This window comes from Lagenorhynchus albirostris, chromosome 6 (genome assembly GCF_949774975.1).
Source record: "Lagenorhynchus albirostris chromosome 6, mLagAlb1.1, whole genome shotgun sequence".
Lineage (NCBI taxonomy): Eukaryota > Metazoa > Chordata > Mammalia > Artiodactyla > Delphinidae > Lagenorhynchus > Lagenorhynchus albirostris.
This window is the reverse complement of record NC_083100.1, coordinates 11,165,120-11,301,415: the sequence shown is the minus strand read 5'-3', so window position 1 is coordinate 11,301,415 and position 136,296 is coordinate 11,165,120. Positions and strand designations below refer to the sequence as shown.

At 38.7% G+C, this 136,296-nt stretch overlaps 1 protein-coding gene, 1 non-coding gene and 1 pseudogene across 12 annotated transcripts; 1 reads left to right on the top strand and 2 right to left on the bottom strand.

Annotated features, from left to right (window-relative positions):
• The first annotated feature begins 14,753 nt into the window (after positions 1–14,753).
• On the top strand, positions 14,754–87,218 carry AGFG1 (ArfGAP with FG repeats 1). 11 transcript variants are annotated; one of them, XM_060151930.1, is made up of 15 exons: positions 14,754–14,980; positions 32,822–32,915; positions 57,157–57,272; positions 62,937–63,099; positions 64,140–64,293; positions 70,059–70,178; positions 70,849–70,920; positions 72,220–72,429; positions 73,582–73,699; positions 76,148–76,227; positions 76,441–76,533; positions 81,139–81,186; positions 83,137–83,295; positions 84,177–84,268; positions 85,015–87,218. In XM_060151930.1, exons 1-15 carry the CDS (start codon positions 14,814–14,816, stop codon positions 85,072–85,074), a joined length of 1,746 nt encoding a protein of 581 aa, XP_060007913.1. In that variant the 5' UTR covers positions 14,754–14,813; the 3' UTR covers positions 85,075–87,218. The 11 variants fall into 11 exon arrangements, with proteins under 11 accessions (XP_060007913.1, XP_060007910.1, XP_060007907.1 ...); XM_060151927.1 differs by having other exon boundaries at positions 73,519–73,699; positions 84,183–84,268; XM_060151924.1 differs by having other exon boundaries at positions 14,756–14,980; positions 73,519–73,699.
• A 20,997-nt stretch (positions 87,219–108,215) lies between these two features.
• On the bottom strand, positions 108,216–108,319 carry LOC132522556 (U6 spliceosomal RNA). Its single transcript, XR_009541293.1, has one exon. It is a non-coding gene; the product is annotated as a U6 spliceosomal RNA (small nuclear RNA).
• Positions 108,320–113,670: 5,351 nt separating this feature from the next.
• Positions 113,671–133,957, bottom strand: LOC132522260 (thiamine transporter 2-like; annotated as a pseudogene).
• Positions 133,958–136,296: the final 2,339 nt, after the last annotated feature.

Here is a 136,296-nt window from a genome sequence, read left to right as displayed (position 1 = left end):
AATAAAGGCGAGCAAGTTTAAGGAGATGGAGAACTGGGGTGTGTATGTGTGAGGCTGGTTGCCATATTAAATAGGGTCATCGAGACACGCCCTGCTGAGAAAGTGAGATAGAGAGAGATGAGTGAGTTAGCCAAACAAACATCTGGCTTAAAGCAGAGGTGACAGCTAGAGGAAACGCCCCAGGCAGGAGCCTGCTGCCTTCCCCATGTGGCGAGGTCAGAATGGCTGGGCAGAGAGAGGAAGAAGAGGAGCCTTGTAGAAGGGGTAGCCAGGCGTGGAGGCGGGCATTATGGAATTTTGAGTAGCAACGTGACGTGGTACGACTTACGGTTTTAAAAGGACACCCCCCCCCCCGCCCACGTACTGGGTGGAGGATGGACAGTAGAGGAACATGAGTGTGGAAGCAGGGGGACGAAAGGATTTCTCAAAGTCACATCATAAAATATTAAAACCTTCTTGGTTTACGTTAGACTTACAACTATTAAACCAAACACAACACAACACGACCTCCTGTTCAGTCCCTCTCTTGCACAGAGAACTTGACCACCCTCCCATCACAGGTTGCGACATTCCTGGCACATGGCTTCTTCCAGTTTGGAGATATAAGTTAACTTGGTTGTTCCTTTTTTTTTTTTCTGCGGTACGCGGGCCTCTCACTGTTGCGGCCTCTCCTGTTGCAGACCACAGGCTCCGGACGTGCAGGCTCAGCGGCCACGGCTCACGGGCCCAGCCGCTACGAACCCGTGTCCCCTGCATTGGCAGGCGGACTCCCAACCACTGCGCCACCAGGGAAGCCCGCTTGTTCCCTTTGAGGGCAGTACGGCTGTGTTGCAGAAGACAAATCATCACGTCAAGGGGCACTGAGGAAAACACAAGGTTGGAAAGTTCCAGAAGTAGTTCTGGAATGCTTGGTGATGCAAGCAAAGAAAAGAGGCAAGAAAGGGGCCCAGCATTGGGCTCTACCCTCTATGTATCTAATCAATGTCATGTATGCAGAGAGCTCCCTTTTAATGTTTAGGGTGACAAGATGTAAAATCCTACACTGTACCTCACCCTGTTGTTGTCTTTGAACTTCATGATGCAGCTTAGATTTGTGTCAGTCTACTTGTTTCTTTTTCAAAATCTAACATAAGGGATGTAGTTGAGAGAGAGAGAGAGAGAGAGAGAGAGAGGTAGACAGGGAGCACTGATACAAAAGAGGGTTTTGAAATCAAGACCCAAGCTCTACGGGCAATAATAATATTGAACTTGAAACTTTATAGAGCTGCCTTTGTAGACTAGGTAAACATAAGTTATAAGCAAGGATTCTTAGGGCTCTCTTAATTATTTCACATAACTGATAATATAGGAGTACAGTTATTAGAAGAAATCCTAGGGGAGATTCCTGCCCTAGAAAGGGAGGTCCCTAGGCAGCTGCTGAACTGAGTAAAGCCATCAGAAAGTTTAAATGGAAATCCCTACAGGGAAATCCCTAATCACAAGAGACTAGAAAGAACCTTGGAAGGTCATTTAGCCATAGGATGGCATACAGGTTGTAGACCTTATTGCCAACTAGGAGGAACTGAGTTGTGAAGGATTTCGAGGCCACACCTGGTGTTGGTTTAGAAATAGTACAACGAGGGTGAGTGATGTCCGCTTGGGGCTAAGGAGGTAGGAATGGTGTGCCCAGACAATGTATTTAACATTCCTGACCAGCCTCTTGTCTCCATATCTATCTACATTCAAATCATCTTAGATAGATGAGGAGATGCTATTCTATTTTTGAGGCCTGCAGAGGACATCATATAAATTTCTTTTAGAAATGCAAAGATAGTTACTTAAAATTAAATTTCCTTGTGTTAGCTAAGGCCTTGCTGTTTTAATGTAAAGTTCTTTTCTTTTATCTTGGCCTTGGTGGACACTGGAAGAATGCCATGTCTGAGGAACCCACCGTGGTGTCCTGGCCACCATCTGTGTGGAGACCTTGAACTCTCCCTCCTGCTTCTGACCATTGGCTCCTTCAATCAGGGTCTTCCTTCCCACGATACCCTCTTCCCCACCTTTGTCCTGTCTGCTGGCAAATGGGTCTTCTGACTGAAACATAGAGTCACAGGGAGATGGTAGGTCACGCAGAATCTGGGTTCTTATCTTGGTTCTACCACCAGATCCCTCTGAGACCTTTTTGGCTTTATTTTTTTGGAGTCTGATTTTTCTCAACTGTAAAATGAGGGGGACTTTAACCTGGGCGCAAGGACTGGCCTGAGATTCTAGTTTATATGTTTGGTGCACAGTTCGGGGGGGGGGGGTTGGCATCTTAATCGGATTTTTTTTTTCTTTTTAAAAGATTTATTTATTTATTTATTTATTTTATTTATGCTTGTGTCGGGTCTTAGTTGCAGCACGCGGGATCTTCGTTGAGGCATGCAGGCTTCTCTCCAGTTGTGGTGCACAGGCTCCAGGGCACGTGGACTCTGTAGTTTGCGGCCCTCGGGCTCTAGTTGAGACGCACGAGCTCAGTAGTTGTGGCACGCAGGCTTAGTTGCCCAGCAGCACGTGGGATATTTGTTCCCTGACGAGGGATCCAACCCACGTCCCCCGCACTGGAAGGCAGATTCTTTACCACTGGACCACAGGGAAATCCCTATAGGATTCTTAAGAGTTAGGAGGCTTGGAATATTCTTTTAACTTGAAACTTTGTATGTGAAGATCCCTTTTCATGTAATTGATAACTCTGTATCATGCTCACAGCTGAAGATATGGCAAAGCACTCTTCAAACGGCAACTTCCAGTTCTTACAGAGCACGGACCCATCTTAATATTAATGGACCCATATTCATCAGATCTGTAGAAGGTGACTAAGGTAGACAAAAATGTAACCTGCATGAGAGGAAGTAGGTGGTTAAAAATTTCCCTGAGAGCTCATGAGTTAGGAAAAAGGAGACATTGTTCTAGAGGATTCCCTTGTCTTTTAATGATTGTCAGTCAGAGTCAATGCTCAGGGGAGACACAGGAGATGGTTCCTGTGGTCCCCTGGGAGAGGCAGCACAGCAGCAGTCCTCATCCTGGATGTGGTCCAGCCGCTCGGCTGCAATCAGTGCTGCAGAATGTTATGAAAACGGTTAGCCACAGTTGCCAAATGTTGTGTCAATTAGACAGAATACGTTGGCTACGTGTGTAAGGGCATGGGAGAAGGTCTGGAAAGGTAACGAAATGACACTGTGCTGGGAGAAGGGACGTGGGTGGGGGCCACGTGCCGTGGATAGGAGAACGCTTGCTGTGCCGGCTGTATTCATTTCCTAGGGCTGCTGCAACAGATGTTCAAAGCGAGGTGGCTGAAAACACCAGGAATTGATTCTCTCACAGCTCTGGAGGCTAAAAGTCTGAAATGATGGTGTCAGCAGGGCTAAGCTGCCTCCGAAGTCTCTAAGGAAGGATCCTTCCTGGCTTCCAGGTGGTCCCGGGTATTCCCTGGCTTGTGGCAGCATGACTCCGATCTCTGCCTCAGTTGTCACATGGCTTTCTTCCCCGTGTGTCTGTGTGTGTCCCCTTGTCTTACAAGGACACCAGTCATTGGATTTAGGGCCCACTCTATTAAACTAGGATGATCTCACCTCGAGATCCTAAACTAATTACATCTTCAAAGACCTTATTTCTTAATAAGGTCACATCCTGAGGTTCTGGGTGAATGGGGGACATTATTCAACCACTGTACCAGTAATGTTTGAAGTTCCTTTTTTTAAAAAAAAGAGGTTGTATCCATGTATTACTTAGGATATTAAAAAACAAAAGGAGGGTCTTCCCTGGTGGTTCAGTGGGTAAGACTCCATGCTCCCAATGCAGGGGGCACGGGTTCGATTCCTGGTCGGGGAACTGGATCCCGCATGCATGCTGCAACTGAGTTCACATTCCGCAAATAAGGAGTTGGCATGCCACAACTAAAAATCCTGCGTGCCGCGTTGAAGATGCTGTGATGAAGATCCCGCGTGCTGCAATGAAGACCCAGTGCAGCCAAAATAAATAAACCAATACATAAATAAATAAATAAATTTAAAAAACAAAAGTAAACAACAACAGCAAAGTGTATTATAAGAAGACACACACACACACACACACACACACACACACACATCTGCTTGCTTACTCTGGCTGGATTGTAGGGGAGGTGTTTGATGGGAAGAGAGAGGAATATTATGATAACAGCTAACACTTATAGAGTGCTTACTATCTGACAGACACAGACACTATTTTAGGTGCTTTTTATATACTAAATCACCTCATCTCATAGCAACCTTATGAAGTAGGTGATACAATCATTTCCATTTTACAGATGAGGAAACTGAGGCACAGAAGACTTAAGTTACTTGCCTAAACTCCCAGGGGAGATCCAGGATTGGAATCCAAACAGTCTGACTCAGAAGCTGTGCTTATAACAGCCCTTGCTGTACTGTCTCTTCACATGCAGACACACCTGGGAGATAGGGGTCTGATTCAAGAAACCAGTCACCTAAACACACACAGACCCACATCCTCCCCATCTCCCTCCAAATCCAATAATAATAAAGGAACATGTTGCTTCTATGGTTAGATGTGTTTGGAGCATTGCATCTGCAGAATCCATTGAACTAGACATTGTCAGATATTCACTGAGAACAAACAAAGACTAGTATGAACTGAATGAAATACAGATGTTCATGAGCATCACCGACTGCCTTGCAGACCACTCAGACCACAAGTGATTTCAACCAGTCAGAGTGCGATGTCGCTCTGGTCAAAGTAGCCAAGTACCCAAGGGGGGTTCACTTACGGTTTTACAGTAGCTTCTAGCGAACTGCAGCTAAACTGCATTACTTGTACATCACGAGCGATACTCACTGAGTGAAGAAAAGGGAATTAATAGGTATCTTTAAAATAATAAGAATGACTGTAGTACTTACATTAAAATGTCAGGTGCTGGGCTAACTATTTTTTCTCATTCAATCCTTACCAAAACCTTCTGAATCATCGCTGGCCCCAGGTCTGGGAGGGTAATAAAGCAGTAGGTTTTCTTTATGGTAAAAATGACTATAGGCTTGTTCCTGTAAACCTGCTCCAGGGGCTCTCCCACCTCTGAAGTGAACTTTGCTCTGTGGCTGTCTGCACATTCTGTGAGGACAAATCTGTACTGCAACAACTACCTAAATGAATATTTGGGACATTTTCACTGGGGGAAGCTTAGCGTGTATAACTTTCCGGTAATTTCCCTCATCTGAATAACTTCTTGAATGAAAATAGGTCCTTCAAGTGCACAGCCTGAAGCTCTGGAGGTGGGGTGGCATCCTCCCAAAGCAGAAACCTTGGGCTAAACCAGCCCGGTTGTATTCCAGGGAGTTTGTACCCCCAGAGGCCAGATCAAGACCAGGAAGGCACACACTCCTGTCTTTTCCTGCTCTCACGTAGGGCCAGGTTTGATTGACAAGCGCATCTAACAGATAGCGAAGTGCTGACTGTAGACATTAAATCCTGGGCTCTGAAGTCACCCCACTGACCTTCAAATTCCAGATCCGTCACTTCCCAGTCGTAGGACCTTGGCAAGGTCCTCCACTCGGCAGCCTTAGTTTCTTCATCTGTGAAATGGGCATAACTAATACAGCCTACCGCTGAAGGCTGGTGTGAGGATAGATGGAGTCACTCTACAGAGCGTGCTTTGCATAGCGCCTGGTGCTTTGTCCCAGGAAATGTTTGTCATCATTACTGGGCATCAACAGGGAATTCTGTGCGATCGCTTCCCTTCTCAGGGGCTGGGGTGTGATGGCAACGCCGGTCAGCTGGGCTCAAGAGATATGCTCTGTGCTCAGATCACCCCGTGTCATAGGAGCCATCACCTGTCTGCTGGCATTTGGTGAGAAAAGGAAAAGGAAGGAGATGAGTGTTTTTAGGGACCCACTTGTACAACATCTCCGTCTGACCCCTTCAAAATGGACGGCTGCAGCTAGGGTCCATTCTCCTCTTGGGCAGCCCTGCAAGCCCTGCTGGTGTTTCTTTTCTGAAGCCAGAGCAGGTTTCTCTCCCCACAGGAGCCCCATTCTTTACCCTGGACCAGAAGGGAAGGTCCCTTTTCTCTTTTCAGTAATGGGCAAGAACAACGTTGCATTGACGCCATGAATGGAGCGTTTCTTACCCCAGACTCTCTTGCTGCTGCAGACGCAGGGACCTTTCTTCTCTCCCTTGGTTTCCGAAGACTCACGTTCTCTGTGGGTGGCCCCCGGGGGGCCAGGATTCCTGATTCTGGCACAAACTGACAAAGGGAAGGCGGCTGCTCGGTTGCAGCGTCTCCACACCAGGCCCTATGACTTGTGGTTTCTTTTTTTTAATCAATTTTTATTGGAGTACAGTTGATTTACAATGTTGTGTTAGTTTCTGGTGTGCAGCAAAATGAATCAGGTATACATATACATATAGCCATTCTTTTATAGATTCTTTTCCCATATAGATCATTACAGAATATTGAGTAGAGTTCCCTGTAGGTTTTTATTAGTTATCTATTTTATATATAGTAGTGTGTCTATGTTAATCCCAATCTCCCAGTTTATCCCTCCCCCCCTCAATCCCCCTTGGTAGTCATAAGTTTGTTTTCCACATCTGTGACTCTATTTCTCTTTTGTAAATAAGCTCATTTGTACCATTTTTTTTAGATTCCACATAGAGGCGATATCATATGATATTCGTCCTGTGATTTCTGACAGGTGCACATCCTAGAATTTTCCCTGATTCACCAACCTTTGGGCCTGCCCCACCGCCCGGCAGCATCCTCTCCTTTCACACCCTATTCCTTTCCCTTGCTTCACTTTGGGTTAGAGCACTTAGCATCACCTGGCCCATTTCTATTAACATAGATACTGTCTGGTCTCCGTCTCACGGGCAACACAAGCTTCAGAGGAGTAGCGACTCTGTCTTATTCATTGCTGAGTCCCCAGTGCCCGGCACACCGTAGGTGCTCAAGAAATAGTAATTGAATGAATGAATGAATAAGTGAATGATGTCTGAAAACTGCCTCTGGTTTCTCTCTAACATCCAGAAAGTGCCTTTCTGATAAATGGATAACTGAAGTCTAGTTGCAATTGTTCTGGGTTTCCAGAGTGGCCTGAGATTAGAGCGGTCACCAACAGGCACAGTCCTTCTGTGGCCCAGCAAACTAGGAACACAGAGCTTAGACCTGCTGTATGGGCAGATGCCACTCAGCTGGTGAGACAAAGCTCACAAAGCACAGAGTAAAATGAACCCAGGCAGAGGAGCAGGGCTTCGATGGTGGTGGGGACAGCTGGGGGGCGGATCTGCCGGGAGAAGGAGGCCACATGACCGACTGCCTGTCAGCTCCACAGCATTGCCCTTCAGGTGCGTGGTTTCCCAGGGCTCTGTGCAGAGTGTACCCAGAAACCACGCCGATGTTTCCAGGAAGTAGGCACCAACTGCTTGTTCTCTGTAGGTTCTTTCCCTCTTCCCTTTCTGTGTTGCTGTTTCTTGCAAGTTAAAAAGCAAGTCAGGAAGCAATGTAAAAATAATCAAACCACAGCTAAGAGAAGGCGGTATCAAAAGAAGAAAAGGGGGAAAAATCGAGTTGAGTGTTATTCCACAGTGCTTTGTACCCAGGCCCTGTGATTATTCACTCTGTGAAACCTGCCGCGGTCTGGGGGAGTTAATGGGCCGCTGTGACTTTCCTTTGCCATTACTTAAATGGGCCATAAAAATTAGCATTGGCTCCTCGGTCACAAGCTGGAAAAAGTCACGCTCTGGAGAGGGAAGAATGTTAATAAAAGGGGAAGACCCACAGCTCCAGTTTCCTACCTTGGAAATGATCACAGCTATCAGGTAACTCCTCTCCATAAAGAAAATCAGCTTCAGGTATCAAGGGATCCTGAGGGGAAGGAAGATCAGAAGACCCCAAGCATCGAGAAATGGGCCGCCTTGAGGGAGGATTGGGGAGCTTCTGAGGTTTGGGGCTGGGCAGAGCCGATTGAGGGTTTGGGGGCTTTGGAGAGAGAGGGGGCTCGCTTCAGGGAGGGTTCACGTCTGCTTCAAGTTTTTCAAAATTCCCAGTATATCAAAACATGGAAAGCTGTCAAAACAGGACCATAGGGCTTCCTTGGTGGCGCAGTGGTTGAGAGTCCGCCTGCCGATGCAGGGGACACGGGTTCGTGCCCCGGTCCGGGAAGATCCCACATGCCGCGGAGCGGTTGGGCCCGTGAGTCACCGCCACTGAGCCTGAGAGTCCGGAGCCTGTGCTCCGCAACGGGAGAGGTCACAACAGTGAGAGCCCACGTACCGCAAAACAAAAACAAAAACAAACAGGACCACAAAAACTGCGGCGTATTTTTAAATAATTACACGCAACAGATTAGCACTTTTAATATACAAGCAAACAAAGCAATTGTGTTATTCACAAGGTAAATCCAGGACTTATTAAAAGTATGAATTCAGAGTGCGCTGCAGGTTGTGAAGAGGCACACAGGCCATGCGTGTGTCTCTGGCAACATTTTCTTTCTATTCTGTCAGTAGGTCTCCTCGACACTGTGTGTAACTCAGGTATATTGTCAGTAGTCTAAACTTGAGTCCTTCACATAAAAATGGGGGGACTCTTCTCTCCTCACTCAGATGCCCTGAGCGACCAAGCCACCGCTGTTCTGATACTTGTTATTGCTTGTCCTGCTTTGCTCCCAAAAAGACTCAGAGGGGCCTCCTCTCTGGGCCTCGCCTACAGGCCCTGAGGGTGGGGCGGCCTAGGATGAGTTGGCAGCTCTATCGCTGGCTTCATGGGGCCTCTCTAAACACCAGGGTTTGTTCAGGACATTTTCTCTGAGTCACCCCTGGTGATAAGACAGGCGGGAGCCTCTAAGCAAGTCAGGTTTTAGATTCTTACCCTCAGAGGTTTGATTTCAGAATGCGCAAGCTCCTTAACAAAACTATTGTAGCTTTGGCAGAACTGTAGTCATTCTGGGAGCCAAAGCAGCGGAGACAGCAATAAACAGAACGTGGAACCCACTGCATAAGACTCAGGGAAGCTTTATTCTCTGACTCCCATTGCTGCATTTATTTGTTCATTCAACCAATACTGACTTGAGCCCCTTCTAAGTGCCAGGCCCCATGCTAAGAGCTGGAGAAATCGAACCCAGCCGAAACCCAGACTGGGACTTGAACCCACTGTCTTTTTTTAAAAAATAAATTTATTTATTTATTTTTACTTATTAATATTTGGCTGCACTGGGTCTTCGTTGCTGTGCGGGCTTCTCTAGTTGCGGTGAGTGGGGGCTACTCTTTGTTGCGGTGCGCAGGCTTCTCATTGCGGTGGCTTCTCTTGTTGCAGAGCAAGGGCTCTAGGCACGTGGGCTTCAGTAGTTGTGGCATGCAGGCTCAGTAGTTGTGGAGCACGGGCTTAGTTGCTCCGTGGCATGTGGGATCTTCCTGGACCAGGGCTCAAACCCGTGTCCCCTGCATTGGCAGGCGGATTCTTAACCACTTCCCCACCAGGGAAACCCAAATCCACTGTCTTTTTTTTTTTTTTGCGGTACGCGGGCCTCTCACCGCTGTGGCCTCTCCCGCTGCGGAGCACAGTCTCCGGATGCACAGGCTCAGCAGCCATGGCTCACGGGCCCAGCCGCTCCGGGGCATGTGGGATCCTCCCGGACCCGGGCACAAACCCGTGTCCTCTGCATCGGCAGGCGGACTCTCAACCACTGTGCCACCAGGGAAGCCGCCCACTGTCTTTTAATTAAAATCGCACACCTAGTCTCAGGACTAAATGAAGCTCAGGTTCTTTATGTCTCAGCACAGAAGGAGTTCAGCGAGAGGCATAATGATAGGTAAGAAGTGGATTTATTTAGAGAGATACACATTCTATAGAGAGAACGTAGTCTGTCTAAAAACGCAAGAGCGGTCCTGGAAGAAACACACTCCACAGAGTATGAGCCACTCAGAGGCCCTGAAATATGGGGTGGTTAGTTTTTATGGGCTGGGTAATTTCACAGGCTAACGACAGGGAGGAGTATTCCAACTGTTTGGGGGAAGGGCCGGAGATTTCCAGGAATTGGGCTACTGCCCACTTTTTGACCTTTTATGGTTAGCCTAGGACCTGTCATGGCACCTGTAGGCATGTAATTTAGACGCTAATGTATAGCAGTGAGCGCATAATGCGGCTCAAGGTCCACTGGAAGTGGAATCTTCCGCCATCTTGGACCTAGTAGGTTCTAACCAGTTTATGTCGTATCCTCAAGAGCTATGTCACTCTTTTAGATGTTGTGCCCTGCCCTCCTGTTTCAGTACCATGAGCACATATTATGGGGTCTGACTTGATTAGGCAGGACAGGCAAGGATCTCTGAAAAACAGATATTGAGGTGGATCTGAGAAATGAGAAGGGAAAGAGGAGAGGGATTGAGACGCATCAATGGCATTTGCAAAGGCCCTGCAGTGGGAGAGAAGAGAATATAAAAAACTTAGAAGGCAGAGGGGTTGGAGCAGACTGGTGGAGACTTAGGGTGGAGCTGGGGCAGGGTCGGGGAGACCAGCATGGGTAGCAGGAAGGAGGCTGCCTGTGCAGGGCTGAAACCCAGCAAGACCTTGTGGGGCCCTACGGGGCACAAAAGCCTTGGTTGTCTCCTATTCCTTGTTTGTAGGGAAAAGGTTTCAGCCTCCTAGACCTTTCCTGAGTTCCAAAGGGCAAATTCATGCTGTTATTAATTAGAGGCCTGAGGGAATGCAGAAACAAGGGAAAGGCAGTCAGAAACAATACTGCAATGATGGGGCAGGGTCCTAGTTCCTCCTTAAGGGATATACACAACAATCTGATAGGAATCTCTGAGTTCTTCTACAGGAACTAAGGCCACCACCCACGTGGAGGATGGTAACTTCAGGCTGAATACAGCACATGGACCCCAGGCTGGTAGGAACCAGAAAGCTGATGATAGAGAGTTCTGGAACACCACTGTGTTACCTCTCCACCAACCAATCAGAGGAAGATCATGCACCCCGCAGACTTCCCACCAAATTGTGCCTATGAAAACTTTTCCCTGTAAACCATTAAGAGTTCAGGTCTCTTGGGCATGACCCACCCATTCCCCTTGCGTGGCCCTTGCAATAAACTTCTCTCTGCTCCAGACTTCAACGTTTCAGTTTGTTTGGCTTCACTGTGCATCGGGCACAAGAACTGGGGTTGGACCACAGGGTCTCTGGGTCTCCTAGGGTCTCTATCTTCTTATCAGCAATGGGAAGTCTCTGAAAGGCAGGGGGAGGAGACTGAGGATGCCTGCATCATATTTGCATTTGGAAAGATCACTCTGGCTGCAGAGCTAACTCCTCTGAAGGTAACTTCTGCTTTGCAAATCCAATATGCAGGATCGGTATTCAGTTATTGGAAGAAGAAGTTGGCGCCTTGCAGCCGGATCTGGGTTTGCATTGCAGCTTCATGCTTCACTTATGGCGAGGCCTTGGGCCAGCCAGCATTTCAGAGCCTCAGCTTCCTCGTATATAAAATGGGGATAATAATACCTCCTTCTGCATTGTTTTGAGGGTTAAGAAAATTAAAGAAAATAAATAGTTTTGCTTGACACGCTGCAAACTCTCCTTGGGATCTGAGAAAGTAGAAGCCTACTTTGATATTATATGGGGTATAAGAAAGCTAAAATTCAGCAGGTCATAACCACTTTCGGCTTTATTTGGAGAAAACATTTTGGACTTCACCTTCCTATAGAACGACAGTCTGGAAGTATCTTCTCCTGACTCAACAACAACACAATAATACAACAACCATGTATTAAACTGTTTGTAACAGGGCTACAGTTGCGCCTTCTGATTTTGGCATTTATCAGACGATAGACCATGTACAGATGAACAAACAGAAAACATACAAATGACAAGCGAGCGTTATAAACATAGAAACAAGTAAGCCATTGGCTGTGGGTTGAGTGCATTTGTTGGTGATGAATAACAGGCTGCTGGGTGTCACGTTTAGTCAGAGGGGGGCTGAGTAAGCCTTGTTTTGATCAGTCCAGGATTGAACATTTCAGTACTCTCCTCTCCTAAACAGCCAGGGATCCTGCGGCAATGACACTCCAGTTGACCTTAACTCAAGGGTTTTGTCAAAAAGACTTGGGAGTTGGGGCTTCCCTGGTGGCGCAGTGGTTAAGAATCTGCCTGCCAATGCAGGGGACACGGGTTCGAGCCCTGGTCTGGGAAGATCCCACATGCCGTGGAGCAACTAAGCCCATGTGCCACAACTACTGAGCCTGCATTCTAGAGCCCGTGAGCCACAACTACTGAAGCCCACGCACCTAAAGCCCGTGCTCTGCAACAAGAGAAGCCACCGCAATGAGAAGCCCGCACACCGCAACCAAGAGTAGCCCCCGCTAGCCGCAACTAGAGAAAGCCTGTGCACAGCAATGAAGACCCAGTGCAGCCAAAAAAATAAATACATAAAATAAATAAGTTCAAAAAATAAATAAATTTAAAAAATCCATTGGCCAATCCAAAATCTGTTGATCCCTTTCTTTTAATATTAAAAAGATTATTATTGGGCTTCTCTGGCGGTGCAGTGGTTGAGAGTCCGCCTGCCGATGCAGGGGACGCGGGTTCGTGCCCTGGTCCGGGAAGATCCCACATGCCGCGGAGCGGCTGGGCCCGTGAGCCATGGCCGCTGAGCCTGCGCGTCTGGAGCCTGTGCTCCGCAACGGGAGAGGCCACAACAGTGAGAGGCCCGCGTACCGCAAAAAAAAAAAAAACAGATTATTTTTAATAGTATTGTTGACTGAAAAAAAAATTCACAACCTAAAACTGAGTTATGTTTTATTCAGCGGGAATTTTTAGGACTTCAAGCCCGGGAGGCAGCATCTCAAGTAACCCTGAGAGAACTGCTCCAAGGAGGTGAGGTGAGGGGGGAAACCAGGTTATATAGGAGTTTTGCAACAAAGGGCAGGTAGTGAGGACATCAAAAGATTATTGTTAAAGAAAACCAGACATCTCAAGTTAAGGAATTTAGCGCTTTTCTATGTATGGGAAGATGCAAGAGTCTGGGCTCACTGAAATCATTCCTTTGAGAGGCACCTCAGCTATCTGGGGCTGACATCCCATGTTGTCACATCCTGAGTTCCCTCAGGGCTCACCGCAGGGAGTGGCTGCCGTCTGATGGCTGCTAGATGGCAGGTATTCTTTCCTTCCTGAGTTTCCTCAGGGGTCACCAGCCCACCATCGGCTGTGGCTGCAATCACTGATGACAGTGACATTCTTTGTTTACTGATATGGCAGGCAATATTCCATTTCTCAGTATTATATTAATATGAAGTCTCATTCGGTTGATTTATACAGTCGCTTTCATGGGAGATCTGGAGGCTGGCCTTGGCAATTAGGAAACCTGGATTCTAATCTTACTTTCAGTCATTCACTGGCTGAATGACTTTGGACTCACTGGGTCTCCCTGTATTCTTTTGGAAAATGAGGGGCAGGGATGATTTTTAACGTCCTGCTGGTTGTGGATTTTTGGAGTGATTAAGAGATTTGAGTCCGACAGTCTGACTATCTGGGCCAACCCACCTGTATCCTAGGGTAAATTACTTAATCCTCCAGAGCTTTGGCTTCCAGATTTGTAAAATGGAAAGAACAATAATGCTTACCTTAACAAGAGATCTTGTTAAGATTAAATGACGTACTTAATGCATTCATTCCATAAATACTGAGCACCTAGCCTCCAGCTCTGGGAGGGGCAGAGGGTGGAGTAGTGAAGAAGACACTGGGGTGTAGGCTGTTTTTGGAGCCTAAAGGGAGATCCCAGATAAAACATAATAAACACTAAAGGAGTAGGACTTTAAACAGCTAGAACCTTGAAGACAATAAAACACAGCCATTTCATGGAAAGTGACTTTCCAGGAACGTGGAAATATTCACATGGAAATACTGCACTTCCCAGGCTGCATGGATGCATGGATGCCATGGTCTTTCACGTGTAGCAATGGTCCGCAGTCCCGTTGATTTCACTTCCCTCTATCATCGCTCCACATACAGCAATGTCCGGGGAATTTTGGTTGCCACAGCTGTGGGAAGGGTGGGGAGGTCGTTCTGGCATCTAGTGGATAAAGGCCAGGGATGATGCTCAATATCCTAACATCGCACAGGATAGCCTCCACACCAAAAAATTAACTAGTCCAAAACGTCAACAGTGGCATGGTTGAGAAACCCCGCTATAGAGAGAACAGCAAGGGCAAGGGTCCTGAGTCAGGAGGGAGCTTGCTGTGTTCGGATACAAATGGAAATCCATTGTGGCTGAATAACCCAGGATGAAGTGAGAGAGGCAGCCTGGGCTAGATGATGGAGCGCTGTTTAGGGCACACGGTGAGGAACTTGGAATTATCCCCAAAGCAGTGGGCAGCCCTTGGAGAGCTTTAGGCAGCGGGGGAAGGTAACCCAAGTAATGCGCTTAGCCCTGTAAGCGTGGCCGCAGTAACTCCTCCTGGCCAGCAGAGGGCGCCGGCCGACACTTGGCCTCCGGCCGCCCGGGGCGGGCTTCCTCTTGCCGTCCTCCTTCCTCGTCTTTTCCCCTCAGGAGAAGTCGGGAAGGTGGCGGAGGCGGCGGCGGCGGTGGCGGCGGTGGCGGTTGTCCCAGGTGCGCCGGCTGGTGTGGCCCGTCAGCCTGCGCTCCGCAGCGTCCGCGCCGCGCCCAGCCCAGTCGAGTCCCGCCGCGGCGGCCGGGTCCGGCGCGGGCGGCGCGCGCTGACGGAGGGCGGCGGCCGCGGCCAGGGCGGCCGGTGGGACCGCGGGTCCCCGGCGCAGCGCCGCCCGGCTCCCGGCCCTGCCGGCCTCCTCTCTCGGCGCCGCAGCCATGGCGGCCAGCGCGAAGCGGAAGCAGGAGGAGAAGCACCTGAAGATGCTGCGGGACATGACCGGCCTCCCGCACAACCGAAAGTGCTTCGACTGCGACCAGCGCGGCCCCACCTACGTGAACATGACGGTCGGCTCCTTCGTCTGTACGTCCTGTTCCGGCAGCCTGTGAGTGCGGGGCCGCCGGGCGGGCGGGGGGCCCTTCCCCGGGCGTGGGGAGCGGGCGGCTGGGTGGGGGGTCCTGTGGGGGTCCGGCCGGCGGCGGCGGTTGCGGCGCGGGCTCGCGGGGTGGGGCGGTCGAGGCCAGGGGCCGGGATGCGCTGGGCCCGGGCCGCCGGGCTGGGGATGCGCTTTCGATTTCGCCGGGCGAGGGTCCAGGCCCGGGGCAGCCTTTGTGGGTGGGGCGTGGGCGGGGTTGGGGTCCGGAGGGGGCGCCCGGCGTGAGCATCTCTGGTCCTCGCGGAGCCGGCGCCGCCTCCCTCGGGTCTCGGCTCTCCCGGGCGCTGACCCGACGGGACTGCAGGGGAAAGACGGGAGGAGGCTGGGGACGGCCGTGCGGGTCCTTTGTGTGCCCCGCCTCTCCTCCGGGGCGCGGCGGTCCCGAGCAATACACCTGCCGGGCGCCGTTGGGGGGTGGGGGAGAAGCTGGGGTGGGAGAGAGCAAGGACGCTTAGCTTGGGCTTTTTTTCCTCGGGTCGAGAGTACCTAGGTCAGTGGGAGGAAGCCGGCACTTAGGAATAGTAGCGGGATTAAAATGTCGTGATGGCAGAGATGTGATTCCCAAGGGAAAAGTTAGAGAAGATTAATTGCGGGAGAGGGAGGCAGAGAAAGCAGATGTGAGGCTGCGGGGCTTTAGCTCTATCGTCCAAAGAGAGTCTTGAGGAGTTTGGGGGAAGTTTTAGTGGAAATAAGGAATTGACTCGGAGCTGTGTCATTGTAAATAGGGTGGTGGTATCTGTAAGATTTCTCTGTCAATAGCTAAGTGTCCTGGCTGTGTACAGAAATGAGGAGAGATGGAAAGACAGCGTTGTTTCAGAAAAAGGGAGACCACCGTCTTGAATTACTGGGATGGTTTGTATTTCTTCCTCTTTGCTCCATTAAGCTGCGTTTTCATAAGACTTTTGTTGCTGTGATTGAAGGTTTCTTTTGGAGAGTTTGCGGATGATTTTAGAACTGAATAAGTTGCTTTTATATGCTAAATTATTTTGTATTCACTAAGTTATTGACGAAGTGGTAGTTACTAAATGTTCGTAAAACCTTTGGTCTACCAAATATCTACTTAAGTTCTTTCACTTGTACCACTCTTTGAAATAAAGTAATTTGGTACCCCACTTCTCCCCCAAAAACTTTGTAAGAGTAATACTGAGGCAATGGGTATATGAGAAAACTCATTCTTGGAAAATGCAAGGTATGCCTAGTAGAGTATGATTTGTTTTGTTTTCTTCTTAAGTTGGGCAAAGAAGCATTATTACTCTTCCATGACTATTATTTCTTCAACAAACCTTTATTGGGTGCCTACTAGGTTCTTTGTAAAGCCTTGGACTGTGCTGATGATTAGAGCAAAATCCTTGTTCTCTTGGTGCTTACATTCTAGTGGAGGAGATGGGAACACATAATAAGTAATCAAATGAGAAAAATGTCGGGCAAGTATGCACTAAAATAGTATGATAGGAGAGACCTTCTCTGAGAGGTCACTTTTATTTATATATATATATTTAAAATTTGTTTCATTTTATTTTTGGCTGTGTTGGGTCTTTGTTGCTGCACGCGGTCTTTCTTTAGTTGCGGCGAGCGGGGTCTACTCTTGGTTGCAACTCATGGGCTTCTCATTGCGGTGGCTTCTCTTGTTGCAGAGCATGGGCTCTAGGCGTGCGGGCTTCAGTAGTTGTGGCCAGAGGGCTCAGTATCTTCCCAGACCAGGGCTTGAACCTGTGTCTCCTGCATTGGCAGGCGGATTCTTAACCACTGTGCCACCAGGGAAGCCGGAGAGGTTAGTTTTAGATTGTAGAGTCAAGAAAGCGCTCTGAGAAGTTGATAGTGTTGTTATTGAAGTACAACACAATCCTAGAGCTAGGTAGTATTTAGGAGATAGTCTGGTTCATTCTTTTCATTTACAAATAAAGACTTAGTTTGTGGGCAACTTTTGGTTTTAAAATGAAGCCAGTAGTCCAATTTGTTTTGAGTATACTTGCATTATGTGCATAATAAGTATGCCAGTGTTTTTACTAAACACAAGGTCCTTTGATACATTTCAAGTATTTAGTTTGGAAAGTATGTATATATTTACTCTTCTGGATTTCTGACATTTCTGTGTAGCCATTTGCAACTATAAATTTACTTTGTTGCAGCAAATGTGTAATATGAAAAATATTTACAAATTTCTTCCTAGAGGTCACATTTCCGAAACATTATATATGAAAGGATATCTCATTATACATGACAATTGTTTATTTTATTGGAATTTAATCTGTAACAGATAGGACTCCATATCTCTGTTTAGGGGTGATTCTGCAAATATTTATTGCTCACTTGGCTTGTGTCATGTACTGTGGGAGGCACTGGTCCTACTTGGATCCCACTATCCTTAAGAAGCTTGCATTCTAAGTATGTAAACATAGTTATGATACACTGTAATGTTTCATAGCTTTGAGCTATCCCTGAAATACGTAAATGAATAGGGAAAGCTTCACAGAAGATTTGATGCCTGAGCAAAGACCTTTAAAGACAAGATCCACATGGCAGGTGGCTTCATGTAGTTGAAAGAACAAATACTTATGAGCTAGATAAACCTGGTTTTGAATCCTGGCTCCACTTACTGTGTGGTACTGAGAATGTCAGTCTCTGAGTTTGAAGTTTCTCATCTATGAAAAGGTGAGGATAAGGTTTACCTTATACATTTGGGATGTAGATTAGTTTTCAATATTAGAGATAGTGTATGTTTGACATCTCACATGATGCCTGGGATATATAATGTCAAAAGCTCCCCAATATATGAGGGGCATTATTAACAAGGGGGACAGGATATTCCATGAGTAGGGAACAATATGTGAAGGATGCTGAAATGAGAAGCAGCTTTATAAAAAAACTATCAGTTTGGATTCTTTAGATGTAACTCAAAACCTGACTCAAGTTGGTTTAAAAATATGAGCGGAGGGACTTCCCTGGCCATCCAGTGGTTAAGACTTCGCCTTCCGGTGTAGGGGGTGCAGGTTCGATTCGCTGCTCAGGGAGCTAAGATCCCACATGCCTCCACACCAAAAAACCAAAACATAAAGCGGAAGCAATATTGTAACAAATTCAATAAAGACTTTAAAAAGTGGTCCACATCAAAAAATCTTTGAAAATATGAGGGGAATTTATTGTGTGTTTTTAAATAAGACTTTATCCAGTGGTTAATGATGTTGCCTCGATTTCCCTCATCCAAAGATGGCTGCTCCCAGCTCCTGGGGCTACATACTGCCTTAATTTATATCATTGTTACAACTTTTCCAGAAGTTGTGATTCAGTCTGGATTAGCTTAGGTCATATGGCTAAGTAGAACCAGTGCCCTCATTGGATGCGTTCTATCATGACGTTATTGGAACAACAAGGATTTCCAAGATAGGGTTCCCAACTCAGAAATCTGGGATCCTTGTGAAGGAAAGAATGGATCCTGGATCAAATGTCTGCTGCAGAAATATTGAAAGGACAGTAATTCCTGAGGATTTTTTTCTTTGGAAAGCAATAATATAGGAAAATAAGAATAATATAACTATTGAGTTTAATAATAATGTCTTTGCTATTTAGATGCCATGGTATAATTGAAAGAATATGAATTTTGAAGTCAGATTTTGACACTGCCACTAGCTTTGTGACTTAGGGCAAAGTATTAAGGCCACTATGTGTAGGTTGGCCTGGACCCATCCCCTCAGCCTCAGTTTCTTTATTTGTGATAAAAGATGGTAATATATAGCTTAAGGTTGTTCTGAGGATTAAATGGTACAATTCATTGAATATTTATTTAACATATATTATTTTTGAGTATGGGGCTAAGCAGTGGATGTACATATATGAACTGAGTCATGTTAGCTGCCGGTCAGAAACCTTGATGTGCCTAAAAAATGCTGATACACAGTAAAGGGTATCTACTATCATGAATTTAAAATTTTGGGATAGTCACATGCCTTTTATCATATATTTAGCAGTATCTTTGTTTAAATAAATCGAACAAGTATCTTATTGTTAATATTACTAGACTCAGAGCTGATCTTTTTTGTTTTTTTTTTTGCGGTAAGCGGGCCTCTCCCTGCTGTGGCCTCTCCCGCCCGCGGAGCACAGGCTCCGGATGCGCAGGCCCAGCGGCCACGGCTCACGGGCCCAGCCGCTCCGCGGCATGTGGGATCTTCCCGGACCGGAGCACGAACCCGTGTCTCCTGCATTGGCAGGCGGACCCTCAACCCCTGCGCCACCAGGGAAGCCCAGAGCTGATCTTTTATTTCCTGTTTTTTCTTTCAGATGACTGCACTCTGTGCTTGTATGATGCTTATTTAGAATATGTAACTGAATTCCGATTGTGAAACTTTAAAATAGACTTGAGATAGATGTATTAAACTGTCACTGAGGTAGAATGGGTTTGTTCTAACAGATTGATTTGTCACTCTTTCTGCTTCTGTCTACAGAAATATTTAGAATTATGAATGGCATTCTATTACAGCCAACATAAAATATTACCTTCATGTTAAAGAACTTACAGTTAAAGACTAGCTTTAGACCAAATTATTTATTTTGTGGAGAGTTTTAGCATTTGTGTAATCAGTAAATAATATGAGAGTTGTTTTATCCTTTAAAAATGATTCATAAACTTTTCAGAGAGAGTTTAGATAAAAATAAAAAATAACATTTGAGAAACCCGTGTCCCACTTAATACCAGCCCTTTTATGTGAACAGTGCATTTAAACTTGGAATTTCACAGGAGGATAAATGTAGACAGATAGTAACTTATACTCTTATTAATTTTGTGTGCATTTTGAGTCTTTTGGTGAATCTTATAAGAATTTTGACTTTAAAGTTGGACAGATGAAAAGAGGCATTTGTTTTTATACACTCATTAACATTTGAGTGGATTGCAATCAAATACCCTTTTGGAACTCTGTTTATAATATTCAGTACCACATGAGCTCACAGTTGGCGGTGATTTATATCCTTAATTCCCTTTTCACTTTTTTTAGTACTCTAACATGGCTACATTCAGTGAGATATTTTGACAGTGTAGTACAACTTCAATTTAGTGTGAGTGGGAAAACTGATAACTTTTTCAATTGTGAAGGGCAGAGTTTTTTTTTTCCTTTTTTTCCCCCTTTTTAAAGAAATATTCATTAAGTCCAGGCACTAGTACATGTGTTGGGGAAACAAAAATTAAAGAAATGAAAAATAAGGTAATAATAACTACTATTTAGAATTACTGACTGCTCACTCTGTGTCAGGCATTATTCTAGTAACAATCATATAAGGAAAGTACTGTTACCCTCCACAACTTTAAATTGTAAAATGTAGCTTACACTCTTAATGCTTGCTGTAAATTGTTGTGAATTCTATATTTGAGGGATTTAAATGGTAGATTTTACTTCATTGGATTTTAAGAGGCAGGACAGGTAGTTTATGGATGTATCACACATTTTTGTGTTATAGTTATGTCATGCTTTTCTTTAAATAGTTTTAGTTAGCTTCAAATGTCTGTTCATTGACTTATTTAGAAACTGTTGTTGTGTATTGTGAGTGTAATGGGATATGGTGCTGACTGGTTCTGATACTGATTTTTTTGAGTTTGGCACATAGGTACCAAGGCATTTATAACTTGCTACCAAGGCATTTTTGTATCAAGTTCGTATCTGTTCTTCTCTCATTTGTCTGTGAATTTGGATCAGTGTGATTGTAAACACTTTGACCTTTAGTCAGTTTCAAAGTATTGGTTGTACAATTTATCTAGATTAAATCTATATTAAAATTTTGTGAGTTGGATTACAAATAAAAAGAATTAAAACATTCTTTTAAGGAACTTGCTGATCTCTGGACCTCAATTTAAAATTTATTGCCTCTTTAGAAAGCTCTGTATCTAACTTCAGTACACTCTTTGGAAAATAAGCAAATCCTCAGACTGACAATTTTCAGTCTTCTCTATGCAACATGCATAATGCTTACATTCTTGAGAAGCTTCTGTGGAGATATTCAGGACTAGGTGCCATTACCCTTCCTGTTTTTTCCTCCACTCAGTAATGCATTTCCCAATCCACATGGTCAAATCGATGATTATCTAGGAATATAAACCTTTGGTTCTTCTAACGTATATTAAAAAAGTAAATCATTCATAACTTTGGGTACTTCGTTAATAGGTTCCTTGTGACATCCTTTACAGCCTCACACATTAGAGCTGTTGCCCTAAAGACACCTGAGTGGACATGATGAGAATGAAATTTATTAACTTATAGGAGGGATAGGAACCTTATTTGAATTGTTCTGTGTATGGGGAGTGAGTTTTTGTTTGTTTTTAAGTTAGAACATATTTTTCCAAAGACTCCTGAGTAAGACATGGTCTCTTTTTGATTGGTACCATAACAGCTTTTTAGAGGGAGGGAAGTCATATTTAACACTTTGCTTTTATTCTAGTTGCTTATTTTAAGAGATGAATTAACAAACTGGAGCGTGGTGTAAGGCAGTTGATTAGGATAAGGAGATTTGAAATTCTGTGTGAGAGGAATATTTGCAGGGACCAGAAGTGTTATTAGCTTAAAGAAGAAAAAACTAGAGAGTGAGGGTGGGGAGCTGTTCACTTAGTCACTGTCTTTGGGTAAATTAAGGCATTTATGTGGAAAGGTAATAGGTTTATTCTGTAGGGGGAGATACAAGACCAGGTATGGAAGTTACAGAGAAACATACATGTTTAGAAAAGGAAGAGGAATTTTCCTTGTAGTGTCAGATTCTAAAAATTCTTTTCTTCCCCCACTTTTTGGTTAAATTTTGCAAGATCTTTGATGGGAGAAGTATGAAAATCAGCAGAACTAATAATGTGGGAAGATGTGAAAACTTCCTCATTTCTCTCTTCTAATCTTTATCTCTTACTCTGTGAATCTTGGTGGCTCTAACTTGGAACAGTTGTGCTCAGTAGGTACTTCTATAAAAAGATTGCTAGTGTCTAGTAAAGAGACTTGGCATTTTTGAAATAGGAGGGATTTAAAATTTTAAGAATTCCTCATGTTTTCTAGGAATGTTTTTTCATCAAAGAAACCAGCCTACATATATGTCAGTTAAATTTGATTTTGAAGGGAAAGAACCATTTATTTTCCATTCTTTTTTATGTTTAGTTTTTAATTGAATTTTAATTTTTATCGGAAGAATATATGCACATAGTTTTAAAAAGGCCAAGACTTATAACGAGCAGCAGCAGTCGTCTCTTCCCTTTCTCTGTTTCTGATTACCATAGACAGTCGGTTCTTTTTCTCTTTACTTACCTTAGTATTTCTGGCTAGCATGCTTACAGCTATTTTTTTAATTTTTCAATTTTTGCTTTTATCTATTGACTACTGTACAAGAGGGAAGATAAGGCTTTGGCCCTCTTAACACTCCTCTCACTCTCCACCTATACTCTGCTTCTACTCCTTCAATATAACATCACAATTTTTGGTTAAATCACTATTTAGTATTTACCTTATTGCATTATATACATACTGTTCTCAGCTAAGTCATACAGTATATTACTACTACATTTTCTTTCTTGTACAACCTTTTCCCCCTGAAGTTTGTAATTGTCTAGGTTACTTCATTTGCATTGTTTTCCATGTGTGTATCATTATTATATCCCCAGATAAATTATCTCTGGCTGAGGTATATAACTGTTTTCAATATGACCAGATATGTCAGGTACTTCTTCTTTTTTTCCTGGATACTTCTGTCAGCCTCTGGTCTGGAAATGCTGCTCTCTAGGCCTGCTCCGCAGCTGTCATCCTGGGACTTTTCTCCTGCCTTCATTGTGGAAATTCCCGTCATGCCTAACCTGTGTTGCAACCTCTTTTTCCAGGACCCCCGCATTTCCATTAGCCTCCTGATTCAAGGTTAATGGGAGAGCATTTTTGAGAGCTACATGGCTGAAAGTGTTTTATTCTGCCCTCACATTCACAAAGGTGAAAATACTTTACCCTTGGAATTTTTAAGGCATCGCTTAATTGTCTTTAATTAATTAATTAATTTTTGGCTGCGTTGGGTCTTTGTTGCGGTGCGCAGGCTTCTCATTGTAGTGGTTTCTCTTGTTGTGGAGCATGGGCTCTAGCACGCAGGCTCAGTAGTTGAGGCTCACGGGCTTAGTTGCTCCGCGGCATGTGGGATCTTCCCGGACCAGGGCTCGAACCTGTGTCCCCTGCATCAGCAGGTGGATTCTTAACCACTGCTCTTACCAGGGAAGTCCCGCTTAATTGTCTTTAATCCTTCAGTACTGCTATTGAGAAGTTTGATTCTATTCTTATTACTCATTCTTTGTGCCCTATTTTCCACTCCCTCTTTGAGAGTATGTATGATCTTTTTATCCCTACTATTCTGAACCTATAGTGAATTGTTTTTTTGTTTTTTTTTTTTTTTGCGGTACTCGGGCCTCTCGCCGTCGTGGCCTGTCCCGTTGGCTTCCATTTCTTAGCATAGTACCCAGTAGCGATCCTCAGCTGTGCCTGAGTCCAGAGCCTATTTGGAATAGCCTCTCCAGATCAGATTTTCCTTCAGACTTCTGCCTAGGACTCCTTAGGGGTAGTCTTATGGAAGTAGGGAAACTGGGAATCTATTTTTGACCCTATGTAAATCCCCCAACTTGTGGCTTGATTCCTTTCATGAATCTTCCAGGGGTTCTGTGGTGGGAATCATCTTTAGTTGGCTTCTCCCACCTCTACAGGAGCATCTGTTTTGGCTTTCTTTAGTCTGCACAGTCAGTTACTGCTGGTAATTTTCTAGATTTTGGTATGCCTTTGGGTTCCTTCTTTCTTCTCTGTTCTTCTCTTTGTGGGTTAATGCTTTTTTATTCCTTTGCTGTCATTTCAGTAGAGCTTAGAGAGGTAGTAAACTCTCTAAAACTTGGGTTTTGTCCACTTTTAGCAAGAATACCTTAATTAGGTTTAAATTGTTACTTGGGTGTTATTTTTTAGGTGCTTGCCCTAAATGTTACAAGGACCTTACAGTGAGTGTAGTGTTTCTGGCTTTCAAAAACAAAAACCCAAAATAACAATTATAGTTTGCACTGTGTGTGTGTGTGTGTGTGTGTGTGTGTGTGTGTATTTTCAGTGTTTTAAAGTTGTGTTCTGGATAAACTAACATTCTGGACTATCTAATACATATCTTGGTATCAAAAGTCTGTAGATTTTTGATAACCTGTTAAAGGCATCTTCCATTTGTTGTAGATTTTAAATGTATAATTTATTTATTAATTTATTAATTTTTAATTTTTTGCGGTACGCGGACCTCTCACTGCTGTGGCCTCTCCCGTTGCGGAGCACAGGCTCCAGACGCGCAGGCTCAGCGGCCATGGCTCACGGGCCTAGCCGCTCCGCGGCACGTGGGATCCTCCCGGACCCCCCTGCATCGGCAGGCGGACTCTCAACCACTGTGGCACCAGGGAAGCCCTTAAATGTGTAATTTTTATAATATGAAACATTGTATATAATATTTTTACTAAATAACTAAGATTGGAATAGATTTAAATGCCAGATTAGCTTTATTACTTTATGCCAACATTAACAACCACCTAAATCTCCACAGCCTAGTAAAATATTTTAACTAGCTTTTCCCCCAGCAGGAGAAAAACAATTAATAAAACTAGCTAAATAAGTTTTCTTACTTATTCATCTAGCACACATTGTAATTTGAGTTGACAAATGGCTATTTGGAAGATTGTTTGCTGCGTAGTTAAGAGTAGCATACTGATGGACATATGGAATGAGTCACACCATCTGGTTGCAGTCATACCTGGGTGGTGGTCGTTAAAACTAAAACTCCTGGGAATCTGCATATGACTTAATTATACTGCAGAAGCATGTTGGGCTCCACCAGTAGATGACTTTGGAACTTCTTGAAACCAATTAAGTGACAAACATGCTTTCAAAATATCAATACTGCTGTTATTAAATGAGTCATTAAAAAAATTTCTTTTGTACTAAACTGGAGACTTAAAACGTGTATTTTAGGATCCAGAATGGGTGGTACTTCAATATTGGCACTGTAAAAATGATGTGGTTTACTTGCCTAACACTTTCATCCAATAGTTATGACTAATGTCATTACAGTAAAGTGTTTTATAAACACTGGATTCACATGATAGCTAAACTTGGCTTAGCAGAAAAGGGGAAGTGGCAGCAGCTTCCAGGAATATATCTTGAAAATAACTAAATAAATGAGTAATTCAGATTTGATTGAGGATTTCATTCATTTAAGTGATCAAATTTGGTAGATGGAGAAGGTAGTCTGCCGATGAAAAAAATTTAGTTTGTGTAAAAATTGTGGTTTCTATAGATAGTAACATGGACTCTTAAGTTGACATACATTAAAACCAACTTTTTTGTTGTGTAATTTTAGGAGTCTTAATATCTGTATAGATTCATGTAACTACCACCACAATCAGAACATGGAATGGACCTGTTCAGTTACCCCTCAAGACTCTCTAACCCTTGTCTTTCCTTAACCCCTGGCCTCTACTGATCCATTCTCCAACAACTATAGTTTTTCTTTCTGAGAATGTCATTTATACAGTATATAACCTTTTTAGATTACCTTCTTCACTCAGCATAATACTTTTAAGATTAATTCAGGTTAGTTGTTATTGGATGGGCCAAAAGGTTTGTTCCGTTTTTTCTGTAAGATGGCTCTAGTAGCACTTAGTTGTCTTTAACTTCATTTGACACAATTTTGTTAGATTGTATGTGGCAGCTGTCATATCAGCATGCATTTAAAAAGACTTATCAAAATTGGCCATTTTAATATTGAAAATGGAAGAAAAACAGCATTTTCGGTATATTATGTTTTATTATTTCAAGAATGGTAAAAATGCAGCTGAAACACACAGAAAGATTTGTGCAGTGTATGGAGTAGGTGCTGTGACTGATTGAACGTGTCAAAAGTGGTTTGCAAAGTTTCGTGCTGGAGATTTCTCCATTGGACAATGCTCCATGGCCAGGTAGACCAGTTGAAGTTGATAGTGATCAAATCAAAACAATAATTGAGAACAGTTGATGTTATACCACGCAGGAGATGGCTGACATACTCAAAATATCCACATCAAGTGTTGAAAATCATATGCACCAGGTTGGTTACGTGAATCACTTTGATGTTTTGGTTGCACATAAGTTAAGTGAAAAAAACCTTCTTGACCATATTTCCGCATGCGATCTTCTACTGAAACGTAATGAAAACATTCCTTTTTTAAAACACATTGTGACTGGTGATGAAAATTGGATACTCTACAACAATGTGGAATGGAAGAGATCGTGGGGCAAACGAAATGAACCACCAACCACACCAGAGGCCGGTCTTCATTCCAGAGGAGGTGACTTTGTGTATATGGTGGGATTGGAAGGGAGTCCACTATTATGAGCTCCTTCTGGAAAGCCAAACGGTTAATTCCAACAAGTACTGCTCCCAGTTAGACCAACTGAAGCGGCACTCGACAAAAAGGGTCCAGAATTAGTCAACAGAAAACGCGTAATCTTTCATCAGGATAACACAAGACTGCATGTTTCTTTGATGACCAGGCAAAAACTGTTACAGCTTGGCTGGGAAGTTCTTTTTTTAATTTTTATTTATTTATTTATTTGTTTTTGCGGTACGCGGGCCTCTCACTGTTGTGGCCTCTCCCGTTGCGGAGCACAGGCTCTGGACGCGCAGGCTCAGCGGCCATGGCTCACGGGCCCAGCCGCTCCGCGGCATGTGGGATCTTCCCGGCCCGGGGCACGAACCCGTGTCCCCTGCATCGGCAGGCGGACTCTCAACCACTACGCCACCAGGGAAGCCCTGGCTGTGAAGTTCTGATTCATCCATCGTACTCAGCAGACATTGCACCTTCGGATTTCCATTTATTTCGGTCTTTACAAAATTCTCTTAATGGAAAAAATTTCAATTCCCTGGAAGACTGTAAAAGGCACCTGGAACAGTTCTTTGCTCAAAAAGATAAAGAGTTTTGGGAAGATGGAATTACGAAGTTGCCTGAAAAATGGCAGAAGGTAGTGGGACAAAAGGGTGAATACGTTGTTCAATAAAGTTCTTGGTGAAAATGAAAAATGTGTCTTTTATTTTTACTTAAAAAACCGAAGGCACTTTTTGGCCCACCCAATACATATTCTAGTAGTCCATTTCTCCTTATTGCTGAGTAGTATTTCATTGCTTGGGAGTTTACCCGTTCCTCATTTGAGGGACACTTGGGTTGTTTCCAGTTTTTGTTACATATGAAACAACCCAGTTGTTTCATACAGTTATTTATATACAGATTTTTTGGTGAACACAAGTTTTCATTTCACCGGGTAAATACCTAGGAGTGGAATTGTTAGTTCTTATGGTAAGTGTATGTTTAATTTTTTTTTAAAAAAAGACAGTGTTTTTGGTTGTTTTGATTTGATTTCCCCTTTATACTGGTTAGGAAGCTGTAAATTCTATGTTATTCTATGGTCACCGTTGAAACTTTATTATCCATCCTAACATTCTAGACTTAATCAGTATTTTAACCTTCCCCTAATAATACAAAGTCTTTAAAAATACAGAGTACTCTCACTTAAGTGCTATTTTTGGTAAAATGTTAAATTTGCCCCTTCCTCTCCACCATACATAGGATATTTTGAAATCAGATGCTATTTGTTTAGATTTGCCAATGTGTTTCCCAGTTTTTTTGCTCACCCCTTTGCATCGCACGACCTTCTTGGGGTTATTTTTTTTCTTAAAGTGTATACAGTCATCCGCTAGTATCCTTGGGGGATTGGTTCCAGGATGTCCCACAGATACCAAAATCTGATGATGCTCAAGTCCCTTATGTAAGATGCATATGACCTATACACATCCTCCTGTTTACTTTAAATCATCTCTAATTACTTATAATACCTAATAAAATGTAAACGCTATGTAAATGGTCATAAGTACAATGTAAATGCTATGTAAATAGGTGTAAATACAATGTGAATACTGTGTAAATAGTTGCTGGGCACATGGCAAATTCCAACTTTACTTTTTGGAACTTTCTGGAATTTTTTTTCCCCAGTGTTTCTGATCTGCAGTTGGTTGAATTCCTGGATGTAGAACCCAGGGACACAGAGAGCCAACTGTATGTTTCTTTAGTGAAGATCTCCTGCAGGTAGACTCTGGTTTTTGTTTATCTGGAAATGTCATTTTGATGTTAGACTTCAAAGATATTTTTGCTGAGTTAACAACTTTTTTTTTAACTACTTAAAGATAATATTCCACTATTTTCTGGTTTCCATTGAAAAGTCTTTCAGTCAGATTTTGTTTCCTTTGTCTTTTCTTTCTGAGTGCTTTTTTTTTTTTGGGGGGGGGGTACGCGGGCTTCTCACTGTTGTGGCCTCTCTCGTTGCGGAGCACAGGCTCCGGACGCTCACACTCAGCGGCCATGGCTCACGGGCCCAGCCGCTCTGCGGCATGTGGGATCCTCCCGGACCGGGGCACGAACCCCTGTCCCCTGCATCGGCAGGCGGACTCTCAACTACTGTGCCACCAGGGAAGCCCTTGAGTGCTTTTAAGATATTCTGTTTATCTTTGAAGTTTCACCCAAATGTTTCTAAGTATGAATTTTATTTGTCCTGATTTTGATAAGCTGTGCTTCCTATATCTGTAGACGCATGACTTTCATTGGATTTTAAAAAATCTCAGCCGTTAGCTCTTCAAATATTGCCTCTCCTTCATTCTTTCAATTCTGTCTCTCAAAAGCAAGAATAGCCACCACCCCCACCCCTGTTTTGTTTCCTTTTCTAAAAACACTTGCTTTTTTCTGTCTCCTTAAGTATCTGTGCTGCCTTCTGGGTTATTTCTTATTTCTGTTTTCTAATTCACCAAATCTCTCTTTTGGTGTGTCTTATCTGCTCTTTAACTAATTTGTTGAATTTTTAATTTCCACATTTATAATTTTTCATTTCTGAAAGTTCTGACTTTTAAATTTAACTGTTATTCTGATAATTACACAATTTCCTGTTCATTTTTATTCCATCTTTTGTTTGTTTTAACATTTCCTACATGCTATATTTACTTTGTATTTGATAAATCCAATGGCTAAAGTCTTGGGAAGAGGTGGCATAAAGCTTTTGTTTCTACTGACTCAAGCTCAGTGATTTGTTTTTTTGTTGTGTGATGATTTTTATTATAATCTCATCTTTTATTGAAATTAATATTTTCAAATCCTGATAGCATAATTTATAAATTAGAAATGCATTTCTCTTTTTTTTTTTTTTTTTTTTGCGGTACGTGGGCCTCTCACTGTTGTGGCCTCTCCCGTTGCGGAGCACAGGCTCCAGACGTGCAGGCTCTGTGGCCATGACTCACGGGCCTAGCCGCTCAGTGGCATGTGGCATCTTCCCGGACCAGGGCATGAACCCGTGTCCCCTGTATCAGCAGGTGGACTCTCAACCACTGCGCCACCAGGGAAGTCCAGAAATGCATTTCTCTTGAGAGGATTTGTATATTCTTCTCCTGTGATCTAGGGATACTACCACCCTGAAGCTAACTTAATTCTCCATCCAGGGTCTTGGGTTTAACAGGGATATCTCAGGTTTACCTCTCATCTTGTCTTAGTTATTGTTGGTATTTGCCTTCTGAGCAACACTGAATTTTTTGTATGACATGGGCCACTCTTCTGGTTTCAGCTCACTCTTTTTTTTTTTTTGGTCTTTTTTTTTCTTTTGGGAAGGGGGGATTCTTTGAGAGCCCCCTTACTTTCTAGAAATGTTAACAATGAGGGTTTTTTTATTTTTTAAAATAATTTATGGGGTGTCATATTTTAGCAGAAGAACCTTTCAAAATATCTAGTCTGCTCTACTATTGTAAGTAGAAATTAATGAGATTAGATATGCAAAGTGGCAATCTAGGTTACTTTAAAAATATTAATTTCCTTCTGTCTTATTAAATTATATTTTGCCTACCAATTTGTATAAGTGTGCTTGACATCATATGGTTACTTTTTGTGGACACTTTCTTTAATCTCTTCTAAGGGTTTCTATTTTCTGCTATTCTGGAAATAGTAAATTTATGGGAAAATTTAAGTGTTTTGTTGTATATGAGGTAAATGTGTAGAATGTGCTGTAGAAGATTGAACCTAGGTAGAATTTATATCTCAGTAGTGATCCAAAAGAATTCTGCTTCTTTCTTCACTTGGTAGTTAACATATTTGGTATATTTAGAGCAGTGGTTCTCAAGTAGAAGGACTCTGCTGTCCCATCCCACACCCCTGAGGGACATTTATCAGTATCTTGAAACATTTTTCATTATTCCGACTGGGTTGGGCATGCTTCTGGCATTTAGTGGGTAGAGGCCAGGGATGCTGCCCTACCTCCTACAGTGCACAGGACAGCCCCCTCATGGTAAAGAATTCTCTTGCCTAATATGTCGGTAGTGCCTGATTTAGAGAAATGAGGTAAAGATAAATTGTTGATGCTGGTGGCTATATTTGGGAGGAAAGTTTTCCAGGTTTTTTAGAAAAACTGAAAGAAAGCCTTAACAACTGTTCTCTCGTTTACTTTCTGTAATTCTTCAGCACAGACATTCACATCCATAAAGCCAGGACTAAAAGTCCAAATTTTTTGACTACTACTAGTTAATTGAATTGTTTATTATTTCTTGCAGTTTCTTTTTTTTCTGTTACAGAATAAGTAACAAGTTTTCATTGTGGAAAACTTGGAGAGAATAGAAAATTATAAATAGAAAAAAAATCATTCAGTTCCATAATCTATAAGCAAAGACTGTTAACATTTTGGGGTATCTAGTTTGTTTTCTTTGCAGATATTTTTAATATAGCTTTGAGAATACTATATAATTTTCATCTTAAAACCAAGCATAAGTATGCATAGTTGTACAGTTTTATTGTCGCTTAATCACTTCCCCTTTGATAATGAAGTTTTTTTTTTGTTTTTTTTTTTAGTATGAGTGATGTTTGATGAACATCTTGTACATAGTTAAGTTTCAGATTCCTTCTTTAGAATAGATTCCTAAAAGGTTATTACTGGGTCAAAACGCATGAATAAGGTTATTCACAGGTTGGTGAATTTATCCTACTGTCATCAGTGTATGAGACTACATTTTTTACTACAGCCTCATCAGTCTGCATTCTTCTTAAGAAATTGATAGAGTCAGCCTTCTATTTTTTTACCAAACTATTTTATAGTCATGTTATATCCACATACAAAGCTTTTGGAAGCTAAAAAAGGAAAAATTTTTGCACTGAAGATACAGTTAATCTACCAGAATTAATGGAATATAAAAGAGTAATTAGAGAAACCAATATGAACAAATGTAAAATTTCCTTGGAGTTACTCAATTTATGTACGTAATCTGCTGACCTGCAAAATTGTGTCTACCAGTTTTGTAAATTGAATCTTACTTTAAGTGCACTGAGAGCGCATTTAAAGAAGCTCTGTAATAGGTCTTCTTGTTAAGTGGGAAAATGTCCTGTCATATTTTGGTTATGAGTATGTTATGGTTTTGTTTGTTTCATAAGTGAGAAAATTTGTTCACTTATTTAAGTAATATGAATACCTTCTTTATGCAAAAATGGGCATTGTGGTATGGTAGGGCCTTGAGATGTATGAGAGAGTAAGCTATACAGTGCAGTGCTTTCATGAGATTACATCTGTATGTAACTTTAGGAGTCAGGGGTTCCCTCATTTGATGATTTGAGAAGTACAGGGATATAATTCATTGCTCCAAACTTTCTTATTCAAACATACACCCTTGTAGCAGTGTTTGACATTTCCTTGTTAGAAAGTTATTCCTTTGCTTTTTTTTATTGAAAGGATACTATAAGGGAGATGGAAGGGTAGAGGGTTGGCTGGAACAAGGGTAGAGGCAGTATTAGGGAATAAGGAGAGACAAAGTTGCTAAATGTGAGGGAGGGAGCAGAGGAATCTGAGAGAACAATAATAAGTTAATTCCTTTTCAAATTGTTTTGGAACAAGATAGGACTTGTTAGGATAAATATCATAAATGAATAAGCTGTGAATATGATGAATTTAGTCTTATTCTCATAATACAGATGAATTGGAAAACAAAATGTCCTGCTTTAAAGGAATAATAATGACTTTGCTAAATTTTCACTTTTGGAAATTTAGATGATATCGTTAAAGCCTTAATTTGTGATTGCTAGTTGTAAAGGTACGTGAAAGTAATTCATATGGTAGTTGTTTCTTCATAGTTAAGTTTGGAAGTTTTACTAGGATGAAATTGCTGTGTTCAGTTTCTCCTACTGTGCAATCTTCATAACTGTATTTTATAACTTACCAAGAGCTGGAAGGAAAGTAATTTATTAGTTTAGAACTTAAAGCAAAACAACAAAACCTAACTTAACGTTTCTCCACTTCGAAATGTGAAACAGATAACGTCCAAACCTGACATATCATTGTCACTTTCTTAGGAAATATGAAAATATTTAAGTAATAACTTTGAATTCTTTACCATTGAGCCCCTCATATATATATTATTCTCCTTCCATCAGACATACACTAAAGCAATATTTGTGTTTCCAAGAAGCTCATGTGTTACAGGTACTGTTTGCTTCTAACTAGGTGGTTACTTGAATTTATCTTTAAATATATTATTTAGTGTGGGTCTGACTAAATTTACATTGACATAACTATTGTGGGGATTAATAGTTTAAGATAACTTTTAAATATTTGTAGTTTATGGAATGAAAACACTGTTCCAAGTTTAAATGTGCTAATTAAAAATGTTTTGAATTATCTGATACATAATTTTTAAAATACTATAGTTTGTAATAGTAAATCTGTAAAATATTTTATCTTTCAGGCGAGGGTTAAATCCACCACACAGGGTGAAATCCATCTCCATGACAACATTCACACAACAGGAAATTGAATTCCTTCAAAAACATGGAAATGAAGTAAGTGTTTTTTACAATTTTCAACTTTTTTGTTGGTAGTCATTTTAATAAGATTTAATAAGTTGCTTAGAATGGTGAATTTTCACTGTCTAAAAAGTTATTTTTGTATTCTATATTTAGATGTTGTAGAAAGTACTCATTTAATAATGTGTTTAGAATTAATGTCTACTACATAAATATTTTACCTTAAACCTGAGATGAAACCTGTGTGTAAACTTTGTCAGTATTGAATATAAAAGGCATTTTTGGAGGACATCTAGTATTGGAGTAACTGTTAGTTTTTGCTTTAAAAGACAAAATAAGAGAGGGAGAAAGGGAATTAACATTGTGGTATTGTAGTAAACTTTTGTTAGGCTGTTGTGTGATCAGCTTTCACTTGAGGACCCCTCTTTGCTTTTTACGTTTTTAACTTTAGATGTATGTGATGTTTAATATTGAGCAGTGCTCAGTAGGGAGGAGGTTCGTAGTGCTGAGGGGGCAGCCTAGCGTCATGAGGAACTCAGTAAAGATTAGCAGGGGAGCCTTTTCTTTCTACTCTGCTTTAATGGGCTTTCAGGAATTCCATTTTGTTTGCTTTCTTAGTAAAAGTGGTGGTCTACTATTTAAAAAAAAAACTATAAAATTAACAGCGAAAGCAAGCATATTTTATAATCTTGGGGCAAGGATGAGCCAGTCAACCCAATTGATCAGTAATAGCCATTATTATTTAATATACACTTTAATCACTTCCTAGAAAGGAAATATTACTTTAGTTGTACTACAGTGGTTGCATGTTTTTTTTGGGTTTTTTTGGCATGTTTTTGATATGACACAGAAAAGAATTTAAGTCTTAAGATTTTATTAATTTCAATCTTCTTTTTCACCCTCAGAAGATATATGCAAGCGTTTTGTACTCTGCCTCTTTTTTTCCCTAACACTTTGATAGTAGCATCTTAAACTTGCTTGTCTACTTGTGATTCATGTGTGTATATGGTTCTAAAGTAGTAAAGAAGTATAAATTTAAGATTATGAAATATTTTTAAATACATGATTTAGAGAATTGAGCACACACTTTGAAGTTTCCAGACTTTGCCGATAAAAAATTATCTTGAGTAATCAAGTTCCAGACTGATGTAGGTACATTACAGGAAAATCTAAAGCAAGATAAAGGGCAGAAGGTGTGTAATGACAGTAAGTGTAGAAATGTATTTTTGGATTAAAAGACAATTTGAACTATTTGTATAAAGTTTGGGATTGGCCTAGTAGTGCATATTTTAAATTACTTCCTTAGAATTTTGGCCTTCTATACAAAATTTTGGACATCAGAATGGAGTCAGAAATGAAAAAATATTATCTGTTCTTAGATTAAAAATCAACTGACAGTAGATAAAGTCAGAGTAGTAGAACTGGAAAGGTAACAAACAATGCATTGGAGAAGTAAGTAAAAAACGTTCAAACCTGTCAGTAGATAAGATTAGGTGGAGACTGGTTCCAGAATACTACGATTGAAGGACCTTTTTTTCCTGAAATTGTGGTAAGTACACTTGACATGAGATGTACTCTCTTAAAAAATTTTTAAGTGTAAAATGTAGTATTGTTAACTATAGGCAGTGTTGTAAATGGATCTTTAGAACTTACTCATCTTGCATAACTGAACTTTATACCCATTGAATAGCAACCACCATTCTGTTTTCTGCTTCTGTGAGTTGGACTGTTTTAGATGCCTCATTTAAGTGGAGTCATGTAGTACTGCTCTTCTGTGACTGGCTTATTTCACTTGGCATAATGTTCTCAAGGTTCAGCCGTGCTGTTGCATATGACAGGATTTCTGAAGGAAGTTATTAAGGCTGTAATATCAAAATAAATTTAGAATATATGAAAAGAAATTTTAGGTAACTCATTATATCAAATAGTAGAAACAAAATACAAACAATAGAGATGACTGGAATGGATTTATGAATCTTAAATCCTAAAAAGAGTCATGCAAATTAATAAGCCATTTAAAGCCCTCACCATGGCAGTCACTGAACTGGGTACTTGGATACAGTTACAGAAATGTCACATAGGCTTAGCTGACATAGGGCTCATGGTCTAGTTCGGGAGACAGGTATGTAACAAATAATTACAACAGTGTGTTAGATAATTACTGATAAAGAATAAGAAGTTTCAGAAGTAATGTGGAAGGAGGGACTCAATCTGTTGGTGAAAAGGAGAGGATTGGGAAGATCTCACAGAGGGGGCTGAACATTTGCTGGCGTTTGAGGGTGACTAGGACTTAGGCTGGCAGGAAAAGATATTGCAGGCAGAGCAAACACAGTGCACAAAGAAAAAGAGAAATTTGCAATGGTTCTTACTGCTAGAAAGTGTACCAACCATTTAATTACTTGTTAGGGGAGAAAAACATACTTTCTTGTGTCCCTAAGGACATCTTAGAACCAAAGTATTGGACTAGGTATATTTGATTCTTTACAATATTAGCAATATCTGTGTTCTTAAAATTTCAAGAGATGTATAGAAGGTGAAGATTGATATCATGAAATGCAGGATGATTGGTACAACTTAATAAAAAACTATAGACTTGAAGTACAAGTGCTTTATTATCAGTTTATCTTATTTAAACATTTAAATCTTAAGTATAACATGCATAGAGAAAAAATACAGATCTTTATTTTTTGTTTCAAATTATGTTGCCATATTTGCACTGTGTGTTCTCTCTCAGTAGTCTGAAAAGGACCATACTCAATCATATAAATTTTGGATTAAAAAGAAGGTACTGTCATACATCTTGTGCATGAATGGGTTCATGCCTGAAGTTAAAAGATCAAAAAGTATATTAACTGCCAGAAGTCTTGGATCTTCTACCCCTATGAGGAAGTTTTAACGTTCTGAGGGGCATGTTTGGTTGTTACGATTAGGGAACGTTGCTGGCTTAAGCAGACAAGCACCATGGTTGCTGGATGATTCACAAGGTGTTGAATAGAGTTAACCTATATTCCGTATGCTTTGGATGTTCCTCCAGACCTTTATAAGTGGGAAAAACCTTTTTACAGTCGGTCTGCATGTATAACTTAAATCTGTTTTATATGCTTTCATTAATAGCCGTGAACAACTTATTGCCAGAAGTCATGCTGCCAAGTCCAGAATCAAGTGTGGGAGGGGACTACCAAGTTACAGGGCAGAGGGCTTGGATACAGGAAGCCATTAATTGAGACCGTCGATGCAGTGACTTGACACATTTGTATATCTGGGAAAGATTTCACTTTTCATTGAGAACTTTACTAAGAATTGTTCACTGTTTTTGGCAAGTCACAAAACTGATGGCAGCACTACTCACGGCATTTGAGTCATTAATAAAGTACATCTGAATTGGTCTGAGTTGGTGACTGGTAAGCAGATGATGTTATTAGTATTTATAAATATGTATCACGGACACCCTTGATGTTTATAACATATCATTAGTATCTACAGATGTAGTTTACAAGTTACTTGAATATTACTTTAGAATTCTTAGACTCCTACAGTGTGTTCATTGGAGGAGATACGTACATTATCAGGATATAGAACATACTTGCCAGATGTTAGTAAAATATTTTATAACAAAGCACTTTGTGTTTATTGGTGTTGACATTTTTTCCAAAAGTCAGATATTTCACAAAAAATTTCCACATATTTATCTTGTAATGCTTTCTTTTGTATCATGATGTTACTTAAAAAAAATCTTTAGTGGTTTGCTCCATATGTCCTCTTTTATGATGTTGTGGGTCAACCATGGTCCTCTAGTTGAAGGAATTTCACTATTGGGTTAACTTCTGATTATCAAACTTAATGGAAGGAAGGCTGGCTAACAGTGCTATAGATAATTCAGTAAAAGGAAAATGTAGAAGTAATTTTATTTTGAACCATACAGTTTTTCTTTTCTAGTAATAAATTAATCTTCCTAATTATGTTTCAGGACTGAGAGTAAAAGGGTTACTGCTGATGCTCCACAGGCATAAAATCTACATGTAGAAATAAAATCATGCATTCATTGACAGTATTTGATCATCTTTATGCTAGATAAAAAAAATAACCCCCAACCCAGAAGCTAAAGCTTTAAAAAAATCCTTCTTAAACAGTAGACCCATAAGGTAAGGTGTGCTTTTTCCCTGGTTAACATTCATAATTGATTCATTCTTCATTCTTTTTTTTTTTAAATTTATTTATTTTTTATTTTTGTCTGTGTTGGGTCTTCGTTTCCGTGTGAGGGCTTTCTCTAGTGCAGCGAGCAGGGGCCACTCTTCATCACAGTGCACGGGCCTCACTATCGCGGCCTCTCTTGTTTGCGGAGCACAGGCTCCAGACGCTCAGGCTCAGTAGTAGTGGCTCACGGGCCTAGTTGCTCCGCGGCATGTGGGATCTTCCCAGACCAGGGCTCGAACCTGTGTCCCCTGCATTGGCAGGCAGATTCTCAACCACTGCGCCACCAGGGAAGCCCCATTCTTCATTCTTGAAGCAGAGATTTATTAATCATCTACCATGTGCCAGGGATTGTCCTTGGGTGCTAGGGATACTGTCTATGATTTGTGCCCTCAGGTAAAGTTTACAGTCTACTAGGGGAGAGAGACAGTAAAAATCATTTTTTTCAGTTCCATTTTGGTATAAGAGTGAGAAAGGGCTTCAGTTTAGAGTTGTAAATGCTTGGGATTATGCAGACAGTGTTTTTCAAGAAGTTATACTTATGGCTTAAATAGGCTTTATTTTATGAGACAGCTCTTTAGGCCTTTTGTGTAGTTAAATTGCATCTTTGGGAAGATTGGAGTTACTTTATAATCAGAAACAAGCATTGCCACAAAGAAAAATATTTTGATACCTAAAAAATTTAGAGTTCCAAATTCACATGCTGTGACAGTTTTGCTGGAATATTCAGGTATCATTTTATGATGTTATACTCAATCTATTATGCTGTTAAATAGGACACTAGTGGTTATTTCCTAAATCATCCTGTCTTATAAACTTATAATAAGTGATGGTCATTCTCAATACAGAACAGTGGACTCTGTAAAGTAGAAGACCAATATCAGAAAGAGCCCGTAGGCCATTACCATAGTAAAGACAATGAGCTTTTGAATTAATCCTGAATCAGGGCATGGAGCTGTCAGGTAGTTTCAGAGTGTTGTATTCCTTTCTTTTAAGTTTGATTAAAAACTAAACAATCTAACCCAACTGCAGCTCTCTAGGGAAATTGATAAAATTTGGGCTGGGCCTATTAAAAGAGTACTTGAAGTGCAGTGGTCTTGTGCAGAAAGGATTGGATTTGGACTTGGAGGGTTGAGAACGATGGACAAGATGCCTCTGAGCCTCAGTTTCTACAAGTGTAAAATAATAACAGTATCTTAATATAGAAAGGCTAGAATAATTTGAGCTCAAGCAACCTGTGAAAGTTCCCAGCATATTTCTTATTTATTTATTTATTTATTTTTCTGTGGCACGCGGGCCTCTCACTGTTGTGGCCTCTCCCATTGCGGAGCACAGGCTCCGTATGCACAGGCTCAGCGGCCATGGCTCACGGGCCCAGCCGCTCTGCGGCATGTGGGATCTTCCCGGACCGGGGCACGAACCCGTGTCCCCTGCATCGGCAGGCAGACTCTCAACCACTGCGCCACCAGGGAAGCCCTCCCAGCATATTTCTTATAGAATAATATAGATATTCAGATGTTTGTTGAATCAGAATCTAAGATAGTAGAAGGTATAGAAGGATTATCAATATTTTTTTTTTGACTTTTTGTTCAGAGTGGTTTCATTAGGGGAATTTTTCAGTTTTCTTAGAATACAGTAGCATCATTTACATTAATTTTAGGTTATGTATTTAAACTCTTGGAGCATTTTAATTATATGCTGAGCTTAAATAATATTAGTAAAATTTGGCAGTTATTTTAGTAACAGCATATTAAATGTCATTATTGAGTGGCAGAGTTAAGTTACATACTCATTAATCCAGGGTCTACAGTTACTTTGCTGTCTGTACAGAGGTTGGCAAAACTGTTTCTGTAAATGGCCAGATGGTAAATATTGAAGGCCACCTACGTACAGTCTCTGTTGTATATTCTTGCTAGAAAAAAATCTTTAAAAAGTAACCCTTTAAATATGCATAAACCAAATGATCAGGGGCAGTACAAAAATAGGCCAGTGACCCAAATTTGATCTGCAGGTGGTTGATTATAGACTCCTTGGTCTATGGAATCCCAAAGTTTTCAGTTCTCAATATAAATTCTTTTATAACCTTGCTTGTTTTCCTAGTTAATCTTTTTCTTGCTTCATTACCAATAGAAATGTTTGAACGCCAGTGGTTTCTGTATCCCACTTTTCTTGCCATTTTGCTCAAGCTGAATCATTTATCCTGAATCTGTTTTTCAAGACCTATCAAAGTTTTTACCCTTCCATCAAGTCTTTCAGGAGTATTTTAGCCCACAGGGACTAACACCCCCCTGCCCCCCATACTTTAAGCTTTTTTTTTTTTAATATAGCATTGACTCTAAGATTTTACACAATTTTTTTTTTATTGCTCTCATAGTTTCTTCTGTATTGGTCTTATTACCTTCAAAACATTATAGACATTTCCATGGCATAATCTTATATACTTCTTCATTATACCTAGAGCAGTGAGAATGTATGAATGTGTGTGTTTGTGTGTGTGTGTACATATATGTAAATGTGTTTATTTTAAATTTTATTTTAATTTTATTTGTTTTATTATTATTATATTTGTAAAAATTCCTGGGCTTTACTCCTCAGAGATTCTGACCCTGGGTGTGGGGTGGGGCAGAGGAGTGTCTGTCTGCATTTTCAGCCAGAAGCCCCATGTGATTCTGTTGCTGATGGCTACAGACCACCTTTTGAGAGAACCAGTACAGTAACTAAAGGCTCCATCCAGTCTAGACTCAAAATAATCTGTGGTCTAGTTTCGGCACCACTAATTGATAAGCCTTGTTACCTTGGGGAAACTACTTTTCCCTGAGCTTCATTTTCCTTTGTACACTATGGGAAGTACCTGTCCTGCCTATTTGATGAGGTTGATTTGAAGGTAGTACGTGTGAAAACATTTTGAAAACTGATGTATTATGTAGATGTAAGATGTCAGTTTTAAGTGCAAATGTACTTTTTCATTGACTTCTAAGCTCAGGGGGAAAAAAGTATATAGGAAAATGGTGTGCTTTGAACTGAATTTAGTTTAGGGAGATTTTTGCAGAATTACAGTCAATATGATGGTATTAATCAGTATGAAAAGTTAATTCAATAATAATAGTAACATTTCAAAAAATTTTAACTAAAAATATGTAATTATTTGAGAGACTAGCTTCCTAGTGAGATATTTGAGGTTTAAAACCATCTAGCTAAAATATCGAAGCATGTTCTGTATTAAAGAGGCTATTTGTTTAACTCCTGCATATTTATGAAGAAACACATATTTTAAAGTTTGGCCTCTATTTTGAAAGAAAGGCGAGGTGTTAAGTTTCTAAAAATTCTGCTGAATCAAATCAGTAATGACATAGTAATCTTTAAAATATTCAGATTGCATTCTTTGATATTAGTTGTTGGCTTTCAGAGAAATATCTAATGATACTAATTAACAAAAAGAATGTTGGAAATGTTATCTTTGTTTTGTACATATTGTAGCTTGTTGATCTTTCTGAGTGATGACTGAAAACTCAAGAGTATTGTAGAAGGAGCTGGACGGTAGTTTGTAACTACTCTGAGCATTTATTTAACTTTTTATTGCATTTGTATCCCAGGTCATATTATTTATTTCCTTCTAACTCTTTGCTTCAGCCATTCTAGCTTCCTCTCATCTCTCAGCTTTTGGTTCTTTCTTTCTTGCCATTAAGTATGTTATCTTTTTTTTTTTAATCTTACTTGAATCTAATTAAAAATAAAATTATTCATTCTTTTTGTTCTTTTTTAAACTTTTTGTTGTGGAGCTGCTCATGTATCTACACAGCAGACAGAATAATGTACCAAACTCCTGTCCCTTTTTTATTATGTGAAGCAGATCTGAGACATACAATTTTCCTCTGTAAATTCAGGAACTAGATGTTATCTCTAAAAAAGGACTTTAAAAGAATATATAACTCCATATCGTTTTCATATCCATAGAAACTAATAGTAATCTAATTACATAGCCAGTGTTCAAGTTTCCTTTTATTTCATAAATTTCCTTTTTTCTCTTCCCTTAAGCATATGTTTGAATAGAGATGCAAGTAAGGCTCACATGTTATGAGTGGTTAATATGGGTTTTGAAACTCTGGCAAAGGATTGGAGGCTAGATGGGTCAGACTTTGGCCTGCCTAGGCCTGGCTGGGACCAGGCAACTTCCTGGGGCCTGTACCAACCACTTGGTCTGTGGGATAGAGTCAGGTTTGTGCCAGGACAGTGGGGGCCTCAGACCAGGTGGTTACTCTGGGGCTGGATACACTGTAACTGGGGGCCCTTCCAGCTCAAGTCCCTGGGAAACATAGCAGTTGAGGTGAATTCCAAGCTTTGCAGTCAAACTCATAGTACAAGTTCTCCCGGTACATATCTGAGTTGTAGTCTTTCACATGTGTCTTCCATTGCCCCAGCATCACCTGCTGCCAGGCTGCTGAAAATCAATGTTGGGTTCTTACTATAGAGCAGGAATGCTAGTTGGTTGCTAGGACCAACCAACAGCCAACAACTGGCATTCATCTTGGCAACAGAAGATTCCATCTGGATGCAGGGTGCTTAATGAGCTGGTAAGAAGGGACTTAAGAAAAGCTCTGGGGCCATAGATTTTTGACGAATTGGTGATGACATCGAAGGTTTTTTGGTTCTGTTTCATGAAATTCAAGCCATCCTGCACAGGCAAGATCATCTTTGGGTAGTAGTAGCCATAGGCCATGCCCGGCAGGAACTTCTTAGAGATTTAGATGGTATCTTTTGTCAGTTTTCTCCTAGACCATGGGCTCCACCAGTTCCCCAGGGATGATCTCTTACTGGCCTGTGATGCTAGGATTTTTCCAAGGATGGGGTGGGTGTGAGCAGTCATCTTCTGGCACTGGAACCTGTCCTGCCTTGTGCCACCTAACTGCAGTATGGTGCCATAAGTCTTACTGAAGGTGAGCAAGGCCTCCTGGGAGTGTGAGCGCTGTAGCTGCTCTGCTTGAGGGGGGCCTGGTTGGGTTATCTGCTAAGTTGTCTCTCATACCCCCCTCTCATGGATGGCCATAGCAAGATCTTGTCCCCGGCAGAGGCTGCTCAAAGCCACAACACAATGGCCATATTTGGCTGTCTTCTGCCCCCTCACCTCTCAACATTTTATTATGAGAAATACATAAAACTTTAAAAATTATGCAGGCACATTAAACACGGTGCTGTCTTTGCGCTAGCAAATATCTGTGTGTGTCTCCATTTGGTCATCCACCTTATATTTTTCTTGCATTTCAAAGTAATTTGCAAACATTAGTTCATATCACCCCTAAAATCTTATATATATCATTAATTAGAATTCGATATTTGTTAAGATTTTTTTGAGGTATAATTTATGCACAGTGAATGTAAAAGTCATAATTGTACCTTTGGAAGAGTTTTGATAAATGTATCCAGTTTGGTAACCCAAAGTCCTATAAAGATATAGAACATGACCATCATTCCCCCAGAGTTCCCCTAACATCTCTTCCTGTTCAGTCCCTCCCCTTTCCAGAGGCAACCACTGTTTTGATTTTTATTCATACTCGTATAAAGAAAATAATTAAGAATGCTTTTTTTGTTCTACAAATAAAAAATACTGGAAAGGGTATGGAGAAAAGGGACCCCTCCTACACTCTTGGTAGAAAAGTAAATTGGTGCAGCTGCTATGGAAAACAGTATGGAGGTTCCTCAAAAAGCTAAAAATAGAGTTGTTCTATGATCCAGCAATTCCTCTCCTCGACATATATCCAGACAAAACTATAATTCAGAAAGATAGATGCATCCCTATGTTCATAGAAGCACTATTCACAATAGCCAAGACATGAAAACAACATGTGTTCATCAGCAGATGAATGAATAAAGATGTGATACATATACACAATGGAATACTACTCAGCCATAAAAAGGAATGAAATAATGCCATTTACAGCAGACATGGGGGACCTAGAGATTATTGTACTATGTGAAGTAAGTCAGAAGACTTATCATATGATATCAAGTATATGTAGAATCTAAAAAAATGTTACAAATGAATTTACTTACAAAGCAGAAACAGACTTAGAAAACAAACTTATGGTTACCAAAGGGGAAAGGTGAGGGGGAAGGATAAATTAGGAGCTTGGGGTTAACATATACACACTGCAATATATAAAATAGATAATCAACAAGGACCTACTGATTGCCTTTTCTTTTGATTATGGATCACACTCTCTTGTGTATCTAGTGATTTTGGATTATATCTAGAGCATCAGCAAATGGTAGGTTGTAGAGCCTCTGGGTTCTGTCTTGTTTGTCCAGAAAGTATTCGTTTTGTTTGTTTTGTTCACTTTTTACTTTAGCAAACTCTGCCTTTCCTGGTGGGAGCCAGTTGAAATCTCTGTTTAGTTCTTTTAGTCCTTAATTGAACTGCTTTGAATTGTCCCTGTACATTCCTCGATCAGGGTGAGCCAGAGATTTGTGCAAAGTTGTTATGCAAGTTTTGCAGCTCTCCCTTCTTGGACATACCCTTCACTTTACAGTTGCTGTGGTTGTGCACTCTGTCTTTAACCTTTTAGATTTGTGGATTTCTCCTTGAGTTTTGGCAGCTCTGCTTGGCAGAGGTCTGCTTTCAAATGATGATCTTTAAAAAAAGAGTAGATACTTAGTGCTGTTTCCTTCTTACAGGTGTTGACTCTTCTCCAGAATCTGTTTACCTTGTGGTTGCTTTCTAGTGTCTTCTGATAATCCTTATAATGTGTGCTGAGTTTATAGTTGTTAATTTCTGGGAGCTGGGTTTTAATTTGAGCTACACTGACGTTACTGGAAGTGGAACCTGCTCTGCTTGTCTTTTAACTTTTTTTTTTATTCTATAAGTTTCCCCTTCAGTTATTTATTTCTCTTCTCTCTCCCCCTCCCTTTTTCCTTCTCTCAGCTCAGTCATTTTTCAGTAGTGTCCCACTATCACGATTTTGCTGATTCCATCCATGCAGTGTCAGTGTTCCTCTGTCATCTCAGTTGCCTATAAATTGATAGTCGGATCTAGTAGCTTCCTAAGATTCACATTTAATTGGGGGAAGAGGGAAGACTCAGTGTTTCATAGGTTAGATGGTGTGTTCTTTTGTGGAGAAACACATTTTCGTGTTGTTGTCTGTGTTGAGAGGGGGTGGCTGATACTCTATGCCTACGTCCATTAGTAGGGATTGTAAAATGGTGATAACTTAGTCTGGGAACCTGTAAGGGGATCCTTGAGACCTTTACAGGGGTTCTCTGAGGTCAAAATTTTTTTAATAATAATTCTAAGACTTGATTTGCTGTATTTACTCCCAGTCTCATGATTATACAGTGGAGTTTTCCAGAAGCTACATAACATAACAATGCAGAAGCTGATCAGAAATCAGCTGTCTTCTATTTAAACAGGTATTAATGAAATTTGCAAAAATATAAAGCAGTGCCACTCTTCTCACTAATTTTTGCTCTAGAAAATATAGCTATTTTTACAATTAAAAGTTAGTTACATTAACATACAATAGTTTTATTGCTGTTAAAAGTACATTAATATTGCCTAGGATGTGGGAGTAGGGGTAATGTAGAGTGACTGCTAGTGGATATGGGATTTCTTTAGACGATAATAAAAATGTTCTAAAATTGAGCTGTGCTGGTGGCACAACTCTTGAATGTACTAAAAACATTAAATTGTACACTTTAAATAGGTGAATTATACGTTATACAAATTATATCTCAATAAAGCTTCTAAAAAGTAAAAAAAAAGTACATTAAAACTGTTTCTCATAAATATCAGTAGAGTGCACATAAACAAAGCCATTTATGGTCCTCAACATTTAACTGTTTTCAAAATGAGTTAGTTCTGTAGCATCTCCCACAGTGACCAGTCAGGGTGTGTGTGTGTGTGTGTATACAATAAATTGGTCATGTATAGATATCATTGTGAAATTGTTTATTTGACTTATTTCAGTCAGTAGCAGTTATTCTTGTTGATGTTCAGTTGTCCCCTTTGGACAATGAGATAATCTGTTTTGGAAACCTACTATAACTTCTGCAAATCTCATTTTTACTTAGAAGAGCTTTCCCTAAATTTTCCTTTTCCTCTTCTTATATTAACCTGTGAGCCATCTGTCTATTTTCAAATATTCAAAGAAAACTAAATGTTTCTTCTTCTCATGATTGATTTATGTAGAATATGGTACAGATCACGTTTACTTCAGAGACTTGTTTTGCATTTGGGCCAGTTAATCTCTCTGTTCATTTGCCAAGGGCTACATTCCCAACCTTAGTCAAGTGCCTGGCAAATGCATGCCTTCAGTCACCAGGACAACCAGACAATAGAATGTCAGTCCAAATCAATCACTATTATTGAGCCTTAGATGAAGCTAAACAGTGGATGAGTAGTGTTCATGCTAGAGGTGGTGCTCTGGTATTGATGCTATCCCTAAACCATTGATAATCCACGAACAGTTCTTCATATTAAGACAAGTAAATAAAACTTCTTAATATTCAGTTCTAAATGAAGTATCAGACCAACTTGCCCAATTCTCCCTTGCTCACCTCTGTGTTTATTCTTGTTATATTCTGAAAAATGTAAAAAATGTAAAACTTGCCCTGTAGGGAGAGAAACATAAACTTTTGGTAATTTTTCCTTCTTGGCAAGCTTGCTTATCAGATTCATACTGTCATAGGGAATGAGAATGCTTTGCTTTAAGAGACTTCACAAATTAAGTTTAGAACAAATGGAACCAAAACGTTGGTGGGAATTTTTTTTTTAATACCATTTTAGAAAATGGTTCTAAAGTTTATCCAAAAGCTCAAAAAAAGTAAAACTAGCTGGAAAGAATTTATAAAGCAAGGAGTAAATAGGATTGGCTCTAGTAGATACTAAATATGTCTCTATGTTTATAGGCAGTAATTTGCAATGTAAACTTGAAGTAATTAATTACAGTAATCTGGAGCTAGTGCAGGGCCTAGTAGACTAGATCTGTAGAATAGATCCTGAGATATACTATAATCCTTATGTATATTAAATATGTATATGAAGTTATTATAAAATAAATTAAGTTCATCAGTCTGCTGTGGAAGGAATTCGTTATTCAATAAATGGAGAATCAATTAGAATGTTAACTGACATGGTACGCCAAGATAAGTTTCAGAAAAATTTTAGAGTTAGGAAGCCATAAAAATATAGAAAATAGTCTCAAAGTATTTCCCTACAAGATACTTATTAATCTTAAGGGGAAAAATAGTGACTTTACTGTGGAGAAATCTGGCCTATATTGTTTTAACCAAGTGATTAAAGTTAACATCACCAGGAATGGGACAAACTGACATCATGTGCTTCCTGATATGATGCACTGGGAAGGATACAACATTACTTATGTGGTATTCCTTCCCAAAATGCGTAACATAAATGTAATTATGAGGAAACCTAAATTAAGGAACGTACTATAAAATAACTGACTTGTACTCTTCAGAGATGTCAAGGTCATTAAAGACAAAAACAGACTAAGGAACAGTTCCCGATTAAAGGAGACAAGACAGTTATGGATACTGTACCAGGAGAACTTTTTCCATTTGCTGTTAAGGATACTGTTAAGATAATGGTTAGTCTGTGGATTAGATAGTAATAGTATAAAGTGTTAATTTCCTGATTTTGATAATTGTGTTACGGTTATAGGAAAGAATGTCCTCATTTTTAGGAGATACACATTTAGAGGTAAAAGGTTCATGTCTGAACCTTTAAATGGTTCCAAAACTTTTTTTGGAGAGAGAATGATAAAGCAAATGTTAATCTTAGAGACTCTAGGTAAACAGTACATGGGACTTCTTTCCACTACAATTGCAACTTTTCTGTATAACAGATTATTTCATAACTAAAAGGCAGGCAAAACTAAATGGTAGTGTTTAAGGTTAGCTGACTACATATTTAACATTTAAATGTGTGGAGACTTTATAGACTAAAAGCAATGGAAGAAATCACAAAAGTAAAAATGGCAAATTTAGCTAAAACATGGAAACTTACTAAAGACATGGCATACAAAATTGAAAGACAGAGCAATACCGGGTACAGGGTAATTTACATATGTCATCTTAGTTTGATAAAATAGGGCAGTTGATAATCTTTCCCCAAACTACTTGTCCCTTTGCTAATATACTAAATCTTACATTTTTAAAGCTGTTTATAATTTATAAAGCACATTCATGAATAGATGTGTGTTAAGGAGGCGAGGGGCAGCTTAGCAAGCTCATGCTCCTTACTGAAGAAAGGCGGGAAGGCTCCCTCTCCTGGGAAAACCACAAAACACACACACAACACACAAAACACACAGCTGTTTGGACTAAGAATGGATGCCTAACCCTAGGGGCCAGGGACTAATCAGATCCTCTCTTTTACGAAATTGAATTAAGGTTCACAGAGGCTGGACTGAAAAGGTGAATCACTTAACCGAAAAGGCAGTATGTAGTTGGGCCATGTGCAGTCTTAACAAGTAAACAGGAAAAAAAAATGTACTAAGATAAGCAAGAGCAGGGATTAGACATAGTATGAGAAACAAAAGTGATAAACTATGTGTTTGCAGGGGGCGGGGTGTGGAGAAGGGCTTTGGAAACAGGTAATCAGACTGCCTAGGTCCCAAATGGCTTCCTGTTTGCAGTGCAGGTTCCCATGTTTTAAGTGTTACTGTTCACTTTGCATAAACTTGTTTTATCTGATCAAATGTGGCTGAGTTTTGGTTCTTTGCAACCTACCTGGAATGCAATTCTGACATTAGAGACATTAAATGAAACAAGGCATGGGAGTGTGCTGTGAGTTGTATATACTGACTTACCGTAGGTGTTTGAATTAGATCTGCTGGTCTCCTTCACAACTCACAAACACTTGCAGTTAAGGTTTATTGCTATTTCCACTTCATTTAATTTCTCTCTAGTATCCTAAATATTTTCTTCTTTTATCTTTTCTATTTCTTTGTAATTATCAGGTTTTTTTTTTTTGCGGTACGCGGGCCTCGCACTGCTGTGGCCTGTCCCGTTGCGGAGCACAGGCTCTGGACACACAGGCTCTGGATGCGCAGGCTCAGCGGCCATGGCTCACAGGCCCAGCCGCTCCGCGGCACGTGGGATCTTCCCGGACCGGGGCACGAACCCGTGTCCCCTGCATCGGCAGGCGGACTCTCAACCACTGCGCCACCAGGGAAGCCCCAATTATCAGTTATTTTGAAAAGTGTTACTCTCTCCCTGAAACTCAAACTCTGGTACTTTTCTCCTTTATTCTCAAGTGAATGGGTTTGTATAATAAATTGGCCCTTAGATAGTCCTCACTCTTGGAAAGTTCTTCCTGCAGGGAAGGGCTTCTTTCATTTTATGTTCATCTCTCTGTTGTTATTCCCCATGCACATTATAACACAGACCTCAAAAACAGGCTTTTATTTATTATACTATTTAAATCATTATTATTCTTGGATGCTGGGATGGTATCATAGTAAGTCCACGTTGCATGTAATTCAGGCATCGGCGAGCTTTTTCTATAAAGAGCCAGATAGTAAATATTAGGCTTTTGTATCATACAGTCTCTGTTGCAGCTACCTAGCAAAGCAGCCCTAGACAATAGATAAACAAGCGGACATGGCTGTGTTCCAATGAAACTTCAGCTTTAAACACAGGCTGTAGGCCAGATTTAGCCTGGGAGGTGTAATTTGCTAACCTTTGGCCTAAATTTGATTTGAGAATTTGGATCAGTGAATTTATTACTTCTGTGTAAGTTGGTAAGCTGAATGTTCTAGGTCAGCATGTATATTTTAGACAGAACGAAGGGGAAAAAAAGATAATTTCCACTGTACATATATTTCTGGGCTGTTAGGAAGTTGCTTCCACCCATGCACCAGATATTTATTTAGTATCTGCTCTATGTTTGGCAGGCACTGAGAATACAGATAGTGGCAAATCGAAGAGAAGGTTCCTGCCACGTGAAATTTACATTTAGAAGTTGTGAGATAAAGGTCTGTGAAAATAAATAATACATTGTGATAACGTTTATATTAGTTTTGGTGTGGGGAATGTTACCCCTTTGGAATGGTGGTCAGGGAAGACTTTATGAGGGGGCCTTTGTGGCTGGAAAGAGCGATGATGTAAGATGAGTTTGGAGAGTTAATCAGGCGTGAGATCCTATGGGGCCTAAACAGGTGGTGATGAAGAATTTGATTCTTAGGCTGAGGAAGCCATTATAAAGTAGTTTGTGCTTAAATTAAAAAACAACAACAACAAACTAGGATTAAATAAATTGGATTTGATGTCTCATAAATCTGGTACTCCCTCACATACCCAAATTATCTGTCTGGTTCACAAAGGCTCTGGTGTCTCGGTGGTCTGCACATGCAGCTTGTGCATGCCTGTTTTCAATGACTCAGTTGCATATGTTCTAATTCTTGCTAAAACATTTTGTAAAACCAAATTTTAAGATGGAATATACCATACAGTCCTCAAAAGATGTAAATAATTGCAGGACTATCTGTTTCTTTGCTTAAGGCATATGGATAGTGTTATTTCTTTAAACACTATTAATGAGTATAAATCCTTTATAGATAGGTCATCACTGAGAAATACCTGTCAGCTGTTGACCTAGAAATACTAGCATAGTCATGCTCATGTAGACTTGGGTGAATGTAGAAAATTTTAATAATGTACTTGTTTTTTCAGTATTTAACTTAAATCATGGCATATATATGAGATATTGTTTCTGATTGTTAGTTTTTAGGACAAAATAAGGCAAAAAAAAAAAACCCTTGTTTTCCCTTTTAGGGGAAAATGTTATGTTGCTGATAGAATTTGTGTAGGTCTATCGTAACTCTCCAGAGAACTTCTAATGTTAATATTTATTTCTGTTAAATTTTTCTTTCTGCTTCCAAAAAGTGGATGTTAGTTACTTGCTCATGAATTTTTTCAGTTCTTTAAGTCTCCTATTTGTTCCTATATTTTATGGACAGTACTGTTAACTGCTGTAATTATATCTTACAGAAGAAGGCACTCCATCTCTCTACTGAGGAGAGAAAGGACAGAAAGGAGTCTGAACTCTAGTTGATGTGTATAGGTTGGCTTAATGAAAAAAGTCTCTACTTCCAGAGAATCTTTCTGTCCTTTCCTTATTTTTATATCTTTGGACCTAGAGGTTGCAAGCAGGGTCATGTCACATTGTGTATTCTTTGTATCTCTTTTATGAAAATAAGGGGTTGTCTGAATCTTAAAGGTAAGTATCCATTCCAGCAAGTTTCCACTCTATTTTGTTGTCCCTGAGAGGATTATAAAACTGTAACATGTTATCTCTATTCATATCTATTTGTCTGATGGATGCAACACTGTTTTCTCACTCTTCCTTTTATATGTGAGTAATTGAGAATTAGTATGGATGTTCCCTATTTTTGGTGTTCATAATTGAGTTGGTTAAACTGCTTGCACTGCATGTATTTACTATCATGATTTAGGTTCAGTGCTGCATAGCTTTCAGCTGCCCTTCTAGCTCTGTCTCCAAGCACCTGGTTTGTCTGGATACGCAAATGGGCTTTCTTGCTTCCTGGCTTCTGGCAGGGTGGGGGTGGGGGGTTCATTCAAGCTGATGGAGAACTTTGTCAGCAGACCAAAGAAAGGAAGGAGGGAAAGGTTAAGATATTTACTTTCTTAACTTCTTTCATGTGGGATTTCTGTAGCCTGGCTGCCTCCTTTCATTGAAGGTCAAAACTCCCATCAAGTAGCCCTCTTAGTTTTAAGGTTGCCAACCACTTCCTCTTCTTCTACCTTCACTGCCAACGGGTGGTGGTAGGTCCTCCTGTTGCTAACCCTTGGACACTATACTCTCACTTGTGATTTCCTTACAGCCTACCTATGCTTTAAACAGTCTCTATTAAACTTCTCAAATTACCCAAATTGAGTGTGCCATCTGTTTCCTAAGGCAACCCTGACTGATAAATGTACTTTAAAGTATTTTAGATTCTGTCAGTGGTTATTGTGATTGCAATTCTAAAGTGGATTAGCACTAGAATAAGGGAAAAAATTATTCTGACAGTTTCATGAACTTGTTCTGTTGGTTGATGTGTGATTTTATTTTTAATTCCTCCATAAGATGTGGTTTTGGGTACCATTGGCCTGGTTACTGAACACTTAATACGGCACAACCCATTGTTTTAAGCATTGTGGGGAATTCAGAAGTAGGTGAGACACATGCTCAGTAATTCTAATAAAAAGCAGTTTGTGGTAAGTTTCATGTGAGAATTACAAGTGCTATAGTAGTTCAGAGAGGGTGATTGTTCCATTAAGACCACTTTGATTCCATCTGCAGCAGGACTGAAGAGAGACCTACAGTTTCCTGTGTTTCTGGTAAGGCCTGTATTTCCCAGTCCTTGCTTACTTCATCACCCCATAACACACCAATGCAAACCACATAAGATACCAGGCTCCAAAGTAAGAATAACTAATACTATTTAAAATTCACTTATATATACCTGTTCTGAGTAGACAACATATTAACTCATTTAACCCTTCCAACATCTCAGTGAAGCAGGTTCTCTTACCTGAGTTGGAATTCACATTAAGGCAGTCTTATTTCCTGGTCTAGGCTCATAACTACCATACCTACAATATTATTCTCTAATTAAAACTAATTATCCACCTCTCCAGAGAGATCATCAAAATGAATCCATCATATATGCAGCCCTTTCACATGATGGCTTTTAGGTATCCTCGTTGCTCCTCAGTGATGTTTCAAGGCCTGCAGCCCTGTGTTCCTCTTGCCAGTAGAATTTATCACTTGCTCTGTCATCCTGTTGCAGTCATACCAGTTAGTCCCCCTCATTCAATATAGATTTCAGCACTTCACGTAGTGAGTGTCTTTCTTCCACTAGTGTTAACCATTTCTGCCAATCCCAGTGTCTACACAGATAACTCAGCCTCTGGAATTCTTTGACTTCTTATGTCCAGTAATCCTTCCTTCTGTTTTAGACTTTATTTATCAGTAACTGTATTACTTCTCAGATTTCAAGTGTAAGCATCCTGTTCTCTGACCATCATTGCTTCTCTCTTCCCAGCTCATTCCCTCTAATTTCGTACTCCAACAGTTGTGGGACAACCATAAGAGACCTCCAGTCCACTGACGCTAAATTTCTTTGTTGTGTATCATCCTTACTGTGTTTTCATTTTTCTTAACCTAGCTTTGATTCTGTGTTCTGTTGTTATAACCACTCACTTTAACTCCTGGTGTATTTTACCTGATTAAAGCCAATACTCTACCTACTTTGTACCTAAACAACCAGATGAGACTGGTGGAAAACACACCACTGTCTTGACTAGTTTCACTTTAAATACTTGTGACCTCAAAACCTTAGTGCTGCCTGCAGTTTTAGTTGGTTCACTCTCCCATTTTTATTCAGTTCTGAAAAACCCTCCCTTTTCAGTTGATGGTGTTTATTATTTTACTTTAAAAGAAAAAAAAAACCAAAACAAACATGGAGAAAGGAGAACTTTATACTTTCCTATCAGCAAATCTACAAACCTGAAAGAGCAGTTTCAGGAGAATGGTAGGAGCAGAAGCCAACTTTTCAGGGACTAAAATGTGAATGGATCAGAAGAGATAGGGACTGTGACATTTTCCCAGATGTATCTCTGGAACACTGTTTTTATTTAATGAATCTTGTTCAAGAAGAGGTTTAGTGGCTAAGTAAATTTGAGAAGTGCTGAAAACTATATATAGTATTTATATGGAAAGGAAGTTTCCATTTGCTGGCCTAGATTTTACTAAATCATTAGTTTTCAAACTTCGGCCTATTTCACAGTCACCTGAAGGGCTTGATTGCTGGGTAGCACCTCCAGAGGTTCTGATTTCATAGGTCTTGGGTGGCTCCTAAAAATTTGCATTTACAACAAGTGTCTAGGTGACACTGATGCTGCCAGTCCAGGAAATTGGGGAATCCCATTTTGAGAGTCACTTCACTTGAGTAAGAATTCAGCTGCCAAGAGTGGCAGGTACAGTTAGGATTTTGAGCAATATAGCAAATAGCTATTATGGGATAGCATAGTCAGAAGAAATAAGAGCTGACTAACAACATCATGGAACTTTGATAGTAAGATAGCAGGAATTTGTAGTGGACCCAAGCAGTGAGTTTTAATGATTTTCTCTAGCAGTTTGACCTGTCAGAGAAGGATCAGAACCACCAGCAGTTAGTACAGAATTTTGAGTGACTCCTACAGGCTGCTAATGTCATATATGTATAAAATTTATCATCAAGCACTCCATCTTTGCTTTGTATTCCCATGATGAGTGCCAAGACAGTAACTTTATGATGTCTTTAACCCATCTCCTTTTTATTTGTTTGTATCAATGTTTATTATTTACTATTCATTAATTGTTTTTAGTTAAAATTGTATATGTTAGTTAATAGGGGTTTTGGAATACAAAGACTAAATGTCATGAAGTGTCCTAAACTAATTCTGTCAATTACAGTCAATAAGTCTTTGAGCAAATTTCTCTTGTTTTCTCACTTGGGAATTTTTAAAATAAAAGAATTAGAAACTCCCAGTTCTCGCTTTATGAATGTAATTGTAAAGCCACAGAATCTTTTCCTAAGGAGAGTCTCATGTCGGTTTTTGTGTTTTTTTGTTTTTTTTTTTTTTTGCGGTACGCGGGCCTCTCACTGTTGTGGCCTCTCCCGTTGCGGAGCACAGGCTCCGGACGCGCAGGCTCAGCGGCCATGGCTCACGGGCCCAGCCCAGCCGCTCGGCGGCATGTGGGGTCTTCCCGCACCGGGTCACGAACGCGTGTCCCCTGCATCGGCAGGTGGACTCTCAACCACTGCGCCACCAGGGAAGCCCTGTTTTTTTTTTTAATATTTTAATTTTATTGGAGTATAGTTGATTTACAACATTGTGTTAGTTTCAGGTGTACAGCAAAGTGATTCAGTTATACATATGCATATATTCATTCTTTTTTAGATTCTTTTCTCATATAGGTTATCATAGAATATTGAGTAGAGTTCCCTGTGCCGTACAGTAGGTCCTTATTGGTTATCTATCTTATATATATAGTAGTGTGTGTCTGTTTATCCCAAGCTCCTGATTTATCCGCCCCTCGCCTTTAACCATTAGTTTGTTTTCAATATTTGTAAGTCTGTTTCTGTTTTGTAAAGAACTTCATTTGCATATTTAAAAAATTAGATTCCACATATGAGTGACATATGATATTTGTCTTTCTCTGTCTGACCTCACTTAGTATGAGGTCAGACATGTATCTAGGTCCATCCATGTTGCTGCAAATGGCATTATTTCATTCTTTATTTATGGCTGAGTACTATTCCATTGTATATATATACCACATGTTCTTGATCCATTCCTCTGTTGATGGACATTTAGGTTGCTTCCATATCTTGGCTATTGTAAATAGTGCTGCAGTGAACATTGGGGCTCATGTGTACTTTTGGATCATGTGGTTTTTTAAAAGTAGCTAAATATTTATTGGAGAAGCTGGCCCTCTACAGGGTTTATATAGAATTTCTAGCGTAAGTTGCATTACCGTTCCTGGGTATCTGAACTTCTTGGGCTTTGCCACTGAAATGTTTTTATAATGAGATTGTGCCATCACCTAGGCCTCACTTATGTCAGTTGTACTGCCTTAATGACTTTGTAGTATCTGTACTGAGCCTGGAGTAGGAAGGAACCACAAGAAATGCTGTTTTGAAACATGCTTGGGGTACATAATAAGAGAGGAAAAGGGTGAATCCTTTTTTCCTATCTTTATTTCTCTCTTACCCACTTCAGTGAGGACATAAGCTTGAGAAGGGTGCTACCTTTCTGTCTCTGATTTCTCAAATCTTTGTCAGGCTTTTGAAGTTAGATACTGCCTTCTTTTCACAGTGTTACAACTGGTTATTTTTTAAAGTAATATAATTTTAGAAACTTGTGGATGTGTTTTTATAGCATTACTGAGGAATAATTAATTATAATAAATATTTAAAGTGTACAATTTGAGTTTTGACATATGTTAAACTGTCATTACAGTAACAAGATAACATACATTTTCATCATCCCCGAGAGTTTTTTGTGCCCCTTTGTAATGCTTCTCCTGATCTGCTTTCCATCACCATAGATAAGTTTACATTTTCTAAGATTTTAAATGAATAGAATTACGTAGTATGTACTTTGTAGGGGGTGGTTCTGAGGTCTGTCAATCAGCATAATTGTCTTGAGGTTTATGCACGTAGTTTCTTGTGTCAATAATTTGTTCATTTTTATTGCTGGATAGTATCTTACTTGGATATTCCACAATTAATCCGTTCACCTGTTGATAGACATTTGGGTTGTTTTCCGTTTGGAGTTACTAGCAGTAAAGCTGCTGTGAACATTTGTGTCCAAATCTGAGTATGGACATGTGCCTTTATATTTCTTGAGTAAATACTTAGAAGTAGGATGGCTGGATCATATCGTAGGTATATGTTTAACTTTTAAAAAACTACCAACTGTCTTCCAAACTGGTTGTACCATTTTTACATTCTTGAGAGTTCTAGTTGTTCCACATTCTCACCAGCATATGATATGGCCAGTCTTTTTTTCTTTTCCTGGCTAGAACCGTTATTATTTCAGAAATAACCATCCAATGTAACTTGAGGTGGTTAGAATAGTTATTTCTGGATGACTGTAATAAATATTTGTCAAAACACCAAGTACCTCAATAATCATACACATTTCATTCATAAAAACTTCCAAAAGTTCTTATGTATCAAAAAAACTTACAAATGGCACAAGAGAGTTAATAGTCTATAGAGGAGAGAAAGAAAATTATTCTAGGGGAAATTCTAATGAAGCATTTTCTCCATTGCATTTTTTTTTTTCCGGCACGCGGGCCTCTCACTGTTGTGGCCTCTCCTGTTGCGGAGCACAGGCTCCAGACGCGCAGGCTCAGCGGCCATGGCTCACGGGCCTAGCCGCTCCGCAGCACGTGGGATCTTCACGGACCGGGGCACGAACCCGTGTCCCCTGCATTGTCAGGCAGACTCTCAACCACTGCGCCACCAGGGAAGCCCTCCATTGCATTTTTGATTAACATAGTTCATGAAAAAAGCCTTGCTTTGCCTTTCTTTAGTCTTTTTGTTTTTGGCCATTCTAGTGGTATGTCTGGGTGTCTGTGTAGTGGGGTGTGTGTTTTTTAAATTTGCATTTTCTACATGACTAATGATGTTGGGATGCGTATTTGCCATTTGTATACCTTCTTTGGCGAAGTGGCCAACTTTTCTGCCCACTCTTTTAAAAAAAATACTGATTTGGGGTCTGTTTTATCACTGAGTTTTAAGAATTCAAGGTTTTATACATTTTGTAACTACCTTTTTTCAGTTGGTGGCTTGCCTTTTCATTTAAATGTTTTGAAGAGCAACAGTTGTAAATTTTGATGAAGCCCACCTTATAAATTTTTTCTTTATACTTCTCTTTATGTTTTGTGTCTTATTTGAGTTCTGCATCATTTCATTTCTTTGATTTTATTGAAAACTTAAATCTCAGATTCTCATTTTTTAGCCATTAGGGAAAAAAAGCATAGGAGGTAATTATAAAGCTAGAGTTGTATCTGCCTTGTATTTGTGTTTTGTTATACTTTAATAGCAAATTACTTATGATTCTAGTACTTTTTATTTATTCTTTTTGGCTGATTTTTAAACTTGTCAAGGATTCAGGAAATTGCCACTCACTGGTCTAATTCCTTTGTTTTACGGGGTGAAGGAACTGAGGTTCATAAAGGTTACATGACTTTGCTGATTGTTTACAGTGTATGATTATTTTAAGACCAAACAATCTGAGGTTCTCTGAAATGCCATTTCACTGTTTGTTTCCCTGTGAGGAGCTGTTCTTTGTGATACTGTTGATAAGATTTTACTGCATGCTGTAACATTAAAATAAATTTAGTTCCTTCATTTGTTGCTTCTTCATTGATCATTGTGATAAATATCCTCATTGAAAGCAATATTATTAAAATTAAGTAGGTTATCTTTCTGAGAGAATGTTAATTATCTTAAAATTTCATTAAGTTAAGATGTCGAATTTAACACTTTTGTTTTTTTAATTCTTTCCAAAGGTCTGTAAACAGATTTGGCTAGGATTATTTGATGATAGATCTTCAGCAATTCCAGACTTCAGGGATCCACAAAAAGTGAAAGAGTTCCTACAAGAAAAATATGAAAAGAAAAGATGGTGAGTGAATAGTTTGTATTTAGAGCAAAGCCTCCCCAAATCACATTAATTATGGGTAAGATTAGTATAAGAGGAAGGAAGGAAGAAGGAAGGAAATAAGTAGGTAGGTAGATAGATAGGGAATAAGGAAATAGGTAGATACTCATTATACTTTGGCTTTTTATTGAATTTGGTTTCCACAGACCTTTACTTCTGCTTTATCTTAACTCATCTGTGCCTAGCAGTAGCCTGTTTCTTATCACCAGGCCTCTTACCCTTTTGGGGGAAGTTAGGGATTCTTCCTTATAAACCGTCTCTATCCCTGTTAGCTTCTCTAGACATTTTAGTCTTATAAAGCCTCCTGTATGCAGAAAATTATAAGACACTGATAAAAGAAATTAAAGATGATACAAATAGATGGAGAGATATACCATGTTCTTGGATTGGAAGAATCAACATTGTGAAAATGACTCTACTACCCAAAGCAATCTAGAGAGTCAGTGCAATCCCTATCAAACTACCACTGGCATTTTTCACAGAACTAGAACAAAAAATTTCACAATTTGTATGGAAACACAAAAGACCCTGAATAGCCAAAGCAATCTTGAGAACGCAAAACGGAGCTGGAGGAATCAGGCTTCCCAGACTTCAGACTATACTACAAAGCTACAGTAATCAAGACAGTATGATACTGGCACAAAAACAGAAAGATAGATCAATGGAACAGGATAGAAAGCCCAGAGATAAACCCACACACATATGGTCACCTTATCTTTGATAAAGGAGGCAGGAATGTACAGTGGAGAAAGGACAGCCTCTTCAATAAGTGGTGCTGGGAAAACTGGACAGGTACATGTAAAAGTATAAGATTAGAACACTCCCTAACACCATACACAAAAATAAGCTCAAAATGGATTAAAGACCTAAATGTAAGGCCAGAAACTATCAAACTCTTAGAGGAAAACATAGGCAGAACACTCTATGACATAAATCACAGCAGGATCCTTTTTGACCCACCTCCTAGAGAAATGGAAATAAAAACAAAAATAAATGGGACCTAATGAAACTTCAAAGCTTTTGCACAGCAAAGGAAACCATAAACAAGACCAAAAGACGACCCTCAGAATTGGAGAAAATATTTGCAAATGAAGCAACTGACAAAGGATTCATCTCCAAAATTTACAAGCAGCTCATGCAGCTCAATAACAAAACAACAAGCATCCCAATCCAAAAATGGGCAGAAGACCTAAATAGACATTTCTCCAAAGAAGATATACAGACTGCCAACAAACACATGAAAGAAGGCTCAACATCATTAATCATTAGAGAAATGCAAATCAAAACTACAGTGAGATATCATCTCACACCGGTCAGAATGGCCATCATCAAAAAATCTAGAAACAATAAATGCTGGAGAGGGTGTGGAAAAAAGGGAACCCTTTAGCACTGCTGGTGGGAATGTGAATTGGTACAGCCACTATGGAGAACAGTATGGAGGTTCCTTAAAAAACTAAAAATAGAACTACCATATGACCCAGCAATCCCACTACTGGGCATATACCCTGAGAAAACCATAATTCAAAAAGAGACATGTACCAAAATGTTCATTGCCGCTCTATTTACAATAGCCAGGAGATGGAAACAACCTAAGTGTCTGTCATCGGATGAATGGATAAAGATGTGGCACATATATACAATGGAATATTACTCAGCCATAAAAAGAAGCGAAATTGAGTTATTTGTAGTGAGGTGGATGGACCTAGAGTCTGTCATACAGAGTGAAGTAAGTCAGAAAGAGAAAGACAAATACCGTATGCTAACACATATATATGGAATCTAAGAAAAAAAAATGTCATGAAGAACCTAGGGGTAAGACAGGAGTAAAGACAAAGACCTACTAGAGAATGGACTTGAGGATATGGGGAGGGGGAAGAGTAAGCTGTGACAAAGTGAGAGAGTGGCATGGACATATATACTAAATGTAAAGTAGATAGCTAGTGGGAAGTAGCCACATAGCACAGGGAGATGAGCTCGGTGCTTTGTGACCACCTAGAGGGGTGGGATAGGGAGGGTGGGAGGGAGGGAGACACAACAGGAAAGAGATATGGGAACATATGTATATGTATAACTGATTCACTTTTGTTATAAAGCAGAAACTAACACACCATTGTAAAGCAATTATACTCCAATAAAGATGTAAAAAAAAAAAAAGTGGGAATAACTCAAATGTTTTTCAGTTGGCGAATGGGGAAACATTGGTTGAAAAGGGACACAGGCACAATTCTGGGAATGACGGAAGTGCAATATACAGGCATATCTCATTTTACTGTGCTTCACTTTATTGTACTTCACAGATTTTTTTTTTACAAATTGCAGGTTATGGCAGCCCTGCACTGAGCAAGTCTCTTAGTGCTGTTTCTCCAGTAGCATTTGCTCACTTCATTTCTCTCTGTCACACTTTGGAAATTCTTCAGATACTTCAAACTTTTCCATTATTTATGTATCTGTCATGGTGTTTTGTAATCAGTGATCTGTAATCAGTGATCTTTGATTTAATATTGTAATTTTTTTGGGCACCACGAACTGCATCCATGTAAGAGAGCAAAATTAATAAATGTGTATGTTCTGCCTGCTCCACTGAGGGGGCGGAAATCTTCCTTCATTTAGCAAGTGTTTATTTACTATCTTTTATATACTAGGCACTATGCTAAAGCACTCATGAAGCAATCTATTCATTCACTTAATTGCATGTTGTAGTAATTCTTTGCTCAAAATATCACTCACTGCCCAACCAAGAAGTCATTTTACTCTACCTGTTTAAGAAGGAAGATTTTATACCTTTTTAACTAAATCTGTCAGATGTTAATTTTTAAAAAGGAATTAAGACAGGTATGTAATGGCTAGTAAGCCTTTTAAAGCAGAGCAGGGGGTATATTCATAGAACTAGTAGTGTTCAATTACTTTGAGCTCTTCATTTTTACCTGTATGAGTACAATTTAAGTCAGTTTACTGAAACTCAGTGATGAATTCTTGGTTGTTTCTTTATCAGTATTCAGTAGTGTATATTTTCCTTCTTGGGACGTTAAGAAGATGAGAGAGAGAGTCACAAATAGAAGGAATAGGTAATGAGGAAGTACATGGCCTCTTGTTTCCCTGAGGAGCTGTATTTGAACCCAGAGAATATCTTCAAGAGCTTGTTTTGGTTGAGGGAATACTTGCCATGGTTATGAGTGAGATATCTCTACCTACATTAAGTGAGCATGGTAGAAAGAAGTGGCTCTGATTTGTATGTTCTGTGAACTTTGTATTCCCTAGAGGAGACTAATTTTTGCCAGGGCTATATATTCAGCATTACTAGAAACATTAAGTATGAATGTAGAAGAAAACATATCAGTAAGATTTTAGTTCAGGAAAGAAAAAACTTAGAAGATGCAGTGATAGTAAAAACATGGTGCCATAAATGATTCTCTTAAAATGAAGTGTATAATTATCTTTTTATCATTTTGGTTCTTAATTTCTTAGACCTTTTCCTAGACCCTTTCCTGTAGTTAAGACATTTCTGCTTGATAGCCTTGGCCTAATTTTTGATTTTCCATACAGTTTTACTTTTACCAGCTCAGAGTTAGTTTGAATAGGACTTCGCTGGGATTTCAGATAGTTTAGCTTCAACTACTAAGAGAAAAGTGTGTGTGAATAAGGTTTATAGAATTAAAACCAGGAACCCCCCCACATTAATAATAATAACAAAATAAAAATAATTCATTCAAACAGTAAGCAAATAATTGTAAACCTCAAATAATTATAATTTGTGTTATCTTTTCTGTCCTGAGAAACAGGATAGTTAATAAGAGAAATAGTTAATAAATAAGAGAAATAGTTAATAAGAGAAATACAATACAAATAAGGATAGTTAATAAGAGAAATACCCAAAACTTCAGTTGTTGGGTAGGGGAGAGGGAGTGACCAACATTCAGCTAGGCTGGGACCTGTGCATTTTAAACTCACACTCCTGCATACCTGCATACCTGTGACGTGTCACTGGAGTGGGGCAGTGGGTTTTTAACAGGGCATAAGCACTATCCAAATGCACTCTCCCTAAAAAGCCTCACTGGGCAACTGCACTTAGAACATTGAGACTGTTGCTGTCATCTAAAGGGATTTTGAAATTGTTCTTTTAACCAGTTTTCAGACTCAATTCCTGTGCTATACATGCTTAGCTGTTTTACTTTTAGTTAAGCAAGCCTTTGAGCCAAAGACTATTATCTGATTTTATCCGTTAATAAGACTTGGCTATACTCAGAAATTGGCATTATCACTGATAGGCCAAATTATGGGAAAGTGTGACTTCCTGTTTTCTCCCATATACTGGAAAAAACAAAGCAGTTTTATTGTTCGTGATTATTATATAATTTGATAATTGCCAACACTTGTGTAGCTAACACCTGTACCAGAAAACTGTTCTAAGTACTTCATAAATGTTAACTTGTTTATACCTCATAACAACCATATGTCAGTGTTTTAGAAGAAAATTTGGATGCACAGAGAGTTGAAGTAGTTTGCCCTACGTTTCATAGCTATCGAGTGATGGAGTTGGGATTTGAACTCAGATTCTGGAACAGAGTAGAAAAGCTCTGTTTTTCTACTTCTCCCACCTGTGTAATATGGGGAAGGAGGGTAGGTAGAACAAACCCCAGAAATACAGAGAGCAAAAGCTCTCACATAATCCCAGCGCTGGAGATTAGCGTTGCCAATATTTGGGCATTATATTCTTAACTACCTCTCTTTCCTTCCTTTACTCCCTTGATCCTGTGAATTCTTACATGACTGAGATCAAACGTGAAAGACCTGTAAAGTCTTATGGACATATTTGCATGTCAAGACAGAGTAGCTATGTATTATTCTATTATATAGATGTTAGTATAATCCTTTTAAGCATTTTTCTCCTGGTGGATTTTGGTTTATTGTCCAATTTTTAAAATTTTAAGGAGTGCTGTGATAACCTACGTATACATTTATGTGTGTACAGTTAGTCAGTTATTTCCTAAGGATAAGTTACTAGAAATGGCACTTCTGGGGCACAGAGTATACCTATTTATGTATTTTAATAGAGAGTAACACAGTTTGTAAAGTTTATACTCAGATCAAATGCGAATGTCATTTTAATTTACATTTTTATTCGGTTACAAGTATTTTCATTTCTTTGTCTCCCTTGGTGAATTGCTTCTGTCCATTTAAAAATTGTGTTGATAATCTTATAGATTTGTAATAGACCTTTATATTTTGGGCTACTAAGTGTAATATAATAAATGTTTCTCCTTCCTTCTCTGTTTTCAAACGTTATTTATGAGCATACGATACTTTGGTTTTTAAAAATTAGAGTTATTAACTATCATCATGATTAACTACGAGTCCTCTTTTTTTAAAAAAGCAGTTATTTAATATATTGTATTTATTAGAAAAACTGTAAGTAAATAATCGAAACAAGTTTTGTGGTTAGTCTTTATTACCCTTTCTCTGAATATTTTAATTAAGTGTAGTCTTAAGCTATCAGTTCTAAGACGGTTTTGAAATAAGATTAATATCAAAACAGTCTTGTACAAATTAGAATTAAGCTTATCATTTTGAGCTTAGTGTTCCGTACATCTTCCTTAGTTAACTGCCTGTTTAACTTTTCGTATGTTTTAGGTATGTCCCACCAGAACAAGCCAAAGTGGTGGCATCAGTTCATGCATCTATTTCAGGGTCCTCTGCCAGTAGCACAAGCAGCACACCTGAGGTCAAACCACTGAAATCTCTTTTAGGAGATTCAGCACCAGCACTGCATTTAAATAAGGGCACACCTAGTCAGGTGAGTAGTTTTTAAGTCTTTGTAGAGGCTTCTTCTTAAGGAGGATTGAGTACCACGAATTTGGGAATTCATTAAGACAGTTGCATAACCTTATATACCAGTAGCATTGTGTCCCAATGGTTTATAATACATTAAAAGATACTTGGTTAAGTGGTTGGAATGTGTCTATGTTTGTTCTTTTTGCTATTGCGAATGCTATTGTGAATACGAGTTTGTAAAGCTGTACAGGAACATTGTTATAGCTATCTATCAACATATATGTATCATACGTATCATATAACATGCAGTGGTAAAACATGAATCTGTGGTGACCATCAGAGTTAGAACAGTATGGCCTCTGTGATATTCTTTTACAGGAAAGGATTTCTCAAGCATAGAATTTTTTCTCCATCCTGATTGTGAAGCATGTTTATCGTTGAAACGCAGGTGGCTTTGCATTACATAGCATATTCTAAAAAACTGAAGTCTTTTCAGCAGTTGGTGACTAGAGTTTATGCTTCTGTACTTCATGATAGTCAGCGAGCTGTGACAGATCTGTTACTGTGTGGCATTATAATGTCTGTCCTACACAAGAATGATCCTGAGGCATGGTACTATTTGAATTAAATTCCACCTTTTAAAATAATGCACATACTAGGGCATCTAGATAAGTTGCTCCACTTTCATCAAAGGTCTGAGTAGAAAATGAAGAGAAGGGTAAAGTCAGTATATTGTAACTCTTCCCATGGATAAAAGATTTGTCCTATGAAAGCCTTATCATCATACTGTCTTAGCAGTAAGTCTGTCTCGTGTCATGAGGTGTAACAACTGTTGTAATTATATTTCATTGCTTTTGACTCTGTACTTAACATTGAAAGATAATATGGGAATAGATGTTGAAAATTTGTGCTTTTCAAAAAACATCAAAGAACTCCAAACTCTACAAATGGAAGATTATGTACTCTTTAAACTGTGTTTTAAGCTTGGTGAATTGGAAGTAGTGGTATAAAAATTCAGCACATCTGACTGGAAGCTCTTTATAGTTAATATGTGGTTTATAGTCTCCTGTTGTAGGTCGCTCTCAAGGGCAGCAGCAGGAAAAGAAGCAGTTTGACCTTTTAAGTGATCTTGGCTCAGACATCTTTGCTGCTCCAGCACCTCAGTCAACAGCTACAGCCAATTTTGCAAACTTTGCACATTTCAACAGTCATGCAGGTAAGTTTTTTCCCAGCAGCTTTTGCCAGAGTGATTGAATAATCATCAAATTAAATATTGTACACTAATTTAAGAATTGATTTGGTCATTTTGAAGCAGTTTTATTTGATAATTTGAAACTTTGCTTTCTGTTTTTTGCATATATATATTTCACTGTTTTTTAAGCATAACTGAAGCCAGTGCTTACTGAATTGATTTCCTATTAGTACTTTGGGATTTATTTTACCTTCTTTTATTCACCTATGAAATTGCGATGCTATCCCACTTATTTTTTTTCCTTTCAATTTCACGTCCTGGCTTATAGTTGGATAATAATGGTACAAAGTATGTCATGTATATATGCATCCAGAAATGTGCCTTTTGAGATAGTTTGGAAAATTATGGAAAACCTGCTCTTCAGCCACATTTATTTCTATCAAGCATTGAAGGAATTTTTTGTTTTAAATACCAGTGGAAACATTTTCTAAGAATATGCTACAGAAGGAAGTTGTGGTGTGATTTATGTATGTTTGTGTGTGTGTGTGTGTGTGTTTGCTTTTCAAAAGGGGATTCTAGGATGAGAATTTCTTTCAGGAGAGATTGTACTGAGAAGGGTAAGAAATCGGGAGGCTCGCGCTGTTAGGGCTGTGGTGGGTTTCCATCTGCTTTACATTGGCTGAGCCCAGAAGTCCAGAAGGAGGCTGAGGAGACTCTTCCCTTCATACTCTAGGTGGGAAGCCAGTTCCCTCTCTGAGCAGACAGGAGCCCTAGCTTCTGTCCCCGCTCTTGGTTTTCGAATGGTGGCCAAAAGAGTTGGTGGTGGAAGACTCAGTGAATAGAGAGTGAACCTTCTGTAATTTATGAGTATTCTGCATTTATCTCAGTTTTAGGTTTATGGAAATGTAATTTGAAATGATGGAAAAGTAACTGCCAAACTCTTTTGTAAATTTTCAGCTTATTTCATGACTTATTTCATGTTTCCCTTGTGTGTGTGTATGTGTGTTTTTGTTTTGTGTTTTTGTCTCTAAACGCAATTTGTGAATATTTGCAAGTCAGGGAATTGATGTTACACTTTTCTGTGTAATCATATTAGCCAAAAATAGACAAGACAGTGCAGCTCCACAGACTAATTTGTACCGTGATTACCCTCATACTTTTAATAACCCCCTTAAAATGCTTTTTGAAAATAATTGTCATTATTTAATTGTAGAAAATGTTAAGAGAGAGAGAAATGTATGATTTTATCAGATTGATAGAAGATAGTAAATCTTAACTATTTTGTCTCTTTTCCACATATGGCAGAAATGGTAGGACAGATGTGTCTGTGAGGAAGTAGTTGAATAACCATGTAGATTAGGTCAGGTTGCCTGAGAGTAATAGTTTTTTAGCCTGAAGTTTTTTTGTATTTACAGATGACTACTCAGATCACTCTTTTCTTACTTCATTTGATTGATCCCAGGAGCATAAAATATATATGGATATTGCAAGAACAAGCTAATAAAATTACTCATTTATTTTCCCTTCTAGTATAGTTGATGCCGTCTTTCACATTTTACCTTAAGTAAGTTTTAAATTGGTGTCACAGTTCAATCTGAAATGTCTTTTTCCAGAGCCTTTGCAAGCACTCTGAATTTTTACTTTTCCATACATGGTTCATAGATACAAAGTCATTGATAGCTGAGTTTTTACCCTGAACTTATCATTTAAAAAAAAAATACGTTAGGTGAAAATTTTCTCCTGAACACATTGATGTGACAAATGGAACTTTTAATAGCAAACAGTAATTATTCAGATACGCCAATCTGGCCGGCATTGTTTTAAAGGGAAAACTGTTCTTTTGCAGATAGTTCAGTGGGTTAAAAGCCAGAAGTCTTTACCCTTCTTTATTTGAACATTCTGGCTGAGTTGGTGTGTGTGTGGATATGTGTCAGTGGTGGGGTCAGTATTATGTTCAGGAAAAGTCATCTTCTACAGAAATAGGCATGCAGTTAGAAACATAATTTACTACAGCATGTAATAGTTATTTTGCTTGGTAATAAACGTATCACAAAACCTGTGAACTGTAAACTGTAATTGATTTTGGCCACACCTTATATGAGGGATGTCAAACTCAATTGCCTTGCCACCCAGTTAACACAAATGAATAATATAATGCAGTGCCCCTTTCAAAGGGGGATGGTCTATAATCTCCTGTTGCCACATGAAAATACAGGCTCAGGATTACTAAATACACCGATTTTCTTTTAAGAGAAGTATGAAAACTTGTTATGTAATGTGAAATGCTCTCTTTTTAAATGTTAGGAATTAATGAAAATAAACTATCATATAGGTGAAACAAAGTCTGTTTGTCAGCTGAATTTGATGAGGGTTGCCTGTTTCCATCCTCTGGCCTCTACATTTTTTTTTTTCCTTTCTCATGAGTATCTGTTGCTCACCGAAGAGTAAAGACAACTCTTGGCAAGATTCAGGCTCATTAACTTGGTGCCTTAAATTCTAAATTCTGAGTTGACTCCTTTGTACTTTTTGAATAAGACTGTGTAAAAAGCATCTTTATTATTTTGTCATATTCTTTTTAGTTTGGATTTCTTTGTGTAGAGATTGTTTGAGGTTCCAGATAGTAATTTTTGTTTACTGAATTTATTAGTGTTTAATTTCCAAAGTTGTGTTTATCAGTTTCATTCCGCAACACTTTACAGATTTAAAAAGTTACTATAATCAGTTGTTGAAGACACTAGATTCAGTGTCTACAAATAAAAACGGATAGAAGTATTACAAAACCCTGTCTTGCTATAGTGAATAGGTATTTGATGAGTGTGTTTGGTGCTCTGGTGGGAAATCATTGGGAAAATATAAATGTGATAAAATAGGCTTGCCCAACAAAATGGATTGCATTGAACTGATTTTTTTTTTTTAAGAAGATGTTGGGGGTAGGAGTTTATTTATTAATTAGTTTATTTTTGCCGTGTTGGGTCTTCGTTTCTGCGCGAGGGCTTTCTCTAGTTGTGGCAAGCGGTGGCCACTCACTATCGCGGCCTTTCTTATTGCGGAGCACAGGCTCCAGACACGCAGGCTCAGTAGTTGTGGCTCACGGGCCCAGTTGCTCCGCGGCATGTGGGATCCTCCCAGAGCAGGGCTCGAACCTGTGTCCCCTGCATTAGCAGGCAGACTCTCAACCACTGTGCCGCCAGGGAAGCCTGCATTGAACTGATTTTTTTCCCCTGATGTTGTTGAAACATGTTAAATGTAAAATTTTCCCATATGATGTTCTAAATACAAGTTACATGTAGAATATGTATTATTATAGGCTACACATATGTTCGAGGTTATAAGTCACAAACTAGCTTAGGGACCCAATTCTTGTTTCTACAAGGGACAGATGTTTCATTTGTTGTTCTCAACTGTACAGCTAAGTGTTCAAAAAACTTGGAAACTTGCATTTTGGAATATAATCCACTCTAAATTTGAGAATTTCCTATATCGTGTTCTCTATTCATTTGGTTTATAGTTATATTATCTATTTATTACCAATTTTGGCCTTAATAAACTTATTTTGTCTTTTAGTAGAATTTTCTTCTCTTTGGCTTAGTATTTCAAAGCTCTTAAGAAATTTATTTCTGTTGTTTCATAAGTTGTAGAATTATAGTGTTTGTTGGTTTTGCTAGTAGAGACCATCTAGCAAATCTTCTCATTTTGTTAGTGAGAATACTGGTAGAGCCAGAACAATTGAGGGACTTGTCCAATGGTTTACAGTTACTTATGTTAGGATGGAGTTCCCTGATTCTTATCTTAGATTCCCTTTTCACTAAACTGTACTTTTTTACTGGTGTTCTCAGCAATGCTAAATGGTAACTATTTAAACTTATATTTAAACTGGTATAGATATTCCTTTCAAAATATTTTTTAGGAAATTAATTTTTAAAATTTATTATTTATCTATTAGTATTTCTTCCATTATATTTCTTTTGGGGAAAGTAAAATTTCAGCCTGTAAAAAAGTTGAATTTTATCATATTAAGTAAAAACAGACAAAATATTATAGGGAGTCCAGAATACAGAATTTATATTGTTAAGCAAGAAGCAGCCTTTTAATTTAGGTTCTAGTGTGTAGTGCTTAAGGGCCAGGTCAGATGTGTTTCAGAAAGGTTTTCAAGAACGCAGTGTGAGCAGTGACATGTGGGGATAGCACTCCACTCGTCAGAAGTGGTAGGTGTGAAGACACTAGAAGGGAAGTGGCACATGTGTGTAGGAAAAGGGGGTTACTCTAGGTACATTCCTCTCCCGCCCCCGTCATATCCATTTAGATAGATAAAACAGCAATTACATGAAATACTGTTAAGTTTTCCTGATTTTCTTCCTAGAATAATGTTTTACTTTGTTAATGGAAAATTTTTTTGCTTAGTGACTTCTTTTGGTTTGTTTACAAGTAGAGTACATATTCATTGAAAAAGCTTAGCGAACTCAGGCAAACAAAGAAGGAAATGATACCTACCTGAAATCTCACTACTTTGATTTAACTAAAATGCAGATTTTCTATGCACATGATGCCATGTTTAATGACATTAGCAGATGAAAATGTATCTGGAATTTATTAACCTATTTATCTTACTTACTTAGCTGTAAGTATTTTTGTATCGGGCTAAATATTCTTTTACATGAATTTTTTAAATGGCTGCATTATATTCCATTGTATGATGTTCCATAATATATTTAAGTGATCTCTCGTCGGCCATTTGAGTTTCTAAGTTTTTCATTATTATAAAAAACACATTGTTTAGCTGTTAGATTCAGCCATGCTCATTTGCAATATTATCTCTTTACAAAAACTACCTAGAAGTAGAATTGCCTGCAGAGGGTTTAAGTGGCTAACTCACTTTGTTGGTGACATATTATAATCTTTCTCCATCTTTTGGACGTGCTTTTTGTTCTTACCACTTAGCATTCCCTTTCCTGCATACCAACCACTTCTTATTCTTATCTTATCCTCTATAAAAATCTTATCCAGCATCTGTTTTGCCTTAAAAAAAGTCTTTTGAGTTATTTCGTTTTACTTACATATTTTAACTTTAGGGAAGCCTGGAGTTTTGCTCTTAGGTTGGTGACCAGTTGGGAAATGTCAGTTGGTCTTTTTCACTGGGTATGAGGTGCATTTATGCTATGATTTTTACGTTTTTATCATTTCTTAAGTTTTAATATGTGTTTTAAAATGGCAGCGTCCTAATAAAATATGAGTATCTTCAATGTATTTGGTGATCATGTCCTTCTTTTTATACACTCGAGTTTTCTTTTTTTAAATATGCTATGGTGTGACATCGTTGTAAACTCAAAAAGCAACCAAAAGATTTAATGTAATTAAGCCATCTTTGTATCATTATTTTAGGTTCACATAACTGATGAATCACTTATCACTATTTTAAATCTGAATTTTCCAAATGTATCCTGTATCCTGCATCTCTATCTGCTTTACTGTAACTAAATATTTAGTGCTCTTAATTCAGAGTTTCCTTTAATAGAGGCACTTTACTATTCCTGAGGTCACTCAAAGGCTATTGTGTACAAATTTATCATTGTACAAAGCGTTTTTGGAAATTCCTGGATACCCTTTAATAAATTGCTTGAAGTTGGGTGAAATAAACACTGGTAGAATTTAAAATCTGATTTCTAAATGAGTTTTCTTTAAAGTAAGTTGTGAGACATAGAAACTTTCATAAAATTCTTAAATTCATTTATCATATTTTTCATTTATAATTTTCATATTCATTAACATATATTGTTCCTTACCATTTACAGCTCAGAATTCTGCAAATGCAGATTTTGCAAACTTTGATGCATTTGGACAGTCTAGTGGTTCGAGTAATTTTGGAGGTTTCCCCACAGCAAGCCACTCTTCTTTTCAGCCCCAATCTACAGGTAGAGCTCTCCAGCATTATGCTTAAATGTTTACTTCAAAAAATAAAAAACTCTCTAGAGGTAGTTTTGGAACATTACTCTAAACTTAAATTCTGTGATTATCTGGTTCTAAATTAGTTCTGTCTTACAAAGCTCTGGGGAAACCTGAAATCTTTATATTTTTCTTTGTTCGTTTTTCTGAACGCTAGTATTTTGTCTAATTCACATCTATTTTCCTTTTCCTGCACATGAATCTTCCTTAAATTTCTTAGGCACAGAGGTATTAAAGTACTAAAAGTTTTTTAGGTTCACAAAACACATTACGATTTAATTCTGAATAAAGGAAGCTAGTTGATTGCTTGCTTCCATAGAACTAAAAACGTTAAGTAATTTTCAGGGCAACAAGCTTCAGAAAATAAATATTATTAGTTGAGTAGATTATTTAACAGTCATTTTAATAAACTTTAAATAGTTTTCTGTGCAGGAATTGGTCTTTAAAAATTGAATACTCTCCCATAAACTGTATTGTTTTCAGAAACTCATTGAACCTTTGTTTAGATCTTTGGCTGATTATTTTTCGTTCAGCTTTTAACTCTGTATTGTCTTAAAGCCTTTTCTTTCAATTTTCTTTCTTTCTTTCTTTCTTTTTTTTCTTTAAATTTCATCATTTACATAATATCTGGCTGTCCAGCATTTAGAATGCTTTCATCTAGCTGCAGTTTTGGTGAATTTACTTCAGCTTTTCCTCTCCAGGCTTCCAACAGTAAGTTCTGTTGTCACGTAGGCATCTTTTACTAATTTGTATGTTTTGTGCTATATTTTTTAGGTTTTTCAATTATAGAATGTTAATCATCTTTTAACGATAATCCTTCAGAAATTCTCACTTTTACTCTCTCCACTATTGCTAAACTCAGAGAACATAGTAGTATACCATAACAGAGTTAGTTGATTTAATAATTCAGTTTTTATTAATTTGAAATAAATTTCTTCATACAGATTTTGAAAGCTCAGTATGTACTTTGTTCATCAGCTCCTTGTAACAGATCACAGTCTTTTAAATACAAACATTACTTAGTTTTAATCGAAAACAACTAGAGTTTAATTCCTGAAAGAAATATATTTGTTTTAGAATGCATAAAAAACTGATTGATGGGAAGTGTTTGTGGTTTTTTAAAATTAGGGTGTAACCTTTGTTTCTGAAATACCTATAAGTGTGCTTTGCTCTCACTTTAATATATAAATATCTATATCTATCTACTATCTTGATTGCTGAGACTAATGTTTAGGCATAAAGAATCAACATCAAAAGTGTAGCACCAACAGTGTAGAATGAATATATACTGGTTTCAGTATTTTAGTAGTACCTTAGGGAGTTCTCTAGAATACAGAACAGTCTTTAAAATCTTAGCAGGATAAAGTTGATGTAATAATTTTTTCCTTGAGCTATATATTAGGGCATAATTTTACTGAAGACATTGTGGTGTTGTGTGTACATTAAATTATTATGTGGAATTAAGTAATAACTCTTCAAGTAAAATAAGTCTAAAGCTCAAAAACCACCTTTTAAGAAATTTGGATCAAAGTAGTACATTGTAAACATTTTAAATCTCTACCCTGGGATTTGTTTCAACCAGGTCTCTGTTGGAACTACAAAACTTCTGTAGTGTAAGATATTTTGCATCTTGCCTACAGAGTTTGTTTAGGGAGAATTGGTAAAAGGTCATAGTATACATAGCTGAATGTTCTATGAAGTAACTGAGTTTCAAATTAGGTAGCATGGAGACGCTCTCCTGTGAATTATTTTCTTCATTCCAGGATAGAAAATTACACACAGAAACTTGTTGCCCTGTATGTTGCCAGGGCCTTTGAAAATCTAGTTTTGTAAATTATGGAAAGTCACGTGTAGATAATAAAAGTTGAATGCCATTTGCCAGTTTTTAATTTTAAGAATTTAGGATTGTTTATAGAACACTTAATTTAGGAAGAAATGATCATATAATCTTTATCAAAGGATATTGGGAAAAATCTAGCAATTTCAAGTTTTCTGTCTGTTCTGTTACAGGTGGAAGTGCTGGATCAGTAAATGCTAATTTTGCTCATTTTGATAACTTCCCCAAATCCTCCAGTGCTGATTTTGGAACCTTCAATACTTCCCAGAGTCATCAAACAGCATCAGCTGTTAGTAAAGTTTCAGCGAACAAAGCTGGTCTACAGACTACAGACAAATATGCGGCACTTGCTAATTTAGACAATATCTTCAGTGCCGGGCAAGGTATCAACCTTTAAACAGACGAATACAAATTTGTATATTAAACAGTCCTCTAAATTTGGTTGTATTTATTAAAATCTGAGGATGTGCTTTTCTTAGTTGTATAGATGTTTAGTTTACACTAAATGTTCATGACTATTTGGCACATTTTGGATCTGAAATAACTACACAATGGGAGGCCTAGAAACTACTTGTAAACGTCTAGATTTAAAAGAAAATAACAAAAATTTAATTTTTTCTTAGAAAGCATGCTTTATTGTTCTAAGGCCATAAAGGGCCAAGAAATCCTATTAATAGAGATGACTAGAGGATTATTTGGTAGGTTCTGTGATATATTTGTTTTGAACTACGTTCTATTAATATTTTTGTATTTATTTAAAGAAACAAGATATTTACAGTGTATTTTTATACCTAGTTTTGGTCTTAAGGCTAGTATTTTTGCCTCTCAAAGTGCGTAGTGTAGTGGGGGAACAGCAGGGGTCTACTTTCAGACTGGATTCTGCATCCTAATCTCTGAGCCTGATTTCTCATCTACCCTCCGAAACGAGGGCAATAGTAATAGCATTGAACTTAAAAAGTTGTATTATATGCATTATTGCATGGGAGGCATTTAGAACAGTGCCCGGCACATCGTAAGTCCTCTGTGAATGTTTTCTCTTACTACTGTCTCTAATTTTTTCATGAACAACCCTGGGAAAATGATATTATTAATAGACTCTTCACATAGTTCAAGCATTTTATGAGTGTATATGTTCACTTGAATGAGATGTCCCCGTCTTGCAGATTTAATGTAGCACTTTGAGAATTTCTTCTTTATGTGTAATCTAGACATGTTATTGGTACTGGGTCTTAGTTTTTGTTACAGAAACAGTATGCTGTCTTTATCAGAGTGGTATGTATAGCACTAATCTTGTCCAATATTTTCTGGATTATTTATTGGATAAGACTCTAGAATCATGTCCATTTATTTGCTAAGCTCCAGATCGGTTTTAAATTTACATGTGTTTCATGGCAAATGTGGTTGTAAGTTGAAAGCATTAAGTTAAGCATCAGTTAAAAGTTTTGATGTAGTATGTTTTTGTTTGTTCACAGGTGGTGATCAGGGTAGTGGGTTTGGGACCACAGGTAAAGCTCCTGTTGGTTCTGTGGTTTCAGTTCCCAGTCAGTCAAGTGCATCTTCAGACAAGTATGCAGCCCTGGCAGAACTGGACAGCGTTTTCAGCTCCGCGGCCACCTCCAGTAACGCATATTCTTCCACAAGTAATGCTAGCAGGTAGCTTGTCTTAGTCTGTGTTCCTGCTTTGTGTTTTATCTTTTAAACTTTTTTGCAATGCTGAATAATAATGCTGTTAAGTAATGACCATTTGGGGCTTAAAGATTCCTGAATATTTTTGTAAATTTGAGGAAACTGTGTTTAAATTTTCTAGTTAAAATATAATCCTTGAGTTAAGTGCCATAGTTTTATTTTTTTATTTAATCGAAGGCTTTGTTACTTTTTTCCCTTGAACACTAAAATGTGATTTAGAGTATATACACATCTTGAAATGGATAGTCATATACAAATTTAATTGTACTCAGCAGAGACTCCATTTACAGAATTATTTGCTTTTAATGTACAGTTCTCAGTCATGAAGATTAAACACTTAAAGTAGCATGTTATAGCCTTAGTTGTAAATAAGCAGTTTTAGAAATGTTTGCACCAGAACCCAAGACCAATTCTGTATCTCTTTTGTCATACTGGTATTTATAAACAGACATATCTCTTACTGTGTTCAGATATATCGGGTGTAAGAAATTCTTGGCAGCAGAAAGTCTACTGCATTTTAACAGTGTTCGGTCTTTAAAAACTCTCCTAGTTTTGACTTTTTCATCTTTGGGTCAAGGAAGCAGACCTAGAAGTACAGGTGACTTACCTGTACAGTGTCTTACCCATCTCTTAGTTTTCCATTCCTACAGATTGTCTCTTCTTTTTTGTTATCTGAGTAGCTTTTTATTTCCCTTTAGCACCTTTTCCAGAGAGAAATGGTAGGATTGTAACATTAACTAGTTTGGCTCACTCTTCAGTAACAAATTTTCTGTATGGCAGATGGGAAAAATTGAATCCAAAGAATAAAATTTAGAGTATTTATATATTTTTTGCTTTATTAATGTTGTCTACATTACACATATATAATAGTGGACTATAGCAATGTGGTCGTAAAGTCTGGAAACATAGACAGGTATATGTAATGAAATGGTTTATTGGTATTACATTATAATCATAAGTGGTCCCCCAGAGTGTAACCCATGGAATGTTTGAAGTACCTGAGACCCATTCAAAAGGTCTGTGAGGTTAAAACCTAAATTCATAATAATTCTGAGGGTTATTTGTGTTTTCAGTAATTGACATTTGTTTTGATGGTGCAAAAACTATGACAGGTAAAACTTGCTGGTGCCTTAGCATTGATTTACAGCTTTGGCACCAAGCTGTACAAATAGTCATCTAATAGTCATTATATTCCTTACCACCACACATTCAGTTTTACTTAGGAATATTTTTGATGCAGTTTTTATTATGAATATGCTGTATGAAGCAGTAAAGGAATTTAAGTCTTGACCTTTAAATATGTCTTCTTAATTTTCTGTGTGTTGAAGTAAGGTATGCATCAGGTAGTTCTGCTATGTACTGAAGTATAAAGCTGTCTTGAGTAAAATCAGTTTGTGTGGTTGTTTGAGTTGTGGAATAAACCAGCCACTTGTTTTATGGAACACCGTTTTTTCTTGAAAGTATGATTGATAGACAAACTATGGTTATTCAGATTTCGATATTTGGTAGACATTTTCTCAAAAATGAAATTTTAAGTCTGTCACTTTAAGGAAAATAACTACTTAAAATACATACTCTCAAGCAAATAGTAGAATTTTGGAAAATTTAGGGGCCACCGTGGGCTTAAAATTAAACTTCCCATTACTTTTCTGATGAGATGGATGGTGATATTAATGATTGTAATTTTTTTATTTTGCATAGGGAAATATGTTGACATTTTGAAGATTTGCATCAACTATTTTCCAAATGATATAAAGTTAGTAAAAGATTCATTTAAAGTGTAAGATAGACTAGTGGATGTTACTTTACATAAAAGTCCATTGATATGGTTTCAAATTCCTTATTGCAACTAACCTTTAGGAAACTATCCCTGGTGTTTTTTGTATGATGTCAAGGAAAATATCCACAGTTATCTGGAAAAGGTGTTAAAATTCTCCTGTTTTGTTCAACTGTGTTACCATGTGAGGCCAGTTTTTCTTCATATGCATCAACCTAAACAACATATCACAAGAGATTGATCATATATTAAGCCAGCCATTAAAGAGATTTGTAAAAATATCAGTGTTACTCTTCTCATTAGGTTCCTTTTGTTTTAGAAAATATGGTTACTTATGAAAATGCTACTTAGGTTAGCATGTAATGGCTTTATTGTTATTTTTAAATGAATACAATTATTTAAATTTGTTTTAATTGATGTACAATATATATTGGTAAATATAGCAACTTAAAGTTCTTTGGGGTTCTCAATAATTTTTTAGAATGTGAATGAGTTCTGAGACTTAAAGTTTGAGAACTGATGTGATACATGATATGTTCAATATTATTTGTTTCCATATTTTATGGCAACCTTGTAGATAGATTACCGTTGCTTTTTTCCCCCCTCAAAACATGAATTCTTTCAATACTTGTTTTCAGTAATGTTTTTGGAACAGTGCCAGCGGGTGCTTCTGCACAGACACAGCCTGCTTCTTCGAGTGTGCCTGCTCCATTTGGAGGTACGTGTTTCTGGTATATATATACTGGTTTTTATAAAGAACCCTAATGTATATTGTATCGCATTTTCGTAGGGATACCAGAAGACAATCAAAGCACCAGTTTATTATCAGAAAGCTCTAGTTTTCTATCTTCATAAATATATGAACAAATACTTTAAATAATTGAATACAAATGCGTTAGGATTTTATAGTGTATTTTATAATTTTTTAAAGCTACACCTTCCACAAATCCATTTGTTGCTGCTGCTGGTCCTTCTGTGGCATCTTCTACAAATCCATTTCAGACCAATGCCAGAGGAGCAACAGGTAAGAAATAAATATAAATTATAGAACAGTAAGCTTTGGAAAAGGTATATATTACAAAGACACCATGTGAAGAGCATCAGAAAATAAGGTTCCTTTCTTAGTGAAGTGACTGTAAAGTGGATTAGTTTTGTCCGTAAAGACATATAGTAGCTGAAAGTTTATAAAATCCTTCAATTTAATATTTGAAAATGGACCAGAGACGTTATCTAGCACCCACCACTCAAAGCTTTCGTTTTTCAGGTGCAGAAGCCCAAGCATGGAGATGAGACTTAAAGCCTTAAAGCCCACAGCCAATATATGACAGAGATGGTACTTGAACATTGTAATTCTGACTTATTTGTTGGTCTGGTTTCACAATTATTGGTTATAACTCAATCTTAGTAGAAAAAAATGTGTAAGGTTTTTTGCTTTTTTCCTTTTCATGGGATTGCAAGGAATAGATGGGTATTATTAACATGAGATCTGAATAATGAGGTCTTTTTGTAGTACATATTTCTTTTAGGTGTTCACATTTTTTTAGGTTGTGGGAAACTGGTTTAATTTGTGGTATAACATTTGGGTATTTTCTCTTCTGATAATTTTTTAAAAATCCTCTTTATCGCTCCCCCTTTTTTTGGTTCACAGTGTAAGCCAGCTACATATTTCTTGTATTGTACCTCTTTGATTTTTGTCTTATTACCCTGAACACCAGAGTTATTTGCCAGTACCTTGGAATATTAGCAGGTGCATGTGGTATGGCCCAATACCCATTAAACTGAATTTGTCAGTTCTGTTTTTAGATTTAGATAATTTTACAACTAAAGCTTTGAACTTCAGTTATAGCCTTTGTTGATGTGATATTTTGAGAGAATAAGGTGTTTGTAACATCACAATAAATCTGCACCATTTAGAATTGGTAATTACTAGCATATCTTTTTGTCATTGGCAAGGTTTGAGAATATGTGATATTGGGAGTTTGAACCATAACTTTCCTTTTCATATAAATGTCTTCAGTCATAATCTGTTGATATCTCACACAGTAGATGTTTAATAACTATTTGAATTTTGCACATAATTTGATTTTTAAAAATTGTTTATTTTAATCCAAATATACATAATCAGTGATTGTTTCAAATTTCTGTTGTGTTTTGGACAAAATATTTATACATCACTTGTGATATATGTAATATTTCTGTTTCTAAGCATATTATTTTGACTTCGTGGAATGAATTTATAAAATGTCTCATGACACAGGGTTTTCTACGTTTTCTCATTTAGTCCTCTTAACTCTCATCAAATAAATGTTTTAATCACTCTTTGACAGCTGAGGTAACTGAGGCTCAGAAAAGTTAAGTGCGTATGTTTTGGGTACAGCCAGATTTGTGTTCAAATGCTGATTTAGATTTACTTGCTAGGTAATCCTAAAAATGCTTTCTGTATATTATTTTTTTAATGAATGGAGGAAAAGTGATAGGAAGATATATTATTTGCAAGATACCGTTGAGATGTTTATAGCTATTATAACCCCATTTGACAACTGAAGGATGGAAACTCAAGTTATACCTTGACCAAGGTTATGTTGATGTAACTCCTCAGAACCTTATTGTTGTCCTTTTCTGTAAAATGTGAACACTATTCTCTGGCAGGGATGTTGTGAGAATTAGATGATGGAAATCACCATGCATGGTCTTTGCATTATTTTGTATACTTGGTAAATCATTCCTATTATTTTCCTTTCATGACTGTACCTCCAGACTGGTTCTGTTATTAGAGCTAAGGGCCCACCCCCCCCCCCCACCCGCCCCAATTATTTGGAGTATGAAAGTCCTTTAAAGTTAAGGTTCTACATGGGATGTGAAATAATATAAAGTGTACAAAGTATGTTCAGATGATATAATTTTAATATTAGCCTAAGCAAAATTTATTGAAAGGTAAACCTACTGTGTCCACAAATTTTTATTTCAAGGTAAAAAATTTTTTCCCCTTATAAACCATTTTGATTTAGCACATTGATCATCTTTACTAGGTTATTATTGAATTGACTAAGTCAAAGTAAATGTTAACTATGTAGCATGTTTCTGCTGAAGCTGAAATATAAATAACACTTTGACAAATACACTGTGCTTAGGTATTTCCAGTGTTTTCATACCATCAAAATTAATATTAGTTTTTTAGAAATATTTTGTGTTCTTAAATATATTAGTATTGTTAAATTCCATTTGAGGTAGCTTTTGAAAGAGGGTATTGATAATAGTTCAATGTGAACTATTTAAAAAGTTTTACTGATGTATTTCATTCTTAAAATACACACTTTAGTAATAACTTTTTTCCTGCATTTACAAAGCTTTTGGGCTTTCTTTTACCATGTTATATAGAAACCTTCAGTAGACTAGCCAATGTGGCCTAAGACCTTTTTTATTTTAGGATTCTATAATTAGCATTCTTTTTCCAGAGCACTTGAGCCCTTAAATCTAATTAATAAAGTTAATATAATTTTCGGTTATTAGGAAATTCTCTTATAACTCTTAAATCTCTCCTTTGTCCCTGAATGAGTACCTTTATTTTCTAATATTCATTTAATGAAAAAATGATTTTAAAAGATTCCCCCCCCCCCGCCCCACCTTAAGGGTCCAAAATTAATCAATGACTAATCTAGTGTTAGTACCCAGAGTGCTTCTAAACCAGCACTGTTTCCACTGGTTCCGCTCATTCCACTCATAGGAAAGTAAATGAAACATATATCCACACAAAAACTTGTATACAAATGTTCACAGCAGCATTATTCCTAATAGCCAAAAAGTGGAAACAACCCAGGTGTCCATCCACTGATGGATGAATAAACCAAATGTGGTATAGCCGTACAGTGGAATTTGTTTGATAATAAAAAGTAATGACGTGTACTGATACGTGGTACAACACGGATGAACCTAGAAAACATTAGGCTAAATAAAGGAAGTTAGTCACAGAGTGACATATAATGTATGATTCCATTTATAATCTGTCCAGAATGGGCAAATCTATAGAAAGTAGGTGGGGCAAAATGGAGAGCTGATAGGTATGGAATTTCTTTTAGTGAGGGGGGTATGAAATGTTCTGAAAGTAGATTGTGATGATGGTTGTACACCTGGTGAATAATGTTAAAAAAGAACACTGAATTCTATCTTTTAAGTGGACAAATTGTATGATATGTGAATTATATTATCAAAAAGTTGTTAAAACAAGTCTAAAATATTTTTATAGCAGCCCAGGACTAGGCATCATTGTTGCAGATTGAGGTACAGAAATTAATACTGGTTAACAATCACTGTGGACTAAAAGTCAGTTTTTGCCAAAGCCTATTTTGTAGAACATGTGTCCTGAGATGGTGTTATCAGTGCTTCATGGAAAGGGATTCTACGCCCAAATATATATGGGAAATGCTGAGTTAAACAAAATTTAACCAGTATTATTAATGCAGGATTTCTCAGAGCTTATAAAGTGCTCTAAGAAAGGAGATAAAGTGACCAAGCTTGTTTCAAAACCCTTCCCCCTCAATCAGCCTTTTGTTGAATTTAGAACACGCTGTAAACATCTTTTTAAGTTAGCAAGAAAAAATAACACTCCTTGGATATTTACCCTGTAGCGCTTTTAATCACAGCAGCTTTGTAAAGTAGATATGTATTATACTATCCCTGTCCCTCCACCCGCTGTTTGCAAATGACGAAACTGAGGCTTAAAGAAGTTGTGGTATCCTGTAAGTAGAAAACTACAGAACCGAGACAGAACCACTCTAATCTCTCAGTCGCCTTGTTTCCCTAAATTTAGTTGGTGTTAAGTATGTTAATTTAAAATGCATGGCCATATATTTTAGAAACAACCCCACTCCAGATGGTTAAAACAGCAGTTCTGGTACTTAACAACCTAAATTTGTTTTCTGTTAATTACATTTATTTATATGTAACCTGTCTGAGCTCAGTCATGCCAGGTAAGATCTGCACAAGATGTATTTTTCTTTTCTCTCTCTTTTTAGCCATCATATTTTAAACTGAAAGTGCTGCTCGCCTTTCTAATGAACTACATTGAATAATTTTTCCTGCGTAATATTTAATTCACTTGAGTTATCATTAGGCTTTTCTAGTTAATGTATGGAGTCATAAATAAAACAATCAAACATTATTCAAGTGCTTTCTCCGAGATTTGAGTTTTATTTTATTTTTAGTTTTTTAGATTTGAATTTTTAGATGCTAAAGGTAGATGCTAGATCATTTTAGATGATCCTATGAATAGCATTTTTGGGTGTAAGTGGTGAGGCCTAGAAAGTCTTTTTATGGGTATTATTGTATCTTCACATGAAAAAAATGTTATTTGTTTAAAAGATGGATTTCCTAAATGTTTCTTCATTTGATATTTTGTTTTTCTGGTATTCTAATCTCCCCTTTATTTCAGACAGTGTAAATACTACTGTCATGAATATAGTTGAAATAAAAAGACTCTGTTGGATGTGTCTTTATTATGTATTCTTATGCTATCTACTTTGCAACAGTATATTCTAATTTTAGAACATTTTAATGAAACAAATTTACTTTTATTTTGCCAGTAGCTATTCATAAGTTAATTGACATTGGTCTCTTTATGGCTTTCCATAAGGCCTTTCTGGAGCAATGCATTCTCAAGTGTTTCCTCACGCTCATTTTGGTAGGTGGCCACAACTAATATCTAGATTTGTGTGGCAATTTGTCTACCTGCTTGTGGAAGCTTCTGCTGGTGTTCTGGATCCCTGCATGTGGAATTAAGTTTTTTCCATGTTTTAAAATGGAGTGGTCATGGATGTGTGGCATTGGGAATACATTATATTTAAAGTTACATGAAAATCTTCTGTGACGTTTTAATACTGAAAAGCATATTGCTTACCTCCATGGTAACATTAGAATGTTAATGGCTTTCTCAATTATTTTTCTTAAGTTTGAATTCATAGTACTTTGAGTGACACACCTTTTCGATGCACCAAACCATTTTACCACATTATTCCATGGAGTTTGGTTTTGCTTAACTGTATCCAACTTTTGCTTTATACTGCTTTCTTAAAAAGTGATTTGTCAAAGTTATGTCAGTGCATTGTTGTCTGTTCTGAAACCCTCCTGTTTCCCTTGCAGTGTGCTTATTATTCTTTAATTCACTTGCTTCCCAGTGGCTTAGTTCCCCTTTTTTCTTATCAATAATAAAAAGTAATATTTAAAATTGGAAAATCTAATTAGGTTCATTGCGGAGAATTGCACTGTTGTAAAAACTAGGATTATGAGAATTATGTTGGGCAACATCCGTAACATGATTTTTAGTTTTTTTTTTAAATAAAAGATAATTATGTGTAGCACTTTTAGTATTAATTTCTTGTGCCTTAAATCAGCAATCAAGTTGGTAATTTTTTCTTAAAATCAGGAAATTCAGTGAGTTATGTTTTTTGATAGCATCATGCTGAAAATATTTCAGTATGTAATTTCTAGTGTTCTGTATTAAAAGCACCATTATTGGCTCTTATTTCACTTAGGCTTTTCCTACAACATATAGTTGGAAGGTTCCATTTTGAATCTTCACTAGCAAAAAGTAATATACTGTTCTGCTACTATGTGTGTTTATATATAAATAATATATAATATAATAACATAATATAAATAATATAATAACATGATAATGTAATAATGTGAATTAGTTCATAAGTAATTCGTAAATGGGGGGAGTGATGGCAGCATACCATGTATATATATAGCTGTAGTTCACACGCGCATTTCCCCAACTTGTGAATGAATGCTTTATTCCATCGAGTTATAGTGGCTGGACATGGCAAGCCATGGAGAAGTTATTAGACACAGTGTCATTCACCTTACATTCTTTGTCTCTTGTAAGAATGCTTATTTCACTTTCTGTTCAATTTTTATGTACTCTGCCCCAGTTTCTATAACTCATCAGTCCTAACCTAACCTTCCTTATACCCCTTGTCCAAAGCAGTGCTCATTTACTTTCCAAAAAAGGAATGGGAGTCCATATGTTTTCAGTTTAATTGTGTTAGTGTTTTTATTAGGACCGCCCCCCGCCCCACCCCTTTTTTTTGCCTTGGGTTAGAAAGCTGCATAGGTTTTGAGTGGCCTGCCTGTGACCCCATTTCTCCTGTAAGTTTTATTTATAGTGAATTATTTTGCAGAGGTTTTAAATGTTTTTCCAGGAACACATATATTACATTATAGCAGACAATTCACTGGATACAATTAAATGTTTGACTATTTTACTGCATATAGCAAAACAAAACTTAAAAATGTATATACGAGTATACATGTGAATAGCATGATGATGGACTTTAAAAAGTAGACTGCTGTTTAGACTCAAACTGTATATAATTACTCTGAGAAGTTTTCTTGTGATTTCAAATGATAGCTTTATTAGTTTCATTCTGGTCATTGGTTTCAGGAGAACAAATATAGATTATGTTAAACTGGAGCTAAAACTTACTATTAAGTTTGTTGGGAGTTTTGGAGTTTAAAATACATCATACTGTTTTTAAGGTAAATGATGTCTGTTTCATAACTTTGAGAATGCGTATATATACGAAAACCTACCCTTCGTAAGTGACCAGCCTTTCTTTTCTCCTGCCAGCGGCGACCTTCGGCACGGCATCCATGAGCATGCCTGCGGGGTTTGGGACTCCCACGCCCTACAGTCTTCCCACCAGCTTTAGTGGCAGCTTCCAGCAGCCTGCCTTCCCAGCCCAAGCAGCTTTCCCTCAGCAGACAGCCTTTTCTCAACAGCCCAATGGTAAGATCTAACATTTGGCTAGCTGTAGGTCCACTGCAGGTATCCTTTATGTATCATAATATGAATGTTTGGACAAAAAGACTTACCTAGAGAATGCTGTAGCATTATCTGCTGAATGTTTACTACACAAATACAGAAAAGCCTTTGGTGATTTGGGCCACAGAAAATTGAGTGATTTCGTAGTTTCTGTGACCAGATTATAGGTTTAGGAGAAATCAGGGACTAAAGAGTACCTCTTCTTACTCAGAATCTCCAGTGTCTTTCTCATATCTTCTGTGTTATTAATATGCCTCTTGATTTTAAAAGGAAACTTTATAGACCTAGAGTGTTTTTGTTTATTTTGCATTGGAGAACTGTTTTTGTTCCATTTTGTGTACGTTTTTTGTTGTTGTTTTGGGGGTTTTTTGGTGACATAAACTCATTTTCTAAATAGGTGACTGTGTTGTGGTTGGAGTTTGTTACTTGTTTTCAGGAAAATTCACTAGAGACCAGTTTTTGTTTTTGGGGTTTTTTGGGGGGGGTTTGTTTTTTTTTGGTGGGGGGGGAGCCCATTTCACTCATTTGCTAAAGTTTGAAATACCTGGATCACAGCCCTTCTCAAATAGTCACAAGCTTATCTCTTCATTAAATCCTTTGTCAGCAGTTTACGTAGCTGAGACAAACTGGAATTAACCATTTCTGGAGAGTCCATGTAAGTTCTTTAAGACATGCCAGTGGAAGTTTAACTGCTATTTGAAAGAGCATGAGACTCAACAGTTTAACATTGATTTTTTTTATTATTGTTGCTCTGGTAGGAATTTTTCTGAAACTCATTATGAAGCTTTATAAGCATCAGATTGTCTCAGAGGTATGGTTATAATTGGTGGGTTTTTTTAAACAAGGTGCAGGTTTTGCAGCATTTGGACAAACAAAGCCAGTGGTAACCCCTTTTGGTCAAGTTGCAGCTGCTGGAGTATCTAGTAATCCTTTTATGGTAAGTGAGATGCAATTTTAAGCACTTTCTAAGTTGTTGCATTGTTTTCAAATTGGGAAAAGCAGGATGTGATTCCTCCTAGATGCTCTTTGGTATTCTGCAAGATTATACAGATCCGAGGCAGCCATTGTGCACGATCCCTTTTTAAGAAAACACATTAAAGCGGGGGAAGTGGCGGGCTGGGGGTGTGGTGTGATGAATTGGTTGGGAGATTGGGATTGACATGTACACACTAATATGTATAAAATGGGTAACTAATAAGAACCTGCTGTATAAAAAAATAAAATACAAAAAAATACCCCAGAAAACACATTAATCAGTTGCAAATCAAAGCACTGACAGTTAATAAGCTATTTTAGACATGAAACTTGTCTGCTTTCTAGTCAAAATAATGCTTTATGAGAGGCTGTAGATTTAGTGAACAATGTGAAAAAGGAATCCTGGAGTCAGGTTTGGTTTGAATCATAAATGCATTTTCTTAGGGCCAGGTCCCTTCTTAGAATCTATTATGAGAATTATATGAAATAATGGATATAAATAGGCACAACACAGTGCCTGATACCTATCGCTTTATTACAGTATATTGCTAATAACAATAATGAATAAATATGATTGCCAATAATTATGAAATAATTCCTAATCTAAATACTATTTAATTAAATCTAGTTTAATTAAATAACATTAAATATTTTCATATTTTCTCCACACACTCTTATTTATTTATTTTGTCTTATGTTTTCCTTTAGACTGGTGCACCGACAGGACAATTTCCAACAGGAAGCTCATCAACCAATCCTTTCTTATAGCCTTATATAGACACTTTACTGGAACGAACTTTTACATGGTCACATTACATCTCTCCGCCTCTTGCACTGTTGTCTTGTTTCACTGATTTTAGCTTTAAACACAAGAGAAGTCTTTAAAAAGCCTGCATTGTGTATTAAACACCAGGAAATATGTGCAAAACAGAGGGCTCCAGTAACAACTTTTAACCTGTGAATTGGCAAAAAAAGTAGCGGTATCATGTATATTAAAAATTGGCTAATATTAAGTTATTGCAGATACCACATTCATTATGCTGCAGTACTGTACATATTTTTCTTAGAAATTAGTTATTTGTGCATATCAGTATTTGTAACTTTAACACATTGTTATGTGAGAAATGTTACTGGGGAAATAGATCAGCCACTTTTAAGGTGCTGTCATATATCTTGGAATGAATGACCTAAACTCACTTTAACCATTGCTTCTGGAAAGTTACAGAGTCAGAATTGGAAGGTTTTATTCATTCTTGAATTTTTCCTTTCTAAAGAGCTCTTCTATTTATACATGCCTAAATTCTTTAAAAATGTAGAGGGATACCTGTCTGCAGAATAAAGCTGATCATGTTTTGCTACAGTTTGCAGGTGAAAAAAAATAAATACTAGAAAATATGCTATTGTTTTTGTGTTCTTGCTGCAATGCCTTTACCAAAGTGGCCTTAAATATCAGTAGTGAATTGAGAACATCTTGAATTCTTAAATTAGAATTTCAGAAGACTTCTAGTGACTAACTTTTATGTCTAAAAGAGAAAATTTTATAAAAAGGCCATGTAGAAAATTTATTAAAACTGCTATGTTCAGGAATATGTCAGTGGTAAAGCATTTAAATGTAGCTTGTTAGATTCACCGTAATCCTTCTGATTTCTTTGCAACTTCTTAATTTTGTGAAAATTTGTATATATGAAGAATTTGCATGTATGTGTATTTACAAATTTTTTAAAGTATCTTGAATTCTCAGACTGCAAAAGGCTTATTTTAACTATTGATTTTTTTTTTTTTTTTTAAATACTGTCTTTGAATGTATTGGAAGCAGACATGCATTAACTGTGACATGATTGCACCTCAGTTTTCTTTGTTTGGACAAACTGATATTAATAGGACATTTGTTTATGTTCATTTCTAGGGGGAAAGAAACTGGAACCCAGTGTTACCTTAAAGTTATAGAATACTTTGTTTAAAAAGGCAACAATACTAATGTTTAGTTATAGCTTTATGTTAATATTCAAATGAACTTGTTTAAATATTTATATAATGCCTCATTCATCCAGCGATAATCTGGCAATCTCATCAAAACAGAACACAACTGAGAAACTTGTAATATTTTTTTTAAAAAAATGCCTTTGAGCAGCCCATATAAGTCACAATGTCTATACATTAGAGCTCATGCATTTGTCTTTATGTGAAGTTTTGATTAATAGATTTCCCAGACCAAAAGAGCATATATTGTCAAAGACCAGTTAGTGTAGGGACAGCCAGCCCAGCTTAGAGGGCATCAGTATATTACATCTTCTTCTGATAATTGTCTATTACTGTGACTCTTTGTCATCAAGAAAAGGTGAGGTTACGTATATAAATATGTGATACATGTTTGAAAAATTTTCTTATGATGATTTAAATTGTTTCTAAAGCTTGGTATTAAAAGAGGTGAACATCAGTTTCCTCAAACATTATTTATTCATGTTGAATACCTTTTCGAATGGTGACTACAGGAGTTGTTTTCATACTATATTAAAATCTGTGTAGAGTTCCAGACTTCTTGAAACATTGCTGTCCAGTGCATATCTAGCTGAACGTATGGTTATCTGAACTATTTTGATAAGCAAGAAAATTGGGAAATCTCTGCCCCTTTTCTGAGCAGTATGCCTCTTAGAATTAAATGAATGCTGCAAAGGTCTGGGTGTGTCTTGGTGTATACTTGAAATGTCTGCATTTTTGGGGTGTCCTTCCAGACCCCTTCTCATGGAGGGAATTCTTAAGAAATGTCTTTGAATTCCTGTGTTTTAGATTGTATTGGGTCCCAATCAACTCATGTACAAAGTTATGCTATAAAATTGTAGGCCATTATTCAATTAACCTCCCAGGCTTTCCATCTGAGAAACAAGTAAATTAAACAGTTGTTAATAAAATAATTTTAAAGACTATTTTTTCTGGGTAAATCTTGAGGTTTGTAATTAAGTGGGAACTCTTGTTGACTTTAAATGAAAACTTGTGAAATTGAAATGCTTATTGTAAGAAGTGATCCAGATTTGATGTGGATTAAAATCTTCAGTTAGACTTTCAGATTTGCTTCTGGTTTTGCACAGACCGTCAGAATTGTGTTGAGCACTGAAGAGGAGAAAATACTCAGAGGTGGTAAGGATGAAGACTCGAGTTTCCTGATTTACTAGTTGAATCAGGTCTTCTCTCCTGTGTTTGCTGAGGAAAGAAAATTTTCTTTTCTTTTAGGGTGACAAACTTCATTGATAAGTTTAAAGGCATATTTTTCTCTCATTTTTGTGAAAATAGAGATTAGGTAATCACTTTCTTGTGTCGAATAATTCTTTCTGTAAATGTGAAGAAGCACATCGGTGCTTTCTTTACTTGTGACTTGCCCTGCTCCCAGTACACGTCCTCGTTGGTACAGTTCCTGTCAATTGGTAAAATGGAAGCAGTAACTAACTGGCTGCTTTCCTGTCACAGTACCAAGACTTCTGAAACAGTTTGGTCTCAGGACTATTATTAACTCTTAAGTTATTGAAGATCCCCAAAGAGCTTTTGTTTATGTAACTTATATCGCTCAGAATTTGTTGTATTAGAAATTAATACTGAGATATTTTAAAAACATGTTTATTCATTTAAATATAATGATAATAAACCCATTACATGTTAACATAAATACCCTTTTTGATGACAAATTACTGTTTTCCACAAATGTTATTTAGAAGACCATTGTTTTACATTTTGCACATCTGTTTAATATCTGGCCTAATAGAAGCAGTGGGATTCTCATACTACTTCTGCATGACAGTTCTTTTTATGTGACATGGCATGTGGGCACTGGAAAACTCCACTGTGCACTTGTGGAACCATGAGTGAAACAGACATATAACATTTTAGTATTATGAAAATAGTTTTGACCTTGCGTTTTGGGAGGACCCTCAAGGGTCCTGAGACCACACTACACTTTACGTTTGTATTTTCTGGAACAACAGTGTTTAGTTTCAGGGTAAATATACTACTCCCTGAACTTCTAAGTGTTTTTGTTGGCTTGGTGGGGAGAATTGAAATTTCATTTGAAATTGTAAACTTTTTAAACACTGTTTTCTGGGTTTTCTTTTTTATTTGACCGTATTTCAATAATGATGAAATTAGTGAATAGCTCCTTTTTAAAAGGGATATTACAAGTTCTGACTCCTGGTTATGAGTGTTTATTTAGGAATTATTTACTATTCTGACCACTTTGAAATTGTTTTGGGGGAGTATCAAATAGCTATTTAAAAATTGAAACACCTTGCTAAAGAAAGTTCAAAATGAAGAATAATTTCTTCTCTCTCCTATGCTTATAGTTAACAAAGAATTTTAGCTTTGTTTGTGTCTGTGTGTGTGTGTGTGTGTGTGTGTGTGTGTGTGTGTGTGTATATATATGTATGTATATATATAAAATGAAAGTTGGATTTCTCTAACAGAAATCACTACCCTCCAGGAAGTCGGCTACAATTAAAGGAATGTGTTTACTTCTTAAGAAGGAGGTTTGCTATGGTTTTATCCCCCGGTGTTTTTTTAATACCTTGTCCATTTTTAGAGAGAGCACTTGTTGCTTCTCATTGAAACAGAATGTTTTAAAATTCTTTTGAAGACAGAGTGACTTTGCAAAAGGTAACTTACGGTACATAGGCACCACAGAAAGCTCTGGCTCTGTTGCTGCTGCTGCTGGCGCACACCGCAGAACACGCTGCCGTCCTCAGGCCGGCCTGCGCCTTCCCTCTGGGGCCTCCTTGTCCATACATTTGTGCTCCTCTGCTGAACTCATGTTCAGAATGACTCACCTCATGTTTGGCCTCCACTTGTAGTCTCAGGCTTACATCAGAAAATTAATCTCTAGGGGAGTTTATAAAGATATATTTCTTCAAAAATAATGACTTGAAAAGAACCTGGTGGTGGTATTACAGAGTGTGGCTTATTAAGCTCTTTCAGTGTATCAGAAACTTGCTAAATGCGTTTCGTGTATTATCTCATACAGTCCTTAAAGTGGACTCATACTTTAAGGATGAAAGAAGCAAGGCACAGGCTAATGACAGAGCTTTTGCTCTGGGGAGCAAATATTATATTGTTGGATTAAAATGCTGTCTACATTTATGTGTAAGTCAATTTTTTACAAAATCTTAGGAAATTCTGAGAGAATTGCTTTCTATATCCTATATACCTAATTAAACTTAATCATTTTTAATTTGGGTTCTCTTCATAATTTGCTGATATCAGTACGGTTTATTCTCTAGGGTTTTATTTAAACTTCACAAGTAAATTAATGGGATAATTAGTGGATCAGGTTTTAAACTAAAGAGACATCTGAAGTATCACAGGGACTCCTATTTTGTGAAACATTTGAACTTTATTGATAAAGTCTGTGCCCTAGACAGTAAAATTTACTTTTGAAAGGATGCTGTTACTAACATTTGTGTTACATTAGCCTGTTGTATTGAATTTATCTTCATTAGTTAAAATTTTTTCTTTGTATATTTTAAAACGTCATTCATTAAAATTTTTATGTAGTATATTTGAACAAATGAAAATATGACCAAGATGTACTGGTCATATATTGTGGTGGTGAATGCTTTTCTCTTATGAAAAAGGGCCCTGTTTTGTAGTGTTTACTGACATTGTGGTTATAAATACTCTCACCATGGCTGATTTCACCTTCCAATTTGATATCATTAAATTTGGTGTTAGAAAGAGACACACACCAGTCTTTCTTTGCAGGCCAGCTCCAGCACACAGCACTGATGTGTAATCCCACAACCCAGTTCATTAAATATACTGGTTATTTGGTGATTGTATCCAATATTTGAAGAACCTTTTGTTTTATGTTGTTAATCCAGAAAATATTTGAACACTAGTTTACTTCTAGAAGTGTACTGGGCACTGAAGTATTTAATCTGGAAAGACCCAAGTATTGTGAATTCTGTGCTAATGTAGAGGTTGCACATTCATGGCATATACTCTGAATTCTGTCTGCAGTTGGGTTTTGTTTGACCATCACAGTGTTTTAAAAACTCCAATTTTATATAGTTTGAAGGGTATTCACACTCTCAAGGTGGCCACTAGCCTACCACTCACAGTGTTCTGAGCCTCAAACGTTCAAACGTGTTTTAAGGCCTTTGAATTGGCAAATCCTGAGTGGACATAAAAGGGCTCTTCTTATGCCACCTCTTAGCTGTTCTAATTTTGGAGTCAGTCCTGTAGGATTTGAATTTATGATGATATTTTCTGGTGAAGACTCTTGCCAAAAATGTATTTTTCTTTCAAACTTGATAACCTCTATGTATTTTGCTTATTTTATGCCAATGGATAAAAACTCAATATATATTTACCTGTATTTTTGAAATCTGTGCTTTTGTCCAACTCACAGGGCTGTAGAGTTTAATGAAAACAGTGCACTGATTCAGGCTTTTGTAACAAGGAAAAGTGATCCTAGATAAAATTGGCGATTCAGATGTCCATTGATTAATTTTTTAATTACAGTTTAGGCAATGAGAGTTAAAACTTAAACTGAATTCTCAACATTTCCCTCAATCTTGAGTGGAGGGACAGAGAAAGCAAACACCCCAAGGAGCCTTCTAATTTTGACTAAATGACCATTAAGTAAAAGGCAGCAGAGGATTGCGAATTGATGTTATACAGTGTTTCATAGAATGCTGTGGGTACAATCAGGTTTTTTAAAGACTTTAAAGGTTTTTTTATATGTTACCATAGAATAATACATGTTTATGATGTTTAAAAAGTATGCAGTATACAAAGTGAAAAAGTATGCCTCCTTCCTGGCACTTGATTCCCACATCCCAGAGAAATACAGTTTCTTGTGTTTTTATATAGTCTTTCAGAAATGTTAACATTTATTTTATATACCTCTTTCTCTAAATGCCTCTCACTGTCCTCCCTATTTTAAATGTATGGTTTTATAACTTGGTTCTCTTTGTTTAACTTGGTTATTTTTCCATATATTTCGATGTTCTCGAAGTCCATGTTGGTCTAGCTTGGTTTTAAGACAGTATTTTTTGTAATTGGATTTTAGTTACTCTACTACCTATTGAAATTTAAAAGGCAAATAGTGAACTAGTTTTAGTTTTTCACACCCCTAATCTTATTTCCTGGTAGTAGTCACCATTATTTTTTCTATATCCGTCTCAGTTATTCTGTCATTTTTGTTGTTTAAATTATTTTCATTAATCATCACCAGAACCCAGAAGAAAATTTACTTTCCTTAGAATCAGTAATTCCACCACCACTCCCACCACTCTTCCCTCCCCTCCCACCAGGGGGAAACTAATATTTATTTTAGTCTCACTTATTTAATGAGGAAAGATTCAAATTCTTACTTTTTTCTTAAGTAGTATGCTAATGGTTGTTTTTGTTTTTTTTTTAACTGAACTTTAGGATTGGGACTCTGGAAAGTACTAAACCAGAGTCAAGTTTCCTGTGTTTCAGTCTTAAATTCTGCCGTTAACTGGCATTCAAGCAGGTAAGTTAGATGCCGGTTCCCCAGCTTTAAAATGAGATCTCTTCCAAATGGTAAAACATGGTAGAACGTCAGTCGTTTGGTATACATGTTTAGAGAACAGTTAAGCTTTGGAGATTGGAATGAGACATTTCAGAATAACAGCTGTTCGGTTGAACATAAGAAACTTGTGTTTTTGTAGGTTGAAAGTACCAGGTATCAACAACATCATATAGTTTAATGTTATGGCCACTATTTGTTAATTACCAACTTAGTGAGGTGCACCTCATATAATTGATATCATTTAATGGCCACAACAACTTCCAGGCAGTATTTGTCACAAAATTGGCATTTAGGTGTCTACTTCGCCAAGATTATACAGCTGTTTAGTAAGTGGCAGGACTAGAAGTCTACCTGACTTTAAGATTCATCCTCTCATATTGTATTCCCCCCTTGAAGCTCTTAGTTCCAGCAGTTTTAATAAGAAGAGTGTGAGTTTAAAAAAAAAAAAAAAACTTTCACAAACATTTAATGGAACTCAAACTCAGCGTTCTTATCCCCAACGATCTAATTTTGTTTTTTTTCTCTCCGTATTTGCTTTTTGCCCGTATGAAATTTTGCATTGTGATCATAGCTGGTTAATTTTTAATATTGTACTTTTCCCAGATAATTTTCTTCCAAATTGGAACTACATTTATTATTTTTCCTGATTGTAAAAATAATATATGCTCACTGTAAAGAATCTGAAAATACAGAAAATTATTTTTTAAAAAACTATAATCCTGTGCAGGTATATTGTAAGTACTTCTGGATTTTGTTCCATGTATAAGGGAATATAAAGACTTCTTCCAGAATGGAATTATCTATGCTTACTACTTTGTAACATTTTCCTCAGTATATCATGGGTTTCTTTCAATTTCAAATGTAGATCTGTATTCTCTTACAGTGATGTTTCATCCCTATGATAAACATTTAGATTGTTTCCAATTTTTCAACATCAGAAATTTTACCTATACTTCTGCACACTTGGGGTTTGGCCTCGTGCTTCTTAGAAATGGAATTGCTGAGTGAAGAGTGTACATCTTAAGAACTTGGGTACGTCTCAGATATTTTCTGTATTGCTATGTAGTCTTCATGGTCATTTAACATTTTTCATAGTTTAATGTTAAGTGAGTACCTTGCTGTATATAACCTTTCATTTGTGTTATTTCTTGGAATAAATTCTGAAAAAAAAATCACACTGATGGCTTATAAGGATTAACATTTTATCCTCTCAACTAAATTACTGTTTAAAGGGATTATTTTAATCTTTATAAGTACGAAAAAGACATGTGGGCCATTCTTTCTTCAATCTCCAGTTGTCAGAGGGAATTCCTTTTAATGATTGCTAATTTAAGGCATATGAAATAATGCCTTTATTTATTGGTGGGGTTGATTTTACCATAGTTTACTAGTTGAATTTTCTCATTTATGAATTGTTCTAAAAGTTAACTTGGAACTATTAATTGGATCACCTAAATCTGTATTTTTATTTATTACATTGTATATCGTTATGAAATTACAGAGGCACAGTCAAGGACTTTTCTATTGTTAATAATGTCATTTAACTTTCAGGCTGAATAATGTCATCTGTAATGGAATTTCAAATCTAGAAATTTCCTCTTAGTTCCATAATTTTTTTCCCCTTTAAACTAGTTAGAGAAGGATGAATGTATTCAGATACTCTAGTTGAACTGATCATTATTCAGGCTCAGAAGCTCATCTTTTCTCCCTACCCTGTAGTTGCGACACATAGCAACCTAGAAATGGCTATTGGTGGGGGCCTGGGGGGGCAGGGTATTAGTTTCACTACGATGTGTCTGGATGTGGGTGTTTATTTTTATTTTGTGCTTGGAATTTGATGTGCTTCTTGAGTCTGGATCGCTCTTTTTACCAGTTCTGCAAGTTTCTTGACTGTTCTATCTTCAAATGTTATCTCTGCAGTATGCTCTTCTTAAAAACCTTTAAGGTTTTTAAGAGAATTTTTGATGAGGGAACTAAGTAAGATTTTGTGGAATCATAGAATTTCAAACATTTTAATGCTTATGGTTATAAATAACAATTCAGACTAAATTTCTATAAGGCTATCACTGAAGAATACTGTAAACTTATAGAATACAGTAGTTAACGATTTTAGAACCGTACAGTTCCTTTCAAGCCTTATTGTTCTTTTCATTTACTAAATATATTTGGGTAGCTCCCTCAGAGAAGAGAGGAATTACCAGGCTTTCCAGATAAGATGTCCAGTATCCTAAACTAGGAATTTTATTTTTATTTATTTATTTATTTATTTATTTATTTATTTTGTGGTATGCGGGCCTCTCACTGTTGTGGCCTCTCCCGTTGCGGAGCACAGGCTCCGGACTCGCAGACTCAGCGGCCATGGCTCACGGGCCTAGCCGCTCCGCGGCATGTGGGATCTTCCCAGACCGGGGCACGAACCCATGTCCCCTGCATCGGCAGGCGGACTCTCAACCACTGTGCCACCAGGGAAGCCCCTAAACTGGAAATTTTAGATTAGAGGACCTTGCAAATCCTAGTGCGCCATGCAGAGACTTCCAATATTTTCAGTTTCCCCTATTCAGAAATAATACCTTTTAAAATGCAGAACAATTTTGACTTTTTAAGTAACGTTTGAGAATTTCTCATGTGAAAGATTATACTGAATGCTGTACGTCATTGTCGTAGTAGCTTCCATTTAGTCGGTGTTAATTTGGTGCCACTTTGCTAAATGTTTTGTAAACATTATTTCCTATAATCACAACCTTATATGACTTCTGTTTTACCAGACGAAACTAAGGCTAATATGGCGGTTTACTTGCTCAAGGAAAGTAGGTGGCAGAACTCTCCAAACAGATGTTCAGAACCTCTCCACCACAGTGCCCTGGAAGAACTGATCGTCTAGATGGGGGAAGGCTGATGTATGCAAACACGCAAGCCAAGGGCAGGGAAAAGGGCTCTGGAGAGTAGGGGGGATCTCAGTCTGGCCTAAGGCAGACATATAAAGGAGTAGCCACCTTGAAAGGATAGTAGAATGTAAGACTGAGGGCTAAGGCTGAGCAGAAGCTGAAGGAAGCAGGAAAGACAGGCGTTTATGTTGTGGGAACTCCGTATTGATGGAGAAGCTGCTATTTGCTGCACTTTGGACAGCTTTGTCCTCCCAGCATTTGAATAAAGGATGGGGTATGTGTGTGTAGGAGTACTTGTTGCAAACACTTCCAGGTTCCTAGGGCATGAAGAACATGGAAAGCAGTGTAAGAGTCAATAATAATAATTGTATTTAAAGTTAGTGTAAAATAGTATTAGTTTGGAATTCTCTAAATCAGGGGTCCCCAACCCCCAGGCTGTGAACCAGAACCGGGCCACACAGCAGGAGGTGAGTGGCAGTCAAGCAAGCGAAGCTTCACCTGCCACTCCCCACCGCTTCCCATCGCGCACGTTACCGCCTGAACCATCCCCAGCCACGTCCGTGGAAAAATTGTCTTCCACGAAACCCGTGTCTGGTGCCAAAAAGGTTGGGGACCACTGCTCTAAAGCATATATATTGCACCTATTGCATTAAAGATGATTATGGCCACTTGGTACTCAATGTGTGATCTGAGGACCTACAGCCTGGACGTTGCCTGGGAGCTTGTTAGCCATGTAAATTCCCATCCCAGGACAGTAATCAGAATCTGCATTTTATGCAAGCTAGTCTGTAGAGAATGGATAGTTGTGGCTCGCGGGCTCTACAGCACAGGCTCAGTAGTTGTGGCGCACGGACTTGGTTGCTCTGCGGCGTGATCTTCGCAGACCAGGGCTCGAACCTGTGTCCGCTGTATTGGCAGGTGGATTCTTAACCACTGCGCCACCAAGAAAGTCCTGAATTGTATACTTTAAAAAGGAAAAGTGTATGTGAATGATATCACAATTAAGAATGCAAAAATAAAATAACTGTGCCCGGGTAAGTCATTCAAATGTTTAATCTCCCCTAACTGGACTATGGGGACTTCCTCTGTATCCCTAGCACCAAACCAGTGCTAGCAAGTAGTAAGCACTCATTCATTCTTTTTTTTTTTTTTTTTTTGGAGCAATTCAACAAGTGAACTAAATACATATGTCATCCTAAATTGAATTCCTTTGACTCATTTCCCAGGGGCGATGAAATGGGTCCCTGTGACTCATTTCCGAATGATGATGTGGCTGGCGGTTCCACTGCTTCCCTTCCTGGAATGGCTTTTGCCATCAGCCACTTAGCAAATATTATCCACTTGCTCAAGTGATGTTATGAGCAGTCTGGTCGTAATTGATTGTTTCAGCACTTTATTGACGAGTATTCTCAGACTTCATATAAGATGCTCTGATAACATGGTTGAAGACACCAGGTGGGTTGTGTCTGTGATGAAAGAAGCTCACGACTTTTACCGGGTCACGTTTGGGTTGAGGTGGCATGGGACACGAAAGAGAAGCTACAAGCGGCAGTGAGAAAAGCAAGGGATGGACTAGCTAAGGTACAAAGGGAAAATCGTCCTGTCCTCGGCTTGGAAAGAACCTGATATCTGTGTTTCTTTGCTGCTTTTAATGTGATAGAGCACTGACACAGCTCAAATCAAGAAAGAATTTAGCTGGCCTCAAATATTTCCTGATAAATTGATTGTCCTTATCCAGAGAGAATGAACAGTGCTGGTAGTTACTGCTAAAATATATGGAGGCGTCTGGTCACCCCTACCCCACCATTTGCCCAAGTTTATCCAGCAACCCACTGTTTCTGTGACCCTGCTGGTGTTGGCAGTGCAGTAACTGAGAACATGGGCTATAAAAACTCTCAAATCTGGATCGAAATTCCAGCTCCACACCTCAGAAAGCCTTGCACCTTTAGCAGCTTATTTAATTTCCCTGAACGTTAGTTTTTCCCTTTGTAAAATGTAGATCATGATATTGATCTGTCAGGATTATCATCGGAATTAAGTTAGATTGATGTATGTATGCTCTCCGTAAGTGGTGACTATTATTATACCTTCATTATTATCGTGGGTTTTGTTTTCAAGTTTTTACTTGTTCAGAGTCTAAATTTCTTTTAGGTCTGGTCTAACTTTTAAGAATAAAATTTGGGTCTATATGCTTATATTAAATTACAATTCTAGCATCATCTGCTTAACCTCATCATATAAGTAAATTTGACTGAAATCATTTCACAATTACATAGTTGTATACATTAAGTTAAAAAAAGTGAAACCATCAATCCAGATCAAATAAAAGTAGCTTCTGCCCTCTTTAGATAAATCAGTAATTCCCTTTATGAACATATATCTAGAGAATAATTTTTAAAATGGATCATTCTGTATTATCATTAAACTCACAGAAGAATTAAGAGCTGGATGGGTCCTTGGGAGAGCCTGAGCCCAATGTTTACAAGGGAAGAAATGGCTGTTTAGGAAGTTTAGTGACTTATTGACAGGCAGACAGCTGCACTGCGATATGGACAAAACCAGATGGCTCTGCCTGCCGTGCCCACTCAACGCTTGTTCCAAGGCACCAATTCTTGTATTAAGAAAAAGACAAATAGTGATACTGGTCACTTGCCCTTAAGGCCTTACTTTATGTTATCCCTTCAATTACCTGTTTGAACTCCCCAATCAATGTACATCTTCCATCTATCACAGCCTCCTGACCCATCCTAGCCCATCAGTCTTAAAACACTCAGGTTCTTTTCTGACCTCAAGGTTAAAAGGCATCGTAGAGCCACCAGTGGTAATTATAGCCTCCCACCCTCTATTCCCAGAGTCTTATGAACAGTTACAGAGCTGGTGATTTCTGGGTAAAAATACTCAGCCCCATATTCTATGGTCTCGTTGAGAAGTGTTTGATGAAGATTTGGTCCTACCTGCTGGCTCCTGGTGGGTTAGTGATGTGTCCCAGACACCCCTTTTTTGTTCCTTTCAGTGGCTCTTAGTTTCTAATTTCTTTATTCTGTCCTGTGTCAGAATAGCTCAAAGGGAAAAGAATATCCGCGAATACTCTCCTTGAAAAATAGTCAGAAGTCATTTTGAAGATCTTGGGTCCCAGGGAAATAGGCATATCTCTTTGGTCTTACCTTGGTTCTGCTGGTAAGTCTTTTTACCCCAGGATGAAGAGGCTGGTGATGGAACTGAGCGGCGGCTCTGCCCCTGGGGCTAGGTGGGGCTGGGTGAAGCTCCCTCTGCAAGTGTGGAGCTGGTGGGAAGCACCGGGGGTAAGTCTTCTCTTTGGAAGCCGAGTTTCTGGCCTGTTGAGACACTTAGATGGAGGGTGTTAAGAAGTATCCACATAGATTAGACATTTTAGGTACCTCATTCCAAAGGTTTTCTTTTTATTGTCCAACTATGGGGCCTATATATATATATTTTTTTTTTGGTAGCTCAGTTTTGCTTGTATCTAATTATGACACTTTTTTGTAACAAGCAACAAAAACCACACAAAAAAAACCTCTAGATGAATTGGGAGATCATCTTAATGTCTTTTTAAAAGGGCATTAGCATGATCTTACGTTAGCATGGGTTTAAAAAACCCACTTGGCTTTTAAGATGACTTTATTCTCTGAGTTTCCATCATCCGCTCTGGTGACCTCCCAGAAGCAAGGTCACTTGGGCATCCCTTATGAGAATCACTGATTTAATTTTGAATGAAATTTGTTGTATGACTATTATGGGGCTTTCCTTTCCCTACTGTTTTAGATGAGGTACCTTTTTAAAAAGCATTCCAGTTTAAAATCTTTCTAGAAGATGCAATTGTGCTTTTGGTTTTCAGCTTTGCTCCTTTATTTTGTGAGTTTTCTGTGAAGAATGTCTTTGGCCAGAAGCTTAAGGACACGGCTGAATTGCATACTTTAATGAGAAGGGAATTGTCAGGTCGTCGGTGTCTGACCCTTATACCTCACGTGAGACACTGTTCAATACCCATCCTCGCTGGCCTTGTAAATGGCTTTAAATGGATTCCTGGGGTCGTGACCACCTGGTGTCATCCCCTGGAAAGAGGATGGTCCTCCATTCATCAAATATTAATTGATGCCTCATACTGTGAAAAGACCTGGGAATTCAAAATCAAAACATGTGGCTCCTGCTCTCTAGAACTGCAGGGTCTTGTAAACAAGCACGCGCGTGATTGTGCTGATGTACCAGTGAGATCATGTAAAAGGCAGCTGCTTGCACAGGTAAGGGAGTAATTGACTCTGAAGGCTGGGGAGGAAGCCAGCTGGTCAGAGTCAGCCTCCAGAGCTCCCCTTCTTTCTCTGAGTGGGTGTTGACTGAGGGTGTGCCTGGCACTGTGGTGGGCACCAGGCACACAACACTGATAGGCAGGTAGGACTCAACTCTCAAGGAGGGAGAGAGAAAAACAATAAGGGCCAACGGAGAAGCAAAATTCTGGTGTTTACAAACACCATACCCTAAGGGCTACTTCAGAGTGAGTGATCAGAAAAGATCACTCTACAGAGGTGAGGTTTAATTTTCTACCTGAAAGTTAAGCAGGAATCAATTGTGCAAAGATTTGGAAAACTTTATTCCAGGCATAGAAAGCAGCGAGGGCAAAAGTGTGCAAGTTGGAACATGCTTTATGTATTTGAGAATGGAAAGAAGGCAAGTGTGGCTGGTGGGTGGGGCTGATGAAGGGAAGGGGAGGGGTCAATCATGTAGAGCCTGTGGGCTGGGGTAAGGGATTAAGACAAACCCAGAGCATGAAGGGAAGCCATTGGTGGGTTGTCAGCTCGGGCATGATGTGGTCCAAACTCTAGCTGCTGTGTGGAAAAGGGAATTTATCGGGGATAAGGGTAAAGCGTGGAGAGTAATTTGGAGATTACACCTGTAGTTCAGAAAAGAGACAGTGGCTAGTGGCGGGGTTGATGGTACTGGAGAAAGAATTGGATGTTGTTGAAAGAGGAATTCACCCAGTGTACATGGTGAAGGTAGGACAATCCAGACACAGGAGGAAGTGGGGGAGGAGCATAGTCTTCACAGGCTAGACTGAGAATGAGCAAACGGAGTCGCCAGAGAGGAGCTGGAAAGGAGGGCTTTAGGGATCTCAGTCAGCCTAGGTGCCATCTTGATCTAGATGTGTTCTTTGCAGCTTAATTTTTTTTAAGCTTTTTATTTGGTGATAGTTGTAGATTCACATGTACTTGAAAGAAAGAATGCAGAGAGGTCCTGCACACCCTTCACTCAGTTTCCCCCAATAGTAACATCCTGCATAACTGTAGTAGAGAATCACAGCTGAGAAACTGACATTACATTGTGTTTGGATTTCACCAGTTTTACAGGCACTCATTTGCATGTACTTACCTCTATGCAGTTTTATTGCACGTGTAGACGTGTGTGACCAGTGCAGTGAAGACACAACTGTTCTGTCACCAGGACCCCTCCCATTACCCTTTTCCAGTCACATTCACTCCCTTCCCTCTCTTCCTCTCTAACCCCTAGTAACCACTAACCTGTTCTCCATCTCAGTACTTTTGTTATGGCAAGAATGTTATACACATGGAATTATACACTATGTATCCTGTTGAGCTGGGCTTTTCCCTCAGCATCATTCCATCGAGGTCATCCACGTTTTGCATGGAGCAGTAGTTCGTTCCTTTTTTATGACTGAGCGGTATTCCGGGGATGGATATACCATAGCTTGTTTAACTCTTCACCTATTGAAAGACTTCTGAGCTGTTTCCAGTTTGGGGCTATTATGGATAAAGCTGCCATAAGCATTTATGTATAGCTTTTTTGTGAACATTAAGTTTTCATTTCTCTGGGATAAATGTCTGAGAGTACAATTGCTAAATTGTATCGTAAACACATTTGGTTTTGTAAGAAATTGCCATATACTTTTCCAGAATGCCTATACCATATTTTATTCTTGCTCACAGTGTATGAGTGACTTAGTTTCTCTGCATCCTTGCTAGCTTTTGGGTTGTCACTATTTCTGGTAGGTATATAGTGATATCTCATTGTGGTTTTAATTTGCATTCTTTAATGGCTAATGATGTAGAACACCTTTCCATGTGCTCATTTGCCATCGGTATATCCTCTTCAGTGAATTGTCTGTTCACGTCTTGTGCCCATTTTCTAATTGGTTGCTTGCTTTCTAACTGTGGAGTTTTGAGAGTTATTCATGTATTCTAGATATAAGTCCTTTGTGGGATATGTGGTTTATAAATATTTTCTCCAAGTCTATAGTTGTCTTCTCATCCTCTCAACAAGGTCTTTAACAGAGCAAACATTTTTAATTTTGATGCAGTCCAGTTTGTCAATTTTTTATTTTACTGTTCGTATTTTTGTTGTCAAATCTAAGAACTCTTCATCTAGCCTTAGTTTCCAAAGATCATCTTCTCTATTATAAAAAAAAACTTCCCTGGAAAAATGAAATAGAAATAGTTAACTAGATGCCTATTATAATGAGATGGTTCTCTAAATCTAAATGGAAAAAAGCTTCTTCTCCTATACTGATACAGTCCAAAGGTCTCAAATTCAAGCATGCATCAGAAACACCTGGAGGACTTGTTAGAACACAGATTACTGGCTTCACCTCCAGACTCTCTGAGAATTTACATTTCTAACAAGTTCCCAGGTTACGCCAATGATGCAGGCTCCAGGGGCTACACTTTGAGATAGACTAATATATTCTAACTCTACTGAAGGTTAAAAATTTGAGGTTGTTGCTTATTGGGGAAAAAAAAAAGACTGAAGACTGCCCTCAGGTCTATAAAGAGTTCTGATGAGCAGACTCTCATCTAAGTCTACAGTGGACCAGGGGAAACATGAAAGCAGGGAAGGTTTCAGTTGTACATCTGGAAGATGTGAAGTACCGGGGTGAGGGTGCATTGGGATAGGCCAACAGTGGAGGACACGGGTTTTTTATACCTGGAGTCTTTCTAAAGAAAATAGGCCAGAGGCCATCCTTTGCTCTGAATTGTTGAGAAAGTCTGTTGTTTAAAGGTAAATGATTAAGTTTCTAAAAATGTAGGAGATGGCACAAGTCAGTGTAGATTAATTCTTCCCAGTTTCTAAAACTACTAAGTACAGTAATTGGATCCTTCAATTTTGTAGACGTTTTCTCTCTATGTTAGACTTGCATTCACTTAGTTACACACAAGGAGAATTTTCCTGGGTCCTGACAGTCAGGTACTCATGGTATATTCCTGGCGTTGCTTAGCTAAGAGTCATTGTAATCCTTATCCCCATATCACACAGAAATTTCAAAAATCTTCATCCTCTTGCACATTAATGTGCATAAAACGAGTGGGGGGGGCCTTGATCAACATCTTAGATCTGTCTTGCTCATTTATTTGTTCTTCTCATAAGAATGGGGCAGAGAATCACTCTCAGAAACTGGCAAATGCAGAATTAAAATATTTTCACCATTTCTAAGAGTAGTACCAGAGTAAAAAAGAAATTAGGACCTAAATCTTCAGGTGCAGGCCTAACCTTGGGTCAGTGAACTTTGGTAGCACCTGCATACACCTGTTCCCAATCCATCGCAACACATCCTGGCACCGAGCCATTGCTATGTAGGAGCCAGAGGCCATCCATGGTCATGGCCTCTTACAAAAATCACTCTCTGTGATAAGTGTTTTGTGTCAGAGGCCATATACTTCCAACTGAGGTTTGAAAAGAAAAGATTTAAGGCAGATTTGGAAATGTATTACATTTGTCTTAAGAATATCCTTTTCAGGGATGGGGTAGGCTGATTTGGGGTGAAACGCCAGCTGTTATTCTGGAGGGGCATCAGCTCAAGCTGGGTTCCTGTTCTTTCAAACCAAGGTGAGATGTAGGAATTTTTGGAAAGAAGAATAACATTCCCATTGACTTCAAAGAAATGAGTGTCACAATGAGATAAGGAGACAGAATGTGGGTAAATCAGGCTGCTCTGAGACCTGCTTGTGATTGTTCCATAACGCATCAGTGCAACTGATGATCGTAAAAGAAAAGAAGCTTACAACTGGGGAAATCCTTCCCAGCAAGGATTTCTTTATTTAGCTTTCCTGAATTTAGAGACCACAGAAGGTCTTTTCATAGCAAGACAATTAATAAAAGTAGAAAAAAAAAAAGGTCTTTAGCCATCAATGTATGGTGCATTATTCTATTTAAGATTTCATTTTTAGCAGTACAGCACTGCTAGGCAGAATACAGAAGAAATGGCATGTAATGTACGGGCACAGTGAAAACAAGTGCGGGCACTGAAGTTGTGTAAAAGAATTTCAGAAAAGCAAAAAAGTATGATTCGATTTTCAAGTTTGTTCAATATGTGAATTGTCTACAGCGGCTGGGCTGTCTTGTTTGCACAGTTCTTATTGTTCACCTCAATAGCAGGGTCTTTTGAAATTATCAATTTGTGATGTGGCAGAGATTACAACCCTTGAGTGCACAGGAGTGACTTCCAGGTCACGGAAGGAGAGACGGGGAGGGCTGGAGGAAAGACTTGCCAACAGAAAAACCCAATCCCTGCAAACGCCGCCAGCAGCTGAGCTGGCCCACCCGGCAGCAGCGTTGCTTCCGGCAGCAGCCCTCGTGCTGGCAGCAGCCCTTCCACAGCCGCAGCCACACGGGCTGCAGCTCCAGGTGCGGCGATGGCGGCAGACCGCGGGGACGCTGCAGCAGCCCCCAGGGCCGCCGTAGCAGCTGGGCAGCAGCTGGGGCAGCAGCCGACCCGGGAGCACCTGCACGGGGCGCAGCTGCCGCCGCCCCAGCCGAGGCAGCCACCACAGCCACAGCTGCCCACGGTGTCGGGAGAGGTGAGGAGGGAGACCCAGGAGGGGAGGCAGGTCTGGTGCCGCCTTCTGCTGGGGGAGGCCCTTATATACCGACTCGGGACAGGAGAGGGAAGACACATGACCATTTCCCTGTTGCTATTTGGCTTGATTTACATGGAAGAATCCATCATCTCTTATTACTTCCCTTTTAGATATCTTTGTCTTCATCACATTTTCAGTTTTGATAATTTTTTCATAAAACTATATTCCAATGCAATTTGAAAAGGCCTAAAAGTTCTAGGGAAGCATGCTGGGAACCGGGCTGTCAACAGGGATGGGCAGACTTCTCTATCATCCCTCACTGCCCAGGGAACATGACTGTGTGTGTGGGTTGTCAGGGGGTCTGCAGACCATACCCATCATTGGACAGCCCCTAGGCCAGGTGGTCTGTGACCTTCCAAGGGGGTCAGTACAGTGAAGTTTAAGGTATAATCTTTGACCTCAAGGAGTTTGCAATAAAGTGACGTTGGGAGATGGGGATGTGAAAATGGCAACAGAGTCAAAGTCCACCGCCAAGGCCAGAGGCCATGATTATGCTTTGTGACCAGCAGGAACTGCTGAGGCTAGAAGCTTTTATTCTTTACCTCTTCATCTGAAGCATACCATTGTGATTTGTCTTCTCACACCCAGGCTGTAATGATTATTTTAAAAACAGAAATACATCCTCTGACGAGTCTGAATTTTGATGATGTAGTTCTTGGTATGTTTAGCTTTGGATGAGGAACTAGTTTTGTCTTTGATGATACGACATCAGTTGATGTCTGAGAGAAACACTATGCTAAGTAGCCTGACTTAGGTGATTCTGAGAGCAGGGCAGGTACCCTGAGGAGTGCAGGGGCAGAGGCCAGAGATGCAGGGGAAGTTGGGAAAAAAAGGACTCTGGCTATGAGGTAAAGCATGTAGTTGTGGATCCTGGTGAGATTTGAGGGTTGGTGACCAACATGGAAGCTGTAAAAATATAAGGTAGGAAAAATGGAAGTGCAAGTGGGCTATTCATCACACAAGCTGGTGTAGGAGCATCTCTAGCCATCACTGAGACTTCAGAGACCTTGGTGGGGATGTTTGGTGGCTGACTTTCCCCCAAGCTTCATTTGCAACAGGCTTGCTCTTCAGAACCCATTTTGCCAATCTGGTAAGATTGTTCTTCAGGAATTTGAGTGAGAGGAAATGCTGTGTCGTCCCCAGGGCTGATTGTGGTGTTGTCAATGATCCCAAACCATTTCTGTGGTATGTGGACCAAAGAGCATTTCAGCTGCTCAGGGGGTGCTTGTACAGGGGAGAGCAACACAGTGGAGCAGAGATATGTGAATAGGTGTGAGAGCTTTTAAAGAGGCAGAATCAACAGAATTTGGTGAAAGACTAGATACGGGTTGAGAGAAAGGAAGGATTCAAAGATGACTTTTTTAATAGATTGCCAGTTTGATGGGTAAGGAACAGTGGAGAAATTTACTTTTTGTGGGGGTGGGGTGGGCAGAGAAGATTAGGACTTGAGTCTGGGGCAATTGACACTGGAAGTGCCTCTGAGATACCCGCAGGGAGAAGCTGGACTGCAAGTTGGCTAAGTTCGGAGTCTGGAGAAGATTCCAAGCTGGACGTGCACACTGAAGGAACGAGTCCAGGCATATACATGTGGAAGTGGAAACCATGGGTGTGGATGTGAGCACTAAGGGAAAGATTGCAGAGTGAGAGAGGAGAGCTTTGGATCCAGGCTTTTAATAGACAACTTTTTTTTTTTTTTTTTTTCGGTACGCTGGTCTCTCACTGTTGTGGCCTCTCCCGTTGCAGAGCACAGGCTCCAGACGCACAGGCTCAGTGGCCATGGCTCACAGGCCCAGCCACTCCGCGGCATGTGGGATCTTCCCGGACCGGGGCACAAACCTGTGTCCCCTGCATTGGCAGGCGGACACTCAACCACTGTGCCACCAGGGAAGCCCCAATAGACAACTTTTGAGGTTAAAAAAGAAAAGAGGGTCATTTCATTTACAAATTTTATTTTCATTTCATTCCAAAAATTTTGGAAATACAGCCGTGAACATGTAGCTTCACAAGAACGAAAATGGCCAATTTAATGAGGTGGAAGGCACACAATAGTAACAAATGGGAAACTTTTGAAAGAGAATGGCTTCTTCAATTTGTATATTCATATTTACTCATCTGCATCTCGAAGTTTCTGTTAAAGCAGGGTGATTTCAACTGAATATTTGGAGAGAAAACCATTGAGGAGAAACGGAACAGGAGCTGGTAGTAATCAAGTGCCTTCTTGATTCAAAATCTCAAAGATTCAGCTGTGTTTCTGTGAAAATGAAGATCCCTTCCAACATGTTAGCATCTCTTGATTTGTTTCTAAAATGACTTTAAAGAGAAAAGCTAAAATTAGCAAATGTATTGGGTCAAATATAGTCCATAAGAATGTAAACAAGGAATAACCCCAGACAACCCCATTTGGAATCTGCAATGGCAACAACGAGGGAGTGACCACTGGTCAGGAGTCCTGGGTTGCTCCCTCCCCCTTCTCCCAAGATGGTACATAAGGGCTTCGTAGAAGGCGGCATCAGACCTCCCTCCCCTCCTGGGTCTCCCTCCTCACCTCTCCCGAGTCCTCTCTCCCGACACCGTGGGCAGCTGTGGCGGTGGAAGGGCTGCTGCCAGCAGAAGGGCTGCTGCCGGAAGCAATGCTGCTGCCAGATGGGCTGGTGCTGCTGGTACCCATTCTGTTGGTAAGACTTCCCTCCTTCCCATTCTGCTTGTTTTTCCTCCATTCTATGGTCCTGGACTCTCGTCCTGGCTTTCTTTTGTACCTCAAGTCTTCCCATCTGCAAAGTTTCCAAACTAATAGGAAACATCTAATGGAAAAAATAGGTATGCAGCCCAGCACCTGAGTAACTGTGCAAATCAGTAAACTCAGCTGAACAAAAATCATGATTCCTAATGTCTGGTTTTATGGATATGAATACATCCAACTGACTGCCATTCAGCTCCATCTTTGCTCCGTTTTTGCCTGTCCTCATGCATGGTTTTCTTTTCTTTTTTTCCTTTTGTGTTCTTAGTTATCACAGAATATTGTCCAAATTTTCTAATAAAATGAAAACTAGATGCCCATGAGAAAACATTCTTTTTGTCTTCGTTGTATTTGAGCACACTGAATCCTGGTTTGTCTGTTCTGAAACTTGAGAGAATTTATCTTTGAACAAAGCCTTTAAAACCTTCACAGCGGCAGCATCACAAGCAAAGGTCGGATAGGAAGCTCTGCCAGGTCAGGGGGGACTAACCTCTCCTCCCAGTGAAGCAGCACTTTGCCTCAGTGACTCCTCCCTCCCTTATACCCACGTGTGCAGCCTCTTCCCTGTTTCACTGATGCAACATGACACGGCCCATCAGCAGCTGGTCCGCAAGCCGAACAAGGCCATTCCCTTCAGGACCCAAATACAGAATTCAGTGGTGGGACTAAGACCACTTGGGCTTTTGACGGGTTTCTTTTACCGACATATTCAATCTGTTTCTTCTCCTCTTCCTATTCTTTGTGTATGAAGTTTTCAATTTTTTCAGTACACTGCAACATTCAATAAAAGATATTGAAACATTTTAAAATAAAACACATTAGATTGCCACAAACTCTCCCAATGCCTCTGTCTTCTCAGCTATCTTTAGCAAAGTAATAAGTGAAATGAAGGCCTGATGAAAGGAAGCCAAGGGGAAAGGAGGTTTTCAATGCATTTTTTCCAGGAGGAAGACTTTTCCCCCACTCTTTCAATTTAATTAAAAGCAACAGGGTAACCGCTTCTTTTCTTTTTCCTTACCTTTCTATTCCCTTCTTTCCCTCTCCTCTTCTTTCCCCTCCTTCTCCTTTCCTTTTTTCTTTTTCTGGTTCTTCTCTACAACTTTCTCCAATTGTGGAGATTTTGCTGTTTTATAAGGAGTAGAGATCGTAGGCTGAGATTTTGGATAGCAGTGGTTCAGTATTTTCACATTGATGCAACCTCTATGTTCAAAAAAGCAAAAAAAGATCTAGTGTGGATAACAAATAAAATAAGTTAATAGTATAGCTGGACTCAAAATCAAGATAAATACCCCCATGGAGAAGACACAGAATGAGAATGCAGAACGCAAGGCAGTAGCCGTGGCCTTGTCGGGTTCTGGGCCTGAAAATGGGCTATTAAGAGACTGGGGATATGATAGCAGAGACTAGATATCCCACATGAGATGGGAGACCAGAGCCACGCTCACTTTCAAGGTTAGGTGCCAGGGTGGGTCCTCTTGGGTCTTGAAAAATATCTACTGCTCTTTGCTGCCTGGGGCTGTGGCTTCTAAATTATTGTCCACCAGAGAGACTGGAGGATGGACACAGTCCTGAGATGGCAAATCTTTTCCTCCTGCTTCTCCTCTTCTTCCTCTCCCCTCCACTTCCCCCTCTTATTCTTTTTTTTTTTTTTTTTTTTTTTTTTTTGCGGTACGCGGGCTTCTCACTGTTGTGGCCTCTCCCGTTGCGGAGCACAGGCTCCGGACGCGCAGGCTCAGCGGCCATGGCTCATGGGCACAGCTGCTCCGCGGCATGTGGGATCTTCCCGGACCGGGGCACGAACCCGTGTCCCCTGCATTGGCAGGCGGACTCCCAACCACTGCGCCACCAGGGAAGCCCCTCTTATTCTTTTAAATATGAAATGTTCCATGACTTTGCATGTCATCCTTGCACAGGGGCCATGCTAATCATCTCTGTCTCATTCCAGTTTTAGTGTATATGCCGCATTTGAGACCACAGATTGACTTAAATCATCTGTGGTTTGAGGATAATCTATGATATCCCATGACTGCTATGGGATGGATCCTGGGGGTGGGGCAGGAAAGATAACTACAAAACTTCCAGACAGGAAGAAGCAGGGTGTGGGGAGTTGGGGTGAGAAGAGAAAGAAATGAAAACAAAACTACAACACCTCTTTAAGTAAGTCTGCAAACAAGTTTCAAACACTCTTTGTAGTAGGAGCCTCTAAGATGGCGCCCAATGATCCTTGCCTCCAGGTGTTGACACACCTGTGAAATCACCTTCTCTTGAGTATTGGTTGGATCTAATGGCTAATGACCACAATGCCACACAAATCGTAGGATGTCACTTCCTTGATTAGGTCATAAAGTCTGTAACTTCCACCTTCAAGCTGACTCTTGATTTCTTGTCTTGTACACTTTGATGAAGCAAGCTGCCATGTTGCAGAGACCCACATGGCACGGAATTGAGGATGGTCTTCAGTCAACAGCCAGAAAAGGATTGAAGACCTCGGCTCAATGGCCCACAAAGAACTGAATTATGCCAACAGTCACATGAACTTGAAATGGATCCTGACCCAGACAAGCCATGAGGGGACCACAGCCCAGTCAATACCTTGACTGCAGCCTGTAAGAGACTCTGAAGCAGAGGATCCAGTTAAGCTGTACCCAGATTCCTGACTCAGAAACTGTGAGATAATCAACGTGTGCTTTTTAAGTCATAAAGTGTTGTAGTAATTTGTTGTGCAGTAATAAATAACTAATGCACATTTGGAAACATCTAATGTTGAGAAAGAACAATGAAATAAAACTTAGGACATGAATTCATTTCAGATGAAATTGACTTTATAGAACTGGCAATGTCTTTTTTTTTTAACATCTTTATTGGAGTATAATTGCTTTACAGTAGTGTGTTAGTTTCTGCTTTATAACAAAGTGAATCAGTTATATGTATACATATGTTCCCATATCTCTTCCCTCTTGCATCTCCCTCCCACCCTCCCTTATCCCACCCCTCTAGGTGGACGCAAAGCACGGAGCTGATCTCCCTGTGCTATGCGGCTGCTTCCCACTAGCTATCTATTTTACATTTGGTAGTGTATATATGTCCATGCTACTCTCTCACTTCGTCCCAGCTTACCCTTCCCCCTCCCCGTGTCCTCAAGCCCATTCTCTAGTAGGACTTCATGACCATTTTTTTTTAATTCCATATATATGTGTTAACATACAGTATTTGTTTTCCTCTTTCTGACTTACTTCACTCTGTATGACAGACTCTAGGTCCATCCACCTCACTACAAATAACTCAATTTTATTTCTTTTTATGGCTGAGTAATATCCCATTGTATATATGTGCCACATCTTCTTTATCCATTCATCTGTCAATGGACACTTAGGTTGCTTCCATGTCCTGGCTATTGTAAATAGAGCTGCAGTGAACATTGGGGTACATGACTCTATTTAAATTATGGTTTTCTCAGGGTATATGCCCAGTAGTGGGATTGCTGGGTTGTATGGTAGTTCTATTTGTAGTTTTTTAAGGAAACTCCATACTGTTCTCCATAGTGGCTGTATCAATTTACATTCCCACCAACAGTGCAAGAGGGTTCCCTTTTGTCCACACCCTCTCCAGCATTTATTGTTTGTAGATTTTTTGCTGATGGCCATTCTGACTGGTGTGAGGTGATACCTCATTGTAGTTTTGCTTTGTATTTCTCTAATGATTAGTGATGTTGAGCATCCTTTCATGTGTTTGTTGGCAATCTGTATATCTTTGGAGAAATGTCTATGTAGGTCTTCTGCCCATTTTTGGATTGGGTTTGTTTTCTTGATATTGACTTGCATGAGCTGCTTGTAAATTTTGGAGATTAATCCTTTGTCAGTTGCTTCATTGGCAAATATTTTCTCCCATTCTGAGGGTTGTCTTTTCGTCTTCTTTATGGTTTCCTTTGCTGTGCAAAAGCTTTGAAGTTTCATTAGGTCCCATTTGTTTATATTTGTTTTTGTTTCCATTTCTCTAGGAGGTGGGTCAAAAAGGATCTTGCTGTGATTTACGTCATAGAGTGTTTTGCCTGTGTTTTCCTCTAAGAGTTTTATAGTGTCTGGCCTTACATTTAGGTCTTTAATACATTTTGAGTTTATTTTTGTGTATGGTGTTAGGGAGTGTTCTAATTTCATTCTTTTACATGTAGCTGTCCAGTTTTCCCAGCACCACTTATTGAAGAGGCTGTCTTTTCTCCACTGTATATTCTTGCGTCCTTTATCAAAGATAAGGTGACCATATGTGTGTGGGTTTATCTCTGGGCTTTCTATCCTGTTCCATTGATCTATATTTCTGTTTTTGTGCCAGTACCATACTGTCTTGATTACTGTAGCTTTGTAGTATAGTCTGAAGTCGGGGAGGCTGATTCCTCCAGCTCTGTTTTTCTTTCTCAAGATTGCTTTGGCTATTCAGGGTCTTTGTGTTTCCGTACAAATTGGGAAATTTCTTGTTCTAGTTCTGTGAAAAATGCCATTCGTAGTTTGATAGGGATTGCATTGAATCTGTAGATTGCTTTGGGTAGTAGAGTCATTTTCACAATGTTGATTCTTCCAATCCAAGAACATGGTATATCTCTCCATCTATTTGTATTATCTTTAATTTCTTTCATCAGTGTCTTATAATTTTCTGCATACAAGTCTTTTGTCTCCTTAGGTAGGTTTATTCCTAGGTATTTTATTCTTTTTGTTGCATTGGTAAATGGGAGTGTTTTCTTAGTTTCACTTTCAGATTTTTCACCATTAGTGTATAGAAATGCAAGAGATTTCTGTGCATTAATTTTGTATCCTGCTAATTTACCAAATTCATTGATTAGCTCTAGTAGTTTTCTGGTAGCATCTTTAGAATTCTCTATGTATAGTATCATGTCATCTGCAAACAGTGACAGCTTTACTTCTTCTTGACAATGTCTTTTAAATAATATTTTTTTTGGATTTTCAAGGTGATAAATAAAGGGATCACTTCCATAAAAAAAGAATAAGAATTTAGAAGGCAAATACAGGTAGAAATGAAATAAGAATAGGTTGATATCAAAACAACCAATCTGAAATCTTGGGAATAAAAATATGCAAGTTGAAATAAAAGCTCAAGCAACAAAATAAATGTGGGCACCATCAAAGAGAGAATTTGTGAATTGTAAAATTGATATGAGGTGTTTACTCAGCACACAGCAGGGAGAGATCAAGGCCCATAGTAGAGAATAAAGTCATTTGTCTCAACATTCTATCTAATCTGGGAAGAAACATTTTGAAAACTTTCCCAGTGGAGCTGCCTCCTATGCCCAAGCATTTCTTCCCACTACCCCTAAACTCATTCGCCTTGGACTTAAATTAAAGACACCTGGGTGGATTAAATTTCAGGCATCTTTTATCCTTGGGTGGATTAGTTTCCAGGCAGCTTTTACTCTACTAAAAACATCAGACTCCAAATTATCACAAAGCAAATGTCAGTGTTTTCCATTACAACTTTGAGTGAATATTGAGTTGCTTAAAATTAATTTGAACACCTCTGCTTAGACAGATCAAGTAAGAATTTAGTAGACTGTGCATCTGTTTCTTTTCTGGGGATGCTAACTAGCCAACACCACAGGTCTCTGTGAGTTAGGCTATTCTGATCACTGCTTTGGCTCCATTGTGGTAACCGTACCATCTTGTCTTTGGCAATTAAGTGACAGCACTTGGCCTCTGCTACCCCAGGACCCCATTATCTCCATTGCATTTAAGTATCTCATTTCAATGGTATCAGCTCCTACTGTAATTTCTGACCTGCAGAGAAGAGCAACCACAGAGTTCTTCAAGAATGCTGAGCTCCCCTCACAAATGTATTTCTCACAATCATGGTAGCATTTTTTTTAGGAATAGTGTATTTTTAGCTAAGATTTGTACATTATTTTTAAAGACAGTGCTATTGCACGTTTAATAGACTACAGTATAACTTTTTTTAACATCTTTATTGGAGTATAATTGCTTTACAATGGTGTGTTGGTTTCTGCTGTATAAGAAAGTGAATCAGCTATACGTATACATATATCCCCATATCCCTTCCCTTTTGTGTCTCCCTCCCTCCCACCCTCCCTCTCCCACCCCTCTAGGTGGTCACAAAGCACAGAGCTGATCTCCCTGTGCTATGTGGCTGCTTCCCACTAGCTATCTATTTTATATTTGGTAGTGTATATATGTCCATGCCAATCTCTCACTTTTTCCCAGCTTACCCTTCCCCCTCCTGGTGTCCTCAAGTCCATTCTCTACGTCTGCATCTTTATTCCTGTCCTGCCCCTAGCTTCATCAGAACCTTTTTTTTTTTAGATTCCATATATATGTGTTAGCATACAGTATTTGTTTTTCACTTTCTGACTTACTTCACTCTGTATGACAGACTCTGGGTCCATCTACTTCACTACAAATAACTCAATTTCGTTTCTTTTTATGGCTGAGTAATATTCCATTGTATATATGTGCCACATCTTCTTTATCCATTCATCTGTCAGTGGACACTTAGGTTGTTTCCATGTCCTGGCTATTGTAAATAGCGCTGCAATGAACATTGTGGTACATGACTCTTTTTGAATTATGGTTTTCTCAGGGTATATGCCCAGTAGTGGGATTGCTGGGTCATGTGGTAATTCTATTTTTAGTTCTTTAAGGAACTTCCATACTCTTCCTCATAGTGGCTGTATCAATTTACATTGCCATCAGCAGTGCAATACAGTATAACGTTTATATGCACTGGTAAACAAAAAATTCATGTGACTCACTTCATTTTGATATTCACCTTACTGAAGCGGTTTAGAACCAAGCCTGCAATATCTCTGAACTATGCCTGTATACAGTACTAGTATAATAATAATAATCACACATTGATCACTTAATATGTATTGGACCTGTGCTCTGTATTTCTTTATCTATTATCCAAATCAAAACAAATCACACTTTTATGAGGTAAGGCACAGACAGCTAATATATATCATTCACTCTAGGATATTTCATCTTCCTGCTCTTGGATGATCCAAGTTGTCTGATTTCCATGTTATTTTGGGGACAGACTTGAAAGTATTGAAATGGTATTTTGGGTCCCAGTTGCTCACTGAGACCATACAGATGGTTTGTTTCAGTTTCATCAGCTCCATCTTTTGGTTGTATCCTGTTTACTGGCCAATAGCTGAGGCTTTAATGTGATGTTGATGAGGTTCATGATGGTCCTGTCTTTCATGGTATCTTAGTCTAGGATAAAACACTAAAGAACCATGTATTTTAGCACCACACATATTCAGGAAGCCTGTCCTCTGAGTCCATGGTGGGAGAGACCAGACTAAAACTGTGTTACTGGGCTCCTGTCAGGAGTTGAGTCCTCTGATTCGTTTAGTTTCTGACTCATAGTAGAACTACATTTTCCCTTTCTGTATTTGGCTGAATAGATTATGTAAATGCTTATTATTAGGAAAAGTCCAACAATGACAGAAAATTAACTCCCCTAAACTAAACACTAAAAAAAAAAAAAAAAAAGAATGAAAGGAAAAGAAAAGGACATTAATGAGTCACATAAGTCTGACACTGAATATATATAATGATATTTTACTACAAGCTGAATGAGCTTCCACAGGTCTGATTCTCTGTCTCGGTTTTCTCATTTGTAAAATTAGAATAATAACAATACCTACTCACACACTTGTTGTGAGGATTAAATAAGTTGTTACATGTAAGGCATATAGAAGTGTGCCTATATGGTATGAATTCAGTCAATTTTAACTTTGTATGCTTCTGAAACTCTCCAAATATATACATAGTCTAAAACTATAACTATATAGTTATATATACAGATATAATACATATTTACTATATCTGTATATATAGTTTATTCTTTTCCTAGAATGTAATATACTTGAAAAAATGGCAGTGTTTCCATCTAGAACCATTGAAATTATATTAATAGACCTATAAAAGTTTAGAATTAATGTATGTTTCTAATGAAATAATTGAACCCTTGTTTTAATGACTCTCTTTATATGTCTAGATCAAGAGGCCTTAATTATATTTTATATTTTAAAAATTTAACTATAGTAACTTAAAAATTTTTTTGTTTGTATGGTGTGAATTTTTTCTTTCCCCCATCTCCCCCTTGAACCTTAGATGTCCTTGTATTTTAGATGTGTTTTCTATAAATAGAATATATTTGGAATCATTTATAATGATTCCATTTATAATTGGAATCCTGTCTGGCAATACCTTTTAGTATTTTACTTTTTTTTACTGGGTAATTTAACTTAAAATTGTTTGAATTTAATTTTTAGAAAATTATAAACGTTCACAAAAGTGGACAGAATAGTTTACAAATGCCTATTTATCCATCACCAGGCTTCATCAGTTACCAGCTCAGAGCCAATTTTGTCTCATCAATGCCCCAAGCACTTACCCTTTCCCCTCATAGATTAATTTGAATCCTGTATCATATAGCTTAATAAATATTTGTGCGTATCTTTAAAAATAAGGACTCACGAAAGCATAACCACAAACTACTATCACACCTAAAAACATTAATAATTCTTTAATATCTCTAGTCAGTGTTCAGATTTCCCTGATTAGTTTCTTGGTATGAATCAGGATTCAAATAAAATTCACACATGACAATTGATTGATAGATCCCGTAAGATACTATCAACTTCTTTTTCTTATCCCCTTGAATTTTATTTGTTGAAAAGAACCATGGCTTCCCAGATTCTGGTGTTTTTGAGTGATATCCCTGGATGTTATTTAATGAGTCCTTGTACCTCCTCTATTTTCTGTAAATTGGTAGTTCAGTCTAGGAGCTTGTTTATTATTTCTTACTACTATATTTTTCGTATTTTTTCATGCTCCTGAATTCTCCCCTCCTTTCTTGAATTCTTTAGGGTTATCATTTTTCCATAATATGTTGTATTCCTCTCTTCTGTATATAAATTATGTAATCTATTTCTTTTTTTAGTAGTTACACTTGACATATTCACCCTTAAACAAAGCGGGGGTGTATAAGAATGCTGGTGGTGGGAGTTGTCTGTCCTGGGCGCAGTCAGTAAGGGGGAGAATTGTCCGTAGAGAATTTAAAAGCAATAATAAAACTGATTAAAACTCTGTTTGTATTTTATTATTGCCATGATCCAGCAATTCCACACAATGATGCTGATAATTCTTTTAAAACCTTTGTTGGTCTGATTATGCTGTTTATTATTTCAGTTGATTTGCTTATGATATTTTATATCCTTATATGATTTTGGATTTTGTAATCATAAACTCATATTTAATGGAATTTCATCTGTGGAAATATTTTGATTCTTGTATTGAGGGACACTCTTCTAGAGAGCATCTGCTTTTAATACATATATGTGCCTGCAACCATTGCCAATCCGGACCACTTTTTAAAAAATATTTATTTATTTATTTATTTATTTATTTTTGGCTGCATTGGGTCCTCGTTGCTGAACACAGGCTTTCTCTAGTTGGGGCGAGGAGGGGCTACTCTTCGTTTTGGTGCGCAGGCTTCTCATTGGGGTGGCTTGTCTTTGTTGCAGAGCACGGGCTCTAGGCGCACGGGCTTCAGTAGTTGTGGCTCACGGGCTCTAGAGCGCAGGCTCAGTAGTTGTGGCACACGGGCTTAGTTGCTCCATGGCATGTGGGATCTTCCCGGACCAGGGCTCAAACCTGTGTTCCCCGCATTGGCAGGCAGATTCTTAACCACTACGCCACCAGGGAAGTCCCCAGACCACTTTAAACTAAATTCTCAGTTTAAAAAAGAAATTAGCTTGCAGGAATTGGGTTCTAGAATTATGTGAGTGCTGGCTTATGAAGACAAATTCTTAGAGTTAATTCTTCCAATTCCACCCAGATTAATCTTCTTTGTTAGGGTTTCCCCCCCCCCCTGTTTTATTCTATTTCACCAGTCACTGAGGATGTAGTCCTTTGGGGTGCCACTGAAGCCCAAACTCCAGGTCACTGGGAGAATCAGCAGATGCCTTGAGCACATGACAGACACAGTGCTTCCTTTTCTATCTGGTTTCCTATCCTGCTTTGGCCTCTGAGGAATTTTTCTTACTTATTACCAATTCAGACATTTATTTTAAAAAGTTAAATTTATATCCACAAGTTTTAGGTGTTTCGTAGTGTAAGGATTTTCCTGATATCTAGTCTGTTGTTGCTTTAATGGAAGTAAGCCTTTAATATTTTTAAAAACACTTGTTGAAATTTGTTTAAATGTCAAACATCACTCTTTTCTCCTTCTTCAAGTTCAATCCCTCAATCCTATTCCCCTGAAGATAACTGCATTGAGGCCATCTCCACGAGAATAGAAAGGTAAGAAAAAAGTTGTCCGAATGATCAGGGCCCAAACACGTTGGAAATCCATGTAAGTCATTGTTTTGTTTGATATTGAAAATCTGGCTTTCAACTTCAGCTATTCTTTGGGTTGACTCCAAAATAGCTTATGAAATAGTGAAGCCTAAGGCTGAGCAACTGTACCCATCACAGGTTTGGATTAATGGATGTGAAGTGAAAACACTCATCTGAGCTACCTGGGCTGGCAAGTATTACATGCTTTAAACACATCTGAAAATTTTCAGTTTTGGTGTATGTGAGGCTGCCCCAAATTTGAACACAACCCTATTTCATGCACTTAAAATAACAGCATCACTGCTCTACTTTCTGTGAGGTAATCTTTCTGTTTAGAGTGTCCCTCCCTTAATTAAGCCCTTTGGGGTTATAACTAAAAATCCATTTTCATGATCCTACTTTTATTTAATTTAGGGTAGACGAAGGCACCAGTTATCCTAGCTAGATAACCTAATGGAGTGTGTAATCAGGGTCCATCTGGCAGGTCCTAGAGTAGCTGAGTGCAATGGCTTTCTGCCAGGAGAGCTAGAAAGGATCATTTTGCATTCCCCAGGGAGGACAGGAAAGACAGAGCAGCACGGCACTGTGATTTTCATGACATCAAGTGACCACTTTGCACCACTACTCTTCTCTTCTTTTTCATGTGTGCTTCCCAAACTTGGTGGTAATGGGGTTTAGGAATGCTACCCCCAAATATGCATCTTGGCATACTAAATATTTTTTTTAGTAGGTTCTCATTAGTTATCTATTTTATACATAGTAGTGTATATATGTCAGTCCGAATCTCCCAATTCATCCCAACCCCCATTTTCCCCCCTCGGTGTCCATATGTTTGTTCCCTATGTCTGTGTCTCTATTTCTGCTTTGCAAATAGGTTCATCTGTACCATTTTTCTAAATTCCACATATATGCATTAATATACAATATTTGTTTTTCTCTATTTTTTTTTTTTTTTTTTTGCGGTACGCGGGCCTCTCACTGTTGTGGCCTCTCCCGTTGCGGAGCACAGGCTCCGGACGTGCAGGCTCAGCGGCCATGGCTCACGGGCCTAGCCGATCCGCGGCATGTGGGATCTTCCCAGACCGGGGCACGAACCTGTGTCCCCTGCATCGGCAGGCGGACTCTCAACCACTGCGCCACCAGGGAAGCCCCTCTAATATTTTTAATAGGAATTTGAGACACTGCAGGAAGGACTTTCTGACCTTCCCCTGAAGCAGGTCATTAGACCCTCATGTGAGAGGTGCCCTCCCTATACCCAGAGGAAAGGAGCATCCTTACCTCCAAAGACAAAGGGACACAGAAAGGAACCTGAATAAGCAGGCTATGCTAAGTTTCCCCCAGTTTACTACTCTTAGCTCATATCCTTTCTGTCCTATCACATTTTTTTCATGACTTTCCAGTTTTCATCAAATCTAAGATAAACACACACAGGTTTAGGTATTTCTCTGGGTCTTCATTTCCTTATGAAGGCTCCTGTGGCACATAAAACTTAGATCAAATAAATGTGTATGCTTTTCTCTTGTTAATCTGTCTTTTGATACAGAGACCCAGCTAAGAACCAAACACGGTAGGAGGAAAAAATATTCTTCTAAAATTACAGACTTGCTTTTCATATCTTAAGCCTCCAGACCATCCAGGGAGGAGGAGGGCGAAGGCAATGAGATTCGTGAATGAGAGGAGGTCCTAACTGTCAACTCCCTCAGTCGGGAAGAAACGGATGTTCACCCAATCTGTTCCCCATTCAAAAGAGTATCTTTGCAAGTTGGAGGGTGGAAGGATGTGTGTGTGTGTGTGTGTGTGTGTGTGTGTGTGTGTGTGTGTGTGTGTGTGTGTGTGTGTGAGAGAGAGAGAGAGAGAGACAGAGACAGAGATAGAGACAGAGAGAGGTGGAGAGAGAGAGTAACAGGCAACCAATTTGTCAATAGCTGGGTGTTTGGTGTGAAACTAGTGAGGTGTTATTACTTCATTTACTTAGCTAAAGGGTTATCTGAAGAAGTTAACCTTTATTGAGAGGTTGTGTGGTTATTCACCCACTTCCTCTAACACCCCGTGCCCCACCCCCCATATTTTAGACTGAGGAATTTCATCTATTAAAAATAAGATTCCCCCCAGGAAATTATGTTATATCATCTATATATCACAACATATTCTTATGCTTTTAGTAAAGATAGAGACTTTACAGTTACCACTCCTTGCCTAATTGGCTGTGTATTTAAAGATTATTATTAAATTACTCCTTAACTCTTTCTAGATGAGGTAAAAAGATTCTTTTAGCTTTTCTCATGGGCCTTTTTTCCCCCTAGCTTTTCAGTAATCTTTGAAGATGTGCTTGAATCATCTTTTTAAGCTCTTCATGGCTTTTTTAAAATTGCAAAATTCATAAATAGCCTATGTTGCCATAACGGTTTGAGAAATGCTGAGAAAATAGAATTACTTTAGGATGTTTCAATGCAGTCTTCTCTCCGATAAATCTCTGTGTCATGTGGAAAATGCTGACGTGGTACTTTCTATTTTTTTTAGATTCCAATCTTTTAAAATGGCATTACATTAAAGAGCTCATGGGATGTCATAAGTGCATAATCAATGATAAATGAACGTTTATGATGGAGATTAGGGAGTTATTAATCAATATATCTTTACAGTCTTGGCACTTAGAAGTTTAATTCAAGCATATTTAATTAGATTCCTACCAAAAATCAATTTTGAAGAAGTTTGCTTTTCAAAACCAGGGATTTGCAATAACACATTTTTGTCTAGGGAAATATTTTATTGAAATAGGATTTATCTTCTATTATGCCTTTGGATTGTGTGTTTTTTTGCTTACTCTGCTCTGGCCCCTGGGTAAACAAGTCCTTTCTTTGGGAGCTGAGGTTTAAAACAATTTTCAATGAAAGAACCTCAATGAAAGTTATTCCTAGTGCTGAGGATGTTGGCAGAAACTAGAAGAGAAAATATAGAAATACAAAGAAAGATCTTGGAGAAGTTTCTTAAATCTAGATTTCCCTTGGTTGAGAAGTTAAAAAGATGAAAAATCTTGTATCATCAGGGGAAACAAGATGAAGCTTGACTTTTTCTGCCAAATTTAATTTTTTTCTGAGTCTTTGATATTTGCATGAACTCCCCAGAAAGGTCAAAATGATTTGCCGGCAAAGCAGACATTGAAATCAGGTTATACAAAATAGCAGCAGAAGGAGGATAGACAGGTTGATGGATAATTTTCATCTCAAGTTCTATTTTGCCTACTTCAGTCATAGGAATATATTCGTTTCAAATTAAGACACAGTGGGTTTGTGTAAAAAAAAAAGGAACTATCTGGAGATGATTAATGTAAAAGTCCTTAGAAAAAATAAGTACATCCTAACAGTGTGACTAATGTGAATATTTGTTCAATTAGGAGAAGAGAGAAACACACCCATGTATTGAATACACTATGGGCCAGGAATCATGTGTTTAACAGGCTGGTATTCCGTCTCTGTAAAACTTCATGAAGTAGGTGTTATATTCTCCATTTTATTGATGATAAACTTAAATATTAAAAAAGGTGAGGAATTGCATGAGGAGTACAGATGAAACAAGATTGACCACAAAATGATCATTGTTAAAGTTGGGTGAAGTTGCACTACACTATTCTACTTTTTAAAGTGTATTTGAAATTTTCCAAAATTAGAAGTTTTAAAATAGTTACTAATAAACTTGAATATTCAAAGCTATATTTTTCTGATTTTAAGCTTGTATTCTCTCCATCACACACTTAATAATTTCTGAAAAACAGGGGAGAGAATTGCAAGCCAGATAATAAATCGGGAATTCAAATTTAATTTTAGAGAGTAAAAACTGCTTGCTTTATTATCTCAGAAAGTACTGAATCTATATGAGTCTTAGTTTTAATATTTACTAAATGCAGATATCCTTCCTTCTATTGAACAAGTGGGAGGTTAAAATAGATTTTTTAAATATCCCGGTGTTATTTTATTTAATTGTGTTTTGTGAAATGATTTCTTTTTTTTGTTTTCAAAGAAGATAGTTCAATATTCTAAATATTTTGTATTACATATTTATAGAGATATGTAAAATTGACCATTTTGTTCATGAGATTGAGTAGGCTTATGGAATTTGTGAACTAAGCTTTAATGAGAATGAACTTTAGCCAAAGCAAGGAAAAACCTTTAGCTGTGGGAAATGGGAAACACTTAGATGGGAATGACTTTATGGTCCTATTTTAGGTAGTTCCTTCATTCTTCCACCTGTTTAATAAAAAGGTCATCTGTTTAATGAAAAAGTTTCTTAAGAAATAGAATGCATCTTAACTACATTATATTTCTATTTCTCAATACAGAATTAATCCATCTGAAGACACTATGAGAAATGGAAGAAGCCAGAAACAAAAGGCTATATACTATTATAATTCCATTTCTATGACTTTCTAAAATGACAAAGCTATAGGGATAGAAAACTGATCAGTAGGCTGGGGAGGGTGGTTGAAAGAGGAGACTGACGAAAAAGGGGCATGGAGAACTGTTTGGGGTGAAGGAACTGTTCTTGATTTTCACTGTGGTGGTGACTACACAGTTGTATCTTTGCTCAGATTAATAGAACTGTACATAAATTTATTTATGTGTAAATTTATTTTATGTAAATTATGTCTCAATAAATCTGATTGTAAAAATATATATATATTTAAAGATATGCCTCTGTGTCAGTGCAGGCACAGAAGCAATGCACTTACCTCAATGTGGGCTGGAAGCCCTGGTCCCTGGTTGTCAATCACGGCCACAGTCAGGATGGTTTGGGTCAGCAAGGCAATGAAGGCGTTGACTCCCAACACCAGGGCAGAGGGTTCCATGCTGAGATTAATGGCGATCTGAAATCTGACATCGTACAAATGGGAAGAGTTTTGAAAGAGCACATATGTGGGCTTTTAAATACAGAGCAGTAAATCGAGTTGCTCTGCTCAGGAAGCCAAGGCTTTTGTTGCCATTTTTTTGCTAAAAGCTCTTTTAGCAGAGAAGAAGGAAAGGACAAATGGAATAGTGAAATGTTGCCTTTTAGCATTACATGGGGGGATGTGATAGATTATGATAAGAATTTAAAACTAGTTAACCTGTTCTAAAATTAAGCCAAATATTCCAACTACTCTGCAACTAGAGGATATTGAACATTATGTGATGTAGATGAGGTTCAGAGGTCACCTTTTTTTTTTTTAACATCTTTATTGGAGTATAATTGCTTTACAATGGTGTGCTAGTTTCTGCTGTACAACAAAGTGAATCAGCTATATGTATACATATATCCCCATATCCCCTCCCTCTTGCGTCTCCCTCCCTCCCACCCTATCCCACCCCTCTAGGTGGTCACAAAGCACTGAGCTGATCTCCCTGTGTTATGCAGCTGCTTCCCACTAGCTATCTATTTTACATTTGGCAGTGTGTATATGTCAATGCTACTCTCTCACTTTGTCCCAGCTTACCCTCCCCCTCCCCCTGTTCTCAAGTCCATTCTCTACATCTGTGTCTTTATTCCTGTCCTGCCCCTAGGTTTATCAGAACCATTTTTTTATTTTTAGATTCCATATATATGTGTTAGCATGTGGTATTTTTCTCTTTCTGACTTACTTCACTCTGTATGACAGGCTCCATCCACTTCACTACAAATAACTCAATTTCGTTTCGTTTTATGGCTGAATAATATTCCATTGTATATATGTGCCACATCTTCTTTATCCATTCATCTATCGATGGACACTTAGGTTGTGTCCGTGTCCTGGCTATTGTAAATGGTGCTGCAATGAACATTGTGGTACATGTCTCTTTATGAGTTATGGTTTTCTCAGGGTATATGCCTAGTAGTGGAATTGCTGAGTCATATGGTAGTTCTGTTTTTAGTTTTTTAAGGAGCCTCCATACTGTTCCCCATAGTGACGGTATCAGTTTACATTCCCACCACTTTTTTTTTTTCTTTTTTTTTTTCCCACCACTTTTTAAAGGAGCTGTATCAGTGAGTGAAAACACAGGTCCATTGATGAACTTGCACTTATTTGGAGATTGTTCACTGGATCACTGATTGTCTAAATTAGCAGTTTCAGAGTCTAATAGGTGAATTTTTCTCTGGAAAAGTCACAAATTATTTCCTTTCACAGGTGATAATATCTGGCAGTTAATTCATTTTAAATAATCTTACTGGTTTTTAAATTTAGTCAGGCCAAGCTAACATATACCAACTAGAATTCTTCCATGCAATTTACTCAAACATTTGTAACTTGAATCTCTTTAAAAACATATAAAACCAAATGAGAAGTTTTAACTACTTTTATATCCCTTCCAAAATCCTCACATTAAAAACAAATGCAAGCTATTTACAATAGCCAGGACATGGAAGAAGCCTAGGTGTCCATGGACAGATGAATGGATAAAGGAGATGTGGTACATATATACAATGGAATATTACTCAGCCATAAAAAGAAACGAAACTGAGTTATTTGTAGTGAGGTGGATGGACCTAGAGTCTGTCATACAGAGTGAAGTAAGTCAGAAAGAGAAAAACAAATACCGTATGCTAACACATGTATTTAGAATCTAAAAAAAAAAAAAAAAGGTTCTGATGAACCTAGGGGCAGGACAAGAATAAAGACGTAGACGTAGAGAACGGGCTTGAGGACATGGGGAAGGGGAAGGGTAAGCTGGGACGAAGTGAGAGAGTGGCATGGACATATATACACTACCAAGTGTAAAATAGAGAGCTAGTGGGAAGCAGCCGCATAGCACAGGGAGATCAGCTCTGTGCTTTGTGACCACCTAGAGGGGTGGGATAGGGAGGGTGGGAGGGAGACTCAAGAGGGAGGGGATATGGGGATATATGTATACATATAGCTGATTCACTGTTATACAGCAGAAACTAACACAACATTGTAAAGCAATTACAGTCCATTAAAGATGTATAAAATATATATATATATATTTTAAAAAAACAACAAATGCAAGCATTTAAAAATTATGTGATTCAGTGAAAATGCACTACTTCAGGGTAAAGAATTACCAACTAAACATAACTAAAACCAAAAATAACCCTAGGTCCCACAAAGAGAACAGAACAGGTGGTCCAAATGAGCCTTATAATTTCAGGTATTTCTTGTTAAGCTAAAAATTTTTCCCTTGAACAAATGTTATACTAGATTGATGTTTTGAAACCTAGATTAAATCAAATGGCAGATTCCCATTTAGTGTGTAAATTATTCCAGGCTGGAATGTTGATTTAATTTGTACAGATGCTTAAACAGCTTGTCAGTGATGACTTGGTTTTGGATAAGACCTATGCACATGGTGGTTTCGGATGAAACCACAATTCTGATGGCAGACTGAGAGTGGCATTGACTACTAAGATTTCTCAGTCTAAACCCAGAAATTACTTTCCCAGGTACCTGAAATTACATGTAATCATATTATCTAAGACCTTATTTCAGAATTCCTGCTGGGTCATTTCTCAATGGCATCCACTTGTTCACTCTGGAGCCATAAAGCTACCATGCAGAGCACATGGCCCCAGCTAGTAAGTTCTTTGGAAGAGAACTGTATTCATGTTCTTTTGTTAGGCATTTAACACTAAATACAAGTGAGCCTTTGGGATAGTCTATAATTTAAAAGATAGAACCACCTTGAAATTTTATTTAATTGTTTATGCCCCATGTAGTATGGAATCATGGGATTGGCATTTACCAGCTTACCGTGTAACCTAAAGGAAAGTAATAGGAACACTTTCTAAAGCATTAAAGAACATTAATTTGTACCTATATGAAAATAGAATGGTTAAATTAAAAAAAATTCAATAGCCCAAAGTTTTTAAAATATTTTATTCGTTTTTTTTTTTTCTCTAGAAAGGCTGGTCAAGTGCTCGCCATAGAGCAAGGACCAGGATAAGTACCGGGTGTATAATCATGAACAAGCGTGACACTATCCTCACAGAGCTTGCACTCCATCAGAGAGTAAGTAATTGGTACTAGATAACTGTTTTGTCTAATATTTAATTAAATTTATCAGTTTCTGTAGCATGAAAAAGAAATAGGAATAAATATATTTTTATAGAAGAATCAATCATTTTATGTGAACATTTTATATCACATGATGGTTGAAACCATGGTCAATAATTTTTAGAATTTCTTCCAAACCTCAACACTAACCTTTTGCATTATAGATACATTTACCCCACACTTGTTAAGTTTATTTTAAAATTTGCCTAGAAGTTAGAGTAGTAATTAGATATGAGTGAATTTACAGAGATTGGATCTTGAAGAGATATTAGCACTCCCATGTTCATTATAACACTATTCACAATAACCAAAATATGGGAACAACCTGAATGTCCATTGATGGATTAATGGATAAAAACATGTAGTACATACATGCACTGGGATATTATTCAGCCTTTAAAAAAGAAAGAAATTCTGCAATATTGGACAACATGGATGAACCTTGAAGACATTACACTAAGTGAAATAAGCCACTGACAGAAGGACAAATACTGCCTGATTCCATTATTACAAGGTATCTAAAATATAAAATTCATAGAAACAAAGAATATAGTGGTGGTTTCTAAGGGCTGGGTAGAGAGGAAAATGAGGAATTGCTAATCAACCTGTATAATTGTGTATATTTCAGTAATGCAACATGAATAAGTTCTAGAGATCAGATGTACAACATTGTGCCTATAGGTAACCATACTGTATTGTACACTGAAAAATCTGTTAAGAGGATAGATCTCATGTTACGTGTTCATACCAAGAAAGAAAAGGGAGGCACTATGAACGAAAAAAATCAATAAAATGATTCTGTTAAATAAATAAATGGAATACCAAAAAGATAAAAAATCAAAACCTGAAAAATATATCACTGTTTATTAATTGTGAGAACTCTGATTTTTTTTTGCCTGATTAATAATTTTAAGTCCCAAGAGAAAGTTCGTTAAAATAGGAATATAGTTCCATTGTCTCTTATACAAAGCATTAAATATAACAATGCAAAATGCTATTTAGAGGAACTGGAAGAATAAAGAAAGAAACATATTTTGTTGCTTGAGATTTAGATGGTTAAAGAAAGAAATGATACATACATAAGCTGCTATAGTTATAAGAAGCATGTAACTTGAGTTGAATATCAAAGACCAGCAGAGCACACCCAGCTATTAGCTGTGGACGCATGAGAAATAGAGATCGTGCATCAGCTGCAGAGAAGATTCCCAAAGCCAAGATTCCCAAAGCCACTCTCCCAGAAGATTCTAGTTGACGTTTACATGGCCCACTGCCATGTACCCCTGAAAAGAGAGGAAACCCCAATCATCCTGTTATTCTATGCATAATAAAGTAGTGTACTGTTTTGCTAAAATCTACATTGCATAAGCACTGAAGCATTTCCAGGCTATGGTAAATAAGGTTGACTTATTGTGAACTTTGATTGAATGAAAAATCACTTGATCCAGCTCTGCAAACTGTACATATCTTTTTTCTCTCAGCGTTTGAAATAGACCAACTATGTTTGGGTTTCCAAAAATCATAGACTGCAAAGGACCCCTAGAGGTCACTTTTTCTTTCCTCTTCCCTTTGCAGAAGGTAAAACTCAGGCTCAGAAGCCTGGTGTCAAACAAAAGCAAATCCAGACGTCGACAGGGAGAGGCTTATTTATAAGAAAAACGATTGGAATCTGGAGAATGCTGCAATTGCCCAAATCTGAAAGTATCTTAAAATCAAACTGAAAAATGTTTTTGTTTTAAAAGATAACCTTTGCTATTGGGCAAGCAGAGATATACAGGATCTTTGGAGGGGAAGTTGGACAAGCAAGGGGAAGTGACCAATAGAGTCTGACAGGAAAGTGTTCCTCTGTGGTCAGCCAGTTCCCAGGAGAAACAGATAAGGCAGGGGGTGGAGGCCTGTAGGAAAGCGAGGAGCCTGACTGAAATTTGGTCAAGACAAGGCGATAGGTAAGAAATGGGCAATTGTTAACCCTTGGTGACCGAGTGAGGTACCAAGTTCGTCAACACAAACACTAGCTCTTTCTAGCACACCCTTTCTCTGTGCCATGTAAGGATGCTCTAGTAAGAACGGCCTCTCTCTTTGTCCTTGTCTCTGTTTTTCTCTTTCTTCTCTGTAACATTGTTTAAAAATTTTTTCAAGGTCCCTGACAGATACCAAACTTCCTTTCCAGAATTCTTTCTACACACTTCTTCCCCATTTGTGTGTTTGTTCATTCCCTTCTTTATATGGTCATTCATTGACTTACTTGCCCACCAAGCATTTTTGAGCTTCTCTGTGGGAAAACATGGTAGTAAACTATGGATCCTTGCTCTTGAAAATAATACACCCTACTGAAGAAATGAGACAAATAAGTTTGTAGTTTTTTTAAAGAAAAATGTTTTTTTGAAGTATAGTTGAATTACAATGTTGTGTTAATTTCTGCTGTACAACAAAGTGACTCAAATATACATATATATATTCTTTTTCATATTCTTTTCCATTATGGTTTATTACAGGATATTGAATGTAGTTCCCTGTGCTCTACAGCAGCACATTGTTGTTTACCCATTCTATATATAATAGTTTGCATCTGCTAATCCCAAACTCCCCAATCCATCCCTCCCCCACCTTTCCTCCCCCTTGGCAACCACAAGTCTGTTCTCTGTGTCTGCGAGTTTGTTTCTGTTTTGTAGATAAGTTCATTTGAGTCATATTTTAGATTCCCCATATAAGTGATATCATATGGCAATAAATTTGTAGGTTTTTTTTTTTTTTTGCGGTACGCCGGCCTCTCACTGTTCCGGCCTCTCCCGTTGCGGAGCACAGGCTCCGGACGCGCAGGCTCAGCGGCCATGGCTCACGGGCCCAGTCGCTCCACGGCATGTGGGATCTTCCCGGACCGGGGTGTCCCCTGCATCGGCAGGCGGACTCTCAACCACTGTGCCACCAGGGAAGCCCAATTTGTGGTTTTAATAGAGTGTGACAAAGATTGTAAAAGTTCTGATCCTAACTCAAATCGAACGTAACCCTAACCCAGTGGTTCTCACCAGGGGTGTTTTTGCCTCCAGGGGACAGATGGCAATATTCGAAGACATTTTTAGTTGTCATGACTGGGGGAGGGGCTGACTACTGGGATCTAGTGGGCTGGAGACTGGAGATTCTGCTGAACATCCTATAATGCACAGGACAGGCCCCATGACAAAGAATTACCCTGCCCAAAATGTCAACAGTGTGAGGATGAGAAACCCTGACCCAAGCCCTGATCCAACTAATGGAGTGCTTGGGAGCATATGCGGCCACAGGACAAGCCATTTTATAATGTGCATAATATAGACAAACTTCCAGTGTGTTCCCACAATGTGCTGGGAGCTAAGCAGCCAATTGTCAGATTTCTTACTACCCTCAGCTTTCTTTCTTAAAGACATAGTTTAATTTGCGTGAGGCCTTAGGTCAGCAACCCAATCCTACCTCACCTGGTTTTGCCTAAAAATTTGACACTAAGTAAGGTCTTCACTATCACCAAGAGACTAAAGACTACTTGTGTTTAAAGGGCTTGTCAAGAATACATTTTATGAAAATTTTATCTTTTCTGCACATTACCTGGAGAGAAGAGGAATTTTTCCTGCTTCTCCCCAGGAGCAAGTACTTACAGAGGAAATAAGTGAAGGGGAACCAATTCCTAGAACAGTTTTCTAGGAGTCAAAATAGAATTTCCAGAAAGGGAAACGAGAAGAATATGAGCTCAACAATGGACCCTGATATGTTCAATAAATACGTGGGTGTGGAACACCCCAACTTCAAACGTAAGTATCTTCAAAGTCTTATTTGATGTGAAGGCTTTGTTTCATCAGGAAGATCCGTGTGCATTGTTGGGTTAACTTCAAAGATGGCTCTGGGCTCTGCCTTCTGACGGTGGAGTATTAACTTCTGCATCAGCCCATCTTCCCTCTCTCTCTGCAGTTCCCTCCTTTTGGAAAAGTGTTTCAAATTTCACAAAATATGTTCTGGGAAAAAGGAAGAGTGCTTGGACATGCATCTAAAAAACCCCAAAGACTGTAGCTTCTCAGCTGGGAGGGAAGTTTTGCCAAAACAGAAAGCCCAGGAAGGGTTGAAGGGTGACTCCTGTAGCAGAAGCTGGATACCCTCCATCCCCTAGAGACCTTCTCAAGGCTTCTCCAGGCCACTCAGTCTCCCTGCCTTCTTCCTACTGGACAAGATGCAATATCAGAAATCTGTAGTAAATAAGGATGAAACAGACACATACCAGCCAACTCAAGGAAAAGCCATAAATGCTCAGGGACACCATATCCTCTCAGAGGGCCTTTCCCTTTCCAGAAGGCTCTTTGTCCTCTGCTGCCATTTTCACCAAAATCAAGGATTACTGTTTATTTGTTAAGGGTGACTATGTCCTCAGTTCTTACTAATGACAATTGAATGAAAGTATTATATGCATGAAAGGCCAGAGAGAAAATTATATGGGATAATACAGTAACTTGGTTGTGGAGAGACGATTGGATGGAGGGTTGTTAGAATCCGGTCTGGATGTACTTTTATTCTAGCAGATAATTGGATATGGGAGGGAATGGGGTAAATGGGTATGGAAAATAGTCTTCATAGAAGGCAACAAACTTTGGCAAATCCCCACATGTATAGTTAAGGAAAGATACAGATATTTAAGTTGTCTCAACTGGAAAACTTTGAAGTGATAAGACAGATTCTAGAGCAGTAACTTTCAAACCTCTTTGACTAAAGCCTGAGAAAGAAATATCTTCTATATGTTGACCAGTACATATATATGTGTGTGTAAACTAATTTTCACAGAACAGAATTTATCCTTACAGACTGATACGCTCTCTATTCTATTCCATTCTATTCTGGTTAGAAATCCACTAAACTGATTTCAAGATCTGTATGCTATAAAGGGCCAGAGAGTAAACATTTCAGGCTGGTGGGCCACATATCTTTCTTTGTTTTTATTTGGTTGTTTGGCGGGATCTAGTTATTTATTTATGTATTTATTTTTTATGTATTTATTTTTTAAAACCCTTGTCATATATTCTTTTTTCCCCCTTACAATGTTTTAAAAATGTAAAAACTATTAGCTCTGGTAGCCCGTGGGCCATCATTTACCCACCTCATATTAGTGGTTTGCAAATCACAGTTTAAAGACTAGAGTTACTAAAAGGTTAGAGAGAGGAAAGAGTTTTGATAGTTTGACTTTGAACCACCCAACTCGCCATGGCCAAACCATGTTTGACCAGTGGGACACCAATGTGCAGCCCTTGTTTTTAGGAATGAGTGAAACTCTATCTTCCATGTATAGCTTCATCAAAGCCTTTTGTTATATTGTTTCTTTTAAATTTTGTGACAATAACTCGTTTCTTTTTCAAAGTATCTGGTATTCAATGTTGAAATCACTACAACAAGATTATCCAATAATACAATTTGAAAGAATACATTTCTTGCACAATGATAAGATATAACTACACATACCCCTAAAGATAAACTATAGCTACCCCCAAAGTTTGCAAGGGCTTCCACTGCTCCATTATATATTGTGGAACTCTGGGACAGTGCCTTGTAATCTCACAGGATTTGAACATAGTTTAAAACCTGGCTAAAACCTGCTGTAGAAAAAGCCCACCATAGGGACCAGTAAAAAATATGTGTTGAGGAGCTTCCCTGGTGGCGCAGTGGTTGAGAGTCTGCCTGCCGATGCAGGGGACATGGGTTCGTGCCCCTGTCCGGGAAGATCCCACATGCCGCGGAGCGGCTGGGCGCATGAGCCATGGCCGCTGGGCCTGTGCGTCCGGAGCCTGTGCTCCACAACGGAAGAGACCACAACAGTGAGAGGCCCGTGTACTGAAAAAAAAAAAAAAAATATGTGTTGAGGAGTAACACTCCTTCAAGTCCTAGAACTACTGCAGAAACTCTCAAAGCTACACTTTCTGGCTTTGGGCTGCTCAACTAGCCATCATCCAGGTCCCCTGAAATAGTGATTTGTTCTTGGCAGACTTGTTTGTGATCCTTTTGAGGTTCCTCTAAGACAGCATCCTTTCCTGATGGCTTTGGAGGACCTTCTTTGCTGGGTTTTGCATGGAAAAAACATGCTCTTCTTAGGCATCGGTAGGAAAAGTGAGAAAAGGAAGGTCATGGAGACAGAGGCCAAGGATATGACGTTGAGGTAAAAGTACGATAGGCTGGCCAGGGATACCAAGAGTTGGGCCAGCGCTGAGGCCGCCATGTAGGCCACCAGCGTGGCACTCCTGCAGTAGCCACTCACTTTCTGATAATGCTCTGGGCTGACCACGCTGTAAATGTAGGCATAGTAGGCCACCTCGGTGGCAGTGACCATCCCATAGAAGAACTCTACGACCTGCATGGTCTTCACTCCTTGGCCAAACAAGAGCAGCAGCCAGGTAATGATGAAGCTGATCCCTTGTAGGTTGATGGCTGGCTTGTACTGGATGTGATCGGTGAGATTAAACAGCGGGAACAGCAGCAGGTAAGAATACAAAGTGAAAGACGTCTTTTGTGATCTATAAGAACAAATGGGCAGGACGTGAGGACGAAACCCCAGGAAGAGAAATGTGCCATGGCTGTCTGACATATGCATTATCCGGATGGAGTGTATCAATCCGAGGACGCATTGCTTGGCCTCTGCCAAAGTGGGTCCACTTTGTTACCTCACATGCATTTCTGACAGTATAATGAAAAGCAAAGGAAAACTGAGATTCAAGGAAACAAACTGCAACGATGATAGATGTTCATCACATGTGGATTTATTCCTCCAGGTATAAAGAAAGGCAGCTATTGCTCTTAGTTGTTATCTGCTTCTTACATTTTAACATGTAATTTGATCTGCATAAGCTATGGAGGCTGGCAAAAGAGTCCACGATGCATACATTCATCTTTCACACTGCATGGTGTTTCCAGGGCAATTCAGGGCTGCTCAGGTACTGTTGCCTGTGAACACTTAATAGTTTACTCTTCTTCAAAGTCAGAAACACAAGGGTAAAAAGGAGGTTTCAGTCCTGAAGAACCTGAACATCTTCACCTTTGATCTGCATCAGTGTGCAAGGACAGACCATCGAGATACCACCGTGGTGATCACGCAAATATAAAACAAATGGTCAGTTCAAGATCGAGAGTCAAAGAAAGAAATATGTTTGTGTATCTTGCTCTTCCACATTCTTGGCCTTATTTTACTGGGCTGCGATGGAGGAGCCGTGAGAAATTGCTTAGTAGCTCTCTTGCTTAAGTCAATTTGGGTCACAGTTTCCCACAGAACACTGGCTGTATTAGCAAATTATCTGACCCCATCAATAGCACATGATTATTTCAATTTCCATAAGAGTAATGTATAGTGGAGGGGAGATGACGTAGAGGAGGTTGGGGTAGACCCTCTCAAATCTCAGTGTCTCTCAGACCTCTGAAATAAACCCACTGATTTACTAAGCCTGAGAATGTCCTTTGTTTTGACAGAAGCTGTGTCCTCACCTCTTGAGTTCCCCGGTAGACTTTTTTTTTTAATTAATTAATTTAATTTATTTACTTTTGGCTGTGTTGGGTTTTCGTTGCTGCACGTGGGCTTTCTCCAGTTGGGGTGTGCGGGCTTCTCATTTTGGTGCCTTCTCCTGTGGCGGAGCACAGGCTCTAGGTGCGCGGGCTTCGGTAGTTGTGGCACTCGGGCTCAGTAGGTGTGGTGCAGGGGCTTAGTTGCTCTACAGCATGTGGGATCTTCCCGGACCAGGGCTCGAACCCATGTCCCCTGCATTGGCAGGCGAATTCTCAACCACTGCACCGCCAGGGCAGCCCTCCCCGGTAGACTTTTGTCTAAGTGTTCTTAAAGTTTGGTAGAATGTTATTCTTCCTCTTTCTGGCCTTTAGGTGTAATTACCAACCTGGGAAAAGCTGCATTCCAGATCAGCTTTTTATGACAGTCTGGAGTCTAAGTTTGGAATCTAAATTTAGCTGAGATATCTCCCAGCTAAACCAGTTTGCAGTTAACGGCATTCAAAGTTGACATGTACTTGTGTTTGGTGTGAGGAAGAAATGGTGGATTGGGTTAGGGGGCGAGGTTTCCTTGGTGTGGGGTGGGGGGATGCGGATGGTGGCTCGGCAGGGCAAGGAAGCAAAGGGAGATAAAACTGTCATGCCCCGTTTGCTGAATCACCAGGATGTAAATCAGATGGTAGTGATTTTTTTTTTCCCCCTAAAGAAAAGTGAACTGATTGAGTTCCTTGTCTGATTTTTTTTTTTTTTTTTTTTTTTGCGGTACGCGGGCCTCTCACTGTTGTGGCCTCTCCCGTTGCGGAGCACAGGCTCCGGACGTGCAGGCTCAGCGGCCATGGCTCACGGGCCTAGCCGCTCCGTGGCATGTGGGATCTTCCCGGACCGGGGCACGAACCCGTGTCCCCTGCATCGGCAGGCGGACTCTCAACCACTGCGCCACCAGGGAAGCCCTGTCTGATCGTTTTATTGCTCAATGGTTCAAAGCAGTGGTTCTCAAATTTCAGCATAGCTCAGATTTACCTGGGGGGATGGCTAAAAACAGATATTCAGATTCAACAGACCTTGGGTGGGGCTTAAGAACTTATATTTCCAACAACTTGCCACATGATGCTGATGTACTGGTCCGAGGACGATACTTTGAGATCCACTGACTAATGGGCTTCTTGAGATTAGATCCTATCACCTGACAGTTAAAACTGCCTTAATGTTTGCAAATAAAGAGGGGAAAATCTTCAGAGGATTTCTCACATGGTTTTCCAGTAACTTCTTCCCCTCTAAATCTTACACTATCTTCTGAGACTTGTGCTCATAACTAAGAATGACTTTATTTTAGGTTAATGATAATAAGCAATGAAGTCCTCAAGTATTATTTTTTTATAACTGAAACATTAAAGTTGTTCTGCACCCACCCTATTTTTGTTGTAGCTTGAGTTTATAGTCTTACATGACAAATACATGAAAATCATTCAGGCCCATTTGTTCACATTTGAGATGTAGGACGTGCTGATACTTTGCTCCTACCCAAGGCTTTAGACATTGGTTCTAACTGGACTTAAATCTAAGATCAGCGTGGTAGCTAACTTACCACACTGAGGCTTATATTTTCTTCCGGTCCTGCTGAGTAAAATATGACAAATGGTTCTGATAATGTCATCATTGAGAAAAATCCAAATAAGCAGAGAATGATTGGAGGAGAAACCCAGGAATGGCTTGGTGACGTTGGGCACCAGTTCAAGGATGGTTAAACCACTGCAGAAAGAAGAGGAAAGCAGGTAAGAAGAGTGGTCATCAATCTAATTGACTTCTTTTCATGAAACTTGCGTTCTCTTCCCCATGCTCCATTGTGACAGTGAGAATGTATCACAGGTCAAAACACAAAACTTGAGTCTTTTCTTTTGGATTTCTTGGTCTAAAGAGAAAACTAATGATTATTGGAAGACACTGTAGTAAGGGATTAAATTTCATCTCAGATGGAATGATGGGGTCGCTGATAGAAAAGTACTCTCAAGCTTTGCCTGAGTAAGTCACACCCTCCTTTTGTCTTTTATGGTAGAAAACAATCAGGAAATTTCTCCTGAGGCAGAAATCATGGACAGAAGATAAGATTGGTAGAATGTAGGTAGAAAAGAGAGTTTCCAACAGACATAATTGCTAAGCAAAAACATCTACTTTGTGTCCCACCCCCCCATCAAGAGGTTATTAACATGTAGCTGTTGATAAACTGGAAATTCATTTTACTGAGTATTTAGAAGTGGTGAATACAATGGCCTTTGGGAAGTAAGGATTTATAAAGCAGTTAGACCCCTTGCTTTTTCTAAGTACAGTCGTCCCTCGGTATCCCTGGGGCATTGGTTCGGGGTGGGGGGCAGGGTGGGACGCGGATACAGGTGCTCAAGTCCCTTATATAAAATGGCACAGTTCAGTCAACGCTCGGTATGGATCTGAGGTTAGTTGAATTCAGGGATGTGGAACCCGCAGATGCTGAGGGCCGACTGTATCAAACTCAAAGTGAACATTGATTTTGATTTAGTGTAAGAAGCCTTAATTAATTTTAGCTGTCATCCATTGAGGTGAATTGATTTGTTTTTAATACCTGTTTTCAGAAGAAGAATTATCCCGCCATCTAGATAATATCATGTCATGGGTAAAATGAAAACACAACACTTAGAAGTATTTTGGGGAGTTGATATTTAGCCTGTGCCCTGTTCCTATTTTTTTTTTCCATTTATGTTGCTAATACTGAAAAGTGAGAACTTATGTTCTGGATGATAAGCCTTAAGGTTGGCTGACAAAAAGGAAAGCCGTGGGCATCCGTTAAGAAAGGCAATACATAGCTCCAGGCGAAATCTCACTCACTTGGTCATTGACTGGGTTTTCCTCTCTGAAGCCTCCTGACTCTTGCCTGCTTTTCTCCCTCCTTTACTCTGTGTCTCATCTCGGTTACAGCCCTGGGCAAGACATAACGGCACAGCAGTCAAAGACAGGGCTCTAGAGTCAATTAGGTCCAAATCCTTCTCTGCTACATACAGCCATGCGATCTTAGGCAAGTTCCTGGACCTCTCCGCACAGATTTCTCATGTGTAAAATGAGGACGATAATAACTACCTTATATGGTGAGGATTACATGAATCAGTACCTGGTAGAACAATGCCAGTTCAGAAGCATGAGCTATACAGTCTGTAACATTGAGAGCTTTGAAAGGCACTGATGTGTGGACGTGCAGTTCTGCTCCGTGGCCTGGGAGATCCTCGGGAGCAGGGATTCATCTTTGTCACCCAGAGTCTAGCACAGGATCTGACACACTGAAGGTCTCCTGGAAAGTTGTAAGTACAGCCATTGGACCAAATGGAGTTTCTAACTGACCAGAAAAATTCGAAATAATGAGAACAAGAAGTTTTCCAAGTGTTCAGTTATTTAAAGTTGTTCTCTGGAGTGGGAACTACACACCATTTGATTTTCAAAAATATGTAGTTACTCTTAGAGCAGTTTTGGAATAAGGAAAAGAGGATTTCCTGGTTGGAAGACATCGGCTTTGTGGTTGAGCAAATTCAAATCTCGAATCTGCCCTCTCGAGTCGTGTGACTCTGGACAAGTTTCTTAGTGCGTTGGGACCTCAGTTTTCTTCACCTGCACAGGTGTATTGTAATGTCCATCACATGAGTGTAGCCGAGGGGAGATTTCCTGGTATAATGCCTGTCATTGTTGCAGGTACATAACATGGACTAGATTCCTGCCTCTACCTGGAGAATCCACATCCAACTTCTGTGGCAATGGATAGGGAAAATACTAGAGAGTGGTGGCATTTGGCACCATTGTGCTGGTTTCTGTTGGAGTAGGACATGCTTAATCTGCGGGTAGGTTTTAGAACCTGGGACAATTAGGTTTTAAGTGAGTGAATTTAGCAATTGAGATGTTTTTTACACAGATGAGTCCTGCTGGCAGTTAAGGGGAACAGCCAGGGGAGTTTTCTATTCATGAGAAAGTAATCCCCAAAAGAGCAACATACTAAATAATTGCACACTTTATAAAAATTCATAATTTCTCACTGTCAGACCCACTGAAGTTTTT

Bases quoted from the DNA above. Each gene is read 5' to 3' on its own strand.
- AGFG1 (XM_060151924.1), top strand. From the start codon at position 14,814: ATGGCGGCCAGCGCGAAGCGGAAGCAGGAGGAGAAGCACCTGAAGATG. The intron at 14,981-32,821 runs GTGAGTGCGGGG...TTTATCTTTCAG, and splicing joins ACGTCCTGTTCCGGCAGCCT to GCGAGGGTTAAATCCACCAC. The intron at 63,100-64,139 runs GTGAGTAGTTTT...TGTGGTTTATAG, and splicing joins ATAAGGGCACACCTAGTCAG to TCTCCTGTTGTAGGTCGCTC.